Source organism: Schistocerca serialis, chromosome 6, assembly GCF_023864345.2.
Source record: "Schistocerca serialis cubense isolate TAMUIC-IGC-003099 chromosome 6, iqSchSeri2.2, whole genome shotgun sequence".
NCBI classification, from domain to species: Eukaryota; Metazoa; Arthropoda; class Insecta; order Orthoptera; family Acrididae; genus Schistocerca; species Schistocerca serialis.
In genome coordinates this window covers 436378587-436522765 of record NC_064643.1, presented here as the reverse complement: position 1 = coordinate 436522765, position 144179 = coordinate 436378587, and the positions used below count along the sequence as shown (strand labels likewise).

Below are 144179 nucleotides of genomic sequence, written 5' to 3'. Positions count from 1 at the left end.
CCTCCGTTAGCGAGGATACATGCATCCATCCTCCGTCGCATGGAATCCCTATGCACTGATGCAGCCCTGGAGAATGGCATATTGTATCACAGCCGTCCACAATACGAGCACGAAGAGTCTCTACATTTGGTACCGGGATTGCGTAGACAAGAGCTTTCAAATGCCCTCGTAAATGAAAGTCAAGAGGGTTGAGGTCAGGAGAGCGTGGAGGCCATGGAATTGGTCCACCTCTACCAATCCATCGGTCACCGAATCTGCTGTTGAGAAGCGTACGAACACTTCGACTGAAATGTGCAGGAGCTCCATCGTGCATGAACCACATGTTGTGTCGTACTTGTAAAGGCACATGTTCTAGCAGCACAGGTAGAGTATCCTGTATGAAATCATGATAACGTGCTCCATTGAGCGTAGGTGGAAGAACATGGGGCCCAATCAAGACAACACCAACAATGCCTGCCCAAACGTTCACAGAAAATCTGTGTTGATGACGTGATGTGATTGCACAATTGCGTGCAGATTCTCGTCAGCCCACACATGTTGATTTTGAAAATTTACAATTTGATCACGTTGGAATGAAGCCTCATCCGTAAAAAGAACATTTACACTGAAATGAGGATTGACACATTGTTGGATAAACCATTCGCAGAAGTGTACACGTGGAGGCCAATCAGCTGCTGATAGTGCCTGCACACACTGTACATGGTACGGAAACAACTGGTTCTCCCGTAGCACTCTCCATACAGTGACGTGGTCAGCTTTACCTTGTACAGCAGCAACTTCTCTGATGCTGACATTAGGGTTATCATCAACTGCACGAAGAATTGCCTCGTCCATTGCAGGTGTCCTCGTCGTTTTAGGTCTTCCCCAGTCGCAAGTCATAGGCTGGAATGTTCCGTGCTCCCTAAGACGCCGATCAATTGCTTCGGGACACCTTCGTTCTAGAAATCTGTCTCGATACAAACGTACCGCGCCACGGATATTGCCCCGTGCTAATCCATACGTCAAATGGGCATCTGCCAACTCCGCATTTGTAAACATTGCACCGACTGCAAAACCACGTTCGTGATGAACACTAACCTGTTTATGCTATGTACTGATGTGCTTGATGCTAGTACTGTAGAGCAATGAGTCGCATGTCAACACAAGCACCGAAGTCAACATTATCTTCCTTCAATTGGGCCAACTGGCGGTGAATTGAGGAAGTACAGTACATACTGACGAAACTAAAATGAGCTCTAACATGGAAATCAAGCGTTTCCGGGCACATGTCCACATAACATCTTTTCTTTATTTGTGTGTGAGGAATGTTTCCTGAAAGTTTGGCCGTACCTTTTTGTAACACCCTGTATAAAGTAGAGGGTTTTCTGGCACAAATATGCTGACTAATCAGTGTGTGGTATGTAATTTGGTGTCAAATTGAAACTTAGATTTAAAAAATATCTACAAAAAGTGCATGATAACATTTATTTATCTTCTCCGACTATAAAAATATTGTCTTTTGTGTTCCATGTGACAGGTGCAATCAAAAGACATAAATGGTGATTATGGGTAAAATGTAAAAGATAGGCATATGCTCTCGTGGACTTTTGTGTAGATCTTTTTGAGACCTACAATTTAGTACTTTCCAGTTTGATGTAGCTCTTATTGCCTGCACAAAGTATAGCAAAAGAGTGCTAACAAACTTTTTTTCCGTTTATTATTATTATTTCTATTTTTCTCAGATCTTAGGTCTGGTTAAAAATGGAAAGTGATGCGGACCTTCATCAAGCGTGACTTCCTTTTAACTGTATGGTATATGTTACATTGTATTTAGGAACTTTCGGGTTATTGAACACGTATCAATAATTACGGATTTCTGTAGTTGTATATATACGTTTGGATGTAGCTGTACTGCATTGATGTACTGGTGGATATTGTGTGGTATGACTCCTGTAGTTGATAGTATAATTGGTATAACGTCAACTTTATCCTGATGCCACATGTCCTTGACTTCCTCAGCCAGTTGGATGTATTTTTCAATTTTTTCTCCTGTTTTCTTCTGTATTTTTGTTGTATTGGGTATGGATATTTCGATTAGTTGTGTTAATTTCTTCTTTTTATTGGTGAGTATGATGTCAGGTTTGTTATGTGGTGTTGTTTTATCTGTTATAATGGTTCTGTTCCAGTATAATTTGTATTCATCATTCTCCAGTACATTTTGTGGTGCATACTTGTATGTGAGAACGTGTTGTTTTATTAGTTTATGTTTTATGGCAAGTTGTTGAGGTATTATTTTTGCTACATTGTCATGTCTTCTGGGGTATTCTGTATTTGCTAATATTGTACATCTACTTGTGATGTGATCTACTGTTTCTATTTGTTGTTTGCAAAGTCTACATTTATCTGTTGTGGTATTGGGATCTTTAATAATATGCTTGCTGTAATATCTGGTGTTTATTGTTTGATCCTGTATTGCAATCATGAATCCTTCCGTCTCACTGTATATATTGCCTTTTCTTAGCCGTGTGTTGGATGCGTCTTGATCGATGTGTGGCTGTGTTAGATGATATGGGTGCTTGCCATGTAGTGTTTTCTTTTTCCAATTTACTTTCTTCGTATCTGTTGATGTTATGTGATCTAAAGGGTTGTAGAAGTGGTTATGAAATTGCAGTGGTGTAGCCGATGTATTTACATGAGTGATTGCTTTGTGTATTTTGCTAGTTTCTGCTCGTTCTAGAAAGAATTTTCTTAAATTGTCTACCTGTCCATAATGTAGGTTTTTTATGTCGATGAATCCCCTTCCTCCTTCCTTTCTGCTTAATGTGAATCTTTCTGTTGCTGAATGTGTGTGATATATTCTATATTTGTGGCATTGTGAGCGTGTAAGTGTATTGAGTGCTTCTAGGTCTGTGTTACTCCATTTCACTACTCCAAATGAGTAGGTCAATATTGGTATAGCATAAGTATTTATAGCTTTTGTGTTGTTTCTTGCTGTCAATTCTGTTTTCAGTATTTTTGTTAGTCTTTGTCTATATTTTTCTTTTAGTTCTTCTTTAATATTTGTATTATCTATTCCTATTTTTTTGTCTGTATCCTAGATATTTATAGGCATCTGTTTTTTCCATCGCTTCTATGGAGTCACTGTGGTTATTCAATATGTAATCTTCTTGTTTAGTGTATTTTCCCTTGACTATGCTATTTTTCTTACATTTGTCTGTTCCAAAAGCCATATTTATATCATTGCTGAATACTTCTGTTATCTTTAGTAATTGGTTGAGTTGTTGATTGGTTGCTGCCAGTAGTTTTAGATCATCCATGTATAGCAAATGTGTGATTTTGTGTGGGTATGTTCCAGTAATATTATATCCATAATTTGTATTATTTAGCATGTTGGATAGTGGGTTCAGAGCAAGACAGAACCAGAAAGGACTTAATGAGTCTCCTTGGTATATTCCACGCTTAATCTGTGATGTGATATTATCTGAATTTGTTTGGATATTAAGTGTGGTTTTCCAGTTTTTCATTACTATGTTTAGGAACTGTATCAATTTAGGATCTACTTTGTATATTTCCAATATCTGTAGTAACCATGAGTGGGGTACACTATCAAAAGCTTTTTGGTAATCAATGTATGCGTAGTGTAGCGACCTTTGTTTAGTTTTAGCTTGATATGTCACCTCTGCATCTATTATCAGTTGCTCTTTACATCCTCGTGCTCCTTTGCAGCAGCCTTTTTGTTCTTCATTTATAATTTTGTTCTGTGTTGTATGTGTCATTAATTTCTGTGTAATGACTGAAGTTAATATTTTGTAGATTGTTGGTAGGCACGTTATGGGGCGATATTTAGCTGGGTTTGCTGTGTCTGCTTGATCTTTAGGTTTCAGATAAGTTATTCCATGTGTAAGTGTATCAGGGAATGTGTATGGGTCTGCAATGTAACTGTTAAATAATTTAATTAGATGTGAATGTGTTGAGGTGAACTTCTTTAGCCAGAAATTTGCTATTTTATCATTTCCAGGGGCTTTCCAATTGTGCGTAGAATTAATTGCTCGGGTGACTTCATGTTGCAAAATTATCACTTCAGGCATTTGTGGTATCATCTTGTATGAGTCTGTTTCTGCTTGTATCCACCGTGCATGCCTGTTATGTTGTACCGGGTTTGACCATATGTTGCTCCAGATGTGCATCTAATTGCTCTATTGCTTCTTGTTGTGAGATTTTACCTAACCTTTTTCGTTTTTTGTCTGATATTTCATTTCTTATAAATTGTGTTAGCTGTCCGATGTCTTTTCTCAGTTTTTCTATTCTGATCTGTAGCCTGTGTTGCCATGCTGGTTTTGTGGGTTTCTTCTGTGTGTTGGTTGGTTCTGATCTCTGCCTAGTGTGTATATTTAGTGTAGTGAGTGCACCTACATAAACCAGTAGTTGTAACTCTTCCATAGTTGTATTTTCATTTATTTTGTTGTGTATGATTGTGTTGATAGTTGTTATTGTCGTTTCGACTTGTGGGTTATTTGGTGGTCTATGCAAGATTGGTCTAATGTCTGTATTTGTGTCTTTGTATTCTATATATGTCAGCTGAAATTTCTCTTCTATATCTAATATGTGTGTCACTTCGTGTTCTATTTGTGCTTGTTCTGGTGGCTGTCTTAAGATGTCGTTTTCCTCTGATTGTGTAATTGACACGTTTTGTTCTTTGTTTGTTTTCTCTGGGATGTTTGAGTCCATTACTGTATTTTCTTCTTCTTCTGATTGCACATTATTTTGTTCCAGTATTTGTTGTACTTGTTGTTTGATGTTTTATAATTCTGACTGGGGTATCCTGTTATTTTTTATTACTACACGGATCTGATCAGCTAGTTGTTGTTCTGTTAAAAATTTTAATTCTGGGTATCTGGTAATAAATGTTGTGTATACTTGTGATCTGTATCCAGTTGTGTTGGTTCCTAGGTTTGTTGCTTGGTAATAACAGAACATGAGGTGTCAATTAACTTCATCTGACCATCTCATCCTCTGTCTTTGTTTTCCTTCTAGGGTGGTTGCAGGAAGCATATCCTGCAAAACACCTCTATTTGGATTTAAATCATTTTCCAGTTGGCTAGCAGTGTCGTTACCATTGTGGGTAGGCATAGGGTTCAAGCGTCGTCCCCGACCATGACGGCGCTTGTCCGAGGCTTCTTTAGTTCTGTCCTGAACCAAGTAATCACACTAAAAGGGAGGTTAGCCCTATTAGCGGTTTGTTCTTTTCGTCGCCTTTTACGACTGGCGGAACATACCGGAGGCCTATTCTTTTCCCGGGCCTCCACGGGATTTATTATTATTATTATTATTATTATTATTATTATTATTATTATTATTATCATCATCACTAATGCAAGCTGATTTAATTTGTTTTTAAGTACAGTAGAGTCCCATTAATTCAAACTAATTGGGACTGGATCTTGTTCAGATTACCGATTTGTTTGGATTAGCCAGAATTACGATGATGAGTTTCTAGAATTAAGTATACCAAATAGATAAGTAGATACACCATGGTAACAAATGGAAACAAGTGTGGGAACAATGGCTTACTCCCACTTCGTGCCCTTGTTGTTGTGCATTGTTGAGACCTTTGTAGTGGCTGAGGTCAGTGCACTGCCAGTTGGCTTGCAAAGTGCTTGGTTATGTTAGTTATCGATTGCTGGCATGCGTAACAGTTGTATTCTATTCGTTCAGGTGTAGTGGTGTACGTATTTTCGTCATGAGTAAACGGAAACGTACGACTTTATCTCTCAAAGAAAAACTGAACGCTTTGAAGCAAATAGACAGTGGTGAGAATGTATCTAAACTGGCAGTGGAACTGGGTGTTGGTAAAGCAACCATTTGTGATTGGAAGAAGAACTGAGAGACGCTTGAACAGTCCTGTGCAACGTCTTCCGGAAAAACACTCGAAATTTGGCAGTCTGTGAAACAGTCCCAGTACAATAAAATGGATGAAGCTCTTTTCCTTCAGTTTACACAAGAAAGAGAGAGGGGAACTCCTTTGAGTGGAGCACTGGTTCAGGAGAAGGGTGTTTACCTGAACAAGTTAATGAATGGTGATGAGTCTTTTAGTGCGAGTATGGGTTGGTTGGACAGATTCAAAAAAGTCATGGAATCCGTCAGCTAACAATTACTGGAGAAAAGCTTTCTTCTGACCGTGATGCAGTGAAGGAATAATTGTGTGAGTCTGAAAAAATGATAATAGAAGGAAGGTATTCTCCCCAACAAATTTATAATGCTGACGAGACTGGCCTTAATTTTGCGGCATTGCCAACAAAAAGCTTGGCATCAAAAGCAGAAGACCATGCTTCTGGTTGTAAAATGTGCAAAGATCGTGTGACTTTATTAGCATGCAGCAAAGCTTCTGGTAATCACAAGCTGCCTTTAATGCTGATCGGCAAATCTGCTAGGCCCAGAGCTTTTAAACTGGAATGTGAAGTTCCTGCCCGTATATTATTGCAACCAAAAAAAAGCATGGTTGGATGGTAAGCTGTTCAGAGAATGGTTTCACGGCCAGTTTGTTCCCTCTGTTTGACAGTTTTCTAAGGAAAATCATTTGTCTCCCCATCCAGTCCTTTTGATTGATAATGCGCCTTCTCACCCCAGCACTGAGGAAATATGTAATGGAGAAATTGTGGGGAAGTTTTTGCCACCGAATGTTACACCACTTTTACAGCCGATGGACAAGGCCGTACTACAAACATTAAAACTGATTTACAGAAAACAATTTTTAAGAATGCTGATCCATGATGGAAGCATTCCTTTAGTGGACAAAAAAAAGTGAAGGATGTTGTTTATTGGGCCGCTGAGGCATTGCAGAATGTTTCAGAAAATACTCTGAGAAAATCGTGGAGAAAACTGTGGACATCCTTTGAATTTCAGGACAACCTAGTTGAAAATGAAGAGTAAAATCTATTACAAATGATACAGACAATCCCAGGATGTGAAGAAGCTAGTGAAGGAGACATAGACGAATGGATGGCAGTGGATGGGGCATGTGTGGAGAACCTTACTGACGCTGATTTAGTTGCTGCTGTGAGTCAAGACCAGGAAGAAGTGGACTGCTGTGACGGAAGTGACAATGAGCCTGAAAGAGACAGAGGAGAGCTGGTGCCACACAGTGATGCAGCAGAAGCCCTTGACCTCATGCTACGTTATTTGGAGCAACAGCCCACTGCTACACATGCTGATTTTATGTTTATGAGACGGTGGCGCAACTAAGCGTCATATAACAGACTGTCTTCATTACGCCAAAGAAAATAGTTTTTGTCATCTAAAAAGTAGGGATAAAATATCCGCTGTATTTTAGTAAGTTTGACAGCTTTTCTTTCATTGTTATGCCTAACATTTTTCATGTTCAGATTAACCGAACATTCGGATTACCGGGGTTCGGATTAACGGGACTCTGCTGTAGTTTATATTCTTCGTCAAGGTTCAAGCTATCTCCATACCATGCTTCATCAAATTCGATTCAGTGTTTCTGCCATGAGGAGGTGGCAGACAGAGAGAGTTACCTTCACATTTATGATATTGGTACCTTTTGGATTACTCACTGTGCCTTTCAGCAAGAAGTGGAGTGCTGTATCATCACTGAAATATGCTGGATCATGATAAAAATGCCGAACAGGATACAAGATACTATTTTCCAACAACAGAACTTTGGCCAAATGCCAAGATGCATAGAGAAACAAATGTACTGGCACTAAGGAGCCTGAAGATGATGGAAAATCGAAACGTGTACCTCCAAGTAAAGCTATGTATAGAAACTGGTGGCTGTACTGTTCCTTACTAACTAGGAAAAGACTCCAGAGACAACAGATATTTACTGAAAATGCCTCACTTAATGTGGGAACCTGGAACAGCCCTAAAAATTTACAGATTTTTCACAAAGTAAAAGATTTAACTTTACTTGCTAGTAAAACCTACATAATAGTTCATTTTTCTGCTACTCAATCATGAAACAATAGGTTGTCATGTTTTGTTGAACTTTTATCATGAATTCTGACAAAAAAGAAACAAAAAACAATTAAATGAAGGTTTAAAGCACAAGTCACACTTATGTTCCGTTAATTCCAGGCTTTCTGCTTTTTTTTTTTTTTAACTCACAGTTATATGTTGGCCATAAGTAAAACCAAGAATAACTGGATGTAATACACACAGCATATAGCCATAACATGTAACTACAAAATTTTAAGCAAATGATGATAAAATTCTGTGTACCTGAACAATATAATACCAATATAAGAAAAAGAATAGATCGCTACACACCATGAAGTAGACATGTTGAGCTGCAGACAGGCACAATGAAAAGATTGTTACACATGTAGCTTTTGGCCAAAGCCTCCCTCAGAACACACACACACACACACACACACACACACACACACACACACACACACACACAAACATTCACAGAAGCAAGCACACCTCATGCACACATATCTGCCATCTCAGCTTGACAATGGCAGTTGTAGTGAAATAGGCTTATTGCAGCAAAGAAATACAAGTGAAGCAACCGACTTATGTATTATTACAAGACTTTTATATCATGCTGTGGGCCCAGATAAAGGTAAATTGTATATTAATTCTTGTTGCATTTTATAATTCTGTCATTTTTATCCACAATCCTTCATAAAATTTTAGTACTGGCACTATAGATCTTGCTATTGTGCGACCAAACCAGTACTTTTTCACACTACTGTGTAATGCTCAAATTAGGAAGATCATACATCGTTTATAAAAAACAAAAACCTCAGCCTCAAATTGTGATAAGCACTTTATGGATAGGGTAGTTGTTGAATAGAAACAGCCTTGAAAATGTCACACTCTGACACGCTAAAGGTCTTATGGTGGAAAAGCTGGTACATTAAAATCTGTGAAATGTTTAAGAAATGAGTCTTAACTGATATAAATAACCATTTCCCTATAGGCTGCCAAACTCCAAGCAGTAAAATAACTTGGAAAGTATCCTACAGGAAAAGCTTCATAATCCCCTCTACTATAGCATGGGTCTTATCATGTAAGCCATCACGGACTACTAGAAGAAGAATTAAAAGGTGAATGGACAAAAGGACAGTTGGTTGATATCCAAAATCTTACGAATAGCATAAGTGATGAATTGGTTAAAACAGCAGCATTTATTTTTAAATTCACTGAAACAGTGCTGCTGGATCATATAACAATGGGATATATTAGCCTCAAAGTGAAGTCATAAATTCCAACTGGGATGTGCTGCTTCAGATGTGGCCCATCTTCCGCATATACAACAGTTATGTGAAAGAGAAACCAATGCAGTGAAACTGCCCAATGTTGGTACTTGTTCATCTCCAGTGTACAAGATGCAAGATGTGAGCAAGATTAGTCGGTGAAATTTGTGGGGTCATATACGGTTCGACTGTGCAGACAGTGTACATGAGGAGTACAGTGATGACGATACTTGTGTAACAAGTGAAAGTGGTATTGAAGCAGGTGTCTAGCCATGTAATTCATCATCCTTGTCAAACAGGGAGCTACAAATCCTGTCTTCAGTGAAACGTAATAAAGGACAGTCATTGTCCAAGGAGCAGGTAGTAAACATATTTACGTACATGGAAGATCATTCGCAGCTTAGTAGTAGGAAAAAAAAAAAAAAAAAAAAAAAAAAAAAAAAAAAAAAACCACACAATTATGAACAGATTTTGTATATGTCTGCAGAAATATGGCCAGTAGTGCATAAGAAAAACTACAGATATTCGAAGGTGGACAAGGCACACTTGTGTCAAAAACTAGATTCTTCACATCAAATCGAGTGCAACATTGATTACAGTGATTTCAAGGGAAGCAGTTGATGGTTGCTTAACTTCAAACAGTGCTGCAGAATGGGAAGACATAAGATACTGAAATTTCAAAGAAAGCATCAACTTGACGATGCACAACAATCTGCAGGTTTGGCCCAAAAATTTGTATATGAGATAAACAAACTTATCCAATGATTCAGTAAGGAATTTGCTTTCAACTCCGACCAGTTGGGATTTTAAGAGGAAATGCATATGAAAGGAACCTGGAAGTTAGAGGTACCAAGAGAGTTGTCTGAAGATCAATGGCTTAACACATTATGTCAATTGTTGATTGGCCAGAAAGCTATTTATTGTGCTGCTAAAAGTTGGAGGTGCTCAACCCCTTACGATTTTTTTTCATGTTCAGTATACCTTAAAAAATGATACTTATACTAAAGCAAAAGAAAAAAAATTGAACCCGTGCAAACATCACTATTTGTACCTCATTTACTGAGGATCTAAATTTGCAATTCAGGAAGCGTGAAACAGTGATGTCTAACACAGTAGGTAAAAAGTGCCGATGCACACCCTGACTTTGGTAGTGAAGTTTCAGATGTGTACTTTCCTCAAAACCTGCATTTCTCACCCCAGAAAACTTATAAAAGCTATATGCAGCAGTATGAACTCAAGAAGCTAACAAATACAGACCAAAACCACCTGACCATATGATGGCTATTTTTGTTAAAACTATGGGTTATGCAGTTTCCCTAAGGAAATCATCCTGTCGCTATTTTGCCCACAATAAGTTCTTCACCTTGACAAAACTGAAAAGAAAGAAAAATAATACTTTTGAGTGAATGCAGCATTTTTTCCTTCACTTAGATTGTTATTTATTTTCACTGGTTTTGGCTTATGGAACTGTTGTCTAGTGAATATTTTTAAATTTAGCAAATTTCTAAATTGACAGCACCTTCACAGTCGGTGTCTCAATTCATATCGGTTTACTACATTCTATCGTAAAACATTACAATTTCCACCGAAAGAATGATCTCAATGGAGGTGAGAACTAAAGAATATATAGTCACCCTTCTTAGAGACACGTAAAGCACCTTTCTTCTCATCTTCACCACTGGCTTCCAAACAGTCACTATAATAGTGTACATACTATATAAACATTACCTGCACTTGCCCCTAATGACACATTACGTGAAGAGACTCTCACTAAACTCATTGTGCAGCTGCTCTGCCTATCCTGACTTTGTGTGGATGTAAATGTACGTTATGTGGTGTTTTATTCTCTTCAGCCTGCTCTCAGTTCAAAATTTTTCAGATGTTTTAAAACTTCTATACATGCTAGACGTACTTGAGAGCACAAACCTCAGTGCTGCCACTAATCATTCTGTGTCATAGATCTCTTAGTATGTTCTACCATCATAAATGTTGCACTCCAGGGATCTGGGTGCAACTAGTAGAATGACAAGTGCCTGAAAGTAATATAATTCACCATGCTGCTGATGCACCGGTACGAAAGTCTTCAGAATAGCTTGGAAACAAGCACACCACTCAGAAGAGGTTAAGGTGCAGTTTACAAACCTACCTAGGCCTTCCAGAAGGTTTACTGAATCTAAGTGAAAGGCAAGAATTTTAAAAACAAAGCAGAAGAGATTATTGTTATTGTTCGATTTTTGCTTGATTTGCTTTACTTTTATCCCAGTACCAATTACTACACTTTGCATTATTTCTGCCTGTGTTCCTTCTACTTTGGATTTCTGAGCACGTTATGGGAAAGCAAGGAAGGCTTTCTCCCAGCTGCCACCAGTTTTTAGTCAAATCATCAACCATTCTGCTCATAGTCCACACATATCAACTCATTGACTGTACTCAAAAAGATGGCTATGCAAAGTTTTCTTCAAAGTCAACCTATATATTTGAAAATATTTGTGTTTTTTCAGTGTATTGCAGCTAGGAAATGGTGTTAGAGAAGTGTCATTAAACAATAATGTGTGTTTCATATACAGCAAGCATTCAGTGTGTCCATTTAGTAACATATGTACGTTTTTTAATCTCACCCTCTTACACACACACACACACACACACACACACACACACAGTGGTAGAGGGGAAGTAGGCATATGTTGGTGTATTAGAACTAACCTTGCAGTGAAGTTAACACATTAGATGTACCAAATTACTCTTTTTTTTTTAAATTAAGACTGTTGAGTTCCTCCTTTTTGTTTTATTATTACAGCTGACTGTAATTTTTCAGGCTACCTACGACAATGTGACATAATACCTTATGGCAGGGATGTGGATATTGGAATATTTATCACAGATTACAATGAAAAGATTGTAACAGAGTTTCTGTCCCACGGTTTTACTCTCAAGCATTGGTTTGGAAAGATTAATGACAGTCTTGAAATATCATTTAAAACTGGAGATATCAAATTAGATATTTTCTTTTTCTACGAGGAAGAGTATTGGGTTTGGAATGGTGGGACACAAGCAAAAACTGGAAAGAAGTTCAAGTGAGTTAAGCAGTTAAAATAAATTTTCTGTTGGTGGCTATTTGTGAGTTTCATGCCTCCTTGCTTTTCCACCTGTTTAATTACTTTCTTAGTTTTATTTTCTTGTTGGCAAATTGATGACAAATACTCATTGTTGTCTTCACTAATTTTTTAATTAATGACTAACAAGTCACCTATTGTGTTACACTAACTTTTAAAGCCTCTATTTACAGAGTATCATTCCATTGATATGGCTAAATGCATTACAGTGAATATCATGGTGGTTTCTTCAGTGAGAATATGGCAAAGTTCCTTTCACACCATTTTCCCCTGCACTTGCTCTCACAGACAACCCCTTGAGTGTGAGGCCCTACGTATTGTCTACCATGCAACCACACTGTTGGCTGCTACTGTCAACAGGAGGCAGAACTGGAGGTATGCAATGCCGAGCACAGCATGAGGCTTGGAGCTTAGTTGATATTCTTAGTCAAAGATTAACTCACAAGAGTGCTACAGTACTAGTGGAGATGATACAAAGCAGAGCAATGACAACAATAAACAAGGCAAACATTGTATTATATCTACAACAATAGTTGACAAAATTGACATTTCAATAGAAAGGAACCCAAGGTATTTCGCAGAGTGAGAAAGAAGTAGCAGATGAAATATTAGTGTTTCTGCAAGGTGAGTCGGTGAAATGTTTGATGTCGTATACGCTCGACTGTGCGGACGATGTACATGAGGAGTTCAACGATGATGATGATGATACTTGCATAACAAGTGAAAGTGATATTGAAGCAGGTGTCTAGCTGTGTAATTCATAATCCTTGCCAGACAGAGAGCCACAAATTCTGTCTCCAGTGAAACATAGTAAAGGACAATCGCTGTCCAAGGAGTGGGCACTAAATGTAATTACATACATTGAAGATTGTTCCCAGCATTGTAAAAAAGAAAAACAATTGTGAACAGATTTCGATTATGTCCACAGCAATGTGGCCACTAGTGCATAAGAAAAACTACAGATAGTCAAAGGTGGACAAGGCGCACTTGTGGCAAAAATGGTTTCTGCACATTTCAGGGATGCTCGATACATTTTAGAGGATGTGCATGATAGTAACCTAATGCATTATGCACATCAAATTGAGTGCAACATAGATTACAGTGATTCCAAGGGAAGCAATGGATGGGTGCTTAACTTCAAAAAGCACTACAGAATTGGAAGACATAAAATACTGACATTTCAAACAATGCATCAATTTGACATAGAGCAAACTACAGGATTGGCCCCAAAATTTGTATATGAGATGAACAAACTTATCCCATCATTCAGTAAGGAATTTGTTTTCAACTCCGACCAATTGGGATTTGATGAGGAAATGCATATGAAAGGAACCTGGAAATTAGAGGTACCAAGAGAGTTGTATGAAGATCAACTAACATCAATACCTTAACACGTTAGTATACAATTATGCCAACTGTTAATCTCAATGGTAAATTGGCTGAAAAGCTTTTTATTGTGCTGTAAAAAATTAGAGGTGCTCTATCCTCTACGATTTTTTTCTCGTGCAGTATCTTACAGGGGAAATAGGGCATGTGACAGCAAGCAAGAGTGGGAAATGGCCGTAAGAGGACTGCAGCTATGGTATGAGCACTGCTTTTGACCAATAGCTGGCAAAAATACTTGCTTTTGGCTGTTTCCTGATCTGTGTGTAAAAATCGTACTCCTTTAGAACAAACTATCCCTCCTGAAAGTGTGTGACATTGCAGTTCATACCACCTGGAACCACTGGACAAATTCAGCTTCTGCATGTTATTTTTTTTCATGCCTGTAAAATATATTATCACAGTATACGCACCATGCCTTAATAGATAGCTGGTTTCATGTTAAGCTTCACAGCAAACTGTTTCACATTTGGTTGCATCCCATCATACCAGTAAGCATTCTTTAAGGGTGGATACTTAGCTGAATGTCCTGTAAGGTTTGTAAATCCCATGTATTTCACTTTCAGTCTTTATGGTGTGAATATTTTTGATCACTCTGATGCATCATTTTTCATTTGGTGTTCGTGGTGCAAGTTAATTGTTAATTTTGAACATTTCTGGATGGTCAGTGATATCTATTTTGTGAAGTGTAATACATACATCACATAGAATGTTGATATCTGCATCTCCCAGACACTCTTTTTCTGTCACTCTCTTGATGTGAATGGTGAGTCATTAGCAGCTAACATTTTTCCAGTTATAATTATTAACACAAGACTTTCAAATGAGCTGTACTAAAGATTGAACTTCCGACCTCCCACTCAAGGGGTTTCTTGTTGTTCTCTAATGACCTTAAAGTCAAAGGAATATTAAGTGTAACCCATTTCCCTTTTCTTCCAATTCATATGATGTCAGTGATGTGCTTTTACAGATACGTAGATACTGCAATGGTCATGAAATTTTGGCCCATCACTCAGTAAAAGAATAAGTGAAATCTTGTTTTGTGTTTCAGATATATTTTTCCACGATTTACTCTCTGCTGGACAGAATTTCTGGAACTTAAAGTTCGTGTACCTTGTGAAACAGAAACATATATTGAAGCCAACTATGGTAAGAACTGGCGCATTCCTGTAGTTCATTGGGACTGGAAGAGCAGCCCTCCAAATGTTAGGGAGAATGGTATGTGGCCAGTACAGGAGTGGCAGCATGTGATTCAGGTGTATGATTAAACATCTCCGAGTGGGCCGTGATGGCCGAGTGGAACTAAATGTCTGAAAGGGAGTATTGTTATTTTCTGAAGGTGCTTATTTGAGAAGTTATATCTATTCAATAAAAGCCTTTATGCTTTTCTGGAAAAAGAAAAAAAGGAACCACAAGAAATGTAAATTTGTAACAATGGAAAGTGAAGGTTGAAATATCAACAGTATTATGAAAAGGTCAGACTGCTACTCACTCTAAATATTACACATTGAGTTGCAGACAGGCACAGCTTTTTATGGTCAGTAGCAGTCTATCCTTTGCATAATATTGTTAACCAAGGTATTCATATTACTTAGCACAGATGCAGCATTTTTGCCAGACAGCAAATTTATCCCATGTTTTTCACTATATAATAAAAGTTCAAAAACCCTCACATCATAGCTGGTAGTGGTAATCTGCATCAAGAAGTGAATTCAGTCTGCTGGTGATGGGCAGATTGATAGATTCTAATTCACATAGCTATTAGGTACTGCTTTTTCATCACCTTGACTTTTACTGAATGGATCTGCTGGACACCAGTTCTTTAAGATTATGTATATTTACACATGTAGAATGAAAATGAGTGCATGGGCTTTTTTTGCTTGGCATATTTGTGCTGAAAATTGTTCTGTCATTTGTTTCTAATTTAGGTTGTGTATTCAATTTTGTTAAAAACAGTTTGCTACCCCTCTTCGTCTGTGGTATGCGCATATGGGGTGGGGAGACTGTTTCATACAGGTATCTAAGTACTGTTAAACTATGCACCGTAATGAATTTTCCACTCCCAGCAGCACTGCAAATTCTCAAGCATTTGAGATAAAGAAAATATTACTTTGCTTTCGTTTCCCTTATCTGTTTCGATACGAGAGGTGCAAGTGACATCATTCCAAAATTATAATATCGTATGATGGGTATCTTTTTTCTGAACGTAATAAGAATTATTTAAAAAACAAAAATACCCACCTTTAAAATAAGTATTGTGTTAGGCTACATCCTACTAAATCTGTCTCAATTGAGAATCATTTGAAGTGTTTTGTTCCAGTTTGTCATATCAGTAGTGGATGATTTTCAACAACAAGAAGAAACTTTGCTATCTCCAACTGCATATTTTCTGTATTACTGTATGGTATAATTTGAGATACATTTAGGCTGTGAGGAGCAAATGAAATAGCCCAAGAGTGAGTGTTATTTCCAATTTTTCCAGTGCAAAGACTAACCGTCTGTGTGCCTTGATTCTGTTATTCCAGTATCTCTCTCTCTTAAGCGTCAATGCTGCAGGTATGTCATAAATTAAAACATTGCTTGACAACATGATGCTTTTCAGCAATCTAAGGTGGATTACTCTTCATACAAATATGAAAAGATGTTGGTCAGCTATTCACAGTATTATTTTATTTGCTCTTTGAGGTAGGGTGCAGCTGGAATGTACCAAATGCCTTAATTTAATGGCTTCTGTGACTTTCAGATCTGAAGACTAGAAATTAGGCTTATATTTTTATGTCACATGTCGGTAACAATCAGCAATATGACATAACTTCATTACTTCATCTCTTAAAGTACTGTTAAGTAATGCGGGTTAGAGCACGAAATTGTTCATATGGCTTAAAATACTGCCCATGAAATGGGACTTCAAAAAATAACTGTTTATTGACCTAATATTTATGGGGCCCGCAGAGGAGGTGCTCACTTCTACATACATGCCCACCATAATCTAAAAAAGTCATCAAGTCTTGGAACAGGAATGCTTTTTTTTTAACAAAATAAAGTGACAGGAATCTTCTTTTGAGTGAAAAAGTTTATCAAAATTCATTGGACTTAAATCTTCAAATAGATTAATGCATTGCCAGTCACTTATAATTTGTATGGCTACTAATCAGTACATGAATGTCCAGTTTTCTGCTGTACTCCCACATTATTTGAAATGAAATGTTCGATGTCCAAACTTTGAGTCATCAAAGAGAAAAGCTGTCCATACCAAATCAAACTCCCCCATGACCTTGAATGACTGAAGTCCGATGACTGTGCGACATCTCTCTAGGTCTAACACAAACGTGAATATTTTTAAGTTGCACAAACTAACAGAATTTCTATAACTCCAATAACCAATCATCTCCTAGCATGTCTTATTTCCCCATAGTGCATCACAACACTCACTGGCATGAATGTCAGTCACCCTGAGTTGATGACTGTTTCTCAGTGCTATCAAAATTACATTTCACTTCACCATGTAAAAGTTTTTCAGTTTACATAGATGTTAAATAATATGATTAATCTTTCCAGTAAGCGTCTTGATATGTGCTTATAAATTCTCTGTAACTATTATTTATTCTGTAGTCTTTAAAGTATTGAAATCATTCTTTGCAGCATAAAGTTGTTATATTCTCATGTGCTGAGGAAGGGTAAAGAATCGTTTATGTGGCGGGTGTTATTGGAAGTATGTGCTGAGCTGTGGGTGATTAAAATTGTGATCACATTTTTTGATTCAGCTTAAGACTTTTTCTTTCTTTCCTCCTCCTCCTTAAAATCAGACAGGTGCATCATTTGTCACTGCATCTCACCCAGCTTGTCTTTAGATCTACTCTGTCATGATACATTTGTTTTCTTTCTTTTACTTGTAATTAGCATTTATGATATTTTTTTATTGAAATTGCTGGTAAAATATGAAAAATGTCTAATAATATCATAGTAAATATTAATTCATAATTTTTGATAGTAGATCAGTTTTCTACATTGAATTACACTTCTTTTGACCCATCTTGCAGTTCTGTGCAGTTAATACAATGAAAGTTATTAATTTTTGTACTTTGTATTAACTTGTATATATTCATCACTTTCTAGCTGCTAAACTAATTGTGCTATGAGCTTCATCATGGGCTGATCGCCTTCATCTTGACGGTATCTTTAATTTGATATGCTGAACTCTTATGTAGTAATGCTATCTCATGCACATTCTATTGTCTCTATACTCTAAAAGCCATCCACTTTTTATACTACCCCATCTTTTAACTGGGAGTGCTGCTCTGTTCAGCAAATCCTGCATTTTGCACACAATGCCTGACAGATGTCGCTACGAGTTATCTAGGATATCTAGGATATCACCTGCAGAAAGATTTCTAAACCATAGTTCTTTTCTCTCTCTCTCTCTCTCTCTCTCTCTCTCTCTCTCTCTCTCTCTCTCTTACACACACACACACACACACACACACTTCAGTTAACTTGGACATGAGAGGACACTTCTACCTTCATTTTAATCCAGCTATGGTGATCGGCATGATGCTTGATACTATTTCCACTAAAACTGTGAATGATTTTTTTGATTGGCTTCTGGATCCACATGAAGAACTTCATGTGCTGTATTTTTCTGTGTGCCTGCTAATGAAAGGAAATTGTATGCTCCCAAAAGATATGGGTTTCATACTGGGATGGTGGCTGTAGCTTTTATAAAAGCAACCTCGCTGTTATTTCTGCTAATTGTGCAACTTCGATTTTCATTATAGAGATCTCATCACAGGTGATGGTTTTCGCCCATGTCATGTGGGGGCAGTGACGGTGTGGCCATGGTATGTCGTTATTAATCTGTGGTCTCTGAGCATCCTCACTATTGTGGTTGCCCAGCTTTTGGTATTTCTTCTTCCTTCCACAGTGCTTAACAAATGTCTCTCTTTTTTATTTTTGTTCTCATTCTCCTAAAGTTTAATTGCATGACATTGATTGAAGTTTGTACCTTTTTGTGCTGAAGGAAGTGTAAAACAAGAGATGTAATTACCATTACAGGGGTTGAGCTTAATGAAGAAGTTCTTTCACATAATGATTTATCATTTTGTTCTGTTCATGACTCAGTATGGATTGTAAAAGAAGACAAAACCTCTGTCTTTTTATATGTAAAGGAGGGTTTAAATGGCTCTAACCACTATCAGACTTAACATCTGAGGTCATCAGTTCCCTAGACTTAGAACTACTTAAACCTAACTAACCTAAGGACGTCACACACATCCATGCCCAAGGCAAGATTCGAACCTGCGACCGTAGCAGCAGCGTGGTTCCGGACTGAAGCGCCTAGAACTGCTAGGCCACAGCAGCTGGCTGTAAAGGAGTGCTTTGCAGGAAGACACACATGTAAAACTTGCAAGAAGTCAACGCTATCGTCTGATGATGGGCTCAGGCCTGAAACTAGTAATGGTGTAATAAAATCATTTCAGAAAACCTTTGGCTAGTTGCAGTATTTTCTACAGTGTAATGATTTATCACCCAGACCTTCCCTCTGCCATCACCTGGCTCCTCTTCTCTCCTCCACCCCCCTCCCCCCTACCCCTGTCTCATCTCTCGGGCAAATGGGGAGCTGCAAAACAAAAAAGAACACCTTGCTACTTTTGTAACAAATTGTGTGTATTTTAGCCATAAAAAAATCTCTGGTATAACACCATAGCGTTTAAAATGGCATTTTTTCCTAAACTCAAGATATTTTTATACATATTGTTACAAAATAAAGGTTTATTTTTAAGGAAATTTGTAGTTGTCATGTTACCTGTTTACAATAAATCAGAAGCCATCCATATTATAATATTACATGCCTAATTATTATAATGATTGATATCATACTCATTGATGCTTATATTTAGTTGACAATCATTGTCTTCTATTTATTAAGCCAAAATATGCCCACCTCAAACTTTTTTTTATTACAAGAACTTTATAATTTGAAGATAAAAGTCCTCTCACTACTCACACCTATAGAGAACAACTAATGAAAACTGACCGAAAATTTCGTATACAAATACTTTGGAATGAATTAATTAGAACATTGCCAAAAATTATATTGTGTGCTGCTTGTTTGCAGATAATATTTTTAGGTAGTGTTGTTCCTTGTCCAAAATATCGATGTATCACTATCATGACACAAAGATGATAAAGTATGAGAGAACCCTGTACAATTGTCTAGAGATGGCAGTGAATGAAGCTTTTGCAGCTGTACTGGTTCAGGAGGAGAAGCAGCCATTTTAAGTGTTGTCTGAATAAGTGAAGGGCATTTAATTATGTATACAGATTTCATTGTGCTCAGTGACTCAGCCCTATGGTTGTAGTGTGTGCTCGGTAAAATGCAAACAAATTATGAGCAGTCACAGAGTATGCAAAAATCTGTAGTGAGTTTTGCATACTGTTATATCTACAAAAAATTTTCAGCCATTCTGTGTGCCTTTCAAATGCAATACGTCTCTTTGTATACTCTTTTTGTTTATTTTATGCAGATAGTGTTGCTTTTCAGAAGAAATGTTGTAACTTCCAGCCTAACTGCTGAGTTTAATTTAAAAAATAGGTGAGTGAACTTTCAAGCTTGGTGCATTAAACAGCAACATATTGTATGTAATACTTGAATGTTTACATATTGGAAATAAAGCACTTTACATATTGGAAATAAAGCACCATGACTTTAACAGTATCTCTTCTGTGTGTGTGTCTAATATATATATATATATATATATATATATATATATATATAATAGAGGGAAACATTCCACGTGGGAAAAATATATCTAAAAAGAAAGATGATGAAACTTACCAAACAAAAGCGCTGGCAGGTCGATAGACACACAAACAAACACAAACACACACACAAAATTCTAGCTTTCGCAACCAATGGTTCCTGACGAGGCAACCATTGGTTGCGAAAGCTAGAATTTTGTGTGTGTGTTTGTGTTTGTTTGTGTGTCTATCGACCTGCCAGCGCTTTTGTTTGGTAAGTTTCATCATCTTTCTTTTTAGATATATATATATATATATATATATATATATATATATATATATATATATATATATATATATATATATATATCTAAAAAGAAAGATGATATATATATATATATGATATATATGATATATATATATATATATATATATATATATATATATATATATATATATATATATATATATATATCTGATTTTTCCATGGTTAAAAGTTTGCCCAAGGCCTTCCAGTACCAAATTATTGCATGCCTTATCTATGATATGAAGATTAATTCAGATGTAATAGTTTAATGAGTATCCAGACTGAGTACAGTTTATGGCTGACAAAATTCAGAAGTCAACGCATTTTTATTACAGTGCAAGTAAGAAGGAAAACCAACAACAGTAAAGAAATAAAAGAAAACAAGAAAAAAATCACCCATCCATTTTCTACATAGCTTGCCTCTATTGTTGTAAATACCTCTTTTCCATTTTGATAATCGCTTTTGTCATAATTCCACAGAAATCATGTACAACACAAAATAATGTACACCAGTTACTGAAGGTTTCTTGTGTATTCTATTCATATAGCCAGACTTCTGTGGTTAGGTGGAGGAAGTTCAGACACATCATATACATCAGGGACGGCCACGGCATGCCAAACTGCACGCGTGTACAGATGTGCTGTCCAGGGATCAATCCGCCTCGCCACTACTCGGCTTTCCTCGGTCTTACGCGGCACTGCTCGGCATGGCGCGACATTAGACTAGCTGTGCGATGCGACATCTTTTCATCTGGCGTAGGGTGCGTTAGTTGATTTGTAGTGGCAGCCATATTTATTCCTCGCTATTTGTTATCGATTCGTAGGAAGTTTATAAGTACTGAACAGTGGTTGTTGCAATGGAACACACACACACAAAGAGGCGAGGTAGTGACATAACACCACGAACCTTAAGAGCTGAATGGGAATTGCAATATTTTTTCGAAGAGAAGATGAAAATTCTCAGTGTCTATTATGCAGTCGCATACTCGCCGGGCACTGAAAATTTGCAACAGAACGGCATTATAACACCGCACACAAAGAACTTAATGATTTAGTTGGGGCTAATAGACCAAACAAGTTGGCGGAATTAAGAAGACGTAGTGTTATGCAGCGAGATGGACCGAACATGTGTACCCCTTACAAATCTTTGTTTTTCTGATGTTTGTATTGGTACATATTTGTTGTTAGAATTCGAATTTAGAGTTCACTCAATTTTTGTTTATTTTTTTTTAGCGTGCAACCAAACCTGTCTTTAAGAGCAAACTACAAAATAGCGCTCAAAATTGCAAGAGCGAATAAGCCTTTCGGTGGTGGTGTTTTCCTCAAGAAGTGTATTGCTGATGTGGTGGAACTCTTGATGCCACTGGAAGTAAAGAAGTTTAGTGAAATTAGTCTTTCCAGACAGACAATAGCGGATGTCTGCAGGCAGTTAATTGATAGTGCCTGCAAGTTTATTGCATTCTCGATTGCTTTGGACGAGTTAACCGACATTTCGGACACAGAACAACTAGCGATTTATGTTCATGGAGTCGACACAAATTTGCACATGACGGAAGAACTGTTAGATTTAGTACCAATGAAAGACACAACGGGGGGTACCGACTTACTAAAAGCAGCTGAAGAGGCAGTTGAAGCCGTTGACCTGAACTGGAAAATGTTAGTTTCAGTCACCATGGATGGAGCGCCGCCAGCAATTCGAGAGCTCAAAATAGGCTTGTAGCATTGTTGCATAAAAAACTAGGACGATTGACGTAAGATTTGTACAGAATCATTGTTATGAACACCAAGAAGCTCTTTGTGCTAAATATGCAAATTTGAAGCACGTGATGAAGTTGGTAGTCACAACAGTAAATTTTTTGAAGTCGCATGGCTTAGTACACCATCAGTTTCAACAGTTCCTCATGAAACTGAACGAAGAGTAGGGAGATGTTATTTACCACTGGGAAATACGTTGGTTAAGTCAAGAGTCATGCCTCGAGAGATTTTTCAATTTTAAGACTCGCTATTGTTGAGCTCCTGGAGGAAAAAAGGAAAGGCAGAGTCAAAATTAGAAGATCCAAAATGGATTGCAGACCTCTCCTTTTCAGTTGATCTGACTGCACACTTGAACGCCTTTGCAATGTGAGAAGGAGCTTATTTCTGATCTGATGAAAAAAGTGGATGCATTTAATAAGAAACTCGCATTGTGGAAGGAACAACTCATGACAAAGAATACCGCCCATTTACCTACGGTCTCTAAAGTCAGAGAAAACACAACTTCTGACGAATTCGTTTCTGCGTTGGAGGAACTACAGGCATAATTTTGTAAATGTTTTCAGGACACTGCAGTCTGACATCTGTTCTTGAACTATTTTCTAGACCCTTTGCCGTTTCAGTTGAAAGTGCCCCAGTGCATTTGCAAATGGAATTGATCGATCTGCAGTGTAATTCCCATTTAAAGGACAAAATTTTTTTATGAAGGTTTTCTTCGGGAATAGTTTCCCCGTCTCCACAATGAGGCTGCAAAAGTTATATCAATATCTGGATTGACATACATGTGCGAAAGGTTTTTTTCGATTATGAAACTAAATGTCACTATTACGTGGCAATCTGAGTGACGAAAATACGAGAAACTGTCTACGTTTATCCGTGTGCCGGATATGAACTTTATTATGTCTACAGCGAACCAAAAATAATTAAATTAATGGTGATAATTTTGTTGTATTTGAAATATGTTTTGTTGAGAATTGTAGTTATTGCAAATTCTGTACAGTAGTTCCAGATAATAAAATGTGCTTGTTTCACATGTAGTTGGAATCACTTATTCCACATCAAACTGCATGCTGTAGACTACTTTTACGTCCGTTTCTATATCTCAGCTTAAATGTTGTAAGAATTTTACGAGTGACGATGTGAGAAGCACGATATTGTTGGTGTAATGCAGTGAGATGATAAGATGGCGGAAAGTGTAAACTGCAAGTGTGTTAGCTCTACAAATATAAATGTAAATTGAACGAAAAATGTAGGACATACGTAAAAATCAGTGAATACTGCAGTCGTAAATGCATTGTGCTTGGTATTATAACTCAAGTGTCTGGAAATTCGGTCTAGAAATAGTGAACTACTGGTACGTATATGAAGTCAAATAAAATGGCTCACTAGTGTGATGTGCGCAATGTTCTGCCAGGCGGAAATACAGCCGTTGAAAGTGAAAATATTCCATGTAACAAATGTGTAACAGAAATTGAACATTTAAAAGAGTGTATCATAAGCATGCAAACAGCGATTAACACTTTAAAGAATGATTTAGTGAAACTTCGAAATGAAAATACCGAACTGTTAGGTTATCTGAAATCGAGTGCACCAATCAAAACGAAACCGACAAAAACTGCAAATCGTGAGAAAGAAAAGCAGCATGAATGGACCAGAAGCAAAAATACTACAGCGAGTGACTCAAGTGTTTGTGCCCTGACAAAACCAACAGTGTTAATACAAATGAACACTGTTTTTTTACAGTGCCCCAAAAAATGATACACAGTGATAACAAGAGACAGAGCGTATTAATTCTTTCTGACAGTCATGGTCTACACTGTGCAAAAATTATGAACAGTTCTCAAAACGCCGGGCGGTGTGGCCGTGCGGTCTAGGTGCTTCCGTCTGGAACCGCGTGACCGCTCCGGTCGCAGGTTCGAATCCTGCCTCGGGCATGGATGTGTGTGATGTCCTTAGGTTAGTTAGGTTTAAGTAGTTCTAAGTTCTAGGGGACTGATGACCACAGATGTTAAGTCCCATAGTGCTTAAAGCCATTTTGAGCCAGTTCTCAAAATCAAAAACACTACATCTCTTCTGTAATAAAACCTAACGCACAGTTAAAGGATGTGGTTTGTAACATAGATGGGAAGACGAAAGAATATACGAAAAATGACAGTGTCGTCATTATAGGTGGGACAAACGACATCCTAAAGACATTTCAGGATTTCAAATGTGCCTTAACAGATTCTCTTCATAAGACAATCCACAAAAAAGTTATTTTGTGCACGATTCCGTACAGATAAGATGTGCCAAAACTAAACAACAGAATCTATGCTGCAAACGAATTCTCAATGAGGACAGCAAAAAATTATGAGCATGTAACGGTAGTGGACGTCAATACATTCCTCAGTAGAAGCGATTATAAAAAACATGGACTTCACTTGCGAATGGAAGGCAAAGAGAAATTATGTAGACATTTACAACTAGCAGTAAGTGCCAATCTGCAAATACCAGCTCTAACATACATACAATGTGAAGACCTTTCAGCAGATATGACAGTGAAAACACAAGAGAAATCAGAAGCAGAAACGGACTTATCCAACTCGATAGTTATGAAAGATAAATGAGGAGGCGCAAAAAATAACTGTACTACACCTTCATCACTCAAAGAAGACACAGCGAAACAAAACTACAATCGACTAAACCAGGCTGTGATACCGGCAAAAGCATCTAACCCAAAAAAAGCAGCAGAACCAAGTTCCACACCCGAAGATATTCAAGGTACAACAACAAGAACTGGGCACTGGAAACCAGAAGCAGTACCTACAGGAGACCCACAAAGAACATCAGCAGATCCAGTCTTAAAAGTATCACCAAGGACATCTAATTTTACATGTATCAGTGAACACCAACAATCAACTACTACCACCCCAGCAACAGGAGGAATTTCAGCAATACCAGTGAGAAGAAATGTAAGGCGACCATGTCATGTACAAGATTTTTTATTCCCAAAAAGCCTCAAGACCAAATTAGGATAACTAGTGCACCTATCAACACCACCTCCAGTAACAGTCCTTGCAACAAAAACAGAAACCACCTCAACATCGACCACACAAGTAAAATCACCAGAGAGATGGAGAACTGCCTCTTTTCACCATCAGGACATTTTCATATGACCAATGGAAAAAACCAATTCACGCTTCTAGATGAGAATGAAGATTTCTCACACAATTTAAATTCAGCAATAAAGGTAAGTGGTCAACCAAGTACAATCAGAACAAACCTAAAATCTCACCAGGTCACTCTTCTTCATCAGAATATACAGTCACTTAGGAATAAAGAAAGAGAGCTTGAAAACTTGCTATCAAGTGAACCCAGATAAGTTAATATACTGTGCTTAACTGAACACTGCCTGAAAGAAAATGAGTTAAAGACAGTGAAAATAACAGATTGTGTGTTAGCAGCACAAACTTGTAGAAATAAGTTTACACGTGGAGGGAACTGCATATACATAAAGAAAGATAACGAATTCAATAACTTAGACAATGTTGAATCCCTAAACACTGAGAAAGATTTTGAAATATCAGGCATTGAAATTCCAGCATTCAAATTAATTGTAATATGTTTATATAGATCTCCAGATACCCACCTAAAAAAATTCAATACTCGGCTTTATACTTTACTAAATAAAGTAGTAACAAATCGAAAAACAGTTCTTATTTGTGGAGACCTAAATGTAGATTTTAGTAAGCGAAGCAATTCAAAATCTGAGCTGATGAACATATTAACAGCCAATAATTTGGAGATTACAATCCACTCCCCTACACGTAAAACGAATCATTCTAGCACTACCATAGACCAAATAATAAGAAGCTCCAAAACAAAATATAAATCAGTTGTAATAAAAGCTGGACTGGCAGACCATCATGCACAGGGTATAAGCTTTTGTGTAAACACTAATCCATCCTATAATTATATGAGGAAGACTACACACATGGGCAGAACTTTCAGTAATACTTCAGTACAAATATTCCAGAATTATCTCCAACAAGAATCATGGGAGATAGTGTATAGTACAGAAAATATTTCTGATCAGACATTCATGAATATTTTTAAATATTATTTTGATCTTGCTTTTCCATTGAAAGCCAAAACAACACAAACCACTAAAAGCAACAAGTGGATTACTAGTGGTATAAGGAAATCTTGTGCTAGAAAACAGTACCTTCGCAATATTGCAAGAAGCTACAACACAACTCAGGAGTTTGATAGTTACTTTAAAAAATATAAATCTATCTTAAATAAAATAATAAAGGAGGCAAAGAACGAGACAATGACAAATACATAGAAAATGCTTCAAACAGAACCAAAGCAATCTGGCAAGTTGTAAAAAAAGAAACCAAATCTTACAAAAGTAGAGTTAATAATATAGTATTAAAGGCTGGCTTGGAAAACACAGGAAGTAGCTAATACGTTTAATAACTATTTTATAAGTGTAACAGAGAAACTACTACAACAAACGTCTAATAGAAAACAACATACAGAAACAGGGAAAAAAGTCTCAAGCAGATCAACGTTTCTGTACCCAACAAATGTAGAAGAAGTACAGGTTACAATAAAAAGTCTCAAAATGAAACACTGTGCAGGTGTAGATGATATACCTGATTACGGAGCCCTTAACCCACCTATGTAATCTATCTTTTGCTACAGGAACTTTTCCTTCATGTTTGAAAATAGCAAAAGTAAAGCCATTATACAAGAAAGGAAACAAAGATGATGTTTCCAACTACAGACCACTGGCACTTCTGTCTGTTTTCTCAAAAATATTAGAAAGAATTTTCAATAAGAGGCTAACAGACTTCTTAGAGGTAAATGGCATTCTGTCAGAATCTCAACATGGATTTAGAGCAAACCGCTCAACCGAATCTGCAGTTCACTCCTTTCTATTAGAGGCACTGATAGCATTAGACAACAAAAAACTTACCATGGGCATATTTTTAGATTTGTCAAAGGCATTTGACACCATAAATCATGACAAATTGCTACACAAGCTAGAAAATCTTGGCATTAAGGGAACAGCTAACAACTGGCTCAGCTCTTATCTTAAAAACAGGTAACAATATGTGGAAATAGGTCAAGAAAGGAAAAATGTCATTATGAAATATAATTCCAAGCTACTGACTGTTAAATATGGAGTGCCACAAGGATCAGTAATGGGTCCTGTTCTGTTCTTACTCTATGTAAATGACCTAAGCATAAGCAATGACAGCGATAAAATATTTCAATTTGCTGATGATACAAGTGTTCTAATTACAGGAAACTCAGAAGAAACTCTTGTAAAAATCATAAAAGAAACCACTGACAGGCTAACATGTTACTTTGATGACAATGACTTAATAATAAACACTGAAAAAATTGCTGCTTTGGATATACACACAGCACAAACAAAAAATCTGATTTCACCCAATCTAGAGCTATACAGACAGACAATTGCCAAAACAGCCTGTACCAAATTTCTTGGACTTCATCTACAAGACAACTTGAAATGGAAAGCACAAATTGAGCAAATGAACAAAAAATGAAGTACTTCTTGTTTTGTGCTGCGTACATTAAAAAATTGTACCAGCTACAACACCCTTCAGTGTATATATATTATGCAGTTGTACACACTCACCTCCGGTATGGGATTATGTTCTGGGGAAATTCTGGAGATGCCATCAAAACATTCAAAATTAAAAAAAAAAAAAAAAGAATAATGGAAGGGGTAGATAATCGCAAATCATGTAGACCATTGTTTCAAAAAAAGGATGATCCTGCCACTTCCTTGCATATATATATACTTGAAAATATAGTGTATTTAAAGCAAAACTTACACACAAAAAGACCACTCATCACTCAAAATCACACAATACACAGCTACGATACAAGACAAAAATTGGGTGTACATGTTCAAAGCGCCAACACAAAGTTATTTCAAAACAGCCTTATCCTAGTATCAAACTATACAATGCCTTACCAGATACCATTAAACACGTACAAAACCTTGGTCACTTCAAATCTAAACTGAAGTCGTACTTGGTTGATCACTGCTTTCACACAGTAAATGAATACCTACAAAACTAAATTTTTGTGTGTTTACCCAATGTAGTCTCATTCAGAAGAACATTTGTATTTTATCTCTCTGTATATAATGTAACAACATTTATTTAAGTATTCATCATTAATTAATGTATTAATGTGTGTTATTATGTACAAAGGTATATTATTTGTAAAACTGTTAATTTAACAAAAAAAAAAAAATCCAAATATCTCTTGCACATTGTGCAGCTGTAGATGAAAATGGATCAAAAAATCAAACCCAGCGCTATTGTTATTTTTCTGTAGGTGTACCAACAGCCAACAAAGATTCAGTATTGCTCAACATGATGTGTTGTACAGAGCTTAATATTATCAAATGTCGTAATATGAAACTGAGCCACATGCTAGCAGGGCAGTATTCTTTACGTGAATGCACTGTCGCATGCGGCATGTTCGTAGTTCCGCTCGTGCGCTTGCAGTCAGCTGGTGTGGTGGTGGGGGACGTGTGACGTCAGAAGGGAGCGATCCGCACACGTGTGAAAGCTCAGCACGCATGCATGCACATGTGCCGTGTTCTTGGCCATCCCTGACATACATCATTTCACTAGAATATTTAGAAGCTTTTAAAATTATTAGTAGTTACTAATCAAAATTTGTGGGTGGAAAAGTTGTGGTTAACCTGACTGACCATCAATAATTTACAAAGCTGTAATCATCTAGTCGGTTTTATGTTCCATGAATCATTTGTGCAATTAATTGTAATGGTGTGGAACTGACCATTTTACATTCATATGTAAATATGCCTACACGCTCATCATCTACCATTTTTTTTTTCCCCCAAGTACTGTTGTGAGTTGATAATTTTCCTAACCATCACCTTTTACACATTTCCAAATTAGAAATTCTTCTGTAGAATAGGAGGACTTGTGAACGATAAAATTTTTTAATTTGTTTTCAATTTTTACTTTGCTGTAAGACATTTTATATCATTTGGTGAGTGATCAGAAATTTCGGTGGTAGCATTGTGCACCCCCTGTTGTGCTAATCAGTGTCATTTTTTCCTTCTATGTAAAATAAGAAAAGGGAAACAACTCACCTATAGTGGATTGATGCATTGAGCCCAATAACACACAACAGAAATCAACATTCACACCAGTTTTCGAACACTAGCTCTTTTTCCAGCAGTAGTGTAGTACATATATTGACACGCCGATGTGTACACTCCTGTGGCCACAGGAGTATTGTAATTATGTAGTCTGCTATTGTAATAAGGTACATCATTATTACTTTTGAAATGTGGTGGATTATTTACAACAAACTACCCCAGAACATTTTTCCATACGACATTACTGAATGAAAATACGTGATATGTGTCAACTTACCAATTTCTCTCACCAAGATTTGCAGTGATTCGAAGTGCAAATGTAGCTGAAGTACATTATTGTAGGAGTTCCAAAAAGTGTTTTTGCTAGTTTAAATTCTCATCAATATGGACACCTAAAAATTTTGATGTTTTCACTCTACTTATCTTTTCCTCACCACATATTGCACTTATTGTTGGTGTAATAACCCTAGATGTGCAGAGATGAATGTGCTGTGTGTTTTTAAAATTGAGAGAGAGGCCATTCACAGAAAACCACTAAGTAATATTTTAAGAGCATTATTTTCCACTTCTTATGGTGATGTGTGTTTTTTTGGATTGACTACAATACTAGTGTCATTAGCAGAAATAACTAATTCTGCTTGTTGAATGTTAGACAGAAAGTCGTTTAAATATATGAAAAACAATAGTGGAGCTAAGGTTGAATCGGAAGTCGTTTCTGAAAGTATTCGTACGGAGTGTAGCCATGTATGGAAGTGAAACATGGACGATAAATACACTCCTGGAAATGGAAAAAAGAACACATTGACACCGGTGTGTCAGACCCACCATACTTGCTCCGGACACAGCGGACACACCAGGAACCGCGGTGTTGGCCGTCGAATGGCGCTAGCTGTGCAGCATTTGTGCACCGCCGCCGTCAGTGTCAGCCAGTTTGCCGTGACATACGGAGCTCCATCGCAGTCTTTAACACTGGTAGCATGCCGCGACAGCATGGACGTGAACCGTATGTGCAGTTGGCGGACTTTGAGCGAGGGCGTATAGTGGGCATGCGGGAGGCCGGGTGGACGTACCGCCGAATTGCTCAACACGTGGGGCGTGAGGTCTCCACAGTACATCGATGTTGTCGCCAGTGGTCGGCGGAAGGTGCATGTGCCCGTCGACCTGGGACCGGACTGCAGCGACGCACGGATGCACGCCAAGACTGTAGGATCCTACGCAGTGCCGTAGGGGACCGCACCGCCACTTCCCAGCAAATTAGGGACACTGTTGCTCCTGGGGTATCGGCGAGGACCATTCGCAACCGTCTCCATGAAGCTGGGCTACGGTCCCGCACACCGTTAGGCCGTCTTCCGCTCGCCCCAACATCGTGCAGCCCGCCTCCAGTGGTGTCGCGACAGGCGTGAATGGAGGGACGAATGGAGACGTTTCGTCTTCAGCGATGAGAGTCGCTTCTGCCTTGGTGCCAATGATGGTCGTATGCGTGTTTGGCGCCGTGCAGGTGAGCGCCACAATCAGGACTGCATACGACCGAGGCACACAGGGCCAACACCCGGCGTCATGGTGTGGGGAGCGATCTCCTACACTGGCCGTACACCACTGGTGATCGTCGAGGGGACACTGAATAGTGCACGGTACATCCAAACCGTCATGGAACCCATCGTTCTACCATTCCTAGACCGGCAAGGGAACTTGCTGTTCCAACAGGACAATGCACGTCCGCATGTATCCCGTGCCACCCAACGTGCTCTAGAAGGTGTAAGTCAACTACCCTGGCCAGCAAGATCTCCGGATCTGTCCCCCATTGAGCATGTTTGGGACTGGATGAAGCGTCGTCTCACATGGTCTGCACGTCCAGCACGAACGCTGGTCCAACTGAGGCGCCAGGTGGAAATGGCATGGCAAGCCGTTCCACAGGACTACATCCAGCATCTCTACGATCGTCTCCATGGGAGAATAGCAGCCTGCATTGCTGCGAAAGGTGGATATACACTGTACTAGTGCCGACATTGTGCATGCTCTGTTGCCTGTGTCTATGTACCTGTGGTTCTGTCAGTGTGATCATGTGATGTATCTGACCCCAGGAATGTGTCAATAAAGTTTCCCCTTCCTGGGACAATGAATTCACGGTGTTCTTATTTGAATTTCCAGGAGTGTAGTTTGAACAGGAAGAGAATAGAAGCTTTCAAAATGTGGTGCTACAGAAGAATGCTGAAGATTAGATGGATAGATCACAGAACTAATGAGGAGGTATTGAATAGAATTGGGGAGAAGAGGAGTTTGTGGCACAAATTGACGAGAAGAAGGGACCGGTTGGTAGGACATGTGAGGCATCAAGGGATCACAAATTTATTATTGGAGGGGAGTATGGAGGGTAAAAATCGTAGAGGGAGACCAAGAGATGAATACACTAAGCAGATTCAGAAGGATGTAGGCTGCAGTAGGTACTGGGAGATGAAGAAACTTGCACAGGATAGGGTAGCATGGAGAGCTGTATCAAACCACTCTCAGGACTGAAGACCACAACAACAACAACAAGCTTGAATCTTGTTGAACCCTATAAGTGATTTCGCCCCAGTTAGGAGGATCTCCTCTGTTTACATTGATTGAATTGTTAGGTATAACTTTCTGCATTCTTTTACTTAGATATGATGTTATCCATTGGCTTGCTATACCACCAATCCCATAAAACCTCAGTTTATACAGGAGAATGTTGTGATTCACATAGTCAAATGCCTTAAATAGGTCACAGAAAATACTTACTGCCTCTGTTTTGTTATTTAGCACTTGTGAAATTTGGTGAGTGAAATTATAAATGGCAGTCTGAGTTGAGCAACTTTTCTGAAATCCAAACTCTGAGTAATTGAGAATAATACTGATGATTAGGTGCAACAGTTCACTAGTTATTGACATCTTTTCTATGTCTTTCTTATAGAGGGGTCTAACAGTGATATATTTCAGTCTCTCTAGAAAGATACCCTGAAGTAATGGTTCATTACACATTTCAGAAGAGAGTGAGTAATACATGGGAGAAAGTCTTAGTACTCTGTTGGAAACCCCATCAAATTCAGATGAGCTTATATTTTTGAGAGAATATATAATTTTCCCGATTTCAGAAGGAGAAATGGGAGAAACCTCCATGTGTTTGAATTATATGTAAGTTGATTGTTCAAAATACTCTTTTGATTTTTCTCTTGAACTGTTTATCAATATAATTGTACTACATTTAAGAAATGATTGTTAAACGTAACTGTTACCTGTGACTGATCGTTTATAGCCATTAAATTTAAATTAATAGTGATGTTATCCTGTTTTGTGGCTTCTGTCTATCATTGTGTTACATCCCATATATAAACTTCAGTCTGTTATCAGGAGTACTGATTTCTGACATACTGTTCCTTGATTTTTAATAACTTTAGAAAACAAGCTGTTAAGGACCAGCAACGGAAGATAAAAGTTTGTTGTCCAGTCCTGTGACTCTCTTCTTCAGAATTGCTGGAGACATGGACATTACGTGTAATACGCACTCTTCCTGGAGCACTCCGGAAATTGTGCTGAGGAAGGCGAGGCAGAGGACTCATATTGAGGACTGGGATTTAAGTCACTGTCCAGCAATTCCAGTTTAGGTTTTCTACTGTTCGGAAATACCTGTATGTTGACAAAGTTAGACTGATCTTCTTTCTGATTATTCCTCAATCTGAGGTTGTGCATAATCTCTAATCAGATCAGTGGAATATTTAAACCATGGGTTTCATTATCAAAAATTACAGATGATACTTTGGTGATGCTAAAAACAAAACACCTCAGTGAATTTTGTCACTATTATCTACAGTAGAACCCTTATTTAACATTTTTGTAGGAACCAGAATTTTTTAATCTTAAATGGGAGTTTACCTTAAATCGACATTTCGATAGAAAGCAAACCTTTTCCAGAACTCTTTGCCTCTATTGACATCAATTGCACCAACACACATAATTTACACAATAACAACAATAAAAGTAGGAGTCACCTACCCTACACACTATACTGTAATTACAACTTTTTTTGTAGCACAAGATCGTAGTTTCCTAGCACACTACAAAATTGAAACATCCACAAAATACTTACACAATTACAGTAATATAATAAATCAAGTTACTTTTCCTATATACAACACATATTTACACAACTTTCACAGTGCCTCATTTTTTTGAAATACCTGTAATCAACAATGGCAGTCCACTTTAAATGCTGTGACAACTCTCCGGACAATGTCTATGCTGGCAATCGCTTCACTGAATGATGGTGTTTGCATTTCTTCATCCCTAACATTGTCTTCTTCAATACCTTCATCATTCTGCTTTACTTCATCTTTGCAGATTTCCTCAACAACTTGGATGCATGTAGTGATGGAATTATCATCACAAGCCACAAATTCATTAAAAGTGATGGGGAAGTTGTTAGATACCTGCACCCAATCATGCATGTCCACTACTACTTCGTCACCGTCTTTGTCATGAGAGCTCATTACATTAAATCCAACCTTATGAAAGCAATTTGAGATGGTTTCCTTTGTTGCCATTTTCCAAGCTCCTGTGAGGAAATGCATTGCTTGTAGGATGTTCAGTTTAAGCACTTCATTCCTACCAATAAAGGCAAGTGCCTTAAGGACAAGAGCTTTCTGATACTTGCTTTTCAGGCTATGAATAATCCCTAGAACCATGGGCTGGAGTCTGCTTGTGCAATGTGCAGGAAAGAAATGCACTTTCACATTCTGCAGAAATCCCAAGTTTGTTGGATGAGCAGGACACTTGTCCATAAAGAGAACAACCTTCCTGTTTCTAGCACCCATTCGTGCATCAGAATCTTGCAAGAACTTTATGAATAAGTCCACAGTTATCCAAGCACTTTTGCTGCTATAATACTTACATGGCAGTGTAGTACTGTTCTTAAAGCAACGTGGTTTGTGGAACTTACCAATTACTGTGGTATCCAGCTTGTCGCTGCCATCTGCGTTGCTGCACAAGAGAACAGTAATTCTCTGCTTGCTCATTCTTCCTTTGTGGTATGCTTCTCCTTTAACACATACGGTTTTAGTGGGCATGAGTTGGTAAAACAAGCCTGTTTCATCCACATTGTACACATCCCCTGATTCGAAACCCTCCAAGATGGGTGACAGCACCTCTTCTTTCCAGTGTTCAACACTTTCATCACTAACTGCAGCACTCTCTCCACATACTGCCCTGCAAGTTATCCCATAGTGTTTTTTGAACCTATCCAGCCAACCATTCAAAGCTTTGAATTCTGTTAACCCAAATTTCCCTGATATCGTACATGCTTTCATTTTTATCAATACCCCAACGATTGGTAAATTTTCAATATTCCTAACAATGAAGACTTTGCAAGTCCCAGGCGTCGAGCCATTTCACTTACGAGCACATTTGCGTTTCTCTCCACTTTCCGAATCAAATTCACTTTCTCCGCGACGGGTGGAATTTTTCTTTTTGCTGCCACAGTCAACTTCACTACAACAATGAATGTGAGTGAGCAAACTGATATACAGCTGGATTCTCCATACAATACACAAACTGATGCAAACTTGCGTAAACTGACACTATACTGTAATGCTGCTATGAACGTACAGGCTTGGGCAGAGCTCAGCCACGTGCAAGCATGCAATGCAGCATGAGTGTTAGTGCACTGTACATTATTAGTCTTCGGCCACGGTCAGCTAAGTTCGAGCTTGCTCGTGCATGTAGCAGGAATCGATATGGAAGATGATCGATCGTATCCAATATAAATGCTGGAGTTCATAGGTTCTTAAAGCCCGCATTACACGATTATTACATTTGGAGGCAAAGCGTACGGAAGTTCCGAAAAATCCCGATAGAAGCCGCTGCAAGTACTGTCGTTACCGTGTCTACCCGATTGCAAGCCGACCTCGAATGCAAGCCTCACCCCAGAAATGAGACTTGGGAAAACAATAAATAAATTTTACCCCGATTTCAAGCCTCACTTAATAGAAAGATATGGCTCATCATATGATGGATAGCGTATTAAGTGGCCCCTACCTCTCAGGGATTTGGGACACTTAAAATTACAATTACGTCACAAATCACTGACAACAGTGAAAATTCACGATACTGTATCTATCAAAATACAATATTCTGGATCTACACGGACGTGAGCTGTAAGCAGTGACGTCGCAGGCGAGCTCGCTGCACTGCATACCGGAACACAGTCGTGATTTTTCATGTTTTATTATTAACGCTAGCAATTCCTTGTCCCTACTTTTGTGCAAAGCATCATCCTCTGTGCCACAAGCGCATTAGAAATACAGTATTTTTTTAAAAGCATAACGAATAGTTTCACTTGGGAGACGTTTGCAAGATTGACTAATGCACATGCACACTTCAGACAAGCTTTCACACTTAACATGTCCTGTAGACGTTAATTGCCAATTTTCTTTCCATAGGCACTGTGTATACATATTTTTCTGCTTGTCCATAAAAGGTTTGTTTAAACAAACATCTAAAGAATGCAGAATGGACGTCATCCATTCTGGGATTACAGCTAAGTCCGCTTTACCATCTGCTAATTTTTTTTCCCCCACAGCTGGTGTACAGTGGCCTGCATACGAATCTAACACAAGCACACGTGGCAAACCTAGCAAGGTACCAGGACGACAATGCCAGACAGATCTGATCCATTCTAAAACTATATCCTCCATGAACCAGTCAATTTCGTTAGCATGTACAACAACATCTTTAGGAAACACTTCGGACTTTGGTTAATAAAGTCTTTCGTGTGAAACGAATGGTGGCAGTTTATGCCCATCGACTGTACAAGCCAGCATGAATTTATGGTGCGCAGTTTGATGATGTAGGGCTGAAATGCGACTTTTTCCACGTATTTTTCAGGCCCAGTTGCGGCTCCCTTTAAAGTCTTGGATTTTCTGCCGTGCTTTTACTTTAATTATATCTGTAGTTACAGGTAAGCACTGTTGCTGCTTCCTCACAAATCGTTCCCTACGACTTCTAATTCGTAGTGGCGGCCACGTTTTGGTCCAGAAAATGCTTTTCTGCTGTTGGAACAAGGTGAAAGTTGTTACTTTTGCTGTCTCCATGTCTTACCGAAGTTGAAAATCAGACTGAAACAAACGTTTTTGCGAGCACTGCTGTCATTAGCTGGAGTTGTTGAAATGTAAAGCCATACTTGTCAAATTTCTTCAAAACGTCCGTTTTGATGGTATATATGTGAAGAATTTTTTTTTTATTGGTATGAATCTTTGAAAAATTGCTTAATTCGCCCATGATAAAAAATAGCTTAACATTCATTACTCGAAACTTAACACAACGGCTTTTGTACCGGCTTCTAGCAGCAATAAAGGCCGCAAGCACTTACGGTGGCAACTAGCGGCATTTTCCGGAACTCCTTAAGCTTTGCACTCGAGTGTTAATTGCAGGCGGTTTTTTGAATTCCGAAAATCAGAAGAAAAGTGTGGCTTGCATTTGGGCTGCAAAAGCCATTATTGCAATTGTTTTCAATATTTAATATTCCTAACGCTAAATGCGGGTTTTGCTGTAATGCGAATTACGTTAAACCGAATATAAAATTGCATTGTACTTGTGGAATAATTTTCAGGACCTGAAATTTCTTCGGTTAAATGCGGGTTTACGCTAAATCGAAGTCACGCAAAATCGGGGCTATATTGTATTTCATAATCAATGACCCCAGGGTTTGAGCTCATGTAGTGGTTCCTTTGCATGAGGAACATCGGTGTGATGCACTACTCTGGTATTGTCAAAGTGCCTTGTTTCATGTGTATGTAGAGTGACCATACGTCCCGATTAATCGGGATTGTCCCGTTTTTTGAGGCTCAAAAATTTGTCCCGATTTTCGAGGATTATTTTCAGACATTTACAAAGTGGTTAAAATATTTTCTGAGTGTCGATTTTATAAACTATCAATTGAAACTGACATTCCGTACGTTGGTACCCCGGATAATGTACAGCTTAAGCACTATAATTGTTGCGTACTCTTATTTTCTTAGCTTTTGCTTGCCATTGTTGTCAGCACTCTGTATCAGTTTCGAGAAGTACTAGCACCTCGTGGCGATGCTGAAACGAAAATCAATGTTTTCGGAAGAGCTTCAGAGGAAATTTCCTTGCTTCACTGCTACAGACAATGACTGTTCAGCAAAATGTAACGTATGTAACTGTGCTGTATCCGTGTCTCATGGTGGTTCTGCAGATCTCAAAGCATCATATGGAATCAGAGAAACACTGGAAGAATCTTCGATCGGCAGGTTCCTCGCAAAAAATGACGAGATATTTTGTAACTTCAAATACACAGGAACAGAAAAACGTAGCTGCAGCAGAAGGAGCCCTGTCATTCCATGTTGTTAAACAACACCAAAGGTATCGTTCTAATGACTTTAGTGTTCAACTAAACAAAAAAAAATTTCCTGATTCTAAGATTGCAGAAAATGTTTCGTGTGGAAGAACAAAGTGTGAAGCAATTATCAACAATGTTATAGCTCCACATTTCCAGAAACAGGTAATAGCTGCTGTAAACAGTGCAAAATACTTTTCAATATCTACTGATGCTAGCAACCATGGGCACCAGAACATTTTTCCTGTGATAGTTCAGTATTTTTCTGTAAGTGGGGGTGGACTGCAGACGAAATTGCTTGATCTTGATGAATTGCAGAACGAAAAGTCCGAAACAATTTCCAGTTATCTTTCTCATGTTATACAGTCATTCAGTATCATCTCAAAGTGTGTTGCATTTGGTGCAGACAATACCAACTGTAATTTTGGGGGGGTTAATGAAGAAAGAGGGTAATAATGTTTTCACACATCTGAAAGAAAAATTAAAAAAACTCTAACATTGTTGGCATAGGTTGCCTAGCACATGTTGTTCATAACACACTTCAAAGTGCTTGTGATGTCTTACCTGTTGACATTGACTGCACTGTCATGAAGTTGTACAACCATTTTCATATTTTTTTCTATTCGTGTTGCAGAATGCACTGAATTCTGTGAATATGTTGGTGTCACTTACAAAAATTTACTTTCCTTTTCCAAAACAAGGTGGCTTTCATTGTTGCCAGCCATAGAAAGGATCTTGAAAATGTATGAACCTTTGAAATCTTACTTTTTGTCACAGTCTAACTCAAAGTGCCCTGCAATCTTATAGAGTTTTTTCAGTGATCCTATAAATGAATATTATTTACTTTTTGTACATTCACAAATGAGTGTTTTCCAACATTCAATTCTGAGCATTGATAAACAGAATAATTCCATATTTGAAGTATTAGTAGTCTTAAATATAGCTTTGACACGTCTAAATTCAGGGAAACGTGAACGTAGTGTACCACTAAGTGTAAAAAAACTGCTGAATGATTGTGATGACCAGTCTGTTAAGAAATTTGACATAGCAGTATCAACGTTTTATGAATCTTCAGTAGACTATTTATCCTCATGGTTACAGGGAATAGCTGAGTTTTCTGTATTCTCATGGATGATGCTCACAGATCCACCAGAATGGTCAGTAGTTGAAAATACTTTAATGTGGCTAAATGAAAAGGGCATACAGCCTCTTATTTGATGAAATAGTTCATATACAGTCATTTGTAAAACAACAAGTGGAAACAGACAGTGAACAATGGAATCAGTTGATGGCACATGAAAAATGGTGTAGGTTTTTCAGGTCTTGCCAGTGTAATGAACAGTTCAGAGAATTGCTTAATATAGTGCAGTATTTCTTTTCACTCCCTGCCCACAATGCAAATAGAAAGAGTTTTCAGCTTACTATTGTCACAGTGGACAGATGAGAGGAATAGATTTACGGCGAGGAGCGTTACGTGTATTTTACTGACCTGTTTAAACTTCAGTAAATTCAGTTGCACTGACTTCTACTCATACCTATTAGGCAAACCTGAGTTGCTGAATGAAATTTCATCTTCGAAGAAATATGATTGCAGTGTGGAATCCACAAAACCATAAATTCCTTGTATTCACTAAGAACTTCTTTGTAGTGATTGTTACTGTATGTCCTTCTACATTCTGTGTTATAAATGTTACATTTCTTAATAAGTAAATTTCTGAAAACTTGAAATGTACTTCTTTCCAGTCTTTCCATTCTTTGTTTGGTTTTGTACACACAAACACACACACACACACACACACACACACACACACACACACACACACACACACACACAAATATCAGTGAAGGCTATATTTGCAGAGGAAGAAGAAATGTTAGCATTAAAAGTGATATTTAACGAGAAATAAAAATTGTCCCTATATATGACGGTAGTATCTGTTCCAGAAGGAACAGTTACCGTGGATGACCATGCAGCTTTGCTAGAAATGAAATGATAATTAAATGGACACCCTAGCTGCAAACAGGCGTTGATGTACTTCATTGGGGACATGTTGAAAATGTGTGCCCCGACCGGGACTCAAACCCGGGATCTCCTGCTTACATGGCTGACGCTCTATCAACTGAGCCACCGCGGGCACAGAGGATAGTGCGTCAGCAGGGACTTATCCCTTGCACGGTCCCCGTGAGATCAACATTCCCAACATGTCCTACACCACTACATTCGTAGTGCGCCTAATAGATATTTGCCCATCATACTCATTACTCGTGGAAGATTAATCTACCAAGTCCCGTACGAGTTCGGGCATAGCGTGTGCGTTCGCACAAGAAGGTCAATGGCCGGGAAGCCATATTTTAACTATATATGACGGTAGTATCTGTTCCAGAAGGAACAGTTACCGTGGATGACCATGCAGCTTTGCTAGAAATGAAATGATAATTAAATGGACACCTTAGCTGCAAACAGGCGTTGATGTACTTCATTGGGGACATGTTGAAAATGTGTGCCCCGACCGGGACTCGAACCCGGGATCTCCTGCTTACATGGCAGACGCTCTATCCAATGGATGTAGGACATGTTGGGAATGTGGATCTCATGGGGAGCGTGCAAGGGATAAGTCCCTACAGACGCACTATGCTCTGTGCCCGCGGTGGCTCAGTTGGATCAACGCCTGTTTGCAGCTAGGGTGTCCATTTAATTATCATTTCAAAAATTGTCCCACTTTTTGGCCAAGAAAATGTGAAAGTCCCACTTTTGTCCGAAGAAATTATGGTCACCCTATGTGTATGAGTATTATTTTGGTCGATAAGGGGACAATATGGAAGTATTTGTTTGAATTTTGTCATTTTTTGGAAAGTGTCAACTCTACATTCCTCAGATGCCAGACTATATTTTCACAAAAATCTTCTGTGCAAAATTTAAAGATACACCCTTTCTCTCCTATTAATGACTCAGCAACACTGTCCCCTGATTGTTTAAAGAATCGAACTCCCATGTATAAATGTCATATATCCTTACCTTCATGTTGTGTGAAGATATAATTGTGGAGGTACATTCAGTGGTGTATGTGAATCATATCTGAAAATCGTGTTCCAAATAGAGTTTATAATAAAATAAAACACCATGTGGGATGCCGCAGTTTTACTGTATGAACAGCACAAATCTGAGTCATAACTTTTTTCCTTTCATCATGTTGTGGACAGTGTCAGTGAGAAAAAGGTTTGAAATTGTATGTAAAGTGTGTTGGAAGTTGCCAAGTATTCTCATTCTCAAATTCTGGATGAGGATAGTGTATCCCATACCATAGGGTGGGGGAGGGGGCTCTATAAACTAGGTCGTCAACCCCTCTTGGAGAGCTAACCCCAAAATGAAAGCCAGGTCGTCCAGGTTAGACGTTGACCACTAGGTCAATACCCTGCCTTGTAAAAAGCCTGCCATCACAAATGATTTAACAAAGAATGCTGCACTGTTCTTATGACAGTGAACTGAACTAAGGAACAGGAATTTGGATATACTGGTGCACTGCTGCAGATAGGTGCTGTGAATACCATTGTGAAAGAGACGGTAAGGTATGAAGTGAGAGTTGCACTTCAGGAAATCAGTAGGAAGAGAAGAAATGGGATTAAACAGCATTAATTTTCCATTTATTATTCAGGAAAAGATCAAAGATAACAGGAGCATGGAATTATACTCTCCAAGGATATGTGTAGATCTGTTATTGCTTTCACTCCACGTAACGAAAGAATAAGTGCTCTTCATATCAAAGACAGATTTCACAATGTCACTTTCATGAATATTTATACACTAACAGAAGAATCAGATGAAGATATGGTAGATGATTGTATGATTAGCTAAGGTGGTTTGGTGTAGAATAACTAGATATGCCTCCAAAATAGCTGTGGTGACTCTAATGCAAACTGGCCAAAGAAGATGCTTTCAGAATCATGTTTGGTAAGGAAAGTCTGCATGATGAGACCAGTAGTAATGGCATTAGGATTGCACAGTTTGCTTCTGTAAAGTACCTGTTTCCCAAGAAAAATATATACCAAGAGACCTGAAAAATAAAAGGAACAAATGAAGCAAACCAAATAGAACATATATTGGTATAGAAGAGGAGGGCATCTGGTGTGGAAAATGTATGCACTTTCCGAGGCACTAATTCCAGTTCTGACCATTATCTAGTAGGAGCCAAAATGTGGCAGAAACTTGCTATGGCTGCTAAAGGAAATCATACCAGAGTAAAGAAATGGAACACAGGACAACTGAAAAATAGGTCTACTGTTCAAGAGTATTGGAACAGATTGAGACAGAAGTTACAAACACAAGATTACGAAGACCATACTGAAAAAATAATTGAACTCTATTAAAAATGCCATTTTGACAGTAGTGCATGGAACGTTGGGGAAACAAGGAGATACAAATGGAGGCTGGTATGATGATAAATGTAGACAGGCAGAGGAACAGAAAAACGAACCAAGACTGAGGTACTTACAGTGAAATGCATGATAAAATCAAATGATATATAATGAAAAGAGAATAGAGGCAGCAAGGGTATCTAGGAGGAAAAAAAGGGAAACCATAAGGAGAAAGATGGAGGCAATGGAAGAACACTACCAAAGGCGTGAGAGCAGATGATGTTATAAGAAATTTAAAGAAGGTACTCAAGAATGTAGACTGAAAATAACAGCATGTAATGACAAAGAGGGAAATTCACTGACAGATTAGTAAGATGTTCTGGATAGTTGGAGAGAATACATGAAGGAAACTCTGGAGGGCAGTCCTATCAGGAGTGAGCAGCCACTCTATTATGCTGCAGGTCCAAAGACAGAAGAACCAATATGAGAGGAAGTACAGAAGCAAGTACACTGTCTAAAAAACTACAAAGCTCCAGGAACAGATGGAACTACTGCAGAACTTGAAAAATTGAGGAATTAGTCTCTGTAAGCGAATCCACAAACTTATGCAGTTGATATGGAACCAGGAAAGAATCCCAGAAGCGTGGACATTGGGTGTAGTCCAAGAAAGGAGACACAACTTCTTCGAATTACCCTGCTGCATGTGGCATAGAAGATTCCCTGTACTGTTATCAGGCTAGTTCCATATGCAGAAGAGCATCTGGGAGAATATCATTGTGGATTTCAGCCTAGTAGATCGACAACAGATCAAATATTTCTGCCGAGGCAAATACCTGAAAAGGCATGAAAGTATAATGTTGAGCTTCATAACCCCTGGACCTCAAGCAGGCCTTAGATACTCTTCATAGTGCAGAAATGCGGTCTGATTTGCTACTGCTTTGTATACCATCTGCATCATACTGTAAAACACAAACAGCAAATGTCTGCCGCACTGTGCTTATAAAAACGAGGGCTTCAGTAGAGATGCGCGGGGTACTGGGTGCACAAGTCATGTGGCCTTTGCAGGTAGACTCTGATGGCTAGTCTTTGCGGATGCTGTTGGTGCCATGGCACATATCCAAGTATTACATATAGGGCTATAGAACCCCTCCCCCTTAGGAGAAGGATGCTTCACCAATAGAGGCATCAGGACGATTGTTGAAACATCTGTTGCCTCTGCAGTGGATGCAGCAGGTGATGATGGTGGCGGCAAAAGGATATTCCAGGATGGAAGTGATGTGGCTGTGGATGCAGTGACTGCTTCCCTGTGAATTACTATAAGAGAGGACTGATGACAATGGTGCTGGTTGCATCCTGACATCTGTTTCTTCGATCTGGTGGGGTGATACCAACAATGGAGGCACTGGCTGCTCTGTTGCGGATGATGGTGTGGAAGGACCCGAAGGTGCTGGCAGCAGAATTGCAAGTGGCACCAAAGCATTGCGGGAAGGCCCCAGCAGCATGTGGCGAGGTGGAGGGGGAGGGGGGGACTGGGGCTGGGGCTACACCTCTGAGGAGAGACAGTAGATGGCACAATGTCCACAAAGAGGACAGTTGTGCCCTTGCAGCAGGGATGCCGCACAGTTGCTCATAGTTGCATGTTACCAGCACATCACTGGTGCTCACTATACAGAGTGGCAGTCTCGGCAGCTGTGGACCATGGCTAAAAAGCACTTCGGGTGGTGGCCATACCACCAAACCCTGACCGCAGAGCCAGGAGAGAACCATGATGAGGGCCATGCCGACAAGCATTGGTGAGTTGGCACAAGCAGAATTCAGAGTGGTGCGTGCCTGATGACCATGAAGGAGCATGTCAAGATGTCATCCCTGGAGGAATCTGCAATGTACTTCTTCATTTGAACCTTGAACTTGCAGATGAGATGCACTGCCTTGCTGTTAGATTGGGAGGGGGGGGGGGGGGGGGGGGGGTGAAAATTGAAAAGAAGGAGCAGTCATGTGGCAAAATACCTTTACAAGCACAGTAATGGTGGGAGGCCTGAGACACAAAGTGTGGACTGTCACAAGTTTATATCCTTCAATAGAGAGAATGTCACAAGTTTATACCCTTCAATAGAGAGAATTCTGGAGAGGGCCTGAATGAGAGCCACAGCTGATGCTGAAGGACACTGGATAATGTTTGGAAATGTAGAGAACACAGCAGCAACCAGTAAGAATTTAGGAAGGGCCCCACAAAATCAACGTGGACACATTTCTACAGACACTGCAGTGTGGGGCGGACACTGCAGTGTGGGCTATGGAAAGAGTGTTGCCTGCGGCACCACCTTTTGTGTAGCACACCTAGAGCAGGCTGCAACAAAATGTTACAGTCAATGTTGGGCCAATAACTTGGTATGCAAGACAACCCCACTGTCCCTGATGTAGGAGCTGAAGCAGATCCAGCTGTAGAACAGCTAGAATCACAACCATAGGTGACAGCTTACCCATAGCTAAGAGAACGCTACCGTAGTGAGCAAGGTAAACAACTTGACGCGAACCAGATTGCTACAGGGAGCCCTGATAATTGGAAACCCTTCCATTGTATGTTATGCCTCAACATCTAAGTGAAAACAAAGAAGTTCAACCTGATTGGAAGTACAATCTAGCCATATCAGAAGCCAGGGCAGCATATCAGCATTTGCATGCTGCCCAGTAGGCCAAAAATTTGTTTCATAGTTTTAGCGTGATAGAAACAAGGCCCATTACTCGAGACAATGTGCTGCTTTGTTGGGCAACAAAGCAGAAGCATTAAATGATGAAACCAAGGGCTTCTGGTCAGTAATGAGGTAGAACTTACACCCATACAAGAACACATGAAACTTTTTGAGGACAGGGAGTATAGCAAGCACTTCCTTTTGGAGTAGTGCTGCAGAGTGGAGTTGAAGGCTTTTGACGCATGAGTTATTGGACGTTCGGAACCATCCTTATATTGACATTGAGAATAGCCCTGAGTCCACAGTGAGAGGCTTCCATAGCCAAAAGCAGGTGGTGGCCAGGATGGAGAATAGCCAAACAAGGAGTAGAATGCAATTTAGATTTCAAAATTGAGAACATGCGGCTTGCAGGTCAGCATCCATTGAAAAGGAACATTCTTGTGGAGCAACTCGTGGAGGGAGTGGGCCAGTGTGGCTGCATCTAGAATAAATTTGCAATAGGAAGCAATTTTAGCTAAAAATGCTTGAAATCTTTGACATTTTGTGGGCAAGGCAGAGCATGGCTGTGGCGACATGACAATGTAAAGGCTTAGCACCATCCTGAGAAACCTTGGTCCCCAAACACACAATCGATGATTAAAAAAAGTTTGACTTTGTAAGGTTGCATTTCAACACTGGAATATGTGAGACCATGAACAAAGTGCATAAGTTACGTAAATGCTCTTCCGTGGATGCACCTGTCACAACAATGTCGTCTAGATGGTTGATGCATCCTGGAACAGAAATCATCAGTTGTTACAAAAAACTGAAAAATTGCTGGGGTACTAGTGACACTGAACAGGAGGCACTGATATTGGTAAAACCTGAAGGGCATGTTAATCACAAGGAGGCGTTTAGAATCCTCATCCATCAGTACCTGTAAATAGGCTTCAGATAAATCAGTTTTGGGGAAAAACTGGCAACTGATGAGTTTAGCCAATAACTAGTCTGGACAGGGCAAAGGATGGATATCAATGATAGATTGAGTATTAACTGAAATTTTAAAGTTGCCGCAGAGGCAAAGCTGATCAGTCGGGACCTCTTACTTGATGTAATATGACATATGACCCCTGTGGGCTTCAAAACCAGTGTCACAACCTAACCCATCTGAGAAGAGAGATAAGAACTCAGAACACAGAAAATCCAACTGCTAGTAAGGCTCCTGCTCAAAAATGAGGTGCATAGTATCTGAAATGGAAAAACCAAAAGCATTGAGACCATTCAGACATAACAAATTTGCAGTTCCAGCATCATCCACTACCAGTCTGTGAGGGGTCAATCCAGGTGCCATTACTGGTGAAGAAGTAGTGCACCGCTGATGACACACCCGTGGCCTACAGAGACAGCTGGTCCACAGGCCTGCCATCAAAAAGACAGGGGACCTATACGGCATCCTCTCGCTGACACCCATACGTCAGCACCAGCCAGGGTTAACAGCGTGAGATGTGTTCTGCCTTGCTGAGCCACAAAAGAGCATGTGCCAAAGCTGAAAAAAGCATTCTTTACTTTCAGCAGTGTTTCCACTGGGCATTCTTTGGCTTGTCATCACCACCACTTACTCCAGAGAGTGCAGCCCCACTCTTCAATAGCAAAGATTCCGCAATTTTAAGACATTGTGTGCTAAGGTTTTGAAATCCCTAAAAATGGAACTCTGTTGTCATTTTACGTACATATAAAAGTAAAAATGAAATTTATGCACGAGTATTGAAAGAGCTGTAAGACAAGGCTGATGTTTGTCACCAATACTTCTCAGTGTGTGTGCTGATAAACTAACAGAGAAAACACTAGAATAGAAAAAGGAAGAGGCAAAATAGGAAGAAAAGGATAATAGGGATTAAGTATTGCAGATGACCACGGATGAATCCACGGAATGACTGCAATTTATGATGGAAAGAATCATAAAAATGGGAAAAGGATATGGGATTGAGAACAAATGTAATGAAGACCAAAGTGAGAGTGATGAGAATCCAAAAAATTTCAGATTGCACCAAAATTTTACTGGAAAAAATACCTTAGAATAAGCAAAATGTTTATGAATTTTTATAACAGAAAGTGAAATCTATGGACGAAACAAGAAGCAGAATACCTACTGGTAAAATTGCTTTTGAAAAGGTGAAAGGTTTGTTGACTACAAAAAGAATTCCAGTAGGACTAAAAAGGAGATTCACCATTTTATCTGGAGTGTAGTATTGTGTGACAGCAAATTGTGGACAGTCAAAAAGAATGTTGCAACATATTTGGATAGCTATTAAATGTGGTTGTGGAGAAAAATACTAAAAGTGAAGAGACTATTAGAATGACGAATGAAAAAGTACTTGTGACACTAGGAGAGAAAAGAAAAAGTACTTCTGACATTGGGAAAGGAAAGAAAACTTGTGAAAATGATAAGAATGAGGGAAACGTCTTGGTTGCGTTACACATCGCCGAACAGAGGATAATGGAGAGCATCCAATTGATATCTGTTGTAAGACAGATGCGCCATAGAAGAAAACCATGTGTATGAGTGGATAAAAAAGAAATCTGACATGCTCTGCAGTATGATTGACTGCCCGCAGTACCATGGGGACCATTTTCATCCTCTCACCTAGCACCTGTTTCACCAAACTCTGGAGATGGGAACTTGTCCATCATATCCTCTTGTCCTGCCATCCTGCTGCTCTTAAAATCCTTCCCTTCTTTTCCTATGTGTTAGATGTAAATTAAATTATTGAAAGGGTAAAAGAGATGTGTAATATTTAAATATTTCTTTAATAGAATACGTTTTAACACAGACCAAAAAGTATAAAATAATTTCTCCTAGCCACATACAGGTTCCTAATGCCATAGAGATAATCCCGAAAATTTGTGCTTGCAAATTTTAATACCTAAGTCAATATTTATAAAATTTTAAATGAAAAACATGGAGAGCATGCAATAAATAATTGATGCATGAATTCTTAATTGGGTGAATATGAGTGACTAAAACGTACATCATAAATAACATCTACTGTTCAGCAAAAGACATTAAATAACAAAGAATACAAGTGGTTAAAGTGGTAAATATAAATTAATGTCCAGTATTATTAATTCTTTTCATTTTGCTGAGCTCAACATATCACTTATTATCAAAGAAGTCTTAACTACTTTTTTTGACAAGGAATGAAGAGGGATGACAGAAATTCACAGTGCCACCTTCATGTTGACATCAAAGGCAGATGCATATGCAGGGTGATTCAGGAGGAACGTCACACAATTTGTGAGGTGATTCTACATGTCAAAATAAATGAAAAAAGTCCTATGAACATGTATCCGATTTTAGATCATTATGGAACTGTAGCCCATTGAATTCTACATACTTCCATGAATGATTATGGAGGCACTGTGGTGGACAGAATAATGGTGTGTCAGATGTCTGAGCCATCCTGCAACATGTGTTCAAAAGTCCCACACCCATCTCAGTGCACTTGTCAACACATTAGAGGGTGTGTTGTGTTGCATATCACACATCTCTGCAGGCTTCAGTGTGAGCAACAGTGCCAGCGGTGCAAGTGACAAGTTCTTCACATGTATCCGCCTTTGTATCATACACATCCCCCTTTAACCAGCCCCTTAAACAGAGTTCTAATGGGGTTAGGTTGAACACGTTCCCATGCCTGGGTTGCAGGCGGCCATGAAGAGAATGCCGACTTGGGAGACGTCTGTCAGCTCACACACTGGGAACAGGCAGCCACCAAGTGCTCAATTTCTCTGTCAATACCGTACGAGTACACATGTCTGCGAGCCAAGGTTTTAGTACAGGAAACACCCTAGTGCCCCTCATGTAATAGCGTGATGACATCCCTTCCCAAACTTTCAGGAACAACCCCGAGAGGAGCTGTATCATCGGTAGCCAGAAGAAGAACTCCTTCGAAGACTGAGAGGCGGTCTCGTAGAACAAAATAATTACGAAAGTAAGAGGCCGAGTGACTGATCTGTAAGTAACGTCGGCAGTGAATTGACCCAGTAGGGAAATGAACTGTTTACCATAACTGTGGAGACGCTGGTAAGTTGGTGCCAATGGGGGTGACCCAAGGTCGGAGTAAGTTTCTGCATTCAACAAGGAAACTGCCGCGCCCATATCTACTTGCAGTTGTAATCGGCGCGACCGAACCGACACCTCGATAAAGAGTTTGTGTGCCGATGCGTCGGGAGTCTGGCCCGATGAAACTTCCTGAATGTCAACGTCCATGTCCTCTGTACCTGCTTCCTTCGATTCTTTTGAGGCTGAGTGGCAAACTTTAGCAATGTGTCCTTTTTTATTACATTTGCGACAAACGGCCCAACGCTGGGGGCACTCTGACCGATCATAATGTATATAGCACAACACACAGGACGGTAACAGGGGCTGGCGGCCAGAATTCTGTTTATGCGCCGTGCGGGATTGTACCGCTCACATGTCATCCACCCCAGACGCAGTGGTCTCGGCCGCACTGCTCTGAACCACTGCAATGTCGCACCACGCTTTCAGCTGTTGACCTGTGGTGTGAGGGACTTCATATGATTGAGCAATGGACAGGAGTTCCTCAAGGGAAGGGTCTTCCAACTGCAAGTCCCGTTGCCGGAGCTCCCTATCAGGGGCTGAACGAACAATGATGTCTCGCACCATAATGTGGGCATACGACTCTCGCGACTGCTCCGTGACAAAATGACACTTGCAACTAAGACCGTGCAGGGTAGTGGCCCACGCCCGGTAAGACTGATGGGGTTGTTTCTTGCATTGATAGAACTCGACCCTAGCCACCACAACATGCATGCGGCGGTGATAATAGGAAGACAGCAATGAACACAATGTGTCAAAAGCAAGGACAGGGGTTCCTGCAACAGCGCTAGCTCCTGCAAAACTTGATACAGTGAGGGAGATATCCAAGACAAGAAAAGAGCACAACACACCTCCGCATCAGAAACATGAAATGCCTGGAAATGCTGCCGCAGGCGATGTTCATATGCATCCCAGTCCTCCGCCGTCTCGTCATATGGGGGAAAGGGAGGAAGGAATGGCGCTGGAGCAGATTGTGTGGAGAGCAACGCCGGAAGCGCTTGTTTCATGGTTGGCATGAGCTCCGTCTGCTGCTCAACCATAACCCGCACTAAATCCTCCGTGCCGTGGATAAGCTGCGAAACTGGAGCAGTGATGCAACACGCGAGAGAATGACCCTACTCGTCACCAATTGTGTATTAACACGATTCATGTTATCCATCGCAGTTCACATAGTGTAGACCGGGAACTGTCTGCTAGGCATGCCCGATGTAAAACTGACTGGGCACGGCCCGTGCTGCCTGAGTTGTTGTTGTTCCGTCGGCAGAGGGCGCAGGCGAATTCTTGCGTGCCCTCTGTTGGACAGGACTTTACTTGCGGCAATTACTGTCCGTGACGCGCCGTGCCATTGTGCGTCTCCCGCGATCTTTCTGGTGGCTGCTGCACAGGGGGTTCCTCAATCAAGGAAATGTCTTTGGTATCCTGCCACAGCCATACAGGCACTGTCACTGCAGTACCTGTACACGAACAACATTTGTGCATGAGTGAACATACACGGCATGTTGGTATTTATGGACACAATGGACTTGCCCAGCGAAACAGTACTCAAGCTCTGGCTAGCAATTGTCTCATATTATAATTTTATCAAGTGAATTTTCTTTTTGATGCAATTAATAGTATTTTTAAAGAATAGAGTTTAGGTAAGTACATAGGACACAGGTTATAAATTTTGTTACTGCTTATTACAGAAATATATGGTCTTATGCATTAATATCTAACAAAGGATGAAATAGTTACAATGATCAAAAGTAGACTACATAATTCTTAACCCAACAATTCAAACACTGCACTACCACACACTACACAGGGTGAGTCAGGAGGAATGTTACGTAATCTGTGAGGTGGTTCTACATGTGAAAATAAATGGAAAAAGTCCTACCTACGTGTACCTGATTGTCGAACATTATGGAACTCGAGTGAGTCGAAGACTGCACTCATCCATGAATGAAAATGAAGATAAGTGTGAATATTACTTCAGAAATGCTGTGTAGATGCTATAGTGGATAGAATAATGGTGGGACAGGTGACAGATCCATTCTACAAAAGATGTGAGGGTTCTCCAACAGGTGGCAGTACTACGACGTTGCACTAAGGCAACAGCTGCAAACATACCCAGTGTGTAATCATGAATCGGATCAGTGAGTAGTCATGAGGCTGCGGTCGAAGCAAAGCAAAACTATGCATTCTTGGTGAGAGACTAGTCTGTATTTTCTCTAGACATAGATAGTGGCAGGCAGTGGGAGGTGGCTGTGGCCATCTGACTCTTCATCCACATCCCTGCCTGGTCCACCGCTCTGTGTGTGTTCCAATACTGCCAACTGCCATACATCACTTTAGTCAGTTTATTTGATTCGACTCAGTTTGGTGTGTCAAGTGCAGTCTCTGCCTGTCACTGTCCTTTGTGCTTGCTGACTTCTTTCAACTAAAATCAAGGTGTGTAAAGTTTTTGCTTCTGTATGCAATGGATACAATAATTAGTTATTTCAATAAATAACCTAAAAATCAAAAACTAGGTGAAGAAGCTGAAAAATGCCTAACGGTACCAATCAAAACAGTTCAAATGGAGTCACCATTGCCAGCTACACCCCGCATCACTTCATCTTCTTCTACTGAGTATGTCAAAGAAGGTGATAATCAGTGGCCAGTGTTGGACTTCTCAAAAAAAGAGCAAGTTTTGTTAAAAAACAGGTGGCTTATTGTACACAACAAAAATTGGGCTATGAGGTTTGCCAAAAAGTTGGATATGTGCATGCTTTTTTTGTTTAAAAAAGTAAAAAAGCTGGTATGGAAATGTCTGAGCAGTGGACTGGATGTGATATCACTTACTTTGGGCAAACAGTCAAATTCTACATTTGAATAAGGCAAATGTATATATAATTAATTACACACATCAAAAAAAGTTTTGCATCACCCCAGTTCCCAGAACTCCTGGCGTTAGACGTTGACTGTGGATATTGTATCACAGACACAGTCCTCTGACTGTTCAGAGATATCACTAAACCCACCCAAAAATGTAAACAACCATGCAAGAGCAGCACCTATTAGATGGAGGGGGTCTGACAGCTGATCAGATCAGTTCCAGTCATTCCACCAGGAAGGAGGTACACAGCTCACGTTGTCTGTAGTTAAACCATGCCTAGATGGGCTGTACTGCGGTTCGATCACGTCTGCATTATTACTTTATGCCAGGAAGGGCTCTTAACAAGGGAAATGTCCAGGCGTCTCGGAGTGAACCAAAGTGATGTTGTTCGGACATTTAGGAGATACAGAGAGATAGGAACTGTCGATGACATGCCTCACTCAGGCCACCCAAGGGTTACTACTGTAGTGGATGCCCGCTACCTACGGATTATGGCTCGGAGGAACCGTAACAGCAATGCCACCATGTTGAATAATGCTTTTTGTAAAGCCACAGGATGTTGTGTTATGGCTCAAACTGTGCGCAATAGGCTGCATGATGTGCAACTTCACTCCCAATGTCCATTGCGAGGTCCATCTTTGCAACCATGACACCATGCAGCGCAGTACAGATGGGCCCAACAACATGCTGAATAGACTGCTCAGGATTGTCATCACATTCTCTTCACTTATGAGTGTCGCATATGCCTTCAACCAGACAACTGTCGGGGACAAATCTGGAGGCAACCTAGTCCGGTTGAACACCTCAGAAACACTGTCCAGCGAGTGCAGCAAGGTAGAGGTTCCCTGCTGTTTTGGGGTGCCATTATGTAGGGCTGATGTACGCCGCTGGTGGTCATAGAAGGTGCCGTAACAGCTGTACAATACATGAATGCCAACCTCCAACCGATAGTTTAACCATGTTGTTTTTGTGATCGTCAGTCCTGAGACTGGTTTGATGCAGCTCTCCATGCTACTCTATTCTGTGCAAGCTTCTTCATCTCCCAGTACCTACTGCAACCTACATCCTTCTGAATCTGCTTGGTGTATTCATCTCTTGGTCTCCCTCTACGATTTTTACCCTCCACGCTGCCCTCCAATACTAAATTGCTGATCCCTTGGTGCCTCAGAACATGTCCTACCAACTGATCCCTTCTTCTAGTCAAGTTGTCCACTTCTCTTCTCCTCAATCCTATTCAACACCTCCTCATTAGTTATGTGATCTACCCATCTAATCTTCAGCATTCTTCTGTATCACCACATTTTGAAAGCTTCTATTCTCTTCTTGTCTAAACTATTTATCGTCCATGTTTCACTTCCATACATGGCTACACTCCATACAAATACTTTCAGAAAGGACTTCCTGACACTTAAATCTATACTTGATGTTAACATATTCCTCTTCTTCAGAAACACTTTCCTTCCCATTGCCAGTCTACATTTTATATCCTCTCTACTTCGACCATCATCAGTTATTTTGCTCCCCAAATAACAAAACTCCTTTACTACTTTAAGTGTCTCATTTCCTAATCTAATACCCTCAGCATCACCCGACTTAATTCGACTACATTCCATTATCTTCGTGCAACCATATCGGCAGGATATTGGTGAGACATTCGTCTTCATGGATGACAATTCGCACCCCCATCTGGCACATCTTTTGAATAACTTCCTTCATGGTAATGACATTGCTCGACTAGAGTGGCCAGCATGTTCTCCAGACATTTACCCTATCAAACATGCCTGGGATTGATTGAAAAGGACTGTTTATGGACGATGCGACCCACTAGCCACTCTGAGGGATCTACGCTGAATTACCATTGAGGAGTGGGACAATCTGGACCAACAGTGCCTTGATGAACTTGTGGACAGTATGCCACAATGAATACAGGCATGCCTCAGAGCAAGAGGACGTGCTGCTGGGTATTAGAGGTACCAGTGTGTACAGCAATCTGGACCACCACATCTGAAGGTCTTGCTGTATGGTGGTACAACATGTGATGTGTGGTTTTCATGAGCAATAAGAAGGGTGGAAATGATGTTTACCGTATTTACTTGAATCTAAGCCGCACTTTTTTCTGGTTTTTGTAATCCAAAAACCCGCCTGCGGCTTAGAATCGAGTGCAAAGTAAGCGGAAGTTCTGAAAAATGTTGGTAGGTGCCACCACAACTAACTTCTGCCGTTGAATTATGTAGCGCCACACAGGCATGCTTTGCAGGCACAAAGATACTGGCGACAAAACCTCTGCATCAGTAAATTAAAAAAAAAAAAAAAAGAAAGGTGTATGACGAGCTTTTTTTCACCGCCCCGAGTTTCGACCACTGCATTTTCATACATTATCCAACGAAGTAAATACAAATTCCGTATTGTTCATCTTCGAATGTAGCAGCATTTCAACATACTACGAAAATCCGACTGGCAAGATTGTTTGGGATGTTTGTCAATATGGCCAAATCTACGTTCTGAATTTTTTCCTACCTGTGACAAGAGATCGTTGCTAATAAGAACTTTTATGAATTGTGAATCGCATGCAGTATTCTTTTCATCATCAGAATAATACTGTACGAATATAAACATGTTGCCATGTATTCTTTCGTGTTTGCTGCTATCTCATTTAAATCCTGTCTGCCTAATAAACTGCGAAACTAGGGTAAGACAACAGCAAACGCGGAATAATATACATATCATTCCATGTTTATATTCGTATTGTTTTTATGCCTAATAGTGATACAGTCAGAAATGAAGCATGACAATTGACAAGATTTTTAAATCTAAGATGACTAATTTCTGTGCAGAATGTTATGTACTATAGAGGCGTCTGCAAAGATTTTCAACCGGAGAAAAATTTTCGCTAATATCTCGTCAGAACATCTTCTATCATATGCAATATTTAAAAAAAAAAAATAAGCGGTAGCGCGCACAAAAGCAAGCCATGCCGCGAGCGGCGACAGGTCGTAAACACTCACGATCAGAATGCGACAAACAATGCATGACACAGTACAGTTATGCATTTTTAGCTTAGAGTGACGTAAACATCTATAACAAAGAGAACGACACTTACCAGATCAAAGAAAAATAAGCAATCAATTCAAACGAGATGAAGCACGTGAAAAAGAAATGGTACCCGTACAAACAGGTACAGAGCACCTGACGCATAGCAATGGCTACATGGTAAAGCTTAACTGCTAAGCTTAAGACTCGAACCAAACTACTGTAGCTGTGTAGTCATTCATTCGACCTAAATTGTGTTTCATATTACAGTGGACCAACTTTGTTTCGATTTGGATGTGCGACCTAAAACTTTTCTCTCCCTTGGAATTTCGAGTCTCAAATTTCAGGTGCGGCTTAGAATCGGGAAAATTTTTTTTCCTTGATTTCGAGTCTCATTTTTCAGGTGCGGCTTAGATTCGAGTGCGGCTTAGATTCGAGTAAATACGGTATGTTGATCTCTATTCCAATTTTCTGTATAGGTTCCGGAACCGAGGCAAAGCAAAACTTTTTTTTAATTTGTGTATATTGATGCAGAAATGAGAAAACATATTGTACCATAAATATTACAAGCGGACAATAAGTTTGGAATTATCATTGACGAATCAGCTACTTTAAACAAAAAGTCAACTCTAATTTAGTACAATAGAGTTTACCTACAAAATTAAGTATGGAAATTTATTTTTGGACCTAGATTAACTCATAAAGTATGACATCTCTTGGCATTTTTTTTTTTTTTTTTTTTTTTTTTTTTTGTGCTGTGATTCAATGTCTTGAAGGCTAAAAATTAGGTGAAAAGTTTTTAAAAAGTAGATTAATTTCTGTGGCATGTGATACAGCTGCAGTGATGACTGGACAAAAGTCTGGAGTTGAGGCTCTTTGTAAAGACAAGTCGTGGGGTACCAATATCTACATATGTAAATATCAATAGTATCACATATACAAGGTATAAAAGGGCAGTGCATTGGCGGAGCTGTCATTTGTACTCAGGTGATTCATGTGAAAAGATTTCTGATGTGATTATGGTTGAATGACGTGAATTAACAGACTTGGAACACGTAATGGTAGTTGAATTGGACATATGGGAAATTTTTAGGGAGTTCAGTATTCCGAGATCCATAGTGTAAAGAGTGTGCCGAGAATACCGAGTTTCAGGCATTATCTGTCATCACGGTCAGTGCAGTGGCTGATGACATTCACTTAACGACAAAGAACAGTGGAGTTTGAGTAGAGTTGGCAGTGCTAACAGACAAGCAGCACTGTTTGAAATAACTGCAGAAATCAATGTGGGACACATGACAAGCATATCCTTTAGGACAGTGAGGTGAAGTTTGGTGTTAATGGGCTATAGCAGCAGACAACCAATGCGAGTGCCTTTTCTAACAGGACAACATCGACCTGCAGCGCCTCTCCTGGGCCCGTGACCATATCAGTTGCACCCTAGACAACTGGAAACCCATGGCCTGGTCAGATGAGACCAAATTTCATTTGGTAAGAGCTGATTGTAGGGTCTGAGTGTGGCGCAGACCCCACAAAGGCATGGACTTGACTTGTCAGCAAGGCACTGTGTGAATTGGTGGTGGCTCCATAGTAGTGTTGGCTGTGTTTGCATGGAATTGACTGGGTCCTCTGGTCTAATTGACAATTGAACAGTTCATTGACTGGAAACAGTTATGTTTGGCTACTTGGAGACCATTTGCAGCCTTTCATTTACTTTGTGTTCCCAAACAATGGCGGAATTTTTATGGATGACAATGCACTGTGCCACTGGGCCGCAATTGTTCACAATTGGTTTGAAAAATATTCTGGACAATTCAAGCAAATGATTTTGCCAGCCAAATCACCTGACATGAATCCCATGGGACATAATTGAGAGGTCAGTTCGTCCACGAAATCCTGCATCAGCAACACTTTTGCATTTATGGATGGCTGCAGAGGCAGCATGGCTCAATATTTCTCCAGGGGACTTTTAACAACTTGAGTGCATGCCACATGGAGTTGCTGCACTACAACAGGCAAAAGGAGGTCTGTCACAATATTAGGTGTTATCTCATGTCTTTTGTCACCTCAGTGTATTGTTTGACATTGCTGTAATCATAGGCTTGAGTTTTGTGTAAATTACATAGTAAAACATGGTGTTTAGCTGTTGAAAATTGGAAGATTGTTGGGCACAAAACGGGTAGCATCTAGTTTTCATATAGTTTCAGCAATTTGGGAGAACCATGAGATTCTTGCAAACCGTTTTGCAGCAGCTAAGGACAACCCAAGATGTGGTGCTTCAAACAGATGTAAGTATGAAGGCCTGCTCAGGAAACTGACATCCTTGTGCTTTCCTTTGCATTTGTTCTTTATGTATGATACACTTTGAGAACTTTCAGATGTTGGTTAACACCTTTATTGCTTTGAAAGATAGTCTGGGAAGTTCTATGAGCAGGCTGTCACATCTGTCAACAAGAGTTTTATGGGGCTCAAACTGTACGAAAAAACTAGAGAACTGCCCATTAATCCTGTTGACTTCTATGACAACATTTCACAAGCGATTGAAAAGAGAATGCTGAGTGGGGAAGATGCAGCTTTTGCCAATTCAGGCCATATAGTTGACACAAGCACTTGGCCCCAAGCCACTAAGACAATACTTCGTGTGAAAATGATGTTGAGTCACTTGCAGTTCACTGTCAGTTGAACACATTAGATATGATTAAAGCATTTTGTGAGTATGTTTTTGACAGGTGTGAGAACTTTGGTGGAAATTGTGAAGACAGAACAAAGTATCCCACAAATTTGCTTCAATTGACAGCTACCATCAAGACAAATCCAGTGAATTCTAGTGAATGTGAAATAAGGTTTTCCCAGATGAATCTGGTCATTACTGTACAATAATTGCTGCATAGCTGATATGTAACATGGCTGCTTTCATATGTGCCCCTGTCTTTTATTGGGTAGGAAATGCCACCTAACTAAAAAAACTGTTTTTTCACTACTTTTTCTGAATCTGAATGGCCCACCAGTGACCTGTTTTGACCTTCCATAGTATGTGGAAGTTTTGCTGCTTTGTGGGTGGCACTCCAGTATGAACACCAACAGCAAGGAAGAGAAAGAGGAGGGAAATTCAAAGAAACCTATATCAAAGCTCTGAGCAATTTTGTAAAACAGTAAGTTAAAACATTTACATTTTTTCCCTACTTTCAGTGTTTTGTAGTTCAAATTTACATGTGTTCACCTTACTGTGATTTCTTTTTTGTAACAGATAGTAAATTCAGAAATACGTAAAATAAGGGAAAGGCAACCACTCAGGTGCAGTGGATTGATGCGTGGAGCACAGAAACACATAACAGAAAATGGGCTTCACACTAGCTTTCGAGCATTAGCCCTTTTCTAGCAACAGTACACTCCTTCATACACACAACCACATAGATGGCATATTCCCATGACCACACAAGACTTATTATTGATATTCATTTATTGAAGGCAGTTGCCTGAACTGTTGGTGGTGGGGAGGGGATAGGAAAGGATGCATGGAGGGAATAGCAGGAAAGAGGCAGGTCTTTGGGCAGTTGACTTCACAGCTGCACAACAAGACACAAAGAGTACAGAGGGTACAACAAAAATAGATGTAGGAAGAGGGACATGTGGGTAACTGAGGGGTGGGGGGTTGGGGAAAAAAGAGAAAGTTGAAGAGGGAGGAATGGAGGGGAGCGAGAAGGGAGAGGGGCTGGAAAGGGGAGGGAGTGTGTACATGTGGGGTGGGATTGGGGAGGGGGGAATGTAGAGAGGTGAGAGAAGGCAGTGCGTGATCTGGATGGAGGAGGAGTGGGATGGACAGAAGGGAATAGGGAAAAGACAAGATGAGGCAGTGGGAATAGGTCAGCAGAGACTAAGGCCAGGGGGGATTTCAAGAGTGTAGGATGTGTTTGAGAGGCAATTCCCATCTTTGCAGTTCAGTAAAACTTGTGCTAGATGGGAGTATCCAAATGGCCCACATAGTGAAGCAGCCATTGAAGTCATTTGTGTTGTAGTTGGTCACATGTTTGGCAACTGGATGTCAAGTTTGCAGTTTGCCACAGTTTGACAGTGCCCATTCATGCTAGTAGACAGTTGGTTACTAATCATGCCCACATAAAATGCTCTACAGTAAGTACAGCACAGCTGTAGACAGTTGGTTATTAGTGATGTGCACACAGAATGCTGTATAGTAATTGCAGCACAGTTGGGCCTGCCTTGTATTGCACAGGAAATACCTGTGACTCCACTGTGGTAGGACATGGTGGTTGGCTGAATGGGACAGGTTTTGCACTTGGGCTGACAACAAAGAAACGACACACAGGGTGCAGTATTAGAAGTAGGATTGGAGTGGAGATGGGCAAGGATATTCTGTAGCTTGGGTGGTTGTCAGAATGATACTTTGGGGGATGTAGACAGGATATCTGTGATCTCAGGGCATGACAAGAGGTAGTCGAAGCCGTGGTGGAGGATGTGGTTGAGTTTTTCAAGGCCAGCACGATACTGGGTGACCAGAGGAGTGCTGGTTGGTGGCCGATTAACAGGTTTACTGGGATCAGAGGAGCAGATGACACAGGAGACTCTTTTAAGGACGAACTAGATAGGTTTTTTTTCCATCAGTAAAGCTCAAATAAAGTTATCGGTATATTCTGACAACAGCTGCTTTCCACTGCAGATCCAGCAGCCACAGATGATGAGGCTGTAAAGAAAAGACTTATTTACAAGGAATGGGTGACAGCTGTAAAAGTGGAGATCTGTTAAGATGGTTGGTGTGCGTGATATGGATAGTCATATTTATGGAACCAACAACTCAACCACATCATCTACCAGGGCTACAACCTGACTTTGGCTACAGATTGGCCGTGACCATCCATACAGACAGACGGCTCGTTAATTAGGATGCCCTTGTAGAAAGCAGCATATTTTTTACAGCTTAGTTTGTAGATCACTTGGCTGCTTTCAGAGGTAGTCCTGCCTTTGACAGGAGATGCCTGTGACAGGACTAGAGCAGATAGCAGTGGGAGAATGTATGGGACAGGTCTTGCATCTGTGTGTATGCAAGGATGTGAGCCATGAGGCAAGGGTTTGGAACAGGGGTGGAGTAGAGATGGGCAAGGACATTGTGATTCATTTCCTCGAGTCCTGAGTGGTATTGAATCGTGAGAAGGGTGCAGAATTGTGGCCAGTTGGTGGGTATGTGGGAAGTGGTAGGGGACTGGAGAGTTACGGCATGGAAGGTCTGTATCAAGAACAAGGTTCAGAGGGTAATTTTGGTCTTTTGGGGCCTCAGAGAGACTCATAGCAGCCAGACGCAGTGGCCATATGTGTGAATTGTGTGAAAGGTGTGTGATTTCTATTTCAAAGACCTTTTGGCTGAAAGCTTAAATGATTAGTAGTCATTTCACTGTGCATTCTGTGACTCAGTACCTCCTCTATGTGGTGAGAAACTATCTATCATTTTCAAAATATTGTTGTTATTCCATCCTGGACTTTCCATTATTTATTTTGTCTCTGTACAATTTGACTAAGAGCAGTGCTTTTTTTTCTAAAAAAAAAAGTTTGAGGGTACTCTGACATTGGATATAATACAGCGAAAATTACTTATAACTGAATCATGGGACACCACCCGTCTGCTTTTAACCGTGACATCATCAGCATGTCGAACTAAAAAAAAAAAAAAAAAAAAAAAAAAAAAAAAAAAATGGTATCGGACTCTTCAGTTGACTTTACGCAAAGAAACCGTTTCTTCTTTTCTGGAATCACCTGAAGATGACACAGATACTGTTGCCCAAGGCTGTGCAATGCTCATGCCTTGTTTATTTCTTTCTACGCCTAAACTTCCTACTTCTTTGAAAATCCTGTAGAAAAGTTTTTTGTTTGAAACGATAATCCAGTCATTTTTCTCACAAAATGCAATTTCTTGTTCCAAAGTCCAACATTTTGGATGATCATTTAATTTTCTATCATGCACATGTTTGTTCACTGCATTTGCACATGTAGGTTCATTGCTTAGGTTTACGGTTTCATTTTCGTCATCCACTGATGTTGAACTTCCTGACTTTTCACTCACACACGAATTATTGACAGTTTTTGGTTTTTTAGGTGCAGGAGAACAAGTAAAATAGTTTGTTAGTTTTCTGCTCATCTCTCACCTTCAACTTAACTTACAAGTTGCAACGAAAGACAGGACACACTGTAAAACTTCGCACAACTGACAAGAATGGAACAGCAAACGCAAACGAATAAAGAACAACAAAACAAAGATGGCAATGAATTGCGAAGGATCATGGTAGCGGGACTGTAGAGACATCTATTGGTAGCTCGGCGTTTGAGCGTGCGCATACCCGTTTAGCACTACCATCGCCCACTACATGCTTGTCGAACTGGCTGCCAGCGATTCAGTTGTCGAGAATGGTTGCCGCAGCTTCGAAATGCTTGAAACAGTCAATGACATCGCTTTTCCCACCAAAAACTGCACTGGTATTGTTCGTATTGCAATTACCAACATGAAAAAATGAAATAAAAAGTTTACGTCTGTGAAATAAATCTTTGGCACTCTTCTAAGTTCTCAACATTGTAAAAAAAAATACTTTGTCGACAAAAAAGTTTAGAGGTACGCATCCCCCAGTGTTCCCCCTGAAAAACAGCTTGACTAAGAGTTAGGATGAAGCTATGCATACTCACAACGGAAAGTACCAGTTTGAATATCAACAGTATTATCAAAAGGATATATTGGTACTCACCGTAAAGGGTGTGCTTGCTTTGTGTGTGTGTGTGTGTGTGTGTGTGTGTGTGTGTGTGCGTGTGTATGTGTATTCTTTTCTGAAGAAGGCTTTTCCTGAAAGCTCAATGTGTAACAGTCGTTTTGTTGTGCCTATCTGCAACACAGTGGGTCATCTCTATGGTGAGTAACAATTTAGTCTTTCCATAATATTGTTCCTGTGCAAACCAACTTAGGTTCAGCCTGTTCATAATAGTGCCGCTGTGCATCCCAACTTAGGTTCAAGTAACATTCTGCAACTGAGGAGTGTTTTTCAAAAGTCAGTTAATATTTAGTTGTTAAAACTTTAGATTTTTGCAGTTACAAATAAAGCTTGTTGCCATGCCTGACCTTGTTGAAATGGTTTTGTCAAAAGCCAATATTTTTTGTTTCTATAGGGTATTGTATTGTATTGTATTTGAGCTGGGGACCTAGAAACGACGGAGAAGCTCTGTCCCCACTGCAGCCACAGTTGTCCACAATCCCACGATGACTACTGCAGTCCACTTCACCCCTTCGCCACCCCACACCAAACCCAGGGTTACTGTGCAGTTCGGCTCCCAGTGGACCCCCCCCCCCCCCCCCCCCCCCTGGGAATGTCTCACACCAGACGGGTGTAACCCCTATGATTGCATGGTAGAGTAATGGTGGTGTACACTTACGTGGAGAACTTGTTTGCACAGCAATCGCCGACATAGTGCAACTGAAGCGGAATAAGGGGAACCAGCCCGCATTCACCGAGGCAGATGGAAAACCACCTAAAAACCATCCACAGACTGGCTGGTTCACCGGACTTCAATACAAATCCGCCAGGCGGATTCGGGCCGGGGATTAGGCGCTCCTTCCTGCCTGGAAAGCCATGCGTTAGACCGCATGGCTATTCTATAAGGTACTGAAAACTACAAGTTTTTGCAGAACTCGATATTTGCTCTCTGCCATTTAAAGCAAAAATTGATAAACAGAAACTGTGCTTTGATTCTGAAAGATGTGAAGGCAGAATAACAACATAGACACCATTGTCAGTGATAATGTGAGAGAGTTTTCAAAAAAAGGAGCATAAACTATAGGCAAGCACTTGCCTCTAGATCCAACAATAGAAATAAATTGGTATTTTACATAACAACATTAACTCCTGATTATTGCTCAATGTGAGCCAGCTTCGTCTGGGAGAACAAACTTCGAAGAAGTACAGCATAAGGAAAAAAAGATGGCCAACAACATTTCAAGCACCAACACTGATGTCCAAAGGCAGACACTCAAAAGCAGCACGATATGAAGACAAAGTAACAAACCAAAGGTTGCACAAATCTCATACAAAATAGTTCTGTGCAGTAATTAAGAAGGAAAATCCAAATGGGATAAAGTATGTTTTGATGTAAGACAGAATCACTATTCAACTTGAGATAGGTTTGGCTACACAGTTTGTTCATTATGATTCATTCCTGAGCACAGACAAAGGAAAGGATTGCTTTTTACACTTGGCTTGAAACAGAAGGACCGAAAGGCTGAAGCCAAGTAACCTCTGCTCTATTGAATTTTCTCAGAAACCTTGAGGTGTCTCAGCCAGAAAATGGTCCAAATGAAATTAATCTGTTGTCTTACTCTTGTACAAGTCAAAATAAAAATACAACAATGATAAGCACATGAATGGCCTTTGTGGAAGAAAACAGCAAATTTAATTAGCTGGTACAGTATTTCGCCATTCACAGCTATAATTCTGACGGTGTTTTCGGTGGAGTTGACAAAGACTGTCAAAAGAAGGAAGATACTCTTTCACTGACTTAATTCAATAGGGTGTTTAACAACATGGCTTCGTCAAGATGCTAAATAAAGATTGGGAAGCAAAGGCTTTTGAGCCCAATGCACTAAAACCCCCACCTTCTAAGATGCCTGTTAAAATAATTGCTCAGTGAGAGATTGCTTATGAAAAGTGTAAGAAGAAGGTATTGTTATCACTAATGGACACTTACAATGGAGGTCCTGTAAAGAAAGGTATGGAAATCCAGAAACTGTAGCCAGGAAGTGAGGAAAGGAGCCACCTTGGAAAATAACATGGTCAGCAAAGAAAAGAAACAGTATATCTTCAAGCTTATGAGGCATTTTAATGTACCAGAAAAGCAGAAGAGTTTTATAAGAACATTGTTGAAAGTGACAAATAGATTTCCAGTTTAATATTGTTCCTGCCAGTATCTAGTATTGTATTTCAATAGCATTTGTTGCTATTTTGCACTTCTGCTTATCAAACATTTATGAGAAAGTATAAAGTGTCATACATTATGGTACTTCTATGCAAAATGAACACTAAAGTAACTATGTTTGTAATTAATATTCAAGATAAAAAAGAACTAGAAAAAACAGTTTGAATGTTTATAGTAACAAAACTTTTAACTTCCATCTTTGCTGTTTATTGACTTTTGAAGAAAGTTGGAAACTTTGTCCCTCTATTGCAAAATCCACGATGAAAATTTTAGAAAAGTCAAACATGCAATAGAAATCATGCCTCAAAAAGTTGTGTAAATGTTCAGTTATCTCATTTATGTAATTAGTATTTTGGTCTGTTATTTAAAAAAAAATGAGTTATCTCAAAAATTTACTTTTTTGCTTTTGTCAAGTTTTGAAAAAATGCTACTCATTCAGCTGAAAATATTCTCTGTTTGCAGACAGACACAGTCCAATCTAAAAGAATGTTTGTTCATTTTGTTTCTGATTCAAGAGCTTAATTTTGTCTGCATTAATTTTCTTGCATCTCCTATAAAGGCTTCCCAGTTTCTGACGCATTGCAGGCTCTTTGTATTTTTATGAAAACTGTGTTAAATTTTTCTGTACCATGTGCTGGTATCTTCACTTGTATATTCCTTATTAATCTGTTGCATGTTCTTTTAACATTAACAGTAATTATTAAATTAATGTACCTTGAACTTAATATCTGTCCACTTATTGGAAATTTCTTGCTCCTTCATTATTGTGTTTACACTGTTTTCAGTGTACAACCAATGTATTCAAGATAAAAATTGAGAAAAAGGCTGAAATTGCCTAAACAGAAATGTAAAATTACTTTAAATGATGTCAAGGCACCACTATGCAAAATATCAGTAGCATTATCTGTTAGACAAATAGTTCAGTACTGACAGTTTATTATGTAAGTGTAACTGAAAAATTTGGAGATTTAATGCAAACACAAGATATTTTTTTTAAAAAAAGTTTATTTTACAAAAATAATTTACATGATCACTTACAGACAAAACTGTACAAAGCAAATCTTCACCAAAACTTACTACTTTCATGGACTGCTAGAGAACTGTAGATAACTTCGGTTCATCCGACAAGTGAATTGCTGGATTGTCATATCCTAAAAACAAAAGAAGAGTGTAATATAAAATAAAGCTTTGAACTTTTTATATTCTAAGCAAAAAAAAGTCACACCTTTAGAGAAATATATCAGCAATGAATAAAGAAACTGTGAACAAACATGATGAATCTGTACTGCCAAGAATGATAGAAAGAATGGTACCTCTTTCCTCATGAAGCCCTGCAAGAACCAGTCATGTAGAAATAGCACAGTGAGCATTGCCTGTGAAAGCTAATTTCCAGATTTGAGTCCCAATCCAATGCATACAGTTATAATCTGCAAGGAAGTTTCAAAATAGTGAACATCCCTCTGCAGTATGCCTGCCTCTGAGAGTGCTAATTCAACAAAGTTTGAAAGATGGGTTCTGTGAAATTCAGAAAGTAGGAGAGATTTACTCTGATAGTGTGAGTCCTGAGTCATGCCAAGATATCTGAATCAGTAAGAGCATTGCCAGGAGGTTTCAATAAAACAGTTGGTGATATGGATAGTCATAGTTAGTTACATAGCCTCTTTTTAAGACACTATCCATTCTGTTCAATAGATCTTCCAAGTCCTTTGCAATTATGCCAGAATTATAGTGTCATTTTTTGTTTTTTCTCCCAAACCTTTAATTTGCTTTCCAAATTTCTCCTTTGTTTCCTCTACAGCTTACTCAATATACAGAATGAGTAAGATAAGAGGATAGGCTACTATACTGTCTCATTCCCTTCTCAACTGCTGCTTCCCTCTACTCCCATAACTGCAGACTGGTTTCTGTATAAGTTATATACAACCTTCCACTCCCCACATATTACCCCTGCTACCTTCAGAATTTTGAATTTTTCCAGTCAACATTGTCAAAAGCTTTCTGTAAATCTATAAATGTTTCTTCGAGCTATCTTTTAAAAGAATACATAGGGTCAGTGTTGCCTCACATGTTCCTACATTTCTCCAGAACCCAAAGTGATCTTCCCCGAGGTTGACCTCCATGAGTTCTCCCATTGTCAGTATTGTGTACCATAACCTTTCTGGTGAGAAGTTCTCACCCACTCATTATCTCCTGTTAACCGTTGTCTGTTTTCAAGATTTTTTAATGAATTTTTCTGATTTTTCCTAATGTTTTCTTTGCTTTTCTTCTGTTTTGGTATCTTTTCCCACACTCTGCTTTTCATTTTTGCCACTCCCATCATTTCTGACACTCTGAACTGTCCTCTCTTGGCTTGATGAACCCCATCACATATTACATGCATTTTTCTCAAAAACATGATTTTGCCCTATCAAAACTAAGGCAATCTTTTGCACCTACCCAGCTAATCTGTGACCTATATGCCTCATTTGCTAATTTCCAATCCACCAGACTTATCCTTCTACAAAATCCTGCAGTTATCTGCCCCTCATGTTTCCTTGGATGGTATCATCTGTCAAGCCAACTTCAAACTGCATCAACATGCCAGACTTCACCTCTAAAACTATCCCATCTTCTCCTAAGCTACCTCAACAGTCGTGTTTCTCTTCTCACAAAAGCGTGTAATCAGAATAATTGTTGGAGCTCATCCGAGAGCATCCTGCAGACACTTATTTAAAGAACTAGAAATCTTCATTGCAGTCTCACAATATACATATTCAATTATGAAATTTATGATATCAATATAATAGAGGGAAACATTCCATGTGGGAAAAATATATCTAAAAACAAAGATGATGTGACTTACCGAACGAAAGCGCTGGCAGGTCGATAGACACACAAACAAACACAAACACACACACAAAATTCTAGCTTTCGCAACAAACAGTTGCTTCGTCAGGAAAGAGGGAAGGAGAGGGAAAGACGAAAGGAAGTGGGTTTTAAGGGAGAGGGTAAGGAGTCATTCCAATCCCGGGAGCGGAAAGACTTACCTTAGGGGGAAAAAAGGACAGGTATACACTCGCGCGCACACACACACACACACACACACACATATCCATCCACACATATACATACACAAGCAGACATATTTGAAGACAAAGCAAATATGTCTGCTTGTGTCTGTATATGTGTGGATGGATATGTGTGTGTGTGCGAGTGTATACCCGTCCTTTTTTCCCCCTAAGGTAAGTCTTTCCGCTCCCGGGATTGGAATGACTCCTTACCCTCTCCCTTAAAACCCACTTCCTTTCGTCTTTCCCTCTCCTTCCCTCTTTCCTGACGAAGCAACCGTTTCTTGCGAAAGCTAGAATTTTGTGTGTGTGTTTGTGTGTCAATCGACCTGCCAGCGCTTTCGTTTGGTAAGTCACATCATCTCTGTTTTTAGATACAATTATGAAATTTGTTATTAACAATCCGAACGAATTCAAAAGTAATAGCAGTGTACATGGCTACAACACTAGGAGAAAGGATGATCTTCACTACTCAAGCTTAAATCTAAGTTTGTCTCAGAAGGGGGTAAATTATGCTGCCACAAAAGTCTTTGGTCACGTACCTAATAGCATCAAAAGTCCGACAGAGAGCCATATAGCATTTAAAAGGAAATTAAAAGAATTTCTTAATGGCAACTCCTTCAACTCATTAGATGAATTTTTAGATATAGTAAGGGGGTAATTTCACAACCCCCCCCCCACATATATATGAAAGGATGTGGGTTTTAAGGGAGAGGGTAAGGGGTCATTCCAATCCCGGGAGCAGTAAGACTTATCTTAGGGGGAAAAAAGGACAGGTATATATACACTCGCACACACACACACATATCCATCCGCACATATACAGACACAAGCAGACATATGTAAAGGCAAAGAGTTTGGGCAGAGATGTCAGTCGAGGCGGAAGTACTGAGCCAAAGATGTTGTTGAATGACAGGTGAGGTATGAACGGCGGCAACTTGAAATTAGCAGAGGTTGAGGCCTGGTAGGTAACGGGAAGAGAGGATATATTGAAGGGCAAGTTCCCATCTCCGGAGTTCTGATAGGTTGGTGTCAGTGGGAAGTACGCAGATAACCCGAATGGTGTAACACTGTGCCAAGATGTGCTGGCCGTGCACCAAGGCATGTTTAGCCACAGGGTGATCCTCATTACCAACAAACACTGTCTGCCTGTGTCCATACATGCAAATGGACAGTTTGTTGAAAGCTTCACAGTGTAGGCAGGTCAGTTGGTAAATCACATGGGTGCTTTCACATGTGGCTCTGCTTTTGATCGTGTACACCTTCCGGGTTACAGGACTGGAGTAGGTGGTGGTGGGAGGGTGCATGGGACAGGTTTTACACCGGGGGCGATTACAAGGGTAGGAGCCAGAGGGTAGGGAAGAACCAAGAGGTTATGAAGATTAGGTGGATGGCAGAAAGACACTCTCGGTGGAGTGGGGAGGATTTCATGAAGGATGGATCTCATTCCAGGGCAGGATTTGAGGAAGTCGTATCCCTGCTGGAGAGCCACATTCAGAGTCTGATCCAGTCCTGGAAAGTATCCTGTCACAAGTGGGGCACTTTTGGGGTTCTTCTGTGGGAGGTTCTGGGTTGGAGGGGATGAGGAAGTGGTTCTGGTTATTTGCTTCTGTACCAGGTTGAGAGGGTACTTGCCAGATGTGAAAGCTGTTTTCAGGTTGTTGGTGTAATGGTTCAGGGATTCAGGACTGGAGCAGATTTGTTTACCACGAAGACCTAGGCTGTAGGGAAGGGACTGTTTGATATGGAATGGGTGGCAGCTGTCATAATGGAGGTACTGTTGCTTGTTGGTGGGTTTGATGTGGACGGATGTGTGAAGCTGGCCATTGGACAGATGGAGGTCAACATCAAGGAAAGTGGCATGGGATTTGGAGTAGGACCAGGTGAATCTGATGGAACCAAAGGAGTTGAGGTTGGAGAGGAAATTCTGGAGTTCCTCTTCACTGTGAGTCCAGATCATGAAGATGTCATCAATAAATCTGTACCAAACTTTGGGTTGGCAGGCCTGGGTAACCAAGAAGGCTTTCTCTAAGGGACCCATGAATAGGTTGGCATTTGAGGGGGCCATCCTGGTACACACGGCTGTTCCCTTTAATTGTTGGTGTATCTGGTCTTCGAAAGTAAAGAAGTTGTGAGTTAGGATGAAGCTGGCTAAGGTAATGAGGAAAGAGGTTTTAGGCAGGGTGGCAGGTGATCGGGGTGAAAGGAAGTGCTCCATCGCAGCGAGGCCCTGGACGTGCGGAATATTTGTGTATAAGGAAGTGGCATCAATGGTTACAAGGATGGTTTTCGGGGGTAACAGATTGGGTAAGGATTCCAGGCATTCGAGAAAGTGGTTGGTGTCTTTGATGAAGGATGGGAGACTGCATGTAATGGGTTGAAGGTGTTGATCTACGTAGGCAGAGATACGTTCTGTGGGGGCTTGGTAACCAGCTACAATGGGGTGGCCGGGATGATTGGGTTTGTGAATTTTAGGAAATAGGTAGAAGGTAGGGGTGCGGGGTGTCGGTGGGGTCAGGAGGTTGATGGAGTCAGGTGAAAGGTTTTGTAGGGGGCCTAAGGTTCTGAGGATTCCTTGAAGCTCTGCATGGACATCAGGAATGGGATTACCTTGGCAAATGTTGTATGTAGTGTTGTCTGAAAGCTGACACAGTCCCCCGGCCACGTACTCCCAACGATCAAGTACCACGGTCGTGGAACCCTTGTCCGCCGGAGGAATGACGATGGATCGGTCAGCCTTCAGATCACGGATAGCCTGGGCTTCAGTTGTGGTGATGTTGGGACTAGGATTAAGGTTTTTCAAGAAGGATTGAGAGGCAAGGCTGGAAGTGAGAAATTCCTGGAAGGTTTGGAGAAGGTGATTTTGAGGAAGAGGAGGTGGGTCCCGCTGTGACGGAGGACAAACCCACCAACAAGCAACAGTACCTCCATTACGACAGCTGCCATCCATTCCACATCAAACGGTCCCTTCCCTACAGCCTAGGTCTTCGTGGCAAACGAATCTGCTCCAGTCCGGAATCCCTGAAGCATATTACACCAACAACCTGACAACAGCTTTCGCATCCCACAACTACCCTCCCGACCTGGTACAGAAGCAAATAACCAGAGCCACTTCCTCATCCTCTCAAACCCAGAACCTCCCACAGAAGAACCACAAAAGTGACAGGATACTTTCCGGGACTGGACCAGACTCTGAATGTGGCTCTCCAGCAGGGATACGACTTCCTCAAATCCTGCCCTGAAATGAGATCCATCCTTCATGAAATCCTCCCCACTCCGCCAAGAGTGTCTTTCCGCCGTCCACCTAACCTTCGTAACCTGTTAGTTCATCCCTATGAAATCCCCAAACCACCTTCCCTACCCTCTGGCTCCTATCCTTGTAACCGCCTCCGATGCAAAACCTGTCCCATGCACCCTCCCACCACCACCTACTCCAGTCCTGTAACCCGGAAGGTGTACACGATCAGAGGCAGAGCCACGTGTGAAAGCACCCACGTGATTTACCAACTGACCTGCCTACACTGTGATGCATTCTATGTGGGAATGACCAGCAACAAACTGTCCATTTGCATGAATGGACACAGGCAGACAGTGTTTGTTGGTAATGAGGATCACCCTGTGGCTAAACATGCCTTGGTGCACAGCCAGCACATCTTGGCACAGTGTTACACCGTCCGGGTTATCTGGATACTTCCCACCAACACCAACCTATCCGAACTCCGGAGATGGGAACTTGCCCTTCAGTATATCCTCTCTTCTCGTCATCCGCCAGGCCTCAATCTCCGCTAATTTCAAGTTGCCGCCACTCATACCTCACCTGTCTTTCAACAACTTCTTTGCCTCTACACTTCTGCCTCGACTGACATCTCTGCCCAAACTCTTTGTCTTTAAATATGTCTGCTTGTGTCTGTATGTGTGTGGATGGATATGTGCGTGTGTGCGAGTGTATACCTGTCCTTTTTTCCCCCTAAGGTAAGTCTTTCCGCTCCCGGGATTGGAATGACTCCTTACCCTCTCCCTTAAAACCCACTTCCTTTCATCTTCCCCTCTTCTTCCCTCTTTCCTGATGAGGCAACAGTTTGTTGAGAAAGCTTGAATTTTGTGTGTATGTTTGTGTGTCTATCGACCTGCCAGCGCTTTTGTTCGGTAAGTCACCTCATCTTTGTTTTTATATATAATTTTCCCACGTGGAATGTTTCCTTCCATTTTATATATATATATATATATATATATATATATATATATATATATATATATATATATATATATATATATATATATATATATAAATTCTTCTTAATGATGTTGAGAGTCAAATCCTCTTCGATGAAGAGGAACCACATGTGAGCCCGAACATCTTTGGGGAGATCAGCTCGCAATTGGGGGCTCATCCGGGATAGGAAGTTGGAAAGTGTTAGTTGAGGGATAAGAATCTTGCAAAGTGTTAGAACAGGATTGGATTTTGGAAAGTGTTAGTTGCAGAATATGAACTCTGGGAAGTTTAGAATCGGATTTGAATTTTGCAAAGTGTTTCCAAAAGTATTATATGAATTTCAATAGGTAGGACCTCTCGCGAAAGTTAAATGTGAGATCGGTTCAGGACTGAATATTAGTTTTCTTTAATAGCTGTGAAATTACAATTGTAATTCTCACAGTTAATGACATTCCGCAGTGTGTATTACAATTACTGCATTATAAATACTCCATTTTTTTTGGCAGCCATTATGTCAGTGGTTTTTTTTACTGAATGTAAATACAGATATAGCAAATTCTAAGATGACCAGGGGCCTCTAATGGGCTTAGTCCACCGCTGTTATGGAAAGATGTGCTTAATAGTAGTACACATCCTACTAAAATATAATTTTATATTAGAATCAGATTGTTATTCAAATATATGAAAAGTTAATATTTAAACTGTCTTATCTCAAATAACTGCTTTGTTCTGTGAGCTTTCACTTGGCGTTATGAGGACACCAATTTTATGTATATGTGGCTAGATTCTAAGCTTAGGAGTCCTTGGGCTCATGATTATGCACTTTTTCTTTTGCAAATCAGTAAATATGAAGCAACATTTGTTAAGTAATTCTTTAATTCTGTCTAAATATTTTCCTGAAGATTTGATGGGTAGATCACATAACTAATGAGGAGGTACTGAATAGGATTGGGGAGAAGAGGAGTTTGTGGCACAACTTGACCAGAAGAAGGGATCGGTTGGTAGGACATGTTCTGAGGCATCAAGGGATCACCAATTTAGTATTGGAAGGCAGCGTGGAGGGTAAAAATCGTAGGGGGAGACCAAGAGGTGAATACACTAAGCAGATTCAGAAGGATGTAGGTTGCAGTAGGTACTGGGAGATGAAGAAGCTTGCACATGATAGAGTAGCATGGAGAGCTGCATCAAACCAGTCTCAGGACTGAAGACCACAACAACAACAACAACAATATTTTCCTTTGGGGTCCTTGGAATTTTTAAATATTTGATCACTTTTAAAGAATTTTTCAGCTTTTTCTACATAATCTTCTTTAGTAATGATAACAGGTGTGAAAATTACTGAACCATCAGTTTAATAACTGATAAAATTTGCAAAACACTAACATGAATTCCTTACAGAAGAATAGAAAAACTGTAGGAGCCAACCTCAGGGAAGATTGGTTTGGATGCCAGAGAAATGTAGAAACTCTTGAGGCAATACTGACCTTATGATTTATCTTAGAAGATAGGTTAAGGAAAGGATATGGCATTTGTAGACTTGGAGAAACTTTTTGAGAATGCTGATTGGACTACTCTCATTCACTGGACTACTCTCTTTGAAATTTTGAAGGTAGCAGGGACAAAATACAGGGAGCAAAAGGCTATTTACAACTTGTACAGAAATCAGATGGCAGTTAAAAGAATCAAGAGGCATGAAAGGGAAGCAGTGGTTAAGAAAGGAGTGAGACAGAACTGTAGCCAGTTCCTGATTTTGTTCAATCTGTACACTGAGCAAGCAGTAAAGGAAACCAAAGAAAAATTTGGAGTAGGAATTAAAGATCAGGCAGAAGTAATAAAAACTTCGAAATTTGCCAGTGACAATATAATTCTGTCAGAGAAGCAAAGGACTTAGAAGAGTAGTTGAACAAAATGTAGACTGTCTTGAAAGGAGAATATAAGATGAACATCAACAAAAGCAAAACAAGGATGATGGAATGGAGTCAGTTTAAACCAGGTGATGCTAAGGGAATCAGATTAGGAAACGAGACACTTGAAGTAGTGGATGAATTTTGCGATTTAGGCAGCAAAATGGCTGATGATGGCCGAGGTAGAGGGCATATATAATGTAGACTGGCAATGGCAAGAAAAGCATCTCTGAAGAAGAGAAATTTGTTAACATCAGATATAGATTTAACTGTTAGGAAGTCTTTTCTAAAGATACTTGTCTGGAATGTAGCCATGTATGGAATGAAACATGGACAATAAACAGTTTAGATAAAAAGAGAATAGAAGCTTTCAGAATGTGACGCTACAGAAGAATGCTGAAGATTGGATGGATCAATCACATAACTAATGAGGAAGTACTGAATAGAATTGGGGAGACAAGAAATTTGTTGTACAACTTGACCAAAAGAAGGGGTAGATTAATAGGACACATTGTGAGACATCAAGGGATCACCAGTTTAGTACTGGAGGGAAGTATAATGGTAAAAATTTTAAAGGGAGACCAAGGGATGAATACAGTAAGCAGATCCAGAAAGAGGTAGGTTGCAGTAGTTATTCAGAGATGAAAAGACTCGCTCAGGGGCTAGAGTAGCATGGAGATCTGCATCAAACCAGTCTTCGGACTGAAGACAAGAACAGCATATAGTACAGGTTGAACAGATATTGAATATTTGGATGAAAGTTCAGGTGTGCAAGTTTAAACCTCCATAGCACACAGGCACCTGAGCAGCAACCCATCGTCCCTCAAGGCCTGACCAGTGGTTTAGTTAAAAATGTCTATAGCACTGTGGCTGCAACAGTGGATTCAAACATGTCTTAAGCACCTGGGTGATGGTGAAGCAATGGGTGTTAGAATGTAAGAAACAATAAAAAGGTTAAGTTGTTTCAACCAAGTATCTGGTCTCATTTCTGAATAATATACTTAGGTAAGAGTTTGTAACTAATAAACTTTCTTCATCTTACCTATCTTTTCATAGTGAACTTCCTCTTCCTCTTCATCGGTGTTCCTTTGGAATAGAAAGGCCGCACCAAGAGCTGCACAAAGAGAAACGGAAACACTTGTTATGATGTACAACAACAAAGAGCTCTTTGTGCAGCTTACACACACACACACACACACACACACACACACACACACACTCACACTCTATGCAAAGAAGAATGACCACATCATAGTATATACCAGTATTCATTCCATAGAAAGTGAGTTAAAACTTGTCCTTTCTAACCTCCCTTTTAAAAAATGTTAAAAATATGATACACAGTTTCTTGTTATTACAGCAAACTGATTGTTTAGTGCGGCAGGAAAATGGGTATTACAACTCATATTGTAATTTCTTCTTTAACATTATACCTATCGAATGTACTGTAGCTTTTTACAAGGAACAAAAAAATGTATGGATATGTTAGGGAATTTGTGATTAAAGAGATCACAGAATTCTCAGCAATGAATTATTGTGAATGAATTTATTCTGTAAGGGAGTGTTTCATTGCTGAGATCATTATACAGGTACATAGATTTTGTCAGTGATGATTTTAAGTACTTTCATGGGCCCAACAGCTCTAGTACACAGTATTTCACTTGTACAGAACATAGGCTGCAAGCAGGTTTCCCTGAGATTCAGGACCTATATTTGGAATTCAGTAAGAGTAATATTTATATTTTTGTCATTAAAATGAATTCCCCTTGTTCCAGCTGATTCATCTAGGCTTTGCTTTTCTCTGCAGATGTGTGTCATTGATTCCAAAGCCTCCGAAGACACATTGTATGGCCACAGCCACTGCAAAACCTAAATTTTAGGAGACACCTGTAGATTTTTTTAAATGCTTGACTTGGACTTAAGACATTCACAAAGCCTCTTATAGACATATACAGATACCATAGTCTTAGTTGCAGCATCTACATCTGCATCTATACTCTGCAAACCACAATTAAGTGCATGGCAGATGGTACATCCCATTGTACCAGCTAGTAGGGCTTTTTTCAGTTCCATTCACATATGGAGCATGAAAGGAATGCTTAAATGTATCTGTGTGTATGCTTTAATTAGTCTAATCTCATCTTTATGATCCCTATGGTAAGGATACGTTGGGGACTGTAATATACACTGAAGCACCAAAGAAACTGGAATAGCCATGCGTATTCAAATACAGAGTTATGTAAACAGGCAGAAGGAGATGCTGGCAAAGCTACTGCACATTTTTTAGATTGAATTCAGCTGATGGGTATCCCTGCATAAAGAAAGTCCCTCTAACAAAGAAATCATCTTCAGAGGTGGTCAGGTATCCAAATACAGAAGGAATTAGCATATTCCATCAAAATATAAGAGGGATTAGAGTTGGTGAGCTGGTTATAGATGTTGACTCTGACATTATTGGTATATTGGAGTACCACTTAAATACTTTGACAATTCAGAGGCTTCCTTTACCAGGATACAGATTAGCTGGCTGTTTTTCAAGGAGTTCTTTGTGGAGTAGGGGAGCGGCGATGTACGTAAAAAATAGTATTCCATTTGAGTCTGTAGACGTATCATGGCACTGCACTGAACAGATATTTGAGTGTTGTGCAGGAGCAGTTGAACTTAATGAAACTAAACTTGTAATTGTTGTTGTTTATAGGTCCCAGAACTATGAGTTCAGAGCATCTCTGCTCAAGCTAGAGAGGGTTCTTGGTTCGCTTTATAGGAAGTACAAAAATTAATTATGTGTGGTGACTTCAATATTAATTTTGTATGTGATTGTGCAAGGAAAAGGATGTTGGTAGATATCCTAAACTCATATGATCTGATGCAGACTATCTTTTTTTCAACCAGGGTGCAGGGGAACAGTAGCACAGCCATAGACAGCATTTTTATTCACTCTTCATCATTAAAGGCCATTTGGTTAGTAAAAGAGTGAATGGCCTTTTGGGCCATGATGCACAAATTTTAACAATAAAAGGCTTTTGTACTCAAACAAATGTCACATATAATTACAAACTATGTAGGAAAGCTAATGCAATGGCAACAGAGAGTTTTTTAAACCTTGTTAAGAAACAGGAGTGGCAGATTGTTTATAGAGTCGATAATATAGAGAGAGCACTCCGTCTTCAGGCCACAAGTGGCCCATCAGGACCAACCGACTGCCGTATCATCCTCAGATGAGGATGTGGGTAGGAGGGGCATGTAGTCAGCACATCGCTCTCCGGGTCGTTACGATGGTTTTCTTTGACCAGAGCCACTACTATTCAGTCGAGTAGCTCCTCAATTGGCATCATGAGGCTGAGTGCACCCCAATAACATAGATGAGAAATAGAATGCATTCCTTAGCACATTTCTCACACTCTTTGAGAGTTTCTTTCCATTAGAATGTACTAAACAGGGCACTAGCAGCAAAAGGCAGCCTGGATGGCTGACGGGGGAGGGGGAGGGGGGGGGGGGGGCGGGGGGAAGGATATCAAGTAGAACAAAGTGGAAATTACATCAAAATGTTAGAAGCAATCACAATCAAGCTACAGTACCCCAATACAAACAGTATTGTAAGGTGCTTAAAAATTTTACTAGAAAGGCAAAGAGTATGTGGTACACAAACAGAATAGCTAATTCACATGATAAAATTAAAATAATATGGTCAGTTGTGAAGAAAGTGTCTGGTCGTCAGCACAAAGTCAACTATATAAAGTCAGTTTGCAGTAAAAATACTGATAAGTCAGATATATGTACAGTATTTAACAATCATTTTCTGAGCACTGCTGCTGAATTAAATAAAAACTTAGTTTCTGCTGGGAATTACATAACTCTCTTGGAAAATTTCTTTCCAAGAATGATGTCTGAAATACTCCCCCATGATACCGACAAGGGGGAGATCGAGTCAATCATTAAATCACTGAGGTCTCTCATGCATATGATGGAGTGCCTAGCAGAATCTTAAAGTACTGTGCTGCACATGTTAGCCCTGTACTTAGCCATATTTGTAATTTTTCCTTTAAGAATGGTAAGTTTCCTAAAAGATTAAAGTACTCACTCGTAAAGCCATTTTATAGAAAGGGAGAAAGGGATAATGTAGACAATTTTAGACCTTTTCTATGCCATCAGTGTTTGCTGAAGTTACCGAAAAAGCTGTATGTGTAAGGATAATTGAGCATTTTACATCACATAATTTGCTATCAAATATACAGTTTGGCTTTAAAAGTGGTATAACAATTGAAAATGCTATATTCTCTTTTCTCTGTGAGGTACTGAATGGGTTAAACAAAAGGTTTCGAATGCTGGGCATATTTTTTGATTTAACTAAGGCTTTTGATTGTGTTGACCACAAAATATTGCTCCAGAAGTTGGACCACTATGGAATACGGGGATACACAATTGGTTCACCTCTTACTTTAACAACAGACAGAAAAAGGTCATTATTCACATAGTTGAGAATGGCTGTGAAGTGGGGTATGAGTGGGTTATGGTCTGTTGCAGGGTGCCCCAGGGATCAGTATTAGGGCACTCCTGTTCTTTATTATATAATGATGAGACTTGGTAGTAAAGGAGGTTGTGTGCAACATTGGCTTGGTTTCAGATAGTGCAGTTCATGACATAAGTTCATAGCTTGTAGAAAATAAACTAATGCTAGATTGCAGTAAGACTCTGTTTTTACAGTTTGTAACACACAATTCAACAAAACTCAAAATTTTAATTTCACAGAATGGGCATATGATTAGTGAAACTGAACAGTTCAAATTTCTAGGTGTTCAGATAGAAAGTTATCTGTCATGGAAAGCTCACATTCAGGATCTTTTTCCAAGACATAATGCTGTCATTTTTACTATTCGAACAGTATCTGAAGTAAGTGATCATTCGACATGAAAATTAGTCTACTTTGCTTATTTTCATTTGCTTATGTCATATGGTATTTTTATTATTTACTGTCATTTCTTGTTAACAATATCAGGTTATTCCCAAGAATTAGCAGCTTTCACTCAATTAACACCAGGCAGAAATTCAATCTGCATCAGAAGAGTTTCCTCATGAGTCACTCCTTCTATTCTGCCAAGGAGTTCCTTGAAAAATTACGCTGATTCCTATGTTATATTGCTCATTGCGTTTACTTAAACTTATAGTTTGACTTTTTTGTATTCATAAACATTTTATTTTATCTGTTATTACTTTTATGTTGTAATTTCGTGTACCGACACGTTCCATGACCTTGGAGATTTGCTCCTCAATTTGGTCCTACGGAACTAGACATGTAAATAAAATAAAATAAAATAAAAGTACAGCAATACGGTTGGCAATGCTTATATAAGACAACAAGTGTATGGCACAGTTGTTAGATCAGTTACCACTGCTACAATGGCAGGTTATAAGATTTAAGTGAGTTTGAACCTAGTTATAGTCGGTGCACGAGCAATCGGACACAGCATCTCTGAGGTGGCAACGAACTGGGAATTTTCCAGTATAACCATTTCACGAGTGTACTGTGAATATCAAGAATCTGGTAAAACATCAAATCTCGGACATCGCTGCAGCCAGAAAAATATCCTGTAAGAACAGGACCAATGATGACTGATGAAACTCGTTCTACATGAAAGAAGTGCAACCCTTCCTCAAACTGCTGCAGATTTCAATTCTGGGCCACCAGAAAGTGTCAGCGTGCAAACCATTCAACAAAGCATCATTGATATATGCTTTCGGAGCTGAAAGTCCACTCGTGTAGCCTTGGTGACTGCACAATATAAAGCTTTATGCATCACCTGGGCCTATCAACACTGGCGTTGGGCTGTTGATGACTGGAAAGATGTTACCTGGTCAGATGAGTCTCACTTCAAATAGTATCAAGTGGATGATGTATACGGGTATGGAAGATCCGGCTTGTCAGCAAGGGACTGTTCAAGCTGGTGGAGGCTTTGTAATGGTATGGGGCATGTGCAGTTGGAGTGATATGGGAATCCTGATACGTCTAGATATGATTCTGACAGGTGACATGTAAGTAAGCCTTCTGTCTGACCATCTACATCCATTTATGTCCATTGTGCATTCTGAGAGACTTGGGCAATTACAGCAGGACAATGCAACACCCCACACATCCAGAATAGCTACAGTGTGTCCCAAGGAACACTCATCTGAGTTTAAACACTTTCACTGTTGAGAAAACTCCCCAGCCATTATTGAGCATATCTGGGACGTCTTGCAATGTGCTGTTCAGAAGAGATCTCTACCCCCTCATACTCTTACAGATTTATGGACAGACCTGCAGGATTCCTGGTGTCAGTTCCCTCGAGCACTGCTTCAGACATTAGTTGAGTCCATGCCATGTCATGGTGCAGCACTTCTGTGTGTTTGCGGGGACCTTACACGATATTAGGCAGGTGTTCCAGTTTCTTTGGCTCTTCAGTGTATAATGAGAGTCATCATTTAAAAGTTGTTTCTAGAAACTTTCTAAGTAGGTTCTCACAGGATAGTTTGTGTCTGTCTTCAAGCATCTGCCAGTTCAGTTCTTTCAGCATCTCTGTGACACTCTCCCATGGGTCAAACAAGCCTGTGACCGGGCAAGTGCTCTACCAACTGAGCTACCCAAGCACGACTCACGCCCTGTCCTCACAGCTTTACTTCTGCCAGTACCTCATTTGGAGGTAGGAGACGAGGTACTGGCAGAAGTAAAGCTGTGAGGACGGGGCATGAGTCGCGCTTGGGTAGCTCAGTTGGTAGAGCACTTGCCCGCGAAAAGCAAAGGTCCCGAGTTGGAGTCTCGGTCCGGCACACAGTTTTAATCTGCCAGGACGTTTCATATCAGCGCACACTCTGCTGCAGAGTGAAAATCTCATTCTGGAAGCCTGTGACCATTTGTGCTGTTGTTGTTGTGGTCTTCAGTCCTGAGACTGGTTTGATGCAGCTCTCCATGCTACTCTATCCTGTGCAAGCTTCTTCATCTCCCAGTACCTACTGCAACCTACATCCTTCTGAATCTGCTTAGTGTATTGATCTCTTGGTCTCCCTCTACGATTTTTACCCTCCACGCTGCCCTCCAATGCTAAATTTGTGATCCCTTGATGCCTCAAAACATGTCCTACCAACCGATCCCTTCTTCTAGTCAAGTTGTGCCACAAACTTCTCTTCTCCCCAATCCTATTCAATACCTCCTCATTAGTTACGTGATCTACCCACCTTATCTTCAGCATTCTTCTGTAGCACCACATTTCGAAAGCTTCTATTCTCTTCTTGTCCAAACTGGTTATCGTCCATGTTTCACTTCCATACATGGCTACACTCCATACAAATACTTTCAGAAACGACTTCCTGACACTTAAATCTATACTCGATGTTAACAAATTTCTCTTCTTCAGAAACGATTTCCTTGCCATTGCCAGTCTACATTTTATATCCTCTCTACTTCGACCATCATCAGTTATTTTACTCCCTAAATAGCAAAACTCTTTTACTACTTTAAGTGTCTCATTTCCTAATCTAATCCCCTCAGCATCACCCGATTTAATCTGACTACATTCCATTATCCCCCTTTTGCTTTTGTTAATGTTCATCTTATATCCTCCTTTCAAGACACTGTCCATTCCGTTCAACTGCTCTTCCAAGTCCTTTGCTGTCTCTGACAGAATTACAATGTCATCGGTGAACCTCACAGTTTTTATTTCTTCTCCATGGATTTTAATACCTACTCCGAATTTTTCTTTTGTTTCCTTTACTGCTTGCTCAATATACAGATTGAATAACATCGGGGAGACGCTACAACCCTGTCTCACTCCTTTCCAAACCACTGCTTCCCTTTCATGCCCCTCGACTCTTACAACTGCCATCTGGTTTCTGTACAAATTGTAAATAGCCTTTCGCTCCCTGTATTTTACCCCTGCCACCTTCAGAATTTGAAAGAGAGTATTCCAGTTAACGTTGTCAAAAGCTTTCTCTAAGTCTACAAATGCTAGAAATGTAGGTTTGCCTTTCCTTAATCTTTCTTCTAAGATAAGTCGTAAGGTTAGTATTGCCTCACCTGTTCCAACATTTCTACGGAATCCAAACTGATCTTCCCCGAGGTCCGCTTCTACCAGTTTTTCCATTTGTCTGTAAAGAATTCGCGTTAGTATTTTGCAGCTGTGACTTATTAAACTGATAGTTCGGTAATTTTCACATCTGTCAACACCTGCTTTCTTTGGGATTGGAATTATTATATTCTTCTTGAAGTCTGTGGGTATTTCGCCTGTCTCATACATCTTGCTCACCAGATGGTAGAGTTTTTTCACGACTGGCTCTCCCAAGGCCATCAGTAGTTCTAATGGAATGTTGTCTACTCCCGGGGCCTTGTTTCGACTCAGGTCTTTCAGTGCTCTGTCAAACTCTTCACACAGTATCTTATCTCCCATTTCATCTTCATCTACATCCTCTTCCATTTCCATAATATTGTCCTCAAGTACATCGCCCTTATATAAACCCTCTATATACTCCTTCCACCTTTCTGCCTTCCCTTCTTTGCTTAGAACTGGGTTGCCATCTGAGCTCTTGATATTCATACAAGTGGTTCTCTTCTCTCCAAAGGTCTCTTTAATTTTCCTGTAGGCAGTATCTATTGTTATATCCTAGCCAGTAATGCCACCCGAGCCCGCTGCCAAAAGGTTGACAGCATCAAAGTCCGGACGCCGTCCGCATAAGCAGCGCCAGCGAGACAGGAAATCTCCGCAAGTCTGCGCGCGCCACCGCTGGCTTCTGGCTTCTTAAGCGCTGGAGTCGCGAGCGCTAGGACAGTTCTGTATTCGCCGCTCAGTTGTATACTCGCCACCGAATTGTGTACTTGCTAGTCAGTTGTGTGTTCATCGCAGCAGAGTTGTTGTTTGTCGTCAGCCGACGCTGACCTAGCCGCTCCGACTCGAACTAGACAGATCTCTGTAGACACGGAGTTCCCTACTGTTTCTGTATCTTCATTAATAAAGATAAGTACCGACTTTTATTTAATCAGTGTTTGGGTTTTCATCTTTCTGTTCACTGTTCCAGCGGACCGGTCAGCCCGCTATTAAAAGTGTGGCGGTGACTTCGTAAGCCGTTTCTACAGCGAATTGCTTGTCGCTATGAACACCGCCACAAAATCTATCTTACCCCTAGTGAGACAAGCCTCTACATGCTTACATTTGTCCTCTAGCCATCCCTGCTTAGCCATTTTGCACTTCCTGTCAATCTCATTTTTGAGACGTTTGTATTCCTTTTTGCCTGCTTCATTTACTGCATTTTTATATTTTCTCCTTTTATTAATTAAATTCAATATTTCTTCTGTTACCCAAGGATTTCTATTAGCCCTCGTCTTTTTACCTACTTGATCCTCTGCTGCCTTCACTACTTCATCCCTCAGAGCTACCCATTCTTCTTCTACTGTATTTCTTTCCCCCATTCCTGTCAATTGTTCCCTTATGCTCTCCCTGAAACTCTGTACAACCTCTGGTTCTTTCAGTTTATCCAGGTCCCATCACCTTAAATTCCCGCCTTTTTGCAGCTTCTTCAGTTTCAATCTGCAGTTCATAACCAATAGATTGTGGTCAGAATCCACATCTGCCCCTGGAAATGTCTTACAATTTAAAACCTGGTTCCTAAATCTCTGTCTTACCATTATGTAATCTATCTGATACCTTTTAGTATCTCCAGGATTCTTCCAGGTATACAACCTTCTTTCATGATTCTTGAACCAAGTGTTAGCTATGATTAAGTTATGCTCTGTGCAAAATTCTACAAGGCGGCTTCCTCTTTCATTTCTTCCCCCCAATCCATATTCACCTACTATGTTTCCTTCTCTCCCTTTTCCTACTGACGAATTCCAGTCACCCATGACTATTAAATTTTCGTCTCCCTTCACTACCTGAATAATTTCTTTTATCTCGTCATACATTTCATCAATTTCTTCATCATCTGCAGAGCTAGTTGGCATATAAACTTGTACTACTGTAGTAGGCATGGGCTTTGTGTCTATCTTGGCCACAATAACGCATTCACTATGCTGTTTGTAGTAGCTAACCCGCACTCCTATTTTTTTTATTCATTATTAAACCTACTCCTGCATTACCCCTATTTGATTTTGTATTTATAACCCTGTAATCACCTGACCAAAAGTCTTGTTCCTCCTGCCACCGAACTTCACTAATTCCCACTATATCTAACTTTAACCTATCCATTTCCCTTTTTAAATTTTCTAACCTACCTGCCCGATTAAGGGATCTGACATTCCACACTCCAATCCGTAGAATGCCAGTTTTCTTTCTCCTGATAACGACGTCCTCTTGAGTAGTCCCCACCCGGAGATCCGAATGGGGGACTATTTTACCTCCGGAATATTTTACCCAAGAGGACGCCATCATCATTTAATCATACAGTAAAGCTGCATGTCCTCGGGAAAAATTATGGCTGTAGTTTCCCCTTGCTTTCAGCCGTTCGCAGTACCAGCACAGCAAGGCCGTTTTGGTTAATGTTACAAGGCCAGATCAGTCAATCATCCAGACTGTTGCCCCTGCAACTACTGAAAAGGCTGGTGCCCCTCTTCAGGAACCACATGTTTGTCTGGCCTCTCAACAGATACCCCTCCGTTGTGGTTGCACCTACGGTACGGCCATCTGTATCGCTGAGGCACACAAGCCTCCCCACCAACGGCAAGGTCCATGGTTCTCTTCTCTGTATACATTCAATATCCCCTGTTAGTACTATTTGGTTGGGGTTCCATGCACTTGAGCAGTATTCTAGGATGAGTTGCATGTGTTTTTTGTATGCAGCTTCCTTTGTAGACATTGAATTTCTCTAATATTCCACCAATGATCCGCAGTCTGCCACTTGCTTTACCTACAACCTAGACTACATGATCATATCCCTTTAAACTGTTACATATGTATTTGTATGAGCTAACTGATTATAACTGTGATTCATTGATATCATACTCATAGGGTACTACAATTAGTCATTTTATGAAGTGCATAGTTTTACATTTGTGAACATTTAATGTGAGTTGTCAAACTGCACCACTCTGAAATATTATAAAGATCTGACTGAATACTTGTGAAGCTTCTTTCACATGCTACTTCATTACTGATAACTCCATCATCTGCAGAAAGTGTGTGGCTACTATTAACATTGTCCACAAGGTCACTAATATACAACACGAACAACAAGTGTCACAACACACTTCCCTGGGAACCACACAACGTTACTCCTGCATTTGTGGATAATTCTCCTGCCTACCAAAAATGCTCAAAGCATTCACAAATTTTACTTGATACTCCATATGATGGTACTTCTGATAATATGTATAGATGTGGCATTGACTTAGATGATTTTAGGAAACTGAAAAATATTGCATCTACCCAACTGCCTTGGTCCATGGCTTTCAGATTTTCATCAGAGAAGTGCTAGTTACGCTGCACACGATGAATATTTTCAGAATTCATGCTTGTTGGCATGATAGAGGTCATTCAGTTTGATGTACCTCATTACGTTTGAGCTCAGAATATATTCTAAGAGTCTACATAAAATCTGTGCCAGGAGTAGTAGATGGTAGTTTCTTGCTTCACTTACCCTACCTTTCTTCTAGATTTGTATGCTCTGTGCTTTCTTCCAACTACTGGACATCAATTTTTGTTCAAGAGATCTATGGTAGATTATATGTAGTTAAAAGAGGGGCTTACACAGCCACAAATTCAATATAGAATCTGACAGGGGTTTTGTCAGGTCCTGGAGCTTTGTTCAGTTTTGGAAATTTCAGACAGTTTCTCAACTGTCACTGGCTTTAATATCTATTTCATTTATCTTTCAGTGATATGAGAATTAATTTGGAGTAATACTTCTGGGTTTTCGTTTGTAAAAAAATGTTCTAAATAAATGTTTGAAAGTGGAGTTAAGTACTTCTGCTTTTGCTTTGTTCCCCACCATTTAAGTTCCTGTTTCACCCATGAGAGTCTGGACGTTAACTACGGTGCCGCCACAAACAGCCTTTACAATTAGAAGTTCTTTGAGTTTTGTGAAAGATCTTTTGACAATATTCTACTATGGTGGTCATTGAAGGCTTCACACATTGCTGCCTTGATAACCAGGTGAGTTGCACTCATCATCTGTCTATCTATCTGCCTATTTACCTATCTATGTATCTATCACCCTATGCTTTTTTACACCTGTTATATAGTAGTCCCTGTTTGTATAGAAGTTTCTTTGCAGTGACTGTATACCATGAAGGGTCCCTACCTTCATGAATTGTTTTACTTTGTATATGGTCAACTATTCTTTTAAATTTGAGCCATAGTTCCTCCACCTGCTCCTCTCCTGAGCTAAATATTTCAAGTTCCTCATTGAGATATGACACTACTGCTTATTCATGTAATTTACTGAACATATATACCTTCCTGCTTGTTTTAGATGTCCTTTGTACTTTGGCAATCATTCTTGTCACAACTGCATCATGATTGTTGATGCCAGTTTCAGTGTGGATATTCTCAAAGAGGTCAAGACTATTTGTTGCAATTAGTTCTAATATATTTCCATCGTGAGTTGGATTCTGACCTATGTGCTCTAGTTAGTTTTCAGAGAAGGCATTTATTAATGTTTCTCAGGATGTCTTGTTCTGCCCACTGCTAATAAAACTGTACTTCTCTCATTTGGTTGTTGAATGATAAAAGTGTCCTCCATTGATTACAGTATGATTGGGGAACTTATTTTCCAGAGAAATGAGGTTTTCTCTAAAGTTTTTGGTTACATCCGTAGGTGAATCTAAGTATAATTTTATACCCATCTCTGATGCTAAGCCTTTCTCAAACAATCTCACATGCAGCTTCAGCTTTTATTTTGACAGATTTGACTTTCTAGTGTACCGTGACAAATACATCGCTTCAATTTCCCATTTCCCTATCCTTGCAATATGTTCTTAAATTTTTCTAAATATCACACTGCCATCGACCTCAGTTCTTAACCAGCTTCCTGTACCTAGTATTATCTGAACTTCACTGCTTCTTAAGACCACTTCAGACTCTGGCAGTTTGTTGCAAATGCTCTGTTAGCTAACCACTAAAATTTTAATACTTTCACCTATGGTGGCTTTTTGTATTGCACACTGATACTTCTGGGTCTCCTACAAATATATATTGTTATCTGGGCATGATAGAGAAACATGTGAACTGAAAAACCATTGTGTGCACTCCACACACACACACACACACACACACACACACACACACACACACACACACACACACACACACACAGGGGGGGGGGGGGGGTTCAGTTCCAAGCCTTATTGTGCATCTCTAGGAAGTCCAGAACCTTCACAGACTCCAGTTCAAGCCTTCCACACATCTCAGGACCAGGGAGTCATGATCAGTTTTGGAGGCAATGCCACAGATAGTGAGCTTTGTTGAAGCTCCGTGAGCACGGTTGGTGTTCTAAAACCTCTTTGCCGGTCCCTGAAATGATACAAGTATGGGCTCAGAGCCCAGACAACAGGCATCATTTGTCCCAACGTGTGCCACAGTCTGCAGCCCTTAGTGGCTGCCAGGATAACGTTTCCATCATGTTGAGTGTTCCCACCAGGTAAACTTACTGAGTGCACATGGTGTTCCTTCCCATCCCTTGCCACCATTATTTGCTGTTTGTTTGAACTCCCTATGATCAATAAACCTCTGCCCTTTCATGTTTGGCTCCCCTTGGCATGGGACACAGCACATTTCCCAACAGATGAAGGGAGTCTCACTGGTTCAGTTTCAGTGGAAGATAACACATTGAAATTGTTGATTAGAGGATGTGTGTAACATCCAGAGTTCTCCTTGGTCCTTGTCTCACCAGTGCAGGATATCTAGACCTTCAATGTAAGAAGAAGATAGTTTAATACTGACTGTGAAGATGACGACTTTCGGCGACAGCCTTCATCAGAAAAAGCAAGAGAAACACAAACATATGCACACACACACACACACACACACACACACACACACACACACACACACACACACACACACAACATCCATTCACACCAGCGAGCAAATCTCGTGAACACATGACCGCCATTTCCAGCAGCAGCTTGGATCAGAATTCAACTGTCATGTGCAATGGAAGCAACAATGTGGAGGGGGCAGGGAAGGGGAAGGGATAGCTTTGTATGGATGGGGGAAGAGACGAGCCCTGTTTTAAGGACTAGACCGCCAACAGGCACAGTGTCAGGAGGCATTGGGGCAGAGAGTTGGGGAGGGGGTGAGGGGAATGGAGTGAAAAATGAGAAGAGAGAGGAAATATGGGTGAGTATGTTGGCAGAGGGAAGCACACAAAGAGGGTGGAAGACAAGAATAGGGAGGACGTGATAGGACAGAGGGGATGCTAACTGTTGGTTAGAGGATGTGGGGACAGTATGTTACTGTAGGTTGAGGCTGGGATAATGTTGGGAGCAGAGAATGTATTGTATGAATAATTCCTGGCTCTCCCAAGGCTATCAGTAGTTCTAATGGAATGTTGTCTACTCCCGGGGCCTTGTTTCGACTCAGGTCTTTCAGTGCTCTGTCAAACTCTTCACGTGGTATTGTATCTCCCATTTCATCTTCATCTACATCCTCTTCCATTTCCATAATATTGTCCTCAAGAACATCGCCCTTGTATAGACTCTCTATATACTCCTTCCACCTTTCTGCTTTCCCTTCTTTGCTTAGAACTGGGTTTCCATCCGAGCTCTTGATATTCATGCAAGTGGTTCTCTTTTCTTCAAAGGTCTCTTTAATTTTCCTGTAGGCAGTATCTATCTTACCCCTAGTGATATCCACCTCTACATCCTTACATTTGTCCTCTAGCCATCCCTGCTTAGCCATTTTGCACTTCCTGTCAATCTCATTTTTGAGATGTTTGTATTCCTTTTTGTCTGCTTCATTTACTGCATTTTTGTATTTTCTCCTTTCATCAATTAAATTCAATATCTCTTCTGTTACCCGAGGATTTCTATTAGCCCTCATCTTTTTACCTGCTTGATCCTCTGCTGCCATCACTATTTCAACTCTCAAAGTTACCCGTTCTTCTTCTACTGTATTTCTTTCCCCCATTCCTGTCAGTCGTTCCCTAATGCTCTCCCTGAAACTCTCTACAACCTCTGGTTTTGTCAGTTTATCCAGGTCCCATCTCCTGAAATTCCCACCTTTTTGCAGTGTCTTCAGTTTTAATCTACAGTTCATAACCAACAGATTGTGGTCCGAGTCCACATCTGCCCCTGGAAACATCTTAAAATTTAAAACCTGGTTCCTAAATCTCTGTCTTACGATTATATAATCTATCTGAAACCTTTCAGTATATCCGGGCCTCTTCCATGTATACAACCTTCTATCTTGATTATTGAACCAAGTGTACTCATCTAAATGGAACTCTAATTGTGACATTCTCTGGTTCCCCCACCAGATGACACTTTTCCTCTCTATTGTATCAGAACATGCCCCAGTCTTGTTGTTTATAAATTTGATAAAATGGTTCACTATTAAATATTTATACCCAATCTTGCCTAACCCTTTGTAACTTGCATACTCATCTGGCTACATGCTTTCTTATTGAATAAAAAATAGTGGTGGCTGTCTCATTTTCCAATAATTTAAAAACCATACCAGGGCTAATCTCTCTTCCACCTCATGGGAGACAGGCGAAGGCATGGTCCCTTCAACCCCACAAACCAACCGCTGAACAGGCAATGGTACAAAGTAGGGTATTGCCTGTGGGGGTTAAGTATAATGGAGAGACTGTGTACCCTGAGGCATCTACAGTACCTGTGAAGGTCCTACAGGAACCATGAAAAGTGACAGTCACTAGGGCTCTGGTGAAGCAGTTATAGGCCCAGCAAGCCAGTAGTGGATAATCCTTTTGCTTTCGAGAGTGGAACAAGTCTCGGATAGGACGACATCATGGTTTAATTATACAGGGTGAGTCACCTAACGTTACCGCTGGATATATTTCGTAAACCACATCAAATACTGACGAACCGATTCCACAGACCGAACGTGAGAAGAGGGGCTAGTGTAATTATTTAATACAAACCATATAAAAATGCACGGAAGTATGTTTTTTAACACAAACCTACGTTTTTTTAAATGGAACCACATTAGTTTTGTTAGCACATCTGAACATATAAACAAATACATAATCAGTGCCGTTTGTTGCATTGTAAAATGTTAATTACATCTGGAGATATTGTAACCTAAAGTTGACGCCACCCCATTGGTCCTCACTTCATTGCCGGGGCCCAAACAGCTGCAACATACATCGCGTTTCTACAGAATGATCTGACAACGTTGCTCGAAAATGTCCCACTGGAAATGTGTCGACGTATGTGGTATCAGCATGATGGTGCACCTGCACATTCCGCAATTAACACTAGGCTTACCCTCGACAGGATGTTCGACGGGCGTTTCATAGGACGTGGAGGACGCATAAATTGGCCAGCCCGTTCTCCTGATCTTACACCTCTGGTCTTCTTTCTGTGGGGTACGTTAAAGGAGAATGTGTACCGTGATGTGCCTACAACCCCAGAGGATATGAAACAACGTATTGTGGCAGCCTGCGGCGACATTACACCAGATGTACTGCGGCGTGAACGACATTCATTATGCCAGAGATTGCAATTGTGTGCAGCAAATGATGGCCACCACATTGAACATCTATTGGCCTGACATGTCAGGACACACTCTATTCCACTCCGTAATTGAAAACGGAAATCACGTGTGTACGTGTACCTCACCCTTCATGGTAATGTACATGTGCGTCAGTGAAAAAGACCCATAAAAAGGTGTTAGCATGTGGACGTAATGTGCTGTTCCAATCTCTTCTGTACCTAAGGTCCATCACTGTTCCCTTTGGATCCCCACGTAATACGGTGCTCTCCGATACACACGATCGAACAGCGGAGGAGTGGTACTCAAGCGTCAACTTTAGGTTACATTATCTCCGGATGTAATTAACATTTTACAATGCAACAAATGGCACTGATTACGTATTTGTTTATATGTTCAGATGTGCTAACAAAACTAATGGGGTTCCATTTAAAAAAATGTAGGTTTGTGTTAAAAAACATACTTCCGTGCATTTTTTTATGGTTTGTATTAACCAATTACACTAGCCCCTCTCCTCACGTTTGGTCTGTGGAATCGATTCGTCAGTATTTGATGTGGTTTACGAAACACATCCAGCGGTAATGTTAGATGACTCACCCTGTATAATTCAGAGAAAATTGAGGAAGCAGAGACCGTTGCACCATCAGTTCAATAAGGATGTACAAGTAACAACAGGTAAAAGTCAGCAGAAATTCACATGTCTGTAAAAGGATTGATGCATGAAGCATTCAACAACTACCACCAACATACATTTGCAAAAAATCTTGCCAAGAAGCTTGAGGAAATTCTGGTCATACATAAAATCAATAAGTGGGTCAAAGGCTTCTATCCAGTCATTCGTTTATCAGTCCACAGCTCATGGTCTAGTGGTTAGCCTTGCTGCCTCTGGATCACAGGGTCCCGGGTTCATTACCCGGCCGGGTTGGGGATTGTCTCTGCCTGGGGACTGGGTGTTTGTGTTGTCCTCATCATTTCATCATCATCATTCATGACAGTGGCTCAATTGGGACTGTGGAAAAAAAAAATTGGGGGTTTGTACAGGCACTGATGACTGTGCAGTTGAGTGCCCCACAAACCAAACATCGTCATCATCACTCATTGATCAGTTTGGTGTGGGAATTGAAGACAGCAAAGTAAAAGTTGAATTTTTAAATTTTGCATTTAAGAAATCATTCATACAGGAAGTAAAAATGTACTGTTGTTTGAGAGTCACATAGACTCACACATGGAGAACATAGTAATAGGTAGAGAAGCAACTGAAGGAGTTGAAGACAAATAAGTCACCAGTGTCATGTGGAATTCCAGGATAGTTTTACAGAGTTATGGCACTGGCCCCTTTCTTAGCTTGCATTTATTGTGACTTTCTCACCTGTGCAAAGTGCCAAGTGACTGGAAAAAAATGCTAGTGACTCTTGTATAGTTGGTGTGATGAATGACAGCTTGCTCTAATTGTAGAAAAATGTAAGTTAATGCAGATGAGTAGAAAAAACAGTCCTATAATGTTTGAATACAACATTAATAGGGTGCTGCTTGACAGACACTTTGATTCAATATCTAGGCATGACACTACATAGTGACATAAAATGGAATGAGCATGTAAGGACAGCAGTAGATTAGACAAATTTTCAGCTTCAGTTTATTGGTAGAATTTTAGGGAAGTGTGATTCATCTGTAAAGGAAACTGATTATGGAATGCTAGTGTGACCCATTCTTGAATACTGTTGAAGTTATCAGATCCCCACCAGCTCAGATTAAAGGAAGCCATGGAAGCAATTCACAACATGCTGTTATATTTGTTACTGGTAGATTCGATCATCACATGAATGTGAATGTGTATGTGAATCCCTGGAGGGAAGATGATGTCTTTTTTGTGTTACACTGTAGTTGTGGTCTTCAATCCAGAGACTGGCTTGATGCAGCTCTCCATGCTACTCTATCCTGTGCAAAACTCTTCATCTCTAAATAACTACTGCAGCCTACATCCTTCTGAATCTGCTTATTGCATTCATCTCTTGGTCTCCCTCTGTGATTTTTACTCTCACCACTTCCCTCCGATACTAAGTTGGTGATCCCTTGATGCCTCAGAATGTGTCCTACCAACCAATCCCTTCTGCTCATCAAGTTGTGCAACAAATTCCTCTTCTCCCCAGTTCTATTCAGTACCTTCTCATTAGTTATATGATCTACCCATATAATCTTCAGCATTCTTCTGTAGCACCACATTTCGTAAGCTTCTATTCCCTTCTTGTCCAAACTATTTATCATCCATTTTCAAATAACTTCCGGGAATTCAGCCAGGTAACACTTTCAGCGACCGCCGATATTTCTGCGGGAGAACACCCCGCCATTTTCAAGGCAAACTGCAACGGACAGGCGACGTACATGCAAATTTAATACCTCGGTTCTCGGACCCAAGCAGGAAAGATAACACACACACACTGAACACTAGTGCCACCAAAGATGGCCAAAGTCAGAGCTATCGATAGTGAGACTATGAATTCGCAGGTGAGGTAGCATTGAGTCTGTCCCTCTGTTTCTTGACAAGGGAGAGAGCCGGATTCCAAACAGAGTTTAAACAGAAACCTCCATCCCTGTTAACAAGGTTGCTCGCTAATTTAATCTCAACTGCCTCCCGAATCACACTGTCCCAATAGCTGGACGTGCATGCCAATATCTCGGTGTTATTATATAACATGGAGTGACCAGTATCCAAGCAATGTTCGGCAATAGCAGATCTATTTGGCTGCTGTAATCGTGTGTGCCATTTATGCTCAGTACATCTGTCCTCCACGGTCCTGATAGTTTGACCAATATATGCCATGCCGCAGCTACAAGGGACACGATATACACCCGCCTTACGTAGTCCAAGATCATCCTTAACGGAACTCAAAAGTGCTCTAATTTTAGATGGAGGTCGGAAAACACATTTCACATCGTATTTCCGTAAAATACGACCGATCTTATTGGACGTGTTTCCTACGTAAGGCAAGAAGGCAGTAGACTTAGGTGTTGACTCAGAATTATCATCAATCACCTGATGTACAGTTGGTCGATAGCGCAACGCACGTTCAATCTGTCTATCACTGTAACCATTTTGACGAAATGTAACTTCAAGATGGGACAGCTCAGCTGGCAAAGTCTCAGCGTCAGAAACGATATGTGCCCTGTGTACCAAGGTACGAAGTACCCCTTCACGCTGAGCCGAGTGGTGACAACTATTAGCTTGTAAGTACAAGTCGGTATGAGTACGTTTCCTGTAGACTGCATGTCCCAATGATCCATCATCCTTCCTCCTAACCAACACGTCGAGAAAGGGAAGGCAACCATCCTTTTCCACCTCCATCGTAAAACGAATGTTCGGGTGGATCGAGTTCAGATGTTCTAGAAAGACATTCAAATTCTCCCTACCGTGAGGCCAAACAACGAAGGTATCGTCAACGTATCTATAGAAACAGGCGGGTTTTAAAGGCGCCGACTCCAATGCACGTTCCTCGAAGTCTTCCATAAACAAATTTGCGATCACAGGAGACAACGGACTACCCATCGCAACTCCATCTGTCTGCTCGTAATACTGGTCATTAAATAAAAAGTAAGTGGATGTCAACACATGCCTAAAGAGATTAGTTAAATCAGCACCAAACCTGGCTTCAATTAACCGCAACGAATCAGACAGAGGAACACGAGTGAAGAGAGAGACCACATCGAAACTCACTAAAATATCAGAGTCATTCAGCCTCAGTCCCTCCAAACGACGTAAAAAATCAGCTGAGTTCCTGATATGATGTTCACACCGTCCTACTTGTGGACTCAACAGAGATGCAAGATGCTTGGAAACACGATATGTCGGGGCGCCGATGTTACTCACTATAGGACGGAAAGGAACCCCTTCCTTATGAACCTTTGGAAGGCCATATAACCTAGGAGGAACCGCACTATAGGTGTTAAGCCTCTTGATTGTGTCCTGCGACAAACCACTTTTCTTCAGGAGGCTGTTGGTCTTTCTCTCAACACTTTTCGTGGGGTCAGCATCGATTCTGCGATACGTTGAATCAGATAGTAAACGTTGCATCTTTTGTACATAATCATGTTTATTTAAAACAACGGTGGCATTGCCCTTGTCAGCAGGTAAAATAACAATACTGGGATCAACCTTGAGAGAGCGTAAAGCAGCCCTCTCTGCTGCTGTTACATTACTCTTGGGTGGACGAGCCCTAGTCAAAACACGGCATGCCTCCCTCCTAACTTCCTCTGCAGCGTCAGGAGGTAGTTTGCAAACTGCCTGTTCAATTGAACTAATAAAATCAACTACCGGCAAATTATTCGGAGTGGGTGCAAAATTTAATCCTTTCCCTAGCACGGATAAGGTTGCGTCGTCAAAAGATTTCTCTGTGAGATTTATCACAGAACGTCGAGATATAACATCCGACTCCGCGCGATGAAAACGTTCAAACTTTGCCAAATGCCGGGCAGTAACGGAGTTGTACTCCCAGTCAGCTTGGGTCCATGAGGCACCGTCCAACCAATCCCAAGTGAAATCAGACACTTCAGATGCAACCATTAAATGAAAACGATACAATTCTTTGGAAACAGAATCCAAACGTCGACGAGTAAAACGAATCCTTTCGCGAACAAGAGCCAAGCCAGCACGTTGCTTAATTCGGTTGGCGGCAGGAGAATTAATATGGTGCACAACCTTAGCAAATGTTGGGACATGATTTTCATCACGACACCTCAATAAAAACGACAAAGCACATTGCAGTCTAACTCGACAGCTACGAAGTTTATCCAACTTACGTAAACACCGATACATTTCCTCCCCGTAGAGGTAAACAGTGTGAGACCTGAGTTTCTCCTGGCGTATACAACTTTCAAATAACTTCCGGGAATTCAGCCAGGTAACACTTTCAGTGACCGCCGATATTTCGGCGGGAGAACACCCCGCCATTTTCAAGGCAAACTGCAACGGACAGGCGACGTACATGCAAATTTAATACCTCGGTTCTCGGACCCAAGCAGGAAAGATAACACACACACACTGAACACTAGTGCCACCAAAGATGGCCAAAGTCAGAGCTATCGATAGTGAGACTATGAATTCGCAGGTGAGGTAGCATTGAGTCTGTCCCTCTGTTTCTTGACAAGGGAGAGAGCCGGATTCCAAACAGAGTTTAAACAGAAACCTCCATCCCTGTTAACAAGGTTGCTCGCTAATTTAATCTCAACTGCCTCCCGAATCACACTGTCCCAATAGCTGGACGTGCATGCCAATATCTCGGTGTTATTATATAACATGGAGTGACCAGTATCCAAGCAATGTTCGGCAATAGCAGATCTATTTGGCTGCTGTAATCGTGTGTGCCGTTTATGCTCAGTACATCTGTCCTCCACGGTCCTGATAGTTTGACCAATATATGCCATGCCGCAGCTACAAGGGACACGATATACACCCGCCTTACGTAGTCCAAGATCATCCTTAACGGAACTCAAAAGTGCTCTAATTTTAGATGGAGGTCAGAAAACACATTTCACATCGTATTTCCGTAAAATACGACCGATCTTATTGGACGTGTTTCCTACGTAAGGCAAGAAGGCAGTAGACTTAGGTGTTGACTCAGAATTATCATCAATCACCTGATGTACAGTTGGTCGATAGCGCAACGCACGTTCAATCTGTCTATCACTGTAACCATTTTGACCCAAGAGTAATGTAACAGCAGCAGAGAGGGCTGCTTTACGCTCTCTCAAGGTTGATCCCAGTATTGTTATTTTACCTGCTGACAAGGGCAATGCCACCGTTGTTTTAAATAAACATGATTATGTACAAAAGATGCAACGTTTACTATCTGATTCAACGTATCGCAGAATCGATGCTGACCCCACGAAAAGTGTTGAGAGAAAGACCAACAGCCTCCTGAAGAAAAGTGGTTTGTCGCAGGACACAATCAAGAGGCTTAACACCTATAGTGCGGTTCCCCCTAGGTTATATGGCCTTCCAAAGGTTCATAAGGAAGGGGTTCCTTTCCGTCCTATAGTGAGTAACATCGGCGCCCCGACATATCGTGTTTCCAAGCATCTTGCATCTCTGTTGAGTCCACAAGTAGGACGGTGTGAACATCATATCAGGAACTCAGCTGATTTTTTACGTCGTTTGGAGGGACTGAGGCTGAATGACTCTGATATTTTAGTGAGTTTCGATGTGGTCTCTCTCTTCACTCGTGTTCCTCTGTCTGATTCGTTGCGGTTAATTGAAGCCAGGTTTGGTGCTGATTTAACTAATCTCTTTAGGCATGTGTTGACATCCACTTACTTTTTATTTAATGACCAGTATTACGAGCAGACAGATGGAGTTGCGATGGGTAGTCCGTTGTCTCCTGTGATCGCAAATTTGTTTATGGAAGACTTCGAGGAACGTGCATTGGAGTCGGCGCCTTTAAAACCCGCCTGTTTCTATAGATACGTTGACGATACCTTCGTTGTTTGGCCTCACGGTAGGGAGAATTTGAATGTCTTTCTAGAACATCTGAACTCGATCCACCCGAACATTCGTTTTACGATGGAGGTGGAAAAGGATGGTTGCCTTCCCTTTCTCGACGTGTTGGTTAGGAGGAAGGATGATGGATCATTGGGACATGCAGTCTACAGGAAACGTACTCATACCGACTTGTACTTACAAGCTAATAGTTGTCACCACTCGGCTCAGCGTGAAGGGGTACTTCGTACCTTGGTACACAGGGCACATATCGTTTCTGACGCTGAGACTTTGCCAGCTGAGCTGTCCCATCTTGAAGTTACATTTCGTCAAAATGGTTACAGTGATAGACAGATTGAACGTGCGTTGCGCTATCGACCAACTGTACATCAGGTGATTGATGATAATTCTGAGTCAACACCTAAGTCTACTGCCTTCTTGCCTTACGTAGGAAACACGTCCAATAAGATCGGTCGTATTTTACGGAAATACGATGTGAAATGTGTTTTCCGACCTCCATCTAAAATTAGAGCACTTTTGAGTTCCGTTAAGGATGATCTTGGACTACGTAAGGCGGGTGTATATCGTGTCCCTTGTAGCTGCGGCATGGCATATATTGGTCAAACTATCAGGACCGTGGAGGACAGATGTACTGAGCATAAACGGCACACACGATTACAGCAGCCAAATAGATCTGCTATTGCCGAACATTGCTTGGATACTGGTCACTCCATGTTATATAATAACACCGAGATATTGGCATGCACGTCCAGCTATTGGGACAGTGTGATTCGGGAGGCAGTTGAGATTAAATTAGCGAGCAACCTTGTTAACAGGGATGGAGGTTTCTGTTTAAACTCTGTTTGGAATCCGGCTCTCTCCCTTGTCAAGAAACAGAGGGACAGACTCAATGCTACCTCACCTGCGAATTCATAGTCTCACTATCGATAGCTCTGACTTTGGCCATCTTTGGTGGCACTAGTGTTCAGTGTGTGTGTGTTATCTTTCCTGCTTGGGTCCGAGAACCGAGGTATTAAATTTGCATGTACGTCGCCTGTCCGTTGCAGTTTGCCTTGAAAATGGCGGGGTGTTCTCCCGCAGAAATATCGGCGGTCGCTGAAAGTGTTACCTGGCTGAATTCCCGGAAGTTATTTGAAAGTTGTATACGCCAGGAGAAACTCAGGTCTCATATTTATCATCCATGTTTCACTTCCATGTGTGGCTACAATCCATACAAATACTTTCAGGAATGACTTCCTGACACTTAAATCTATACTCGATGTTAACAAATTTCTCTTCTTCAGAAACGCTTTCCTTGCCATTGCCAGTCTACATTTTATATCCTCTCTACTTCAACCATCATCAGTTATTTTGCTCCCCAATCAGCAAAACTCATCTAATACTATAAGTGTCTCATTTCCTAATCTAATTTCCTCAGCATCACCTGACTTAATTCGAGTACATTCCATTATCCTTGGTCTGCTTTGTTGATGTTCATGTTATATCCTCCTTTCAAGACACTGTACATTCTGGACAGCTGCTCTTCCAGGTCCTTTGCTGTCTCTGACAGAATTACAATGTCATCAGCAAACCTCAAAGTTTTTATTTCCTACTCTAAATTTTTCTTTTTTTTCCTTTACTGCTTGCTGAATATACAGATTGAGTAACATCAGGGATAGGCTACAACCCTGTCTCACTCCCTTCCCAACCACTGCTTCCCTTTCATGCCCCTCGACTCTTATAACTACCATCTGGTTTCTGTACAAAGTGTAAATGACCTTTCACTCCCTGTATTTTACCCCTGCCACCTTCAGAATTTGAAAGAGAGTATTCCAGTCAACATTGTCAAAAGCTCTTTCTAAGTCTACAATTGCTAAAAATGTAGGTTTGGCTTTCCTTAACTTATCTTCTAAGATAAGTTGTAGGGTCAGATTGCCTCGCGTGTTCCAGAATTTCTAATAAATCCAAACTGATCTTCCCGAGGTAAGCTTCAACCAGTTTTTCCATTCGTCTGTAAAGAATTCATGTTAGTATTTCGCAGCTGTGGCTTATTAAACTGATAGTTAGGTAATTTTCACATCTGTTAACACCTGCTTTCTTTGGTATTGGAATTATTATATTCTTCCTGAAGTCTGTGGAGTACTTACCTGTCTCATACATCTTGCTCACCACATGGTGGATTTTTGTCAGGGCTGGCTCTCCCAAGGCTATCAGTAGTTCTAATGGAATGTTGTCTACTCCTGGAACCTTGTTTCAACTTAGGTCTTTCAGTGCTCTGTCAAACTCTTCATGCGGTATCATATCTCCCATTTCATCTTCATCTACATCCTCTTCCATTTCCATAATATTGTCCTCAAGAACATCACACTTGTATAGACCCTCTATATACTCCTTCCACTTTTCTGCTTTCCCTTCTTTGCTTAGGACTGTTTTCCCATCTGAACTCTTGCTGCTTTCCCTTCTTTGCTTAGGACTGGTTTCCCATCTGAGCTCTTGATATTCGTACAGGTGATTCTCTTTTCTCCAAAGGCCTCTTTAATTTTCCTGTAGGCAGTATCTATCATACCTCTAGTGATATATACTACTACGTCCTTACATTTGTCCTCTAGCTATCACTGCTTAGCCATTTTGCATTTCCTGTTGATCTCAATTTTGAGACATTTGTATTCCTTTTCACCTGCTTCGTTTACTGCAGTTGTATATTTTCTTTCTTCAGCAATTAAATTCAATATCTCTTCTGTTACCCAAGGATTTCTACTAGCCCTTGTCTTTTTACCTACTTGATCCTATGCTGCCTTCACTATTTCATCTCTCAAAGATACTCATTCTTCTTCTACTGTATTTCTTTTCCTAATGCTCTCTCTGAAACTCTCTATAACCTCTGGTTCTTTCAGTTTATCCAGGTCCCATCTCCTTTAATTCCTACCTTTTTGCGGTTTCTTCAGTTTTAATCTACAGTTCATAACCAATAAATTGTGGTCAGAGTCCGTATCTGCCCCTGGAAATATCTTACAATTTAAAACCTGGTTCCTAAATCTCTGTCTTACCATTACATAATCTATCTGAAACCTTCCATTGTCTCCAGGTCTCTTCCATATATACAGTTTTCTTTTATGATTCTTAAAGTTAAGTGTTAGGTATGATTAAGTTAAGCTCTGTGCAAATTTCTACCAAGCAGCTTCCTTTTTCATTCCTTACACCCAGTCCATATTCACCTACTACTATATTTTTAATGCTTTAGTAAACCTATCCACGCATTACCATTATTTGATTTTGTATTTATAATCCTGTATTCACCTGACAAGAAATCTTGTTCCTCCTGCCACTGAACTTCACTAATTCCCACTATATCTAACTTTAACCTATCCATTTCCCTTCTTACAATATTATGTAAATGAAAGTAGCTACTCATCATATAGCGGAGATGCTGAGTCACAGATAGGCACAACAAAAAGACTCTCACAGTTAAAGCTTTCAGCCTTCATACACAACAGATGACACACACACACACACACACACACACACACAAACGCAACTTGCACACACAACTGCAGTCTCAGGCACACTGTGGTTTCAGTTGCGTGAGACTGCAGTTGTGTGGTTGTATATGCGTGTGTGCGTGTGTGTGTTTGTGTGTGTGTCGTCTATTGTGGACGAAGGCCTTAACGGCCTAAAGCTTTAATTGTGGGAGTCTTTTTGTTGTATGTAACTGCCACTCAGCATCTCCACTATATGGTGAGTAGCAACTTTCCTTTTCATAATAGTGTTAGATTCCGTTCTGGATTTTCCGTTGTTTCATTTCCCTTTGTAAATTTTCTAACCTACCTGCCCAATTAAGGGATCTGACATTCCACACTCTGATACACAGAACACCAGTTTTGTTTCTCCTGATAATGACATACATTATTGAGAAAATTTAAAGAACCATCATTTGAACCAGCTACAGAACAATTCTGCTGTCACCAACATACATTTTGTGTAAGGACCACAAGAATGCGATAAGAGAAATTAGTGTTGTTATGGAGGCATATAGACAGTCATTTTTTGCTTGCTTTATTTGTGAGTGGAACAGGAAAGGAAATGACTAGTAATGATAAAAGGCACCCTCTGCTGTTCACCGTATGGTGGCTTTCAGAGTTTTTATGTAGATTTAGAAGGATAGATATAATATACAAAGACACGGCTGTAAACATGGATTATGATGTGGAACATTGAATATTTAGGCATTTACTGGGAAGGCAAGGTAGACTGTGGGTATGACAGAGAGAAGGAAGTTGGATGTATTGGGGTTGACAGAAGGGAGATGGAAAGGAGAAGGAAGGAGAGAACTGAAAATGCTACCAATTATACTGGAGCAGGAATGATGATGGAAGGAGAGATATAGTGGGAGTAATAGTGAAAGATGGGTTGCAAGAAAAATTGAAAAGAATAACTGACAAGAAGATGAAGATAAAAATATCACTGAATTGAAAGTATTTGGAGATATTAGAAGTTTGTGCCCACATACAAGCTGCTTATCTGTAGAAAAACAAGAATTTAAAGAGGCAATGCAGAAACAGATGTAAGGAAAGAATGCGATAGTAATTGGGGATTTAAACACACTTGCTGGAAGGGAGAGACAAAGATATGAATATCTGCATGGTCCAGAGGGTTGGAGCAGTGAAAATTGTGTTAGGTGAAAGGTAGTCAGAGCTCTGCCAAAGGAATGGTTTGTTGGTTAAGAATTCCTGGTTCAAGAAAAGTGAATGACTTTGTACTAAAGTCAGTAGTTAACTATATATCTCCTACAATAGTGAAATGAATAGGAACATCACAGATACTGTAGTGCTTTGAGAATTTTGGTGTAAATTCTAGAACCACTCAGCCTTCCACCATTTTGAACACCTCATATTTTAGAGGTGAGTGGGAGAAACGAATACGCCCTACTGCACATCGCCTATTTGTATGTGCAGGATTTTATTATTATTATTATTATTTTTAAAAAAAACTATGTTCCGAGAAAAAGATGGAAAGAAGGAACCAGCGGCCGAATGGCGGCAGACAAGTACCTGCTGTATGGTCCACAGAATCTCCGAGTATGGATAGAGAAGAACAATAAAATTTATGTAGGACTCTGTACTGTTTAGTGTCTGTGTTGATTGTAAAAAGACTAATGAACAATTGAATATAGATTTCTATGTTCATTCTTGTATTGGACTCATTTTAGACTATAGACTTTTAAATTACTTCAAGTCTTGGCTATGAATGAAGCAAGACACATGTATGCTATTTGAATGTGTGTAAATGAGTCTATTGTTTAAGGAATAAGTTGGCTTGCAGAATTTATTGTCTGTGAAAGCTGAAAATATAAGGTGATTGAACTGAAAAGTATTTTATGAATACCAAAATTATTTCAAGGTTAGAGAAGTATTTTAATAAATTCCTTTCCCTTTGGAGAAGAAGCTTTTGGAAGATCAATGTAGCTTATTACCCAGAGAAGAGGATCGGCTACACACAGCATGCAGGTTAACTGAATTGAGAGACGCACATGCCTTGCAACCCAATAACACACTTGTCGTCTGAAAATGTTAGAATGTGGCCACCCAAGTGACAGGACCTGAAGGAAATGGGAATTTTAAGACAGAAACAGGAAGAAGATACAGGAACTGTTTCCAGTAATTGTATTGTGTCCAATAAATCAATGGAAGAAAGTTGCAAATGCGACACAGTAAAATACAAGAGAAAGTAGTAGCGGCAAGAAACCGGAGAGAAGACCTCAAACTTTCGACTAAGAAGATTGGGTGTGGGGAGTAAGCAGTCTTTACACACATATGTAGCGCTGATGCTGACGCAGTAACCAGCCACCAAAGCCGACTGAACCAGCTGCTGCTCACTGGTGCTGACCCTGCGTCCGCTCGCTGACAATGACACTGAAACCAACATTTGACGCCACCGGCACCAGTGCTGTCCACCGGCACTAATTGCACATTCGCTCACCAACACAGCTAGAACTTTATGCCAGGTGAGCAAAAAACAACTATTATTTGGTAAAGTTGAGGAAACGGTTGAATGATAAACTGTTAGTATAGTTATTATACTCAGAGGTGAATTTTTTTAATGATCACCAAAGCTAAGAGTAAAACGAATATGGATCAAGAACAGCAACTAGCAGAACCAGTCACAGCTATTAAAGTTACTAGGGAAATGCCAGACGTCTGAATTAGTGAATTTAATTAAAGCCCAGCGAGCAGATTCAGCAGCTGTAAATGCTCAAATTGCTGCTTTAAGAAAGGAGATAGGCTCAGTATATTCTAGATTAGATGCTAAGTTAGATGACCAGAGGACAGAGTCAAATGCTCACAATGCTTCCTTGAGAGACGAACTGAGCGTGAATTTAAGTGAAAAACTAGAAGCATAAGGTGTAAATTTAAGTGAAAAGCTAGATGCACAGAATGCTAATTTAAGTAGAGAAATTGACCCAGTGAATAATCAAGTAAATAATAAATTGGACGTTCAGTTTGGAAAGTAGGAGACGAGGTACTGGCAATAGTAAAGCTGTGAGGACGGGGCGTGAGCCATGCTTGGGTAGCTCAGGTGGTAGAGCACCTGCCCGCGAAAGGCAAAGGTCCCGAGTTCGAGTCTCGGTCCGGCACACAGTTTTAATTTGCCAGGAAGTTTCATAACAGTGCACACTCTGCTGCAGAGTGAAAATCTCATTCCCGAGTGGGGTTAATGTCAGATCTATGGGATCCGAGCAAAGTCACAGGGACGTTAACATTCTGTGTTAATGGGCGGTGTGATGACCGTCGGATCCCTAGTTGTTTTTGGTGTTTCTTCTGTACTATTTTTCCTGCACTGAATTCCCTTCAAATCTTAAACTGTTCTGTAATCTATTCTTGAATTCTTAAACTATCCTATAATTTTGGTACATAGGAAACCAGATATGACTACAAGATTGAGACCAATTTCAGAGAATCACGGATGAACAGTGATCTCTAGACATGAAGTGAAATGAACAGAATGTTATATTAGTGGGAAGTATAATATGATGGTACTATTTAAACTGAGTGATGTCAAGACAACATAAACTGAACAGAAGATTTTATGTGTGTACAAAAGTATATTATAAACTGAATGACTAAACAAATATGTTATCTAGTGTATAATTTTCTATTTTTATAGAACATTTTGTACCTTTTATGAGTTGTGAAGTGGATGGGAGGGTTTGTATTAGTTTTGGAAGGGGTGGGTAGTGTAAGTACAAGCACGACTAACACTAAACACACACCACACCTTTCAGACAATCCACGCAGACAAGTGTGACTGATTCTTCACCATTTGCCATTCCATAGGGGTTGCTAAGATTTTTCTTTGGGGACTTCAAAGGTGAAGGTGAGAATGTCCGTTCTGTAGGAGACGTTTAACATCATACCTCCTCTGGCTTCTCTCTCAAGTACCAGAGAAGTAGAGATCCTGGGGAAGGGTGGTGGGAAGGTTTTTCCTGTCTTTGGGGCTATCTTCTTTCTCTCCTTCAATCTTAGCAACCATTTCTACTTTTTCTTTTCTTACTTCTCATCCGAGTACCGGTCTATCTTTCCCTCTTTGCATATGCATATATTTCTATCACTGAAGTCCTTCTTATTTTCCATGGTTTCCAAAAACCTTCAACTTATTTCATATAAGTAGGCCAAAGAATCGGGCTACACAAACACACTTCCACATACACACACCATAACATGCAGACGCAAACAACAAAAGCACAAATTAAAAGGATGTGAGAATCGTCAAGTGCTGTAGGGGGAAAGAATGTGCACGTAGAGAAATATGCACTTATGGTTGATTATTGTTATGGTTCTACATCACCTAGTTACTTGGAAAAACTATCATGTAGATATTTATTAATATGTATATAATAACCCTGTATTCCCCTGATTTCTGGTCAGAAGAATACAGGGTTATAAATACAAAATCAAATAGGGGTAATGTAGGAGTAGGTTTAATAATGTATAAAAAAATAGGACTGCGTGTAAGCTACTACAAACAGCATAGTGAACGCGTTATTGTGGCCAAGATAGAGATGAAGCGCACGCCTACCATAGCAGTATGAGTTTATATGCCAACTAGCTCCGCAGATGACGAAGAGATTGATGAAATGTATGATGAGATATTCAGATAGTGAAAGGAGATGAAAATTTAACAGTCATGGGTGACTGGAATTTGATAGTAGGAAAAGAAAGAGAAGGAAACATAGTAGATGAATATGAAATGGGGGTAAGGAATGAAAGAGGAAGCTGCCTGGTAGAATTTTGCACAGAGCATTATTTAATCATAGCTAACACTTGGTTCAAGAATCATGAAAGAAGATTGTATACATGGAAAAAGCCTGGAGATACTAGAAGGTTTCAGATATGTTATATAATGGTAAGACATAGATTTAGGAACCAGGTTTTAAATCGTATGACATTTCCAGGGGCTGTTGTGGACTCTGACCACAATCTATTGGTTATGAACTGTAGATTAAAACTGAAGACACTGCAAAATGGTGGGAATTTAAGGAGATGGGACCTGGATAAACTTACAAAACCAGAGGTTGTAGAGAGTTTCAGGGAGAGCATTAGCGAATGATTGACAAGAATGGGGGAAAGAAATACAGTATAAGAAGAATGGGTGACTTTGAGAGTTGAAATAGTGAAGGCAGCAGAGGATCAAGTAGGTAAAAAGATGAGGGCTAGTAGAAATCCTTGGGTAACAGAAGAGATATTGAATTTAATTGATGAAAGGAGAAAATAAAAAAATGCAGTAAATGAAGAAGGCAAAAAGGAATACAAACGTCTCAAAAATGAGATCGACAGGAAGTGCAAAATGGCTAAGCAGGGATGGCTAAGGGGCAAATGTAAGGATGCAGAGGCGTATATCACTAGGGGTAAGATAGATACTGCCTACAGGAAAATTAAACAGACCTTTGGAGAAAAGAAGACCACTTGCATGAATATCAAGAGCTCAGATGGAAACCAAGTTCTAAGTAAAGAAGGGAAAGCAGAAAGGTGAAAGGAGTATATAGAGGGTCTATACAAGGGCGATGTTCTTGAGGACAATATTATGGAAATGGAAGAGGATGTAGATGAAGATGAAATGGGAGATATGACACCGCGTGAAGAGTTTGACAGAGCACTGAAAGACCTAAGTTGAAACAAGGTCCCGGGAGTAGACAACATTCCATTAGAACTAATGATAGCCTTGGGAGAGCCAGCCCTGACAAAACTCTACCATGTGGTGAGCAAGATGTATGAGACAGGCGAAATACCCCACAGACATCAGGAAGAATATGATAATTCCAATCCCAAAGGAAGCAGGTGATGACAGATGTAAAAATTACCTAACTATCAGTTTAATAAGCCACGGGTGCGAAATACTAACACAAATTCACGAATTCTTTACAGGTGAATGGAAAAACTGGTAGAAGCCGACCTTGGGGAAGATCAGTTTGGATTCCGTAAAAATGTTGGGACACGTGAGGCAATACTGACCCTATGACTTATCTTAGAAAATAGATTTAAGAAAGGCAAACCTACATTTCTAGCATTTGTAGACTTACAGAAAGCTTTTGACGGTGTTGACTGGAATACTCTCTTTTAAATTCTGAAGTTGGCAGGGGTAAAATACAGGAAGCGAAAGGCTATTTACTATTTTTACAGAAACCAGATGGCAGTTATAAGAGTTGAGGGGCATGAAAGGAAAGCAGTGGTTGGGAAGGGAGTGAGACAGGATTGTAGCCTATCCTTGATGTTGTTCTATCTGTATATTCAGCAAGCAGCAAAGGAAACAAAAAAATATGGAGTAGGAATTAAGATCCATGGAGAAGAAATAAAAACTTTGAGGTTCGCCGATGCCATTGTAATTCTGTCAGAGACAGCAAAGGACCTGGAAGAGCAGCTGTCCCAAATGGACAGTGTCTTGAAAGGAGGATATAAGATGAACATCAACAAAAGCAAAACGAGGATAATGGAATGTAGTCAAATTAAGTTAGGTGATGCTGAGGGAATTAGATTAGGAAGTGAAACACGTAAAGCAGTAGATGAGTTTTGCTATTTGGGGAGCAAAATAACTGATGATGGTTGAAGTAAAGAGGATGTAAGATGTTGACTGGCAATGGCAAGGAAAGCCTTTCTGAAGAAGAGAAATTTGTTAACATCGATTATAGATTTAAGTGTCAGGAAGTCGTTTCTGAAAGTATTTGTATGGAGTGTATGCAAGTGAAACGTGGATGATAAATAGTTTAGACAAGAAGAGAATAGAAGCTTTCAGAATGTGGTGCTACAGAAGAATGCTAAAGATTAGATGGGTAGATCACATAACTAATGAGGAGGTATTGAATAGAATTGGGGAGAAGAGCAATTTGTGGCACAACTTGGCTAGGAGAAGGGATTGCTTGGTTGGACATATTATGAGGCATCAAGGGATCACCAATTTAGTATTGGAGGGCAGTGTGGAGGCTAAAAATTGTGGAGGGAGACCAAGAGATGAATACACTAAACAGATTCAGATGGATGTAGGTTGCAGTAGGTACTGGGAGACGAAGAAGCTTGCACAGGATGGAGTAGCATGGAGATCAACATGTATATTAGGAAATACATCACCTAGTTACTTGGAAAAACGATCACATAGCTGTTTATTAATATGTATATATAGGAAATATATTTATAAGAACAATGACGATTTTATATTGCATAGGCATAAAAACTGTGATAATTTTACATCGAGTATATCTAAGTAGGAAGTATGAATAAGGAAAGAGAACATAAGCCAGAGAGGTCAGTTTAACAAATATTCTGATGACTTGTAGGATAGTGGGACTCTTATAACCTAAGTAAGCATGTTATATATATATTGGATAATGTACGTAGGCATGAAGTAGATACTGGAAAAGTAGAAGTTGATGAGTAATGGAGGACTGTAGGGTATAAAAGAGAAGTATGAGAAAGGGAGTGTGAAGTGTGAAAGTAGATTTTAATTTTATCAGGTAACATTTAATTATAGTGTACACAAAGGTGTATACTAGGGCAATGAACCATGAGGCTTACTCAAGAAGGATAGGGGGGGGGGGGGGGTGCACCCAGCATGTATTGGATGAAAAGGGCAGATAGGCAGACCTAAGAAAGGCTGCCCTATACTGTGCGGATAGGGGCACCAAGAAGGGAATTGACCTGTACCATAGGAAAATAGGAATTAAAAATGGAGCATACCTACCAAAACAGAAGGAGAAAGGGTACTCACAGGATCAACCCATATGTGAGGTACAGATACTGTTTCTAGAGGGGAAAGGACAGTATCGTGACAAAAGTCACAAAATTTTGTAGAAATTATTGTGGTAAGTTTGAATTCTATACTTCACTAGCATTATTATGTTTTATGAGTGTCAGTAGCAACACTTTTATTTTGCCCAGAGTTCCTCCAGACTACAAAAAGTTTATAAATAATAAGAACATTGCATAATAAAGAAGCAGTGTAAAGCATTAGACTAAAGAATAATGTACTCAAATGTTGTGAACACTTGGAGTTTGAGATTAGAAATTGAGACAGAGTCCTAACAAATCCTAAATATTAGAATATTAAAAAAGCTTACTAGATCACAATGGAATATTCAGGGTTGATGTCAAAATAGAGTGAGAGTAATATATGAAACATTAGCTAGAGTTTATTTTAAATGAGTACAAAGATCTAGGTTGGAGTGTATATTGCTAGAATTGTATGTGATATAAATTTATATTTTGATTGTATAAAATATCGCGTGTTTGATTTAAGGAGGGGAATATGTAGTGCTTCAAGAATTTTGGAGTAAATTCTAGAACCACTCGGCCTTCCACTGTTTCGAACACCCAATTTTTTAGAGGTGAGTGGGAGAAATGAATACACACCTCACTGCGCATTGCTTATTTGTATGTGCAGGTGAAAAAAGAAAAAGAAAAAACCAGTTACGAGAAAAAGATGGAACCGGCGGCCAAACGACAGCACACAAGTACCTGCTGTACAGTCCACAGAGTCTCCGTGCACGGGTTGAGAAGAACAAGTAACCTTTATGCAGTATTCAGTGCTGTTTAGTGTCTGTGTTGATTGTAAAAAGACTAATGAACAATTGAATGTAGATTTCTATGTTCATTCATGTATTGGACTCATTTGAGACTAGAGACTTTTGAATTACTTCAATTATTGGCTATGAACGAAGCAAGGCACATGTATCCTATTTGAATGTGTGTAAATGAGCCTAATGTTTAAGGAATAAGTTAGCTTCCAGAAGTTATTGTCTGTGAAAGTTGAAAATATAAAGTGATTGAAATGAAAAGTATTTTATGAGTACCAAAATTATTTCAAGGATAGAGAAGTATTTTAATAAATTCCTTTAACCAGATATAGTCTTTGGAGAAGAAGCTTTTGGGAGATCGTTGTGGCTGATTAACCAGAGAAGAGGAAGCCGAAAGAAGAAGAGACCAGGGCAGAGTACCTCAGGATAGTGAAGGAAAATCTCCTGTTGGAGGAACCAAAAATGGTGGAAGAAGAATGGGGTAGATGCAATAGGACATTAGTAAGAGCTACCCAAGTAGTATGTGGGAGGACAAGAAACAAAAAGAGATGGAAAGAAACACCATGATGGAATATAAAAATGAAAGATATAATGCAGAAGAAGAATAGATCCTTTGGGGTGTGGTTCCAGAAATGGACAGAAGAGGGAAGGGAAGAGAACCAGCCAAGGAATAGTCAAAGAGAGTGATGGTAGAGGAGAGAAGAAGGTGGATTGAGGAGTGGCCTACAACGATGGTGGAGCGTAGAGAAGGTCCAGAAAAGGTCTTATATGGGATGGTTAAAAGTAATAGGAAGAGTGATATGACAAACTTTGTTCAGATGGTGAGTGAAAGTGTCCAGGAGGTAGAAAATAAGGATAAACTCTATCATGTGGAGGAATAATTTTGAAGATATCCTTAACCCAACTGGAGACCTAATGAGGAGGAAGAAGAGGAACTACAAACTGAAAATGACTTAAAATGGAAAGAAACAGAAGATGCAATGAGAAAGATAAGAGGAAAAAAGGCACCAATGTTTGCATGAACTGAGTGTAGGGATGTTGAAAGCAGCTGAAGAGGTGAGGATACAATGGCTCCATCAAGTCATGAAAATTGTGTAGACAGAGAGAAGGGGCTCAAAAGACTAGAAGAAGGAAATAACTATCTTAGCATTCAAGACAGGTAATAGAAAAGAGCATAATAATTATTGGGGAATCACATTAATGGTCCATTGTGCGCAGGTCTTTGAGAAAGTTTTGGAAACACAAATTCAGACACAAACATAGAAGGAAGGATGAGAGAAGAACAATATGGGTTTGGAGGAGGAAGGTCAACAGATCTATGTTTTGCTGTAAGACATCTGCAGGAAGACCAGTATGAATGTGGAATAGATCTACTGGTAGCCTTCCTAGATACTGAAAAAGCATATGATAGTATATTTAGAAGCAAGGTGTGGAAGCTCCTCAGGAACAGATGAGTAGAAAAGCATACTATATGGAGGATAAGAGAAATGTACAAATGTAGTGTGAGCTGTTTTAAAGTGAGAGCTGAGGAATCAATTTGCCTGAAACAGAAGAGAGAGTTGAAGCAGAGGGGTGCATTCTCACCATTACTCCTCATTGTAGTGACTGAGCAGAGTGGCAGAAGTAATTAGGGAAGAAAAGATGAAAGCAGTGATATTTGCAGACGATTTGATGATTTGGGAAAAGGAGGAGGAGGAAGTGCAGGAGCAGTTTGATGTGTGGCAACAAATAATACAGGGATATGGGATTAAATTTGGCATACGTAAGCGTGAAATCATGATCATAACCAGGACGAAGGAGAGAATCAGAGATGGAAAACAAGTGGCAGGAAATGACTGAGGAAAGTAGAGAATTTCAAGTATCTGAGAAGAGTTATAAAGGAGAATGGAGGAAATGACAGCGAAATAAATGAGTGTGAGAGGTAAACATTAGAATTTCAAAAGAGAGTCAGAAGTGATATGCAGCAAGAACATCCCTCAAAACAGCAAAAGGAATATATGTTGGATATATTATGTTTCAATCTGACATATGCCCCAAAGACCTGAAAAGGAGGAGAGATGGAAGCAAAATCAAAGCTAGTAAGATTAATTTTTTGAAAAAATTGTATTAGAATAACAAAGGTGGACAGGTTAAGGGATGGGAGAACCAGGGAATAAGTGAAGGAGGAACCGTTACAAGCTAGGGTATGATGGAGGAATCAGGGCTTAGATGATATTGAAATGTTAAGCAACTGGAGGAAAGAGGATACCCAGAAAGACAAACAAGATGAAAGTAAAGGGGAAAAGATGAAAAGACAGGTGGCTGGATGGAGTGCAGAACTGCATGCAATAGAGAAGAGAAGACTGGATAAGGTGGAGATGGAAAGATTGTGGGAAGACAAAAGACAGTGGAGAGGCCCGCTGTTCCAAACAGATCCAGCCAGTGACCCTGCACAGGTGAGTGATATAAATGATACATCCACAACCTGTATTGATTGCTTATAGGAAGTCATTTTCAGGTTATGACAGTAGAAATTTCATTCTGCTATTAGACTTTCCTCATTATGCCATTGTTGAGTATAACTGTTCAGTGCCCTTTCATGGCACAGATATGCATTATAAGTAACAGTACCCTTGTATGGCTGTGTCACACTTAATAGCAAAGCAAGCAACTGCAGTGATCACTGACATACCGTATTTACTTGAATCTAAGCCGCACTTTTTTTCCGGTTTTTGTAATCCAAAAAACAGCCTGCGGCTTAGAATCGAGTGCAAAGTAAGCGGAAGTTCTGAAAAATGCTGGTAGGTGCCGCCACAACTAACTTCTGCCATCCAATATATGTAGCGCTACACAGGCATGCTTTGCAGGCACAAAGATAAATACTGGCGCCAAAACCTTTGCGTCAGTAAATAAATTAAAAAAAAAAAAGGTGGAATATGAGCTTTTTTCTGTGCCTCAATTTTCGACCACTGCATTTTCATACATTATCCAACAAAGTAAATACAAATTCCGTATTGTTAATCTTCCAATGTAGCAGCATTTCAATGTACTACAAAAATCCGACTGGAAAGATTGTTTGGGATGTTTGTCAATATGGCCAACTCTACGTTCTGAATTTTTTCCTACCTATGAGAAGAGATGGTTTCTAATATGAACTTTTATGAATTGTGAATCACATGCAGTATTCTCTTCACTATAAGTATAATATGAATATAAACATTTTGCCATGTATTCTTTCGTGTTTGCTGCTATCTCATTTAAATCCTGTCTGCCTAATAAACTACTAAACTAGAGTGAGACGACAGCAAACACGGAAGAATATACATATCATGTCATGTTTATATTCATATTATTCTTATGCCTAATAGTGATACAATCAGAAATGAAGCACGGCAATTGACTAGATTTTTAAATCTAGGATGACTCTTATTTCTGTGCAGAATGTAATGTACTAAAGAGGCGTCTGCAAAGATTTTAAAACTGAGAAAAATTTTTGCTAAACTCTCGTTCAGAACATCATCTATCATACGCAGTCTATTATTTGGTTCTTGTTGATCATTATCAAAGAAAGCAGCAGTGTAAGTAACAACAAATAGCAGTCTCTTGCCATTGTTTCGCTAATGAGACGATTCCTCTCTTTTTTTTTTTTTTTTAATTGTAAGCGGCGGTAGTGTGTACAAAAACAAGCCATGCCGCGAGCAGCGACTGGCTGTAAACACTCATTATCAGAATGCGACAAACAATGCATTTTCAGTTTATAGTGACGTAAACACCTATAACAAAGAGAATGGCACTTATCAGATCAAAGAAAAATAAGCAATCAATTCAAACGAGACGAAGCACGTGAAAAAGGAAGGGTACCCATATAAATACGGACGGAGCGCCTGATGCATAGCAATGGCTACCTGGTAAAGCTTAACTGCTAAGCTTACGACTCAAACCAAACTACTGTAGCTGTATAGTCATTCATTCGGCCTAAATTGTATCTCATATTACAATGGACCAACTTTGTTTCGATTTGGAGGTGCGGCCTACAACTTTTCTCTCCCCTTGAATTTCGAGTCTCAAATTTCAGGTGCGGCTTAGATTCGGGAATTTTTTTTTTTTTTCCTTGATTTCGTGTCTCATTTTTCAGGTGCAGCTTAGATTTGAGTGCGGCTTAGATTCGAGTAAATACAGTAAGTAACATTATGCATTGAATATTTATGTTTGGCACTAGAGTAATACTGAAATTGCTATAGTAGAAAAGAAACTACTACTGGCATGATTGGAAAAAAAGTCTTCAAAATAGATATTAGTGACAATAGTATAGATAGAAACAACTGACATTGCTGAAACTGAACAAGGCTTCAGGGTCCAGTGGAATCCTTATCATATTCTATATAGAATTTGTGGCTGAGATGACCCCTCTTTTCTAATCATAATACACCATAGATTTTCTGAACAAAAAAACTATGCCCAGTAGCTGAAAGAATGCACAGATCAATCAGTTTACATTGAACTGTGTTGAGACTATTGCTGTTTATGTTGTATATTAATGACCTATCAAACAATACCAATAGTAAACTTAGGCATTTGAAAAATAATGAAATTAAGGTTTATAATTTATATAAAAAACAGCTACCAGCCACATGTATGGTTTAAAAAGGTTTATTATCTTCAGACCATGACCGTCTGTAATGAAGTACCACCACGAAAAGCTGCACAAATACTCAGTTAGATCTTAGTAAGATCTCAAAAGTGGTCAAAACAGTGGCAATTTGCTGTAGGTATTCAGATATGTAAAACTGATCACTTCACAAAATACAAAATCAATGAGTCACAACTGAAAGCAGTCAACTCATGGTTGTAATAATTTGTGGAAATATACAATGGGACAATCACAGAGGCTCAGTCATAGCTAAAGCTACTGGCAGACTTTGGTTCATTGGTAGGAAACTTTAATGTCCTTAAAGCTGGCTGAATAATTAATTTCACCATTCTTCACATGAATCCTGTTATTCATATCTGAGTAACTCAACTGCTCTTTGAGATGGTTTCCAGTATCAATATTTGAAACAGGAACTCTTTCTCCAAAACATTTAGTTGTCAGTGTGTACTCCTAAACATGTATGTTGTCTTTGTTATTCCCTCACATTCTTATTATTCTTTCATAACTATTTGTTTTAAATTTTATTCCCATACAATGAAGTGCAAAGGACTATCTGTATGTTACATGGATATTTAAGTAGCTACAGTAAGGCACTGTTTATCAGAACGCAATTAATGTTAGATGGTTTGAAAACAGTTACCATGAAAATACTTCAAATGTCTATAGTTGTGGAGTCAGTTAATTTATTTTTTTGGTTAGAATTGCAAGGGAAATGCTGAAATCTTTTATTTGAAGACTGATGTAGCCAAGTAGCATAAATAATAACGCGCTAGTAGGAAATAAACAACAGCTATTTAGTGTAACTTAGGAGGCAGCAGCTTTCTTTCAAATGTATTTGATTAAATTTAGCTGGCACAAGTATGAATGGAACTAATCAGTATAGTTACAGTTTGTTATTTATGCAGTATACAGATTAAATGTCTATGGTTTGCTTTTCTTTGTTTAACGTATGCCTTAATTAGTTATGAATATCTAAATCTTCTTCTTCTTGATAGGATCTTCTGAATGCAGTGAACAAATAAATGAATGAATCCAAAGAAAATTCTTAGGAGTGAGTGGTTAGTATAATATATATTGTAAAATTATGCCTTTGCAATGTACTATAAACATTATTTCTGTGTATAATAGCATAATGAAATAATATATAGGCCTACTTACAACCCTTGGGTGGACCATATTTTGGAATGGTATCTCTCACTCCAACAGATGTGATGGAATCCTTGTGCATATCACCATTCCAAGACACCATTTTGTGATCCTCTGGATCAAATTTGTCAGCTGGAAATGACGGAGGCACTGAGATGAGGATGTCATTAAGTGTCGACCTACGTACGTCATCTTCCTGCACAAGTTTACTTTCCCTGTTGGAAAAAAAGGATGAGTTATTTTATTTTAATGAGTATTTCATATGTGTAAAACACTCTTTTGATTAAAATTTTTGCCAGTTAAAGTAACACCAGTTAGGTGAGTTGGACAACCTCTATTTACAGTTCATAACACTATATATTACTGAGTTACATTTAATATTTTCCAGTATGACAAATGGCATCACTTTTAAATGGTCAAAATTGATCAAACGATTATGGGATGGGTGTATCATTGCATTCCATAAATACAAAATCATAAACATGGAACAAACAAAGGTAAAACGTCATAGGTTTCCACTGGCTTCCAAATATGCCTGCTCTTTCTTGGTAACAGACAAGTCAGGCCTGTAAGTGATCTGAATGTAGAGCAGAAATACATAGAAAAGTACTGTATGAAGTTTTACATGATTAAATGAGATGGGTTGGTGAAGTGCTAAGAAGCCAGAATTGATGTCTTTGGGAGCAGCACATACCTAAGCAAGTGAGAGTTGAGCAAACAAGTCTCTTTTCTCACTTTCTTATTTCAAAACCTTGTTGTGATATTTACTTTGTGAGCATAAACAATATAGCATATTGGCTATGTTACCACTCTTTCAATAGTGAAGAGAGTGGAGAAAATTTAAAGAAAACAACAGTGTTTATAGTTTTTTCCATCATTCCAAGAGCTTCAGTTTTTTTGATGGATTGTTCCTGCAAATTTACTTCTATTGTGATATGTTTTGCACAATTCAGATCTTTTGCTTTATCGAGCAATACTGCTGTGGTCAATTAAAATTATTTCTAGTATGATTTTTTGCATTTAGGACTATTCTTTGTTTTTAGACTCATTTTTCTTCTGAGGTTTATAAATATGACAACATATTGGCCTCAGAACATAATGAAGCTTTCTGATTGCAAGTAAAAGTATTTACCTGTTATTTTCCTTGAAGATATCAATTTTCCATATCAAAACCAGAAATATGGAAAATACTACTACAGTACCTGCAGACACTGCAATCCACATAATAAAATTTGAACCATCTGGAGGTTTGTACACCTGCAACAGATAAATTCATTAAATGAAGTAACTTCATCATAATAATAATTAAAAAAAATACTGCATGTTTCAGCAATAACGTTACCTTCATTTCCTTTGAAAACGAAGATAAATAGTTTGTAGCATGTTTATTCCACATGTCATTAATATGCCTTGAAGTTAACTCATATATGGATGTATTTGTATTGTTTACTGGCACAGTCATCCTTATTCGAAGACACGTATTGCTATCTGGCCACGTCAGTTGACAAGGATTGACTGAATTTAGGATAACATTTACATAGCTAGAAAATAAAAATAAATAATTGTATTGAAGTTGATTGATCATTAATTAAGTGAAAATGTTGAGCTCTACAGAAGAGCATCACAAGTCTTTTAGTTTCTGTAATTCAGAGATATGCATTAAATAAGCTAGACCGTAACTTTCAGAGTTCAGTACATAGCCAAAAGTCTCCAGACACTTTGTTGAGCACGCACTGCATAGTATTAGCTTATAAATCTGGGGTATCTGAGTGACTGCACTATGTCTCAGTGTCATAGATATGTTTTGTATGAGAATGACTCAACAGACAGAAGTGTGTGGGTTTGATTGGGAATAGTTCAAGGATTCATGAATTCAGGCATTTTGTTTTGAGGGATTATGTAGGAGTACAAGTGCACAGGTCCACTGACAGTAACATTTTTAAGAAGTAATAGTGTCAAGCAAATAATAAGCCCAGTCATTGCTCTAACAGGCCTAATAAAATGATGGATATTACTGCTTAGCTTTAAAATACATTGTATGAGGAGTAGTCCTAAAGTTTTAATTATCACCTCAAAAAAGGTACATTTGTGCAATCCTAGCAACACAGTATCATAACGTGCCACACAGGGTAGGCAGACGAGTTAAAAAAAATGGCACAGCCCACTGTTGTTGTTGTTGTGGTCTTCAGTCCAGAGACTGGTTTGATGCAGCTCTCCATACTACTCTATCCTGTGCAAGCTTCTTCATCTCCCAGTACCTACTGCAACTTACATCCTTCTGAATCTGTTTAGTGTATTCATCTCGTGGTCTCCCTCTACGATTTTTACCCTCCACGCTGCTCTCCAATACTACATTGGTGATCCCTTGATGCCTCAGAATATGTCCTACCAATCGATCCCTTCTTCTAGTCAAGTTCTGCCACAAATTTCTCTTTTCCCCAGTTCTATTCAGTACCTCCTCATTAGTTATGTGATCTACCCATCTAATCTTCAGCATCCTTCTGTAGCACCACATTTTGAAACCTTCTATTCTCTTTTTGTCTAAACTATTTTTCATTCATGTTTCACTTCCATACATGGCTACACTCCATACAAATACTTTCAGAAAAGACTTCCTGACACTTAAATCTATACTCGATGTTAACAAATTTCTCTTCTTCAGAAACGCTTTCCTTGCCATTGCCAGTCTACATTTTATGTCCTCTCTACTTCGACCATCATTAGTTATTTTGCTCCACAAATAGCAAAACTCATTTACTATTTTAAGCATCTGATTTCCTAATCTAATACCCTAAGCATCACCCAATTTAATTCGACTACATTCCATTATCCTCATTTTGCTTTTGTTGATGTTCATCTTATATCCTCCTAACAAGACACTGTCCATTCCGTTTAGCTGCTCTTCCAGGTCCTTTGCTGTCTCTGACAGAATTAAAATGTCATCGGCAAACCTCAAAGTTTTTATTTCTTCTCCATGGATTTTAATTCCTACTCCGAATTTTTCTTTTGTTTCCTTTACTGCTTGCTCAATATACAGATTGAATAACATTGGGGATAGGCTACAACCCTGTCTCACTCCCTTCCCAACCACTGCTTCCCTTTCATGCCCCTCGACTCTTATAATTGCCATCTGGTTTCTGTACAAATTGTAAATGGCCTTTCACTCCATGTATTTTACCCCTGCCACCTTCAGAATTTGAAAGAGAGTATTCCAGTCAACGTTGTCAAAAGCCTTCTCTAAGTCTACAAATGCTAGAAATGGTGGTTTGCCTTTCCTTAATCTAAATTCTAAGATAAGTCATAGGGTCAGTATTACCTCACCTGTTCCAACATTTATACGGAATCCAAACTGATCTTCCTCGAGGTCGGCTTCTGCCAGTTTTTCCATTCGCCTGTAAAGAATTCGTGTTAGTATTTTGCAGCCGTGACTTATTAAACTGATAGTTCAGTAATTTTCACATCTGTCAACACCGGCTTTCTTTGGGATTGGTATTATTATATTCTTCTTGAAGTCTGAGGGTATTTCACCTGTCTCATACATCTTGCTCACCAGATGGTAGAGTTTTGTCAGGGTTGGCTCTCTCAAGGCTACCAGTAGTTCTAATGGAATGTTGTCTACTCCTAGTGCCTCGTTTCGACTCAGGTCTTTCAGTGCTCTGTCAAACTCTTCACGCAGTATCTCCCATTTCGTCTTCATCTACATTCTCTTCCATTTCCATAATATTGTCCTCAAGTACATCACCCTCGTATAGAGCCTCTATATACTCCTTCCAACTTTGTGCTTTCCCTTCTTTGCTTAGAACTGGGTTTCCATCTGAACTCTTGATATTCATACAAGTGGTTCTCTTTTCTCTAAATGTATCTTTAATTTTCCTCTAGGCAGTATCTATCTTACCCCTAGTGAGATATGTCTCTACAACTTTACATTTGTCCTCTAGCCATCCCTGCTTAGCCATTTTGCACCTCCTGTTGATCTCATTTTTGAGATGTTTGTATTCCTTTTTGCCTGCTTCATTTACTGCATTTTTGTATTTTCTCCTTTCATAAATTAAATTCAGTATCTCTTCTGTTACCCAAGGATTTGTATTAGCCCTTGTATTTTTACCTACTTGATCCTTTGCTGCCATCACTATTTTGTCTCTCAAAGCTTCTCATTCTCCTTCTACTGTATTTCTTTCCCCCATTCTTGGCAATTGTTCCCTAATGCTCTCCCTGAAACTTTCTACAACCTCTGGTTCTGTCAGTTTATCCAGGTCCCATCTCCTTAAATTCACATCTTTTTGCAGTTTCTTTAATTTTAATCTACAGTTCATAACCAATAGATTGAGCTCAGAGTCCACATCTGCTCCTGGAAATGTCTTACAGTTTAAAACCTGGTTCCTAAATCTCTGTCTTACCATTATGTAATCTATCTGAAACCTGTCAGTATCTGCAGGCTTCTTCCATGTATACAACCTTCTATCATGATTCTTGAACCAAGTGTTAGCTATGATTAAGTTATGCTCTGTGCAAAATTCTACCAGGCGGCTTCCTCTTTCATTCCTTACCCCCATTCCATATTCATCTACTACGTTTCCTTCTCTTCCTTTTCCTATTATGGAATTTCAGTCACCCATGACTATTAAATTTTTGTCTCCCTTCACTATCTGAATAATTTCTTTTATTTCATCATACATTTCATCACTCTCTTTGTCATCTGCGGAGCTAGTCGGCATATAAACTTGTACTACTGTGGTAGATGTGGGCTTCGTACCTATCTTTGGCACAATAGTGCATTCACTATGCTGTTTGTAGTAGCTTACCCGCATTCCTATTTTTTTTTTTATTCATTATTAAACCTACTCCTGCATTACCCCTATTTGATTTTGTATTTATAACCCTGTATTCACCTGACCAGAAGTCTTGTTCCTCCTGCCACTGAACTTCACTAATTCCCACTCAATTACAGCTGTAGTTTCTCCTTGCTTTCAGCCGTTCGCAGTACCAGTACAGCAAGGCCGGTTTGGTTGGTGTTTTTTAGAAGGCCATATCAGTCAATCATCCAGACTGTTGCCCCTGCAACTACTGAAAAGGCTGCTACCCCTCTTCAGGAACCACATGTTTGTCTGGCCTCTCATCAGATACCCCTCCATTGTGGTTGCACCTACGGTACGGCTATCTGTATCATTGAGGCATGCAAGCCTCCCAACCAACAGCAAGGTCCATGGTTCATTGTGGGAGGGGGGGGCGGGGGGGGGGGGGGGGGGAGGGGGGGGGGACAGCCCACTGATGAAGTGGGATTTCATTGGGTAGTTTAGGTTTTACATTGGAAGGGGAACAATGCTGAACCAATCTATGCAGAGTTTGAGGGAGTGTACAGAAACAATGCTCCACCATAAGTGATTAGCAGGCTTCCAGTTGGATGAGTGATAGGTGTATCACTGTGACCATAAAACTAAGGAACAAGAACTGGAAACATGTAGAGTCACCACTGCCGACAAAGGCGAAGACCCAGGCATCATTGGGGAAAGCGATTAACATTTTTTTGTCTGGTGTGGCATAGTACTAAAAGATTATGCTTGTAAGGGACAAACTGTCACAGGAACATGCTACCAAATTATCTTCAGAAAATTACAAGAGACTATGAACAAAAAGTATCATGGGTTGGGGTGTTTTGCCTTGACAATGTCCCAGCTCATTCTGCAGAAGATGCCATCACTCTTGCTATCTCATAAGCTAAAGTCACACTAAGTGATGAAGTTAAACAATTTTTGTTGCATAAGAAATAGAACTGACTGGTTCAAATGGAAGATGCCACACTGGGGTGGAATTGTCTTTCCAGGAAGCTTCTACCCCTGGCTGTCACTATGGAGTGGTTCAGGGCATAAATTTTTCACAGCAGTGGTTGCTCACACCCCTGTCACACTGCCCTTTTATCACCAGCCATGCATCAACCACATGCTTTACTGCCTGTGTTTGTTAGTATCTGAAAACTTTGTTGTACTTGTCATTTGAACAATATTAGAAGTGATTAAGCAATTAACATGAACTTGCAACATAAACTTGCTAATGTTAAGTTTATGTCAATAAATCACTCACTCTATTTAACAACAAAAACTTACCTTAATGTTACTATAAGTCTTTCTTCTGCACCAGCACTATTATATAACTTAGTTTTTTTTTTCTTTTGTAAGTTAGTTTTAATTTTTGACAACATTAAGTCAAAATATGCTACAGACATACGGTAATGATCAAAGAATTTTTACAAATAATCCCTAACTTTCTTGTGTACTAAGATAGACTTTCCTTCATTTGAATGATTCACAATGATTGGATAAATCACTTTTTGCAGGATGAACAACTTATTATGCTTTTGCAGCTAGATGTTTGAGATTAGAATGATATCTCACCTTGCAAGATATATGTCTTAGACTGGTTGCAACACAACAGCAAAAGCCACAAATTTTCTTCACAAGTATGACACTCAATTTTTATTTTGGAGCAACATCATCCAACACAATGTCGCTATTATAATTATTTCAAATCTGGCATTTTTTGTCGTCTCTTTCAACAATGATTATTATCAAAAGGAGAAAACCATCCACTATGGCTTAAGATTAGCTGTGGGTCTCACAATCCGCTCCCCTCCCTCTCTCCCCTCCCCTCCCCCTCTCCCATCCCCCTCTCCCCTTCCCCATAATCTCTTGACTTCTTCCTCTTCCCTTGAAAAAATAAACCATTCTGTGACAGTGAGGTGAGTTTGTAGGTGAAGCATTTTTTGAACAGTCATAATGCAGACCTCTACAACCAAGGTCTCCATCAAGTCATCTATCATTGGAAAAAATATGTTGTACTGAATGATGAATATGCAGAGAAGAACTTTCAGAATCTCAGCTTGATTTTTTATGACTACTCCTTGTATGAATCATTCATCAAACTCACTGTCAACAGTTGTGGAGAAATTCAATTTAGCTTAGTTACAAAGGCCAGTGGCACTATTATTCCCTGAGAGGTGATGAGGCTTGGTTTTCAAAGAAGCGCTGCTGTCCAGAAGGTACTGATAAATTAGAATGAATGTGCAGTGTCATTTATTTAGTGCAGTGATGCAAGTGGTGTGGTGATGATAATGGGGGAGTGGGGGGATGCTGTTTGCTCTGCTTTGGATTCAAATTATTGCTTGTGGTCAATAACAAAATGAATCAAGGTGTTTCTGAAATACATTACAAACAGGTGATGTCCAACTATTTGCAGTTCTGGACTTCAACATTTCCTGTATCAGCATGATAATATCTTGTCTAAAAGGCAAGCAACACTGAATCACATTTCACTGAAAATCATTCATCCAACCTACTTCTGTCAGTGGTGTTTTTAGTAAGCGATACCACTAACCTGCTGTCAATATGTAGAATGACTAAAGCTGAGTCATGGCCGAGAAAATGGTTTACCGTCCAGTGACAGACTAAGCTGCTTAACGCAATTCCCCTGGACTTCTTCACAGCCTGTTTTATAGAGATCTCCCGCTACCTCCCCTTCCCTTACTAAGGACTGGTTCTCTAAAATGTGTTGCTGGGATCCCTCTTGTGCTTGCTGTTGTACCCCCCACTTACCTGTCCATGTTATCACTTCGTTTCAAATTCTCCATCAGTTCTCCTTTCCTTATCAGCTTCTTGCTTCTCTAAAATGCACTCTAGTCACAAGAGTGAACTGAAAAGTAATACTTCTGAGTTTTTTGTGTGGAAATGCTTATAGATTTTTAAATAAAACAAATGTTAATACATTCTACATTTTTATTCTTTGTGTCTACATATTTATTTCTCAGCATAGTTATCCTGGGGCGACCCCATTTCTATCGATGAGAGACCACGTTGTTGATATTGTCACTGTATAGTGTTTGACTTTGTTGATGGAGTCACCATCTCATTTCTGTTTGCACCACTACATGACTATCAAAGTGAGGCCCTCAAAGGTGTTCTTTAAGTTTAGGAAACAGAGAAAATCAGATGGGGGACAAATCAGAGCTGTACAGAGGATGAATGACGACAGTGAACCCAAGGCATCATATTGTTCAGATATCCACCGCTCATGTGTGAACTGGCATTGTTATGCTGGAGATGAGTGTGCTCCATGTGTGGATGAACTCCTGGAATTTGAAACTCTATTGCAGCACGCTGTTTCTCATGCACTGGCATAGTTAGATTACACACTGCCATGTTACATGCTACAATTCAGAGCCCTGTAGTGGCAGAGGGTTGCAAATATGTAGACATGAAGAATAAAGATGTAGAATGGTAATAAAAATGTTTTATTTATCTTTCACATAAATAATTCAGAGACTCTACTTATCAGCACGCACTCATACATCATTTTATTTTTGTTTCAGGGCTAGGAACCCTGCACCTCCCTGCAAAAGATCTTGTTCTATTGCTCCTATTGTAAAAACACAATCGTATTACAGTTAAAAGAATATATTTGTAGATTCTGCTCAGAACACCTGTTCTTGAAATTTTATAACAGATTTTCAGGAGATGCTGAATTCCTTTTTTTGGTCCTTTCAGCACAATGTATCATAGTTGTTTTGCACATCTAAATACTCATTTGAGCATCCTTTTTTTAATAAAGTGATGTGATCCTTGAAAAGATTAAATAAGTTGCAGGCACTGGGTAACAGAGAAAAAAATGAAACATCAGTGAGTGCGGTTTAGCCAAATTATTCAAGGAGGAAAAAGGAAATAGGTAAAGGGTGGACAGAAGGATGAATAAATAGGTAGATACAGGCAGAAAATAAGAAAACAAATAACTGAATTTAAAAAGAAATAGTTGGATGAGGCTAGTGTTTTGCAGGTGAAGAAGTATGTATGTTGTACAGATACTAATATACTACAGGTTAAACTGTGCATTATTTACCTAGGGTCAGCTGTTAAACGAATCCCTGTTTCATTACAGTACATGGATGCCATTTCAGAGACTGCTGTTCTGAATTCAATGCTCCTGTTGTAAAACTGTAACAATAAATTTGTTAAGAAATGTTACAATTTCACTTGACAGTTAGAAGATTATAGTGACTGTGGTTTAGATTAACTTTTACCTCCTCAATTACACTCATGCCACCAGCCAATGAAATGTAAACAACAGCTGACTCATCAACATTAGCTGGTGGGGTTGGCAAAGCTGGCTGTGTAGTTACATCTGAAGGAGTAGTTGCATTGCCTGAAAAAATCATTAGATAGGATTACATCAGTATACAGTGGGAGAAACAAAGTGACACAAAGTTGTTATACTCAGAAAATACAAACAAGTCACCCACATCTCTGTTAGAGGTTATCAAATTGTATCAACTGGTGCTACTTAACCTGAAGCGTAATTGCTTTTTAGTTTATGGGAGAAGAGGGGAGTTTTTTACAAGAAGTAAGCTATTTGATAGTACTGGTTGTGACTTTTTGCCATCATTCTGTTCATATCTGTGGCATTATAATATACCAGCATGTATTACATCCACTGAAATCAATTGTACACAATTACACTGGTAGCATGTCATCCACAAGTCAGAGGAAGGCCAAAAGAACTGTGTCCATTAATGCCTGTTTGAGAGAGCAACTAGAGGTTATTACATTGTCCTCAACAGTTGTTAAACAGTATGGTACTACATCTGACATACATGAGCCACTTCTGTGACTCTGTCAGATGTCTAGAAGGAATAGTCACAATAAGTATTTTGTCACCCTGTTTTCTTGTAAGGAGCATTAATGACTGTCTTGTATAATGATTATCAAAAGAGATTTGGCTTTGAACAATATAGTATTAAATTAGAGTTGTTAATGATAATATTTACTGTTTCATTGTCTGTAAGAAACAGTGTAATATTGTGGTATGAATTTTTCAGGCAGTTATGTTGAATGTAGAAATTTATTTTGCCTCAATCTGTCTGCATAATACTGGATATTGTTAGTTGGAGGATTCTGATATTTCTTTTTACTTGTACTTAATGTTATTATTTTTAGTGTTTGCATAAAATTGTTAAATTTTAACAGATTGTAAATTTTAACAATTTTATGCAAAATGCAAATGTTATTATACTCAACATACATCCTATGCCAGCCAGTTGCCAAAAAAACAACAAAACAAAAAATTGTTGCTCATGAAAAACATATGCTGTTTTGGCTAGCTACTTTCATATTACAGTTTCCAATAAAAATTGTACACAGTCTCTTCCCTTCCTCAAATTTTATTATTTGTGTGTCAGGAAATAGTGACAGAAAACTCTAATGATATTAACATTTTATTTTCTGGCTGTAATCCACAGAACAGATTATGTACTCATAGTTTTGTGTAGACAGGACAGATATTTATATTAATATTTGTAATCCACTTACCATAACGGGCGTAATGTACTTCAAAACCTTGATGATTAGTGCTATTAGCTTTTGAAAATGTTTTAAACACTATGAAAGCCGTTCCTCTGTCTAGAATGCGGAAGTGTCTTTTAGTTTTTAGATACCAGGTAAACACAGGATTAGAAGTTTCAGCAATTTCATCTTCACCTGTTATTACACAAAAAGTAAAGATTTTTGTAAATAATACTTCCTTTAATACGTCATGAAACATTATAATCTATTTTCTGCATAGTTAGGTAATTGTTACCAAATAAAAAGACTTATTTATATTGAAATATTGTTTTGTTGTGATCTCTTTATTTCATATACGTAAGAAACTTCTATTTTTATGTGAACAATCTTGATTTGGAAGATGTGTTTTCCCTACAAGTCACTTACTGGGACTGATTATTAAGTAGTCTCCAGTACTTCCATCCAAGCTGAGAGCTGTTATTGTAATATCAATGCTATACCCTTCGCCGACATCTATATCCCAAGTAATACATGTGTCATCTTTTGGGTATGGATCTGGAGATTTGATTATTCCTTCAGTGTCTGCTATGTAGTTTCGTATGCAGCTACTTAGCAGTCTCTGTTCCCTGTTATTTACTTCATTTCTAGAACTTGCCATAAATGTTCCAGAGCTTGTTGTTGGATTTGGTATTTGTGTAGTTCTTCCATGTGTTGTTGTTGTTCTTTTTGTTGTTGTCTGCTGTCCACTTGATCCACCATATCTGACATTAAAGTTGCGCTGCTCGTTTCTTGGTGGAACATCAAGAATGGTTTCTTTTGCTGTATTTGTCACAAATTTAACTCCTGCAACAAGAGAAAATATATAGCACTATGCAAGAAAATCAGGCTAAATTAAATTATATATTGTACAACACATCGCATAACTAGGTGAATATAAAAAATAAATGAAATAACTGGTGAGAGTTCTCATTTGGTAACTTGATATTCTTCACTTGAACTCAAATCACCAACATTTCCTCAGTGTAATCCTTGTTTAGTGTTTATTTTACCCCTTTTTATCATTCAGCTCCCTACTGCTAGTCTTCTAAATTCCTCAGAAATGTTTTTCACCACTGTCATGACCTACATAATGTGCCTTTTCTTTTCTTTTTCATAAACCTCAAACTCATCAGTCACTACATACAGGCAAATGCAGTTTTTGTACACTGCTCAGTCCGTAAACAAACCTCAAAGTTTCATTTCAAGCTTGGACCATCTAATATCCCACCACTTCAGCAATACAGAGTCAGACAGAGTGGTGGCAATATTATTTGCATGGCAGATAGTTCTGCCTACAGTTGCTGAATTCTCAGGATCACAACAAACACTTCACATGGAGGTGGCCATTAGCCATCTATAATAAATAAATACCCTATCTGGCAGATTGACTGGCAATTAGTATCTCATCTTGGAAGCCTTTGTTATGCTGTTTAATGAATACAATTGATACTTCACTTTTTTGGACCTTGTGATGTAATCAAGTTCAACATGTTATCTGTACCTATTGATGCCACTGGGTAATCCAGGGCACCCATACCCAGTGGCAACGGGGGCCTGCAGCCCCTGCCCCCTCTCCATAACTCTAAGGGAAAGGACAAAATATAGTGCACTCAGGTGGTTTTCTTTCAAGAAAATGACTGAAAAGTTGGTATTATGCAGGTATTTAACAGGGTCAGAACTGGACCTTTTTAATGGTTACTCACAAGTTGCCATTCGTTCTCCAAAATATTAAAAATATTCCATGCCGCCTGGCCGTACTGCCCCCCCCCCCCCCCCACACCCCCCCGCCCCAACTAAAAAAAATGTTGTATGGGATCGGGTTCTCCAATCCTGTCACCTGTCACTAGGCAATTACGGACTTACAATAAACAGAAGATTTCTCTCTTGGGATGCTGAGGTATCTTACAAATCTGTCGTTCACACTGTTCCCATATTTGTGGTTGACCATAGTAACACGGAGACTCTTTTTGGTTTCGATGTCTTTCGCATTTTTGGGATCTCTGTAGATGACTCTGTCAATATCGTCTCTGATGCTATTCCTTATGCTCAATTGGATTCCTAGTCAATGACATTTTTATCCCTTTTTTCTCCTGGATAAGGCTGTGCAAACGACTTTGAAGCTCATATCATGCTCAAACCCACTGCTCGGCCTAAGTTTTTTCGGGCTCGGCCCTTCGTGATCAGGTCAAACGGGAGCTGGATCGTCTCACCGCTTCAGGGGTCTTGCTTCCTGTCACTTCCAGTGAGTGGTCCTCTCCTGTCGTTGTCGTTGCTAAGCCAAATAGTGATATTCGTCTCTGTGGCAATTTCAAAGCCACTGTAAATGCTCAGTGACTTATCGACACTTACCCTATGCCTCGATCTGAAGAATTGTTCACTAAACTTGCTGGAGGCCTGTATTTTTCTAAACTTGACCTGTCAGAAGCTTATCATCAACTTCTTCTCAATGCTGCTTCCCAGCAGTTTCTGGTCCTTAACACGCCTTTTGGCCTCTATCAATACCAACGATTGCCATTCGGGGTTGCCAGCGCCCCTGCTCTCTTTGAGTGATTCTTGGAACAATTATTGCTCACTGTCCCTGGGTGTATAAATTACCAGGATGACATTGTTGTCACTGGCTCCACCACTGACGAACATCTTCAAACTCTCCGCACACAATTTCATGTCTTACAGACTGCCGGTCTTAAGTGTAATCTTCATAAATCAACATTTTTTCAGGCATCTATCACGTACTTGGGGTTTCAACTCTCTCGGGATGGTATTCGTTCACTTCAGCAAATTGTCGCTGCAATCGATGCCTTTCCTCACCCTACATCTGTTAAGGAACTGCAGGCCTTTTTGGGGAGAATAGCATACTATCACAAGTTTTTACCATCTGCTGCTTCGGTGGCTCAGCCATTGCATTGCCTGTTGCATAAAAACGTGCCTTTTCACTGGTCCACGTCATGCGATGCGGCTTTCCAGAAATTGAAGACTATGCTGAAATAGGCCCTGTCCCTGGCTAATTACCGACCTGGCCAACATCTTGTTCTTGCTACAGATGCCTCTCAATACGGGGTTGGTGCAGTCCTTGCACACTGTTTTTCTGACCGTTCTGAACAACCCATTGTTTATGCCTCCAAAACGCTCACAGATGCCCAACAAAAGTATTCTCAAATTGAAAAATAAGCTTTGGCCATTATTTATGCTCTTCATAAGTTTGGTGTTTTTCTCTATGGATCCAAATTTCATCTTGTTACGGATCACAAACCACTTGTTTCCTTGTTTCATCCATCAACGTCACTTCCTGACAAGGCTGCACACCGCCTCCAGCATTGGGCTCTTTACTTGTCTCGTTTCAATTATGAGATTCATTTCCAGCCGACGGCTCAACATGTGAATGCTGATGCACTGTCTCGCCTTCCCATGGGTCCTGATCTGGCATTTGATAGGGACGAACTTTTGTGTTTCCACCTGGATGTTGCTGAGCAGCAGGTTGTGGACGGGTTCCCCATCACCGGAGGCTGGCTGGCGGCTGCTACGGGTTCTGACCCTACCCTCTCCCGGGTTTTATGCTGTATTCAGAAGGGTTGGCCAGATTGTCCATCTGCTAAGACTTCTGATCCATTGCGGAACTACTACGCTTTGCGTTACCGCCTCACGGCTAGGGATGGTGTTATCCTCCTTTCAACCGAAAATGCTTCGCCGCTTGTTGTGGTACCTGCGTCTTTGTGTGTTTTGGTCTTGCGCCTCCTTCACCAAGGGCACTGGGATGTCTCTCGCACAAAATCTATGGTGCGCCGTCATGTGTACTGGCCCGGCATCGACTCTGAAATCACACACATGGTCGCTGCCTGCGGCCCTTGTGCATCACAGGCCGCCACCCCGAAGTCATCTTTGTCACCGTGGCCTACGCCTGAGAAGACCTGGGAGCATATTCATGCAGACTTCGTGGGACCTTTTTTAGGTACTTATTGGCTTCTAGTTATTGATGCCTACTCTAACTGTCCTTTCATTGTCTGTTGCACGTCGCCTACCACCGTGGCAATCACCAATGCTCTAGCTCGCATTTTCTCTCTGGAAGGCCTTCCCTCTTCTCTTGTTACTGATAATGGTTCACAATTTGCCTCTCCGATTTTGCGGATTTTTGTGCCTGTCACGGCATCATGCATGTCATGGCCCCTCCGTTCCATCCACAGTCAAACTGTGAGCCTGAACGACTGCTCCACACATTTAAGGCTCAGATGAGGAAACTCCTGACATCTTCTGCTGCTGATGATGTGCTTCTCCAATTTCTGGCTTCTTACCATTTCACCCCCATGGGCGACCACAGCCCAGGTGAGCTCTTACATGGGCGACAGCCCTGCACGCTCATTCATCTTGTGCGGCCTTCCACCTCACAGCTGCGGGTGCCTTCGCTTGGCCACCTCATAGCTGCAGGTGCCTTCGCTTGGCCAGTTCACCACCGGCGACCTTGTATGGGTATGGGGATATGGCAGGCAGCCAAAATGAAGTCCTGGCAGCATCTTAAGACACCATGGCCAACGCCTGTATGAAATCCAGATGGACACGGGTGTTGCAGTGTGTCATTTGGACCAGCATCGGCCTTGTATGCTGGCACGCCTGTTCCAGATGCCGCTACACCACCTTCACTCTACGTGATGCTTGGGATACTGGAATCTCTCATTACTCACAATGCAGTCCTCTCACCATCATATTGGTGCCAGCACAAGAACCGACACCACCAGGAGATGTGCCCATGCAGGAACCAGGTGACCATCAACTGTCAGAGCAATTCTACTCGTCTCCTTCTCCTACGGATGTCTCCTGTAATAACAACCGGACTTGCCGCAATGGGCAGATTGGTGTACGGGGCCCCAGCAGATTCGACCCCCATGTCTCCTGTCATCTCGACCTGTTATCATCGGGGACACTTCCGTCCATACAGCAAGCCTCCTCCTCAAAACTTTACAGCCAGTCAAACAACACCTATGGACGTTAGCAATCTACAGGCCGCCTCCATCAAGACCTGTGCAAAAACTTCAAAGGGGGGAAAAGTGTTGCGCGCCGATCTTTCAGAGTGCCACCGCGCAGTTACGCACGTCCTCTACATGCGGCGCTGTCTTCCAGCCATGCAGCAGCAGTGCCACTTAAGCGGCCAGCCAGCCAGCGGCTGCTAGACTTGGACTCAGTTATGATTTGACTGTTAAAGTGTACACACATCTTACACTGTTTACTTGATCTGTGACTTTCATGTATTGCGTCTTCCTTGAAATATATTTGTTCAATTTGAAGTTATAACAATTGTTTTATAACCCTTTGTTGCCTGACGGTACTTAAAAGTACCAGTAAGTTTTGACTCTCATTATTTTCTCGTGGTGCAGTTTCGTGATCTGAGAGCCCGTCAGTACGTAACAGTAACTGTGCTTTACTGTTTCATAGATGTTATTGTGCAATACATAGACCTCCCTGGCGGTCAGAGCTTGAAATTGTTTTTTGCGCGCTGCTGTGAAAACAGAAGATTGTATGTGCTTGTTTCAATGGTGTTACCTGAGTTTGTATGCAATTTATTGAAACTTCCGTTGAGTTTTCCATTGTACGTTCTTACCTTCTTTGTTTTTTATAATAGTTTGAAGCATTACGTTACAAGTGAATGAGATAAAGTGGAAAATACAAGGCGGACTTATTAGTACTGTCAGGTTGTGCGAACACTTTATTGTAGCAACAATGCGTTACCTCTCACTAGTTGTTCTGTTCACTTTTTCTCACACAGAAACAATTAGAACAAACAGGAAGGGTTTTCCAGGGAATTTACCTAAAGAAAAATGTCTAAACCGTGGGGAATCAAATCACAGAGAATCATCTTTAGACCTAACAGTATTTCAATGGAGGGAAAATAAAGTAGTGTATTTTGCGTCAAACTTCCATGGCACTGAACAGAGCGTAGTGACAAGAAAACAGAAAGATGGAACTAGTATGGCTATACCACGACCAGTTATTGTATGTGATTACAATAAACACATGGGTGGTGTGGATCATGCAGACAGATTACGTTCAACTTATGATCTTGACAGGCGATCAAAGAAATGGTGGCACCGTCTCTTCTGGGGAGCAATAGAAATTGCTTTTGTCAATGCTTACGTCATTTTCAGTGATCTACATGGGGCACTGCCACTGCTGGAATTCAGGAGTGCTGTGGCACTAGGGCTAATGAGTGAACAGCAAGTGCCAAATCTCAAAAAGAGAAACTCTGGTAAAGATGAAATAACTCCCCCAAAGAGAAGGAAGGATAACTTTTCTGTTCCAAAGAATGTACATCTTGGCAACCGAGAAAACCATTTTGCAGTGTTCAGTTGTAAAAGAGGACGATGTGAAATGTGTGCGAAAAATAAAATTCAGTCGAGACCACATTCACAATGTAGTACATGTAAAGTGTATTTGTGCTCCAATGAGAAAAAGGACTGTTTCCTACAATTTCATGAGGTATCACTAACACGAAATATGTGATATGTATAGCTAAGTTACTATGTATTGTGAAGTTGCTCTAGAATAAATTTATGCGAAATTTTAAAAAAAAATTCAGAAATATCATATCATATTTCTGTTAATTAATTTTCTAATGTAAAAATATTTAATGTTTATGTGGAATAAAGTACTAGTTATAAAAATTGGATCATTTTTCTGCGCATATTGTGATTCTGTCCACGGAGTCTGACGGTACTTCTGAGTACCAGGAGAGAAAAAAGTTGTGAAAAATAAGATAAAATTTTACAAAAAATCCTACCGTCATTTGAGGCCACAATAGCATAAATTCTGCAAAGAAAATGTTAAAAAGTAAATTTTTTCTTATGTCAGGAAACAAAGGGTTAATGTAGCAACATATTTTCTTAAAAATTTTCAACCCCTATTGCACTCCCTTAGATGTTGAATTTCCAGAACACTGAACCACGTATTTTCTGACTGAGAAGCCATGGATGTAGCCTTAAAAATCCTTTAGTAGTTGTTTAATCATCATTTATTTGCAAGATAACTTTCACCCATTATTTTTCCCCCTCAGTGGTTCAATTATGAAAAACGTTTTTTTATTTTCTGACTGAGAAACCAAACACAAGTTTTCATAGTTCTAGCTTCAAAATCCACTTAATAGCAACATACTTTCAAAAAGCCTTTCATCCCTTATTTCACCACCTTACGAATGGAATATTGGACAATCCCTTCTTAAACAATGCCTACAGTACAAGATTCACACCCTCAGCAAACTTCAAGTTTCAATCCTTAGCTGTTTGGACTGGACGATTATGAGTCAGTGAATCGATCTATTTCACCACCTTATGGACTGAATTTCCAAAAAACACTTCTTTGTTTATAACTGAAAAACCAAATTTAAATTTTCATAGATTTACCTTTAAAAATTCTTTCATAATATAATATTTTCATAATAAATCTCATCCCCTATCCAACCTGCTTAGGGGCTCAATTTCCAGAAACACAGAAACCCATATTTTTTTAATTCCTTAATAGTGATATATTTTTTTTAAAAAAAAAAAAGCTTTCAGCTACTATTTCACTCCCATTAGGTTAAATTTCCGAAAATGCTGAACATGTTTCTTTATTTCTGACGGAGAAACCAAGCACTAATTTTCGTAGGTGTAGCTTCAAAACTGCTCTAACAGAAAAAAAACACCTTTTATCTCCTATTTCACTCTCTTAGGATCAGAATTTTGAAAAATCCCTTCTTAAGTGACATGTACAGTACAAGATCCACACTTCTCCAAATATCAAGTTTCTGTCCTAAGTGGTTTGGGCTGTACAATGAGTCAGTCAGTCAGTCAGGACATTGGCTTTTATACACAGAGATTTAAGTTCTAAGTTGCTTGTGCCAAATATTGGAAATTTTCAAATAAGTTAAAATATGCTTTTATCTGTAGGAAACATGATTCTATAGATGTCAATAGCTATGAACAAGTCTCTCTCCTTACATCAGTACCAAAAATTTAGAGAAAATTTTAGTCTTAAGAATTAAAATCCACAGCTAAACGAAATAAAAATAAAATAAAGCTATACAAAAGCACATGATTGGCCAGAAGCAGATTGTTGCAATAGATGCTAGACTTACCAACAAAGAGGAAATTTTAATTTTTTTCATCAGGAACTTTGATAGTCACCTGGATGCAAAACAAAAGCTAATTACAACATTTCCTGACTTCTCCAATGCACCCATTGCTCTGGATATACTTTCTTCAGATGTCAGATATGCTACTAATACCTGAAAAATGGGTACTGCTCCTGGTTATGATGAATTGCCTGTTGATATTCTGAAGTTTGCTAGTGAGGAAACTTACAAGTATTTGTCAAAAATCTTTACTTCATCTATTGACTGTCCAGCGGTCCCCTCGACCCCTTATTGAACAAAGCAGTGATAATACTGCACCACTAGAAAGGAAGCATTCTCAACATCTAATAAGGCTAATCTGCATTTTGTACGAAGACTGACTTGACACAACTCAGCCCACTGAGCAGGCTGGATTCTGCAGCAACTTCAGTATACATACCATATTTCTGTTCTCCAGGAAGTGATAAACAGACCAAATGAATACTGGATGCCTCTACACATAGCTTTTGTAGATTTTGAAAAGATGTTTGATTCAGTTAGACATCTTGCTATCATATGAGCCTCAGCCGAGCGAGGGGTGGAGGTGGCATATATTAAAATCCTCTACCATACATTCAAAACTTCTATGGTTTTTGTTCATGCCAGGAAACCAACTAAAGCATTTCCAATTTACAGAGGAGTGAAATAAGGTGATCCCACCTGTTGAGGAGGATTCTTCAAACCCATGTCCAGCCATCCTGGTTTAGGTTTTCTGAGATTTCCCTAAATTGCTTAAGGCACATGCTGGTTCCTTTGAAAGGGCATGGCCGCTTTCCTTTCCACCCTTCTCTAATCTGAGCTTGTGCTCTGTCTCTAATGACCTCTTTGTCAATGAGACAGTAAAGAATAATCTCCTTCTCTCCCAAACTGTTCTCTGACATCCTGGAAATGGCAATGTCAGAGCTGAACTGGAAAGAAAAAGGAATTAGAATAAGTGGGAAGAGACTTAACAACCTGACATTTGCAGGTGACATTGTAGTATTGGCAAATGATTTTAAAAACTACAGATGTTGGTGTCAGCTCTCGCCTCAGAAAGTCAGGCAGTGGGACTGAACATAAATCTTTCCAAGACAAAGATGATGTATAATGAACTTACAACTCAAAAACACACTACTAGACATCATCAGAAAATACACCTACCTCTTGGACATCTTTTAAATATGACAGAAGACATAAGATCAGAAATCTTTCAATCCATTATGCTAGGCTGGCAAGCATTTGGAAGACACTAACACAAATTTATTGATATCATTTGATGGTTGCTCAGACTGAATTGTTATATTTTAACACAATATGGAATCTTGAACTATAAAGTCATCATAGACTAGATCAAAAGCTATGAAAGAAACTATCTAGAGAATCCAGGTTCATTGCAAAAGATCCAATACCAGCAAAACACAATCCTGCTGAAGAATAATCATTACATAAACCATAGACTGTAAGCATACTCAAACCAATGAAGGCAAGTGGGAATGTTAGCATAACAGTCAACACAGAACTGACGAGAGAGAGTTGGTCTGGCCCCTTTATTCTTGTGTCGTGACCAGCAGTGTCGTCTGTGGAACATGTTGGTGTTGGCATTCATGAAGAAACTTAAAGTTGCGTACTAGCTGCTCTCCTAGTGTAAAGGTCAATTATTGCTGTATTTTCCATGTTGCTATATTATGACAGGAATACTAAAATCCTCATCTCACCTCTCCTTTAAACAGGGGTGGGCATGTTTGGGATGAACTGGCAAAAGATGTGGGGAGGGGGGGGGGAGTGGTCAGGGGGATGGGTACTGCTTATGGCCATGCTAGTAGCTCCTGTGTGCTAGGAATTGAGAGTTGCCCATTGGCACTTGATAAATTCCATGACCCCAAAACGCTCTGAGAGCGGCTCCATTACCGTAGATTCTTGAGATACTGTAGTATTGGAGACCTGCATGCAGCTGAAAGAGGGCTGTAGGTGGAATGATATTCTGCAGCACAGATCTGTAAATCTTGCAGAAGCAGGAATAGGAGCAATGGAGAGGTACGCTCTGGTTGCCACGACCTCAACTGCTCTAGTGGCAGGTGAGTCTTATGCTTGGAGCCATGACTGAGATCAGCTGTCAACTCCACCAGTCCATGATGGTGACTAGTACTCAGCTGGGCTCATGACAAAACAGATACATCCTGACCTGTCCCTCTGCACTGAAAGGTGTTTGCTTGGTTTTTTTTCTGCTGAAGGCAGTGGGTGAAGGCAGTCTAGAAGTGATGAGCATCAGCTTCCATATAGAATCTGTCTTGCAGAACCCTTGGACTAGAGATGGCCTAAATATAGAAAGGAATCTTGTCAAAGCTTCAACCAAAGATGTGATCGACAGGGTGTTCTCTATTTGAGATTAGAAGGTCCACACTAACTGCTTGAAGCTGGGTGAAACAGACTGAACAGACTAGTAGTGAAATTTTAGATGCCTTTCTTACGACCAAAGGGTTTCAACTGAGCAGATTATTTTAGCTGCTAACACCTGGGTATCCCTTGACAGCAAATTTAGTGCATTCACAGTAGTTTATATCATGCTGGTCACTGTGCTGGTGATGTACTGAAGGTTAGATCAAATGTCTGCTGATAAGAGCCTCATTAAGCCCAAGAATGACCATGTATAGTCATGTGTGTTCCCTTAAAAGGGCTTTGGCATTATGGCATTCTGTCCAAAAATGTATATCTGTAAATCAAAATCTTCAATATTTTGTATTTGTGGGGATCCAAAGCCTCCAGATACTTAATAAATGTAAACATGGTTCACGGGCCATATTTATGTTTATTAAATCAAAATTTACTGTTGGGTAGAATTTAATACCATGTTTCTGTAACCAATGCACTGTAACATGCTTGAATTCTCCTTAGCATGTTACCCACAAGATGTGTAAGATGTTCCCGTTTAAGCCAGAACCACTCTTTGATGGTAGCCATTTTGTGGTCATCCTGTATGTTGGGAGGGTCTCTGTACTGACAGACTATAAGTTACAACTGATCTGAGGTATGCTCAGTTAGGTTAATGTCAGCAGGTTATACAGGCCATACGATTCAGCTGATTACTGCTTCATGGAGGAAAGTGTTCATGAGAGGGTTCAGCATACTTGTGCATTATCGTTTTGAGAGGTGGACTCTTAGTACCCCAGCCAGATTTGCAAACGGGAGATTCATAATAGGTAACATCACCAATATCCTGTGAGGACATCTATAGAGGGAAAGCCACTAGTGTAATATACCAGGCACAAGAAATTCCACAGCAAGCCAATATAAGGCTGCCCAGTTGATGGCTTGTTCTCAGTTGTTTCTTTATTAGCTTCTGTTACTCATCTTTGCCTCTACAAATTGAACAACCAGTCCTGCTGTTTACCTGGACTGGATTTGACTTGTGTTTAGATAGTGACTGCCATGCTTTCAGATTACTACATGACTAAGACTGATGAGCCTGTAATCTGCACTCTACAAACTGCTATAACATTCCTGTATAGTGCTTCTATTTGATGAGTATGTGGTTTCCAACACTGTAAGACTTATTTGGAATTGTGTTGTAAGTGCAATGAGCATGCTTGATCTTTTATTAATTTCAATCAGAAACTCTAATTGTTTCATTTTGTGGACTAAGAGACAATTTTATCTGTTGTTACAGAAAGCTAACTTTGTGTTCATAAACATTAGTTGATTCTAAAGTGAAGGTCATAAGAGAACTCTTGGTGAAATGTTGACTGTAGGGTTGGACAACAGGTTGTACAACCTTGTTGTAAAACTGCACAGTCCTGCAATTGCCTTTGATCATGATGAAAGACTTCTGATAAGCTGTACACAATACTGGCCCAAACCATGGTTGAACATCTTCCCATTGTACCTGTGAGTCTGCGTGCATCTGAAGCACATTGGTACATGGTCACACTCACTTTCTTCTAAGGACAATCATCAGGTGTCAAACACAAATCACTGAAGATTTACCTTTCAGAGGTAACCTGTGGTTAATAGCACCAGGAAATGATAGCTATCTACAAATAATGGCATGTAGGTAAACCAAGGAAAATCTAACTGAACTGTGTGTTGTCTTTTTGGAGACAAATCGAGTGATGTGATGATCCAGAAAATATGCAACCATCTCAACATAATTAATTTGACCTCTAAGCAATCACTACAGAGAATAGTACAAACCCCCTAGCACCACTGTATGAGTGTAGAAAGTGGGCAACGGATCACGTGGAATGGAAGCTGGTCATCCACACACACACAAACACACACACACAAACACACACACACACACACACACACACAGAGAGAGAGAGAGAGAGAGAGAGAGAGACTATTCTTCAAACAAACATTTATTTAACTTTACTCAGATCACTATTGCTTGTCTATATACTGGTGAAGTCAAGAGTTAGGTATGCACAGTTTACATCCCTTAGTCCAAAATTCAAGTAAACTGTCGATGAAGGGACTAACGAGGTGTTCTTTTCTTTGTTTTTGAATATCTGAGGAATTTTAAATTCATGCCAGATGCCTACTGACAACCTGTTGCATACTTTTGGACCAGAGTATAAAATTCCATTCTGAACCCTAGACAGTGATGAATAGCCGATATGAAGATTATTTTTGCTAACACTATTGTGTCACGAATTCCACTTATGTTCTAAATTCTTCTCGCTATCAACAAGAAATACCACTACGGAATATAGGTACTGGCATGTAAGTGTAAAAGGCTTTGCAATAAGTTTGGTTGTCAACTTCACACAATATTCTTTCTGCACATTTCTGTGGAATAAATACTTTTTTAACCTTAATTACATTGACCTAGAGGATTATAAGACATTACTGAATGAAAGTATGCTAGTAATCCTGTCTCCAGATCCACATAACGAGAGAGATTTATAATTCCAATGAAGCAAGAATAAGAGTGCTTTTTGGTTAAGTCAGTCACATCCTAGTGCCACTTCAGTTTATGATCCATTTGGATGCCTAAGAACTTCACACATGGAGCCTCATCCAGAGTGTGGCAATTGATCCTTACTTCTGTTACCTGTAAATCATTATTATTTGTTTGGAATTGCGCAATATGAGTCTTTGTAAGATTAAAGATTACATAATTTGGTGTGAACCAGTTGTGTGTCTGTCCCATTATTCTGGGATCAATGTGCTAGGGCCTATATCAGAATACTTGTGTGATCAGGAAATATCACAGATTTTGAAAAACCATACAATGTTTGGGGTAAATCATTTATGTGGGTCAGTGGCAGTTGGGGACAGTGAGACACAAATGTTGAGAGTACATGAGACATGTCTCACTGTCCCCATTGCTTGTTCTTTGTTTCTGAAAACATTTCCTTGCTTTATGATACTGTGAATTTAGTATTTTTAGAATCCAAAATTTACTTGTAGGTTACAAAATGCCCAGGAGAAAGGAGACAAATAAGGAAATTGGAAATGTTTCACAATCTTCAGTGAAGGAAACTATCATCTTGGTGAATGAAAATAAAATGAACATCAGGAGTGCATCTAAACAGTTTGGATTATCATTTCAAGCTGTTAGGTAGTACATCAAGAAACATCTTAAGGACACTGCTTCAGAAATGTGCCTCAATTTTTCAGTTAATTGCATTTTCCCACCAAATTTGGAACATAGCTTGTGTGAATTTTTAATTGTATGCTCTAAAATGTTATGGACTTGCTATGAAAGACTACTGTAGTCTAGCTTATGACTTCAGTATTAAAAATAACATTATTGTCCCCAAAACATGAACTGAATGTGAGAAAGCATCCAAGGGTATCTGTCCAAATATCTTTTCAGGCACCATATTGGTCATGTTATATGTGACCATTTGCAGTGAAGCAATGCATGCACACTTGAAAGCCACTTGCATTAGCAGTGTGTTGTAAACTGTGAGAGTGCACTGCGAAAGAGCAGTACTGTGAACTTCCAAGAGTGCATGTCATAGGTGAGTGCCTGTTTAAATCCTGCCACCCTATGCTTGTGCTCAGTTATCATGTTATTACTTCTTGCATACATTTGCCTTATCTTATTGTGTTCAGTGTATGGTATGGTGATTGGCATACATGCCCCAGTCCAAGTTGTATTAACATTCTTGGTTGTGTTGTGTGTCCAAGTTACAACACAAGTGATGACAAATGTGGGATTGTTCTCCGTGTGGTTTTCAGTTCTGGTTGGTTCTCCGTTGAGTCTATGATGCCTGATGGTACTACTGCTGAGTTTTTATGCCTGCTGGTTGATCAGCAAGGGGTTCTTTTTGTGGCTTTGCAGCACCTTAGTCAACAGCAGGAGGCGTTCACCACAACGCAACACATTCAAACCCAGGTTTTGCAAATGCTTGCCTCTATTTTGGCTAGTTCAGGTCCATCTCAACCTACATCACCTGCCACATCACCCCTAGCACCATCTGTTTTGCTTCTCACTACCCTAGGTCATTTATCCCCTGCTGTTTCCAGCTTAAAATGAGTCTGTCGAAGAATGAGAAGCCTAAGAAAAACAATTGTGGCAACATTTTCATGCATTTGGATTGGCTGATGTTACCTTATGCCATGTTTTATTTTTGTCTTAGTTATCAGCTCACATTTATCAACTCCTTTTCCATCTGGCCCCCCTGCAGGATTTGTCTTCTTTCTCTTTTGATAAAAATGTGTGCCATCTTCTTTTGAAATACTGCTGTAAATGGATGCATGTCATTGCCACTTGAGTTGAGTTCTATCAGTGTTGCAAGAAACTGGAACATTCCTATATGACTTTGTTTGCTGAGCTTCACAGTTTAAGCTGCCCTGTCACTTTGTCACTGATGTACATAAGGAGTCATATCTGACCAAATGGTTCATGATGCAATCATTTAGTTGGCCCCCGATTGTGAGGTTTGTGAGTGGCCTTCTATGTGAAAATTTTTTCCTCTCTGACATTCTAACTATTGCAAAATCATTTGTGGTTTTGAGGTGTGCAGGTACCCAGGCTGAACCATGGTGTGAGGTTGCAGAAATTGAACCTTCTTCCCCACCCCCACCTTCCCAACCCCACCCTGCTGTTTGTCAGACGTAAATCTGTGGTGTAATTGCTGCCTTTTCTGGTGGTGAACAATGCATGCACTGAAAATTTGTTTGGTTTGGATGCCTTTAACCTTTTCAGGTTTACTATTTGTGATGAAGTTAATCTCATCTCTGATCAAGTGCTTTCTACACAACTCAACTCTATGCCCTGAATTTTTCACCCTGCTTTCTGTGGGTTTGGCTTGTACCAATAGTTTCAAAGCCCACACCGCTATGAAATATTCAGCGGGCAGACCCCATTTCTTTTGTTGCTTTGTGTCCAAGTCAAGACAGAGGTCGACTGCCCCACGGCCTCTGGGTTTGTCCTATCAATTGCATCTAGCAAATGGACTACCCCCTAACTCATTGCCAAGAAGCCACTGGAACAGTTATGCCTTTGCAGCGATTTCAAAGTTTCTGTCAATGCTCAGTCTATCATTGACATGTATGCCTTTCCAGGCCCTGATGAACTTTTGCCTAAGCTTGCTGGTGGTTAGTTTTTCTCCAAGATTGACCTGTCCGATGCATTTTTGCACTTCCCATTGATGCCGACTCTCAGCGGCTCGTGGTGTTACAGGCCACTGGGTTAAAATGCTATTTGGAAAAGTGCTGCTTCTTTCAGCCATCTGTTGTTTATCTTGGATTTGAAGTCTCTAGTGCTGGTATCAAACCCCTTTGTCAGAATGTCTCTGCTGTTGTGGCTCTTCCACATCCTAGATTGGTCAAGGAACTCAATGTTTTAGGTAAGATTGCTTATTATCATCAGTTTTTGCCTGGGGCTTCGTTGGTTGTATAACAATTACATGCCTTGCTGCATAAGGGGACATCTTTTCACTGGTTGCTGGCTTATGAAATGGCGTTTTCCAAGCTGAAGTCTATGTTACAATCTGCAGCTTGCCTCATAACCTATCAACCGGGTCTACATTTAGTGTTAGCAACAAATGCATCCCAGCATGGGCTAAGGGCAGTGTTAGCTCATAAATATTCACATGGCCCAAGTGGCCTATTGCATACACATCAAAGATGTTTAATTCAGCTCGGACTAGACATTCACAAATAAAAAAGAAGCCCTCACCATTGTTTAGATCTTAAAGAAGTTTCATGTTTCCCTAAGGGGTGTAAAATTCCATCTCATCACAGATCATAAGCCATTAGTTTTGTTATTTAACACCTCAGCATTGTTGCCAGACAAAGCCTCCAATGCTGGGCACAGTTGCTCTCTCAGTACAACTATGAGATTCCCTTCCACCCAACAGCTAAACATATTATGCTGACATACTTTCCTATCTTCCAGCTGGTCCAGACCTAGTTTTTGATTGGGAGGAGTTACACTGTTTCCATGTTGATGAATGCAGTCAACAAACTGTTGATGGTTTTCCAATCACTAGTGCTCGGGTCACACAGGCTACTGCTACTGATCTGATTTTGCAGAAAGTCATACACTGCGTACAACGTGGCTGGCCCTAGGCACCTCCATTATGGGCATCCAACCCCCTCTGTAACTACTATGTGTTTCAGCATCACTTCTTTATCATTGATGGAGTTCTACTGCTTGTTACAGACTATTCGGCTCCTTTCATAGTGGTTCCCTCAGCTCTCCATTTGGAGATCCTGCAATTGCTTCACACTGATCACTGAGGAGTCTCATGCACCAAAGTGTTAGCCCACCATCATGTTTTTGGGCCTGGTTTTCACAGCGACATCACTCATTTCATTGCACACATTCCCAATATGCGTAGCAGCAAGCTGCCCTGTGGACAATATTGTCTCTGTTGCCCCAACCTTTACAGGCCTGGGACCACCTCCACATTGATTTCACTTGTCCTTTCCTTAATGTACACTGGCTAATGGTGATTGATGCCTTCTCTCAGTTCCCATATGTTGTTTGTTGCCCATCAGCTTCAGCCTCTGCCACTGTCACAGCCCTGTCGAAAATTTTCTCCTCAGAAGGACTTCTGGCAACATTGGTCTCTGGTAACAGCTGTCAGTTTGTGTCTCATGAGTTTCCCTTTTCTGCAATGCCATGGTATTCACCACATTTTGGCCTGCCCTTCCAGCCACAGCCCAATGGTGAGGCTGAAAGGTTGGTTAGAACATTCAAAATTCAAATGAAAAAGTATGTGACTTGGTCCCTGATGTTGCCTTGGATCAATTTCTGTCTTCCTATCAGTTCATGCCAATTGGCAACAACAGCCCTGCCGAACTGTTCCATGGGTGTCAACCCAAGATGCTCCTGCATCTCCTGCCACACAGCCAAGGATGTCAACACATGCAGCCATCATCCCTTTTCCAGTCTTGGATGGTTGTCAAGGAATGCAGATTTGGTCATTGCCCTAAATGGATTCCTGCTGTCATCTCCTGATGTGGTGTCCACTGTCTCTGCAATGTCTGTATGGAGGAAGGCCTCTGTGCCCATCATTATGACCAGTTGCACCTGTGTGTGGATGACGGGACAACCCAGGCCAGGACATCAACATCACCACACCAGTCTGCCTTGCTTGATGGATCACTTGATGCAGCTGGGCCCTGCCTCAACATACTAAGGGTCCCCCAACACAAGTGAATGAATCTGGTGTAGCTCCTCCTGTACCACTACCACTACCGGCGCAGCTGCCCTCCACTCTGGAGCCATCTCCTCTACCTCATCCACCAACTGCAATGGAGCCACCACCACCAGGTCCTAGACCTGATGTCGACATGATGGAGCTCACGCTGATATCATCCTTTGTACAGTACAGGTTGCCACAAAAGGCAGACTGTGATGCTGCTAACATTCCTAGTAGTTCCAACCATACACCCCAGTATCAGCAAGTCACCACAGTCAGAGCCTTGCAGAGAAGACACCATGAACATCTCACAAATCCAATCTGTTCCCCAAGGGAAGAGGAATGAGGTAATGTGTTCACACTTGAAAGCATGCCGCGAAAGAGCAATACTGTGTACTTCCAATAGAGCCTGCCATGGGCAAGTGCCTATTTAAACCCTGCCATACTATGTTTGTGCTCAGTTATCATGTTATTACTGCTTGCAAACATTTGCCTTTTCTTACTGTGTTCAGTGTATGTTATGGTGGTTGGCATGAATGTCGCAGTGTAGTTAAGTCGTATTAACATTCTTGATTGTATTTTGCATCCAAGTTACAATGTGCAGTAGCTCACTGGTTTCCCCCAAAGGTCCATTTTGAGTGAGATATTATTTGCATCACTGATTAACTGAAAACTGCCTATGATGGGAAACTAGGCACAAAACTCACTGTTCATGGCAAAATTCATTATTTCAGTTCCATCACTTATCCTGCAAATTAGCACCCATAGTTCCTCATTAACTGGGTGAACTGCAGTAATTCTCTTTAGTGCCAACAGCTTGTGTCAATTTCAATTAATTTATGCAGATCTCTGCATCTTAAAACCACAGAAATTGGTGAATATGAGGGGATTAGGCAGTGCTAGCCCTATTCCCAGAACCTGAGCCAAATGGTTGAGCTGCCACTTAGTATCAAGTGACAGTTCTTCACGACAAACATACAATTTATTACATGTTTATTATATGAATTTGCAGTCAGGGCACTAGAGCAGACGAGATACATGTAATTCCCCGTCTACTCTGATGCTCTACACGTTAGTTATGTAGTACACATACCAAACAGCTAAACAAATCTAGATATCCAGTAATCTGTTCTCCCCTGCAGAGGTAATGGAGTGCAGTGTCATTCTACAAGGCTTCAGGGAATATGGGAACTGAGTGAAACTGAGCTATAAAGAACAAATTAAAGATGTCAGCATGTGAAATGCTATGGAAGAATACACTGCCGCTCCATTTCCTTGCACCAAACTGTTGAAACACAGGACGGAAGGCTGCCAGCTAAGGTGAAGGGGCAACATTCTGTGCTTAGGTCATAGTGTTATGAGGATGAACCAATGGAATGAATAATTTTAATCCATCTCTGGATAACAAACTACATTACATGTCATAATTTCCTCTTGTAATGAGTGTACTATTGAGTGTATGGTGCCTAGACCATGCATATTTTGTACATCATAGTTCCCACTTTTAATTCATACTCTGACTTATGCATTGCTGAAGACACTACCTTGTGATGAGGTGTATGGAACATGATTTATGCATGTGTGTGTGATCTATTTTTGATGAAAGCCTTATTGGCTGAAAGCTTTATTTATTTGTGACAGTATTTTTTTGTTGTGTGTATGTGCAACTCAGCATCTCTGCTATATGGTGAGTAGCAACTTTCCTTTTCATAATAGTGTTATGTTCGATCATGGATTTTCCATTGTTTGATTTATGAATGGTTAGATTACTTTCAACTAGTTTTTCCTTTTTGAGTTTCAGCTTTTATTCAAATCATAAATACATACCATCATGTTCCGTGCTGGTTACTTCTCCATCATAATTTGGTGTAACAGAATAGACAGTTGTGGATCCATTAGTTTCAAACTCATGGAACTCAGCTGGAGTATCTCCTGTTCTATTAAAATGGACTACAGCCTCAAATATCGCTGGAACAGAGAGGATATCAGTTA

General features: G+C 39.9%; 3 protein-coding genes across 6 annotated transcripts in view; 1 reads left to right on the top strand and 2 right to left on the bottom strand.

The window, feature by feature from the left end:
• LOC126484042 (ribitol-5-phosphate transferase FKTN-like) overlaps positions 1-19183 on the top strand; it is a 93806-nt gene extending 74623 nt beyond the window's left edge. For all 4 annotated transcript variants that reach the window (XM_050107381.1, XM_050107379.1, XM_050107380.1 and 1 more), the window contains 2 exons: positions 12022-12280; positions 14754-19183. In XM_050107381.1, coding sequence (XP_049963338.1) covers positions 12022-12280; positions 14754-14970 — 476 coding nt within the window. In that variant the 3' untranslated portion in view covers positions 14971-19183. The remainder of the gene's footprint in view (positions 1-12021; positions 12281-14753) is intronic.
• Positions 19184-33863: 14680 nt separating this feature from the next.
• LOC126484905 (tigger transposable element-derived protein 4-like) lies at positions 33864-34490 on the bottom strand. The gene has a single exon (XM_050108505.1). It carries the CDS (start codon positions 34488-34490, stop codon positions 33864-33866), a length of 627 nt encoding a protein of 208 aa, XP_049964462.1.
• A 30615-nt stretch (positions 34491-65105) lies between these two features.
• Positions 65106-123399, bottom strand: LOC126484904 (uncharacterized). Its single transcript, XM_050108504.1, has 8 exons — positions 123387-123399; positions 123179-123300; positions 122998-123092; positions 115457-115655; positions 115247-115371; positions 114127-114329; positions 74220-74291; positions 65106-65164 (listed from the first exon to the last, which is right to left on the bottom strand). The coding sequence occupies exons 1-8, from the start codon at positions 123397-123399 to the stop codon at positions 65106-65108; spliced, it is 888 nt and encodes a 295-aa protein (XP_049964461.1).
• Positions 123400-144179: the final 20780 nt, after the last annotated feature.

Excerpts from the sequence above, each read along its gene's own strand:
- LOC126484904 (XM_050108504.1), bottom strand. Across the intron at positions 115,656-122,997 it reads CGTTTAACAGCTGACCCTAG|CTATGTAAATGTTATCCTAA; the intron begins GTAAATAATGCA and ends TTTATTTTCTAG. Across the intron at positions 115,372-115,456 it reads CGTTTTCAAAGGAAATGAAG|GTGTACAAACCTCCAGATGG; the intron begins GTAACGTTATTG and ends TATCTGTTGCAG.
- LOC126484905 (XM_050108505.1), bottom strand. The coding sequence starts at position 34,490 with ATGGGTGCTAGAAACAGGAAGGTTGTTCTCTTTATGGACAAGTGTCCT.